Source organism: Gnatocerus cornutus, chromosome 8, assembly GCF_029298725.1.
Source record: "Gnatocerus cornutus isolate USDA-ARS CGAHR chromosome 8, icGnaCorn1.1, whole genome shotgun sequence".
NCBI classification, from domain to species: domain Eukaryota; kingdom Metazoa; phylum Arthropoda; class Insecta; order Coleoptera; family Tenebrionidae; genus Gnatocerus; species Gnatocerus cornutus.
The window spans coordinates 11,574,532-11,718,710 of NC_142240.1; the positions used below are offsets into that span (position 1 = coordinate 11,574,532).

At 36.1% G+C, this 144,179-nt stretch overlaps 7 protein-coding genes, 3 long non-coding RNA genes and 1 pseudogene across 10 annotated transcripts; 5 read left to right on the plus strand and 6 right to left on the minus strand.

The window, feature by feature from the left end:
- Positions 1-40,333: 40,333 nt before the first annotated feature.
- Positions 40,334-41,291, minus strand: LOC148169833 (TLC domain-containing protein 5-like). Its single transcript, XM_088043220.1, has one exon. It carries the CDS (start codon positions 41,172-41,174, stop codon positions 40,404-40,406), a length of 771 nt encoding a protein of 256 aa, XP_087899346.1. The 5' UTR covers positions 41,175-41,291; the 3' UTR covers positions 40,334-40,403.
- A 275-nt stretch (positions 41,292-41,566) lies between these two features.
- On the minus strand, positions 41,567-42,791 carry AlkB (alpha-ketoglutarate-dependent dioxygenase AlkB). The gene is made up of 5 exons (XM_088043219.1): positions 42,635-42,791; positions 42,490-42,586; positions 42,215-42,441; positions 41,978-42,168; positions 41,567-41,909 (listed from the first exon to the last, which is right to left on the minus strand). The coding sequence occupies exons 1-5, from the start codon at positions 42,731-42,733 to the stop codon at positions 41,585-41,587; spliced, it is 939 nt and encodes a 312-aa protein (XP_087899345.1). The 5' UTR covers positions 42,734-42,791; the 3' UTR covers positions 41,567-41,584.
- Positions 42,792-43,019: 228 nt separating this feature from the next.
- Positions 43,020-44,419, plus strand: LOC148169835 (V-type proton ATPase subunit D). Its single transcript, XM_088042848.1, has 5 exons — positions 43,020-43,145; positions 43,257-43,374; positions 43,423-43,570; positions 43,622-43,837; positions 43,885-44,419. Exons 1-5 carry the CDS (start codon positions 43,105-43,107, stop codon positions 44,103-44,105), a joined length of 744 nt encoding a protein of 247 aa, XP_087898974.1. The 5' UTR covers positions 43,020-43,104; the 3' UTR covers positions 44,106-44,419.
- A 647-nt stretch (positions 44,420-45,066) lies between these two features.
- Positions 45,067-47,184, plus strand: LOC148169836 (arylalkylamine N-acetyltransferase 1-like). The gene is made up of 4 exons (XM_088043537.1): positions 45,067-45,148; positions 46,025-46,230; positions 46,366-46,635; positions 46,770-47,184. Exons 2-4 carry the CDS (start codon positions 46,033-46,035, stop codon positions 46,959-46,961), a joined length of 660 nt encoding a protein of 219 aa, XP_087899663.1. The 5' UTR covers positions 45,067-45,148; positions 46,025-46,032; the 3' UTR covers positions 46,962-47,184.
- A 922-nt stretch (positions 47,185-48,106) lies between these two features.
- Positions 48,107-63,121, plus strand: LOC148169837 (uncharacterized). The gene is made up of 7 exons (XM_088042892.1): positions 48,107-49,002; positions 55,639-55,851; positions 55,900-56,139; positions 56,192-56,427; positions 59,262-59,419; positions 62,464-62,657; positions 62,801-63,121. Exons 1-7 carry the CDS (start codon positions 48,297-48,299, stop codon positions 62,932-62,934), a joined length of 1,881 nt encoding a protein of 626 aa, XP_087899018.1. The 5' UTR covers positions 48,107-48,296; the 3' UTR covers positions 62,935-63,121.
- On the plus strand, positions 49,203-52,292 carry LOC148169838 (phosphatidylinositol-binding clathrin assembly protein LAP pseudogene; annotated as a pseudogene).
- Positions 63,122-65,123: 2,002 nt separating the features above from the next.
- On the minus strand, positions 65,124-65,916 carry LOC148169839 (uncharacterized). The gene is made up of 2 exons (XR_015770639.1): positions 65,791-65,916; positions 65,124-65,288 (listed from the first exon to the last, which is right to left on the minus strand). It is a non-coding gene; the product is annotated as an uncharacterized LOC148169839 (long non-coding RNA).
- Positions 65,917-68,395: 2,479 nt separating this feature from the next.
- On the minus strand, positions 68,396-69,014 carry LOC148169840 (uncharacterized). The gene is made up of 3 exons (XM_088044233.1): positions 68,962-69,014; positions 68,688-68,902; positions 68,396-68,634 (listed from the first exon to the last, which is right to left on the minus strand). The coding sequence occupies exons 1-3, from the start codon at positions 69,012-69,014 to the stop codon at positions 68,468-68,470; spliced, it is 435 nt and encodes a 144-aa protein (XP_087900359.1). The 3' UTR covers positions 68,396-68,467.
- LOC148169841 (uncharacterized) lies at positions 69,001-69,408 on the minus strand. Its single transcript, XR_015770592.1, has 2 exons — positions 69,297-69,408; positions 69,001-69,246 (listed from the first exon to the last, which is right to left on the minus strand). It is a non-coding gene; the product is annotated as an uncharacterized LOC148169841 (long non-coding RNA).
- Positions 69,409-69,621: 213 nt separating this feature from the next.
- LOC148169842 (uncharacterized) lies at positions 69,622-69,993 on the plus strand. Its single transcript, XR_015770593.1, has 2 exons — positions 69,622-69,746; positions 69,800-69,993. It is a non-coding gene; the product is annotated as an uncharacterized LOC148169842 (long non-coding RNA).
- Positions 69,994-85,603: 15,610 nt separating this feature from the next.
- Positions 85,604-86,460, minus strand: LOC148169843 (uncharacterized). Its single transcript, XM_088043326.1, has one exon. The coding sequence runs from the start codon at positions 86,458-86,460 to the stop codon at positions 85,762-85,764; it is 699 nt and encodes a 232-aa protein (XP_087899452.1). The 3' UTR covers positions 85,604-85,761.
- Between the last annotated feature and the right edge of the window lie 57,719 nt (positions 86,461-144,179).

A 144,179-nucleotide genomic window follows, 5' to 3' on the forward strand; every position in this document is an offset into this window, starting at 1 on the left:
CACATAATATGGTGCGCACACTCTTCTTATTCTGAAAGATGATAACATCATGTAATTTGTAGAGTAAAAAACAACATAATAGACAGGGGACGAAGTGTTAAAATTGTGGTAAAGTATATTTGCAAGGTTAAATTAGCTAAGTACCACATTTGTCGCTACGAGCCACCAATTAGATAATTTTACATCTGATATTGAATTGGAATGGACACTTCCATTACGAGAGAGGGTTTCACTGTAGGACTTTACACGTTGTTCCACATGAAATATGATAGAACCCATTAGTCTCATATGGGAAAATTAACAATAATCACATTAATCCGTCTGTATTCTGGATTAAACACATGTTGATTAAATAGAGGCCACATTTGAAGGCTCGGTTCACCGAAATTAACCCTCTGTTAACTACTGACACTTGTTCTCTCGTTAAAATTCGAGACAACCAACAAAAAATTCAATTGCGTCCGAAAAATTCCCTCCGTGTGTTTGCACGTTCAGAATTCCAGAACTGACTCATTTACCAAACTTTCTGGACAATTTTCGTTTCTAAAGGCTATCGGTTTAATGAAATCCAATTAAGGAAAGGCCGGACCCGAGTCCATTGTAACTAGTGATATTGATTCGCTTGAGATTCTCGCCGTTCTATAACATATCCCCCATCGTGTATAGGCCCCCCGACAGTCCCTCAGGGTACAGCACGCACGCAGCATCCACAACACTCTGGTTGTCTCCCCCACGTTCTCAGAAAAGTTGGTTGGCATACCAGTTCGCAGGGCTGCGACGTTCCGAGGATGTGATCTCATAAAAGTGTCATCACTAGAGGCGGTTTTTTCCACACTGGATGATTCTTAATGGGACAATGTTAAGTTTTTCGTGGTTTCGTGTGGGGGAGACAGAATTTTCAGTACGAGAATAGTTCATTTTATATTAAAAGTCATAACTCTGGTTAATTTAACGCCGCGGCAATCAGGAGATTCAGGGTCGATAAGAAACTTTTAGGATAAACCAAAAATTAGCAATTTACATCTGTAATTCGGGTAGTTTTAGTGCTGTAACAAAGAAATCTGAGCTAATTACGATTCATATCTTGTTTATGAGCTGTATCAGATTTAAAAATGATAGAACGCAAAATTTTAGAAATTTTGCGTTAGGACAACTCAAAAACTATGAGAACACGAAATTTTAGATCAATAAGTCCTAGAAGAAAGAAGCAAAAGACAAAAAATTGACATGTTTATTCCTTTGAATCAATTCAAAACGCGTCTAATTTTTTTTATGTAATTCGGAAAATCTGTGCCGATTTACAAATTTATTGAATTTATTTAAATTATATTTTATTGAAGGGCAGCTGCCTGTGTTTGACCTGTCTGTTTCAGCATCTCTAATTTCATAGCACCAAAGCAATAAAATGTTATTTAAATACAAACATATATGCAAATTTCATTTGGGCAAAAGCTTTACCTATCCAAAATTCATGTAAATGGGAAGTTATTCCTATTATTTTGAGTAAAATAAATATGCATATCAACAAAATGTTTGCACTATTGAGTACCGTAGGCATATGAAACAGAAATATCTTTCAAAATTAAAAAAAAAACGTTTAACCGTAACACTAATGACATTGTATCCCAATTTAGACATTGTAAACATCATAGGTATCAAACGTGTTATTATGTAATGTATCTATTACACGTACATGTATAATTTCCAATTAATTTGAAATGTGGTTTCTGCTATTTCGCATATAATGTGTCTACCAAGTAATTGCTGTTATTAAAATATTAAAAATGTTTTTGATCGGAGCGCTTTGTTTGGGATTATTTTAATGAAATCGCTATGCAAATGAAATAATTTCGTCTTAACACATACTTCTATTTACGCATTAGTTATATTATCGCCGAATCAACAACCTATAATTTCCAGTTAAATGTAAAAAGCATTAAAATTACGGTTTTCAACCAGTCAGCGTCTAAGCTATTTTATGGTAATTTACTAAGTATACAGACTTAAAAAAATGAACACAGCATTTTTGTATAATGAGCGGCAGCTTGATAATAAAGCCTCGTCTTTTTGTAGTAAAAAGGTTAACTCGAGAAATACCATTCTTCTCCCTTCTGAAAAAACAGTTGGCTTCTATGTCTATAACCCCCCAAATTGTCCTCTGGATATTGCCTATGTGTAGAAACTGTTAATATAACACCAGTTTTATTAATCTTTGTTGGCACCCTTGTCATGTTCATTTATATAAACTTTTCCCCCACAATCTCATCACTTTATTAGCTCTTTCGTTCTCTTTCGCCATTTCCTTCCAAGTTTTTATTGGAATAAGCGAAAAAATTGATAGATGTGTAATGGCCACTTCGGTGCGTATTTATCGAGGACCGTGAAATAATTGCTTTGTTTCGTCCCTTATTAGGAACGATTTGAAGTCAAGACCTCAAGACAATGAGCGACCGAAGATCGGAAGGGATTGATCGAGTGGCATTCATCTCAGGGACGGATCAGCAGGAAAGAAGTGGCGGGTTTGAAGCAATAAACAATGGCCGGAGTTTAATCGACAGACGTCTTCATGGCAATAAATGGAGGCGAATGATACGACTAAAATTAATTGATTCAGGGATGCAAAAAAATGGAAACAAGCGCGAATTTCGAATGCACTACGCAAAATCGGGGGTTGTGCAATGCAGCCAACACTAATTGAATCCAAACACAATTAAATTTTTCGTTGTAATAATTTTTAATCACGTTGACATTAATTAGTCGAGTGCAATAAATAAAGCGGCTGAAACAATTTGCAAATCATTTCCATTCACGTTGCTTTTGTTTTGACAGTGAATTAATTTAAGTCCTGTTCACGGCCATCGTGCTGTAGTTGAAATTCAGCAACGCTTAATTTATTCATTCTCATCTCGAGTATTTGTTTCTCCGGCGTTCATTATTAGAAGATCATAAATTAATTCCGGAGATTAATTTATTAACGGAGTGGGTTTGCGCCTTGAGCGACAGCAACTCATTGTTGTTTCGTTTTCGACCCTTGACCCATGTGTTGGCTCTGCGGTATCCCTATCTGGATGTTGGTTTTAACATGGGCGCTTTTTTATTTATTAGGGATGATGAGAATGTAACACTTCTTCACTTTGCGTGCTTACATTCCTCAACAAGATTTACTCGCTCCTCCACTTAATTAACCCAAACAATCTAATACCAGAATTAAAGAAGATATAAAATAAAAACTTCCTTATTAATACCCTTATCTTGATAAACCTCCACAAATAAGCCATCAAAATTACTGAGGACCACTCATCTACGGTAGCCCCGAATTTTACGATCTCACATTTTTTAAATAGTCTCCAATTAGAGGTTCCCTGTAATTTGTGAATCAAGTTTTACTTATCATGTCCGATATCTGAATTTTATATCTTTAATCTTGAGAAAATGACGGTAATTTTTTAAATTAGAAAATTTCCTCAACGATTTCCGAACTCGTAAAACTTGCATGAAAGCTCACACAGCTTTGCCTCAATTATTGAAACTTTTATCCAATTAGCAATTTCAAAGTTCAGAGATATTTGTTGGAGGCGACGATTAAAGAGTTTTTCTCAAATTAATATAAAACCGTCGGAGCTTTCCGAGAAAAAATAAATAAATCGATGTCCGTGGAGAATGCAATCTCCGAATGACGGATATTCTTTTGAGGAGTAGTTTACAAGGTCCTTTTGCTAAACAGTCGTGCATTCAACACCATAATTTCCCTGGAGAAATCAAAATACAAACGATATTCGCGGTACATTTGCGGAAACATTTAAACAAGCCTTGAATATTAGGTTGCGGCCTTATCCGCGCGACTTTTTTTCTCATAATAACATCAACAATGATTCCCTTCTCATCTGGAACGTCATAAATTCCCCGTCCGAAGAGAGAAAAGGACACGTGAATAATTTATATGAAGAGCGAGTATAATTTCATGGCGCGTGATTTTGATAAACGATTTAGACTAAACTCCGGCATTTTATATCGATCTTTCCCAACATATCAGTTTTACAACGTAATATAAACGTAATATTTGCGATTGCCCTGCATGAAGCTGACGTGCAACAAATATCAGATGTTGCCAATTTGCGTGTGGTACAGCAATTCTTTTTTAAATAATTTGTTGTTTACGGCTTGCTTTTTCTCTGTCGGTCCGATTCATATTAAAATGAGCCAAGAATTATACTCTTAATAGACGAGGACGTCATTTAAATACCAATAAATATCCGCGTTTTATGACCACTTTCTTAATAATTCCCCCGATTTTGTTCTTTTTTAATCGGTCTTCGTCGGGTCGCAATCCCATATCGTCTCATTAACGGATAATTACCAAAGGAACAAGGTTTGACATCGTCCCATTTATCGTTGCGGTTGTTGGTTTGCCTGTAATCAGCATCGCGTGAAAAGAACGAGTATTTTATTAGTTTTATTTTTTATATGAATTTAAACTCGAGTGGGCTGATAAATGCACCGGCGACAAAATTAGGAAGACTCGGCGGACGAAGATTGGGAAAACTGCCGTGGTGATGAAAGGGGCTATACAAAGTGTCTGCTAATTGTCGTAAAACCAAAAATGCGATGGTATCTAGGTACATGTAAAATAATTGGATAATAACGTTCGTGCTGAAAGAAAATAACTTTTCAACAATAAAAAGAAAATAACGATAGTTTTATCGATGTTTACCACTGGTAAGTGAGTAATAAACCTCGTAATGTGGCCGAAAAATTTTGTCTTAATAAATTAATAGATGAGTCTGTTCTGATAACTGCTTGAAAGAGCAAACTAAAAGCTCCATAATCCTGGACTCTTTGTTCCATTCCGATTGCGAATAAAGCAGTTGCGCAATACCAAATGTTTCGCTTCAGTACCCCCATCCCTCCACTTAGCCGTGGTACACAGTTATTATTAATTTGGGAGTTGGGGGTGGCTTTTGAGGTCACCTGATAAAAGCTTTCGACTAACAAACGAACATTCTTTAATAAAGCAAAACGCAAACCCAACCGCCTCACTGGAATAATATAAATTTCATTATAAAAGGAAACCGAGGTAGAAGAACGGATATCAAATGGGAATTCTGGGTGTTTTAATGAATCGGCGTTTTCTCTGCTACTTAGCTAGCTTCTGTTTCCCCGTTGAGAACCTTTCTGTTTTTACTTGCGGCCCTGTAATTTAGCAGATATTGCGCCTAATGCGTTGCCCCATTCCGACCGATGAGTCTGCAAAAAGATCCGCAACCCCCAGAAAAGTGACGACAAATTCGTGCAACAAAAAAATCTTTACAAACGATCGTGGTTTAATTGAATTTTATTAAAACACTGTTGATTTTTAAACGGAATTCCTGACGGCGCCTGAGGTTAATTAATCTGACGATGGCGGTAGGAATATTTGAATATTTTTTACAGTTGATGGTTGCTGAGTTTTATTTAAACAATGATAATTAATTTTTGAGGCGGACAGGGAATTGTGTGAATGTGAAAGCTGCTCGCGGCCAGAGATAAGCTTTTAATTTAGATCCACAGCGTACTAAAATTGTTAAAAATATCCAAATGGTATTGAACGTGTCCCATCCGAAGCTGTTGGTCTTTTATTTGCGTTCCGTGGAGCATTACCGCTCGGTAGTTATTCCAATTAAAAAAATATCACCATTAAAATGATTGGTCCATTAAACGATGCCTTTCCTAATGGTAAAATTGTTTTCGAAAAAGCGTTGTTCTCGGAGGCCGTTCCCGCTTTATCGCGCCGATAAACTCATGTAATGACACGTACGTTTCACACATTATTATAAAAGTCAAGTGAAACACAGTCCAACAAATGTATTCGTTTTGTCTGGTCGTGTACACGCCTAAAATCGCCTCGTTTTATGGCAAAATACGAGACAGAATCCTTTATCTCTCTCCTGATTTGTAAAACACACATATCGAATTACAAATGTAAATTCAAGTTTTATTGGGGAACCCGATACTGTTTCCTATTTAATTGGACTTCGGAGGTGTTAAGTAATAAAATAAGGGGATTTATAGGTCCCAGGGTCGACGATAAATAAGTTCAAGATACGCTAACGGATGTCTTGTTAACTTAATTGGTATAAATTTGGTTAATTTAAATGCTTGTGTCCGAAATAAAGTACTCGACTGATCTGATTACACACGTGAACAATACAGTTGTACACGTTAATTAGCATATCGACACTTCATCCATTTTAATTAAAAGAACAAGACCTTATATTTCCGTTCCCGGAATGTCTTGTCGCGGGAACTGCAACCGATATCCCAAAACACTACCATCCAATATTTATCCATGGTAATGAACTTGCAAAGCAGTCAATCAAACCCATCTAGTTGAATAAACATTGATTTAAAGCTACAAATACAGTTTTGATTAGATATTGATTTGTCGGGGCATCTAGAATCTTGGCGAGGGAACACGAGATTTTTATGCGAGGCGCTGTGATGGTTCTTTTTATCTCCTTTTTGGGCCGGTCGAATTTTGAAGAGGATTGACACAAACTTTTGATGGTATATATATATTCTTTAATTCTACAGACTAACTTCGTGATCGACTAACTACTAACTACTGACTACTGAATATCGAATATGGAATATGGAATGCTGAATACTGAATACTGAATACTGAATACTGAATGATACTGAATACTGAATGATACTGTTGGGGGTACAATTATATAGGTTCTGTTATCACTTAGACCCATGGACCTTCGTCATGCAAAGCATACATAATTAGCCATAATGATCAGTGATGGGTCCATGAATCATCGGTGGGATCATAACACTCCTCCCTCCTAAGTTTTTTGATATATGTGTGAATACAAATATATAAAAAGGTAAAAAAAACAATAAAGATAACATGGAGATATAAAAAGGGGAGAACTACTTAATAAATGCTTCTGAAATTTACATTATGAGTTTCGTTACTAGTTTGTTGAGGTATTTCAATCAAAATTTCACTTTGTGGAACAGTCTGCTGCACAGTTTGGGTATTCTGCAAACTTGACACTTCACTTTTGCGTTTTGAACACTTCGGCACCAATTTGTTTCTGTAGATGAAAGTGATCATGGCACCAAAGATTACGAAAATGAGCGACGAAAATATTATCACGGAGTGGTCGACGTAAGTTCCTAGGATAGGTTTGTTGATTTGGTCCTGTAATACATCTGAGAACATCTGGAGTTGATGTTTGGCATCATGGAGTTGGTCTAAATCGACGGTTCGGAACATCACGGGTTTGGTTTCCATCCTGCTTAACTCCTTGATTTTCCCTGGGTATTTGACATTTCTCGTTATGTCGAAATTAGGGATGTAGTGATGAACGATGACGGTTTGGTTATAACTTGGTTTAAGGGATGAAGACATAGTGCGACCCACACAACCTGTGCTTAATCGAATGATTCCGACGTTTTCTATGGTTTTGTCCGTAGAGTCCTGTTTATCGAATTTGCAATTGATGGTGAGGCTCGTTGGCTTCGAAACAATGTACAACCATTCGTTGGGTCCAATTTTGTGATAAACTTCGAATTGTGCTTTAATTACGTTGAGATGACAATTTGTTGGTACTTCATTCGAATGTTCTACTTTAGGTGTAACTTCACAACTTGGATTTGAGGTGGTGGCGTATGTCATAACATCAGAACATAGTGTTATCCTTTCTTCCAGTGGTTGGCAGTTGGAAAGATCTTTCAATCCAGCGAATTCGTCCTTTTCTATGCTGATAGTCAAGTAAGGATAGGAAGGCGTTATAAAGGAATATATGTTAGAGTTGTAATGTTGAATAGGTAGAGGGATGACTTTAAAAAGATTATAATTTTTATGATCAACTAATGGAATTTTGAGAGAAAAGATTAATAATTCGTTGTTATAAATTGCATTAAGTTTACACAGTGAATATAGTTTGTAGATATCACTATAGTCATTCAAAGTGACTGGAAAAATAAAATCTGTACTAATTTTTATAGTTGAAAGTTCTGACCATAGGTCTTGAGGATTGATTACCTTTGGATATATGATGTTTAGTTTAGCAAACATTATTGACGTTATGAGGGAATCGTACTCATTACTAAGTTCTACTATGATTTCGTTTAAGAGATCGAAATGTTTTGTGATAGAGTCTAGTTGTTCTAACTGAGTAACTCGATCTAAGACATTATTTGAAAATTGTTGAAATTTTCTAAAATTATTATTAATGTTTTCTTCGTTCGCTTTGAGGGTAGTAACTGATTTATTATAATTGTCGATTGTGGAAGACATGATTCGAATTTGTTGTTGCATGAGAATCGCTGTTTGTTTTTCGTTGTTTGCTAGTGACTTTATAGCATTATCATATCTTTGAGCATCCGTTGCATCGGGGGTACCAAAAAGAAATTTTAAAACTGTTGATGCTCCGTTAATTAATCCACGGCGTTGTCTATTAAATTTATTCGTTAGAGTGTGTCCGACTAGATGTCTGATTGTATCTGATTTTTCTAGCAAATGTTTGATTTGATTTTTCATAATTCGAATTGAGTTAACGCAGTAAGCTGAAGGGAATTTGATCGACGTGATTGTTTCGCATAGATTTTGAGAGTTGTTAAAAATTAAATGGATATAAGCGAGTTTGTTAGAGAGAAATGAAATGTTTTTGAAAGTGAGAAGAGTGAAATGGTCGTTGCTTATGCGAATTTGGCCTAAATCTTGATAAAAAAGTCCTGACTTTTGTTCTATCGGCGTTATTTCGAAGTTATTCGTCGGAAGAGACGTTGATGTCTTTGCGAGTGCAAGGAGTAGTATTATTTGGATTCGTATCATCTGAAACAATGGTTGGTTTTAATAAATTTTTGTGGTACGTTTGTTCTTTATTTTTGATTTTTAGGACTACGGTTTCGTTAGCGTTTACTCTGATTATTTTAAATGGTCCTTTATAATGTGGTGAGAGTTTTTGAGAAGTTCCTGGAGTTGTTGATTTGCTTTTTAAGTAAGCATAGTCACCGATTTTGAATTTATAGTCGTTTGTTCTTTTGTCATAACGGATTTTAGATGTTTCTTTAGAGTGATTTGCATTTAATTTAGCGGTCTCGAATGATTTGTTGAGTCTCAGTTGTAATTGTTTATGGTAGTCTTCATATGTGTAACGAAATTCTGGTGTACGGGTGATTGAGTTTGGTAGTAGTGGTTTGTGTCCGAATAACAATTCGTAAGGAGAAAAATGTGTAGTTGAATGAATTTGACAATTGTATGAAAACATAGCTGTTTGTATGAATTGATCCCAGTTATTCTGTTCTTTGTTGACGAAATGTTTGAGGTAGTCTTTAAGAGTAGCGTGTGATCTTTCTAAGGCACCGTTACTTTGAGGATGGTAAGGACTTGTCGTAATATGTTTTATTTTGAAAAGTTTATTGATCTCTTTAATTAAATTTGATGTGAATTCGGTTCCATTGTCGGTTACTATACTCTCGGGTGTTCCAAATATTAGTATAAATTCACAAAATTTATCTGCGATTGTTTTAGATTCATGGTTCGGTAATGGGTATGCATAAGAAAATTTTGTTAAATCATCTTGTAAGGTGAGAATAAATTTATTTCCGTTTTCCGTTATTGGTAAAGGTCCTACTATATCCAAAAATAGCTTTTCGAATGGTCTGGATGAAGTCGTAGTAATTTGCATTGGGGCTTTAGTGGGATGTCTATTAATTTTGTTTATTTGGCAATTTCTGCAATTTTTTATGAATTTTTTGATGTCGTGTTTCATACCGTTCCACTTGTAGTGTTCTTTTATTCGTTTGTAAGTTTTGCTAAACCCGGTATGTCCTGAAATTGAAGTTGAGTGGTTTTCGGTTAAAATTTTGATTTTCTCGTTTTCAGATGTTGGCGTTAGTTTTTCGGATTGAATTATCGTAAGTTTGATTACATCGCTAAAGAGGAACGAAAGCATGCTGTTAAAGTTTGTCATTTTAATTTTTGTATTGTAGTAAGAAGGATCTTTGATGAAGAGTTGCCTTTCCTTTTCTAAAGTAGCTTTATCGCAGAGGTTGATAAGAGAATAGTAAATGTCTTGGTAGGTGGGTTGATCAAAATGATTTAAATGTGTGATTAATATGTAAGTTTTAGAACTGTTGTTTTGTAAAACAATAACATCGTGAAGATTAATATTATCTGCATTCAATACATTTAGATCGTATTTTTCATTTAGAGTTTCGTAATTTTTGTTGTCTGGATGTAGATCTTTGGCTATAAATAAGACATTAGGACTTACGTTAAAGATATTTTCTTTTATTGAGGAAAATTCAATTGTTTTGTCGTTTTTGTAGTGATATTCGAGAAATTTCGAATACTGTCTGTCGTCAGTGGTTATGGGTAAAACTGGATTTCGTGACAGTGCGTCAGCATTTGCGTTTAGACGACCAGGCTTGTACACAATTTCATAATCAAATTCACTGAGTTTTAATTTCCATCTTAAAAGTCTAGATGATTGATCTGAACAATTGAATAACCATTGGAGAGGACGGTGGTCTGTGATTATTCTGAATTTTTGACCATATAAGTACGGACGATATCGCTTGACAGCAAATAAAATAGCGAGAAGTTCTTTTTCAGTTGTTGAATAGTTGATTTCTGATTGATTCAATGTGCGTGAAGCATAAGAGATAGCTAAGTCTTTGCCTATTTCGCCTTGAGATAAAATAGCACCAATTGCAAAATTTGAACTATCGGTTGTTACGATGAAAGTTTTCTCAAAGTCTGGATACTGAAGTATGGGTTCTGTTGTTAGTATTTGTTTCAATTGATCGAATGATTTTTGTTGTTCTTCTTTCCATTCAAATGGATGATTTTTCTTTAAAAGGTTTGTGAGTGGTTTAGCAATTTTTGCGAAATTTTTAATAAATTTCCGATAATAACCTGCTAGGCCCAGAAATTGTTTAACATTTTGAACTTTGGTCGGAATGGGAAATTTAGTAACAGCTTGAATTTTCATAGGGTCAGGTTTCACACCTTCTGCAGATATAACATGTCCTAGATATGTTATTTCTTTTTTCATGAACTCGCATTTGTCGGGTTGAAGCTTTAAATTATTTTCGCGAAGTCTCTTGAATATAGCCTTTAGTTTTTGTTCGTGCTGTTCAATTGATGAAGCATAAATGACAATATCATCAAGGTACACAAAACACTGTGAGCCTTGTAATCCGGTTAAAACTGTATTCATCATTCTTTGGAATGTTGATGGAGCATTTTTCAAACCGAATGGCATACGAGTGAATTGATAATGTCCAGTGTGTGTCGAGAATGCTGTCTTATAAGCATCGTTTTCATCCATTTTGATCTGATGAAACCCATTAGCTAAATCAAGAGTTGAAAAATAACATGAATGACCTAATTGATCCAAAATTTCTTCGATGTTAGGAATTGGAAATGAATCACCGACTGTAACTGAATTTAATTTGCGATAATCCACAACAATGCGCCACTTTGGTTTACCAGAGCTATCTACCTTTTTGGGGACGATCCATAGTGGTGCGTTGAATGGTGAAGTTGAGGGTTCTATAATCTTTTGATCGAGCATTTTATCAATTTGGTTAGATAATTCTACTTGATGTACTTTTGGAAAGCGATAGATTTTTGAACTGATTGGTTCTGAATTTGTTGTAATGATTTTATGACGAATTGCATCTGTGTGCGTTAAATGATCTCCTGGTAGTTGAAAAATATCGTTATAGTTGTGACAGATTTTAATTACAGATTGTTTTTCTTCGTCGTTTAAGTGCTCAAGTCGAAGATTGGCATCAAGAGTTTCCAATCTTGTTTTAATGTATTGTTTTTGATTCGTGATATTTGACTCGGATGTATTAAGAAAAATGTTACTTCGGTCCTCACTGAATTCTTCCAGAAGTAAATTTATATGATTTACTTTTACAAATTTGTCTGTAGTGTTAACTATTGTTGTTAAAGCTTTCTTGTCTTTGTTTACAAATAGGATAGCTTTTGCCAAAAAAACACCATCGTGAACTTTAATTTCCGGTGAGAGTCCAACATTTAAATTTCCTTCGTTAACTATATTGACTTCAATAACAGTTTCAGAACGCGGTTTTAAAATTGTTGGTACGGAAGAGTTGATCGAATAGGAACAATGCGGATACAGTTTTAGTGGGAATGGCAAAGATTTTAATTTTAATTCAGAATTACTCAAATCAATTACTGCTTCTTGTTCGGTTAGGAAGTCGTTACCGATAATACCATCGTAAGGAATAGCGTTATCACCTTGGACAATTTGGAATTTGATCTTTAAATCGTGATTCTCGAAATGAGGTTCTAAGGAAACACTGCCTGCAGTTAAAATTGCATTATTAGAGTCAATACCAGTTATCATGGTGGTATCGTTAGGATTATAATTTAATGATGTTGTCTTCAACTTATCGGTTTTTATCAGAGAGACATTTGCACCAGTGTCAACAAGAAATTTGAAATTGATTATTTGTTTTTGATTGTTGAAATGAGGAAGATTTACAAATGTAAGATTTGACTTGGATAAATCAATATGATAAGAGGATTGTTTATTTAAAAATTCTTTGTCGATATTCTGCATATGAATTTGATTTGATTTTTTGAAATTATGATTTCTTGAATGCGTATCGCTTTTTAGTAATGTGGGATGTCCAACAACGCGACACTGATTGCGGACATTTTGGCGTTTAAATTTACCGAATTTGATGAGGATGATGTGGAAGGTAAATTGTGTGAACTTGATTGATTTTTGTTATTATTATATTGTCGTTTTCGACATTCTGAAATCATATGTCCTTTATGTTTGCAATAGTTGCAGAATTTTGAGTTTTGATTTGTATTTTGATTTTGGCGATTAGAGTTAGTCGTACTATGAGAATTAGAGTTAGAATTAGAGTTAGTTTGTCTTTGTGAGTTTGAATAATGGAACTTAGATTGATCACGAGAAGGGTTTCGACATTCTTGAGTTTTATGACCTTTTTTCTTACAGTAGGAACAAAATAATGTAGAAGTGTTACCGTTGCAATGTGGATTTCGGGCTAAGAGATATTTTTCTTCTGATAATGCTTCGCGTAACGCATCATTTAGTGTTTGCGGTTTTGATCTACGTAAACAATTCGAAATAGCATCATTTGAATGTAAAATAAATCGTTGAAGTGCAATTTCCATTATCATAGCTGTTCTACCTGGATTTTGGATTGCATCCTGTAAAGCTGATGTGTTTAGGGCGATAGTTTGTAGATTTTCAATACGATTAAAATAATTTTGAACTGACTCATTTTTATTTTGTTTAATTGAATTTAGTTCTTCTAAAATTTGAGATAAATCGCGACGATCACCGAATAATTGAAGTAAATAGAGATTTAATTCTTGCAAGTCTTTGAATCGTCTGTTTCTTGTTTGAGCACGAGCTGAACCTTTTAGTTTCGATTCAATGTAAGGAAGTAGTAATTGCTTCTGTTGATCATTGCATAATGACCATGCTTGTGTACAATCTTGAACAAAATCATAGAGTTTTTCTCGATTTCCATCAAAGTCGTCAGAAATGATTGCTCTTATATCAGATAGATTGAAGGTTTGGACAGAACTTTCATTTTGATTTTGATTTTGATTTTGATTTTGATTTTGGTTTTGATTTTGATTTTGATTTTGGTTTTGGTTTTGATTTTGGTTTTGGTTTTGGTTGGATCGTGTATCGACCATCGTATAGATAAGTTAGAAATTCGTGGTCAAAAGAATAATTCCACTTACCGTGAAGATGACTCGGATCTAGAAGTTTGTTTCTTCCTTTTCTTTTTCGATCAGTAGACTTGAAATCAGGTTGCGGATTTTCAACAAAGTTGACCGTATCTTCCCTTTTTCACAAGTTTTTCTGCTCCCGGTTGGAAATCCTTAACGACTGCGCCAGTTTGTGATGGTTCTTTTTATCTCCTTTTTGGGCCGGTCGAATTTTGAAGAGGATTGACACAAACTTTTGATGGTATATATATATTCTTTAATTCTACAGACTAACTTCGTGATCGACTAACTACTAACTACTGACTACTGAATATCGAATATGGAATATGGAATGCTGAATACTGAATACTGAATACTGAATACTGAATGATACTGAATACTGAATGATACTGTTGGGGGTACAATTATATAGGTTCTGTTATCACTTAGACCCATGGACCTTCGTCATGCAAAGCATACATAATTAGCCATAATGATCAGTGATGGGTCCATGAATCATCGGTGGGATCATAACAGCGCCAATCTCAGCGGAATTCGTTTTGAATAAGAAACGGTAAAAAAAGCCAATGAATTATAACTTCTAATTTTAACAAGAACGAATAAATTTGCTTTTTACCATTCGGTCCTCTGACTGATTACAGTGCTGGGCATGAATGACAATTAAAAATTTTAATCTTGCCGGCTTTGATCATTCGGGGCCATCTCTCAACCAAGACCTTACTTTTTAATTGCGAAATGGATAAATTGCACGAATTAAAACTTTGGAATTGTAAAGTTACGGATTGAATTTACTTTTTACTGAAAAAAAAACGTTTTAAATTTAGGAGCAATCTCCACAAGGAGTTATAAAAAAAAACTTCAATGTTGGGACGGACGAGATTTAAGCTAAACATCCACAAATATTTTCAAATTTTCAGACATTAGAGCTTTTTGCTTCCAATTCAGTTATTTGAGGAAGTACGTTAAAGAGTAACATACAGGGCGTAACAAAATTGAGCACATTAAGTTTAACTAGTGGTAGATCGCGATAACCCAAACAATGTTTGCCTCTTTGGTTTTCCAAAATTCTCAAGTATTTTCAAAAAATTTGTGTCTCTCACGCAACAATATCATAACAACCCTTGCCCGCAAAAACGAGGTGAACAAAAAACTTATCCGTTGAATTCACTTTTCTTTGCGCGTTTAAATTAATTTATTTATTATTATTATTTCGTAAATAATTATGGATAACGACAACTTCTGTCAACGCGATTTTTAGACACGTGCCGCTTTTATGAAAAAATTGTGAACTAATTTAGAACAGGAAATATGTAAAAAAATTAAATTTGAATAAGAAAAACAAAGAATCCTACCTTTTTCGTGCTGATAAAGCTTCACCAGTTCATAAATAAAATTAAAGAAGACGTTTAAAGTAACCACTATTATTTTCACTGTGCACGTCTTAAAAATCTTTCAAAAGCCTTTGAGCCCGAGCAGCATTTTGGACAGCCTCCTCGTAAATTAACACCATGTCAGTTAACTTGACGTTAGAAAAATTAACCATTTTTTTTAGAATTCACTTTCACTTTCCGTAAAACAATCTGTTTCCGAAATCGGCAAAATTATAACAAAATAATTCATGAAATCAAGTGATTAAATCGACAAAAAAGTTATCAGTTTTTTTATGTGGCTGTGGCTTGTCGACTAGCTGGCAATCTTTACTTTGTTTGTGCATCATGAGAATCGTAAAAACTTAACAGTTTTCAAAATTATTAATATCTCGAAACTGAGTTTGAATTTTGGAAAATCCCAAAGGAAAGATTTGTTTGTTTTAACATAATTTACCACCAATTTAATTTATACTCACTGTTACACCCTGTGTGTTCTAGATTCTCCGTGAAATTTTATGTAAAATGGGCACCAATAATTTAAGCTTGCCCCGCAAATAAGTGAGACATCGACCGAAATAAATTATTTTATTTAAAAAAACTTGAATTTTGGGAATATCTAACAACAGACTCTTATCAGAAAAAGCCCGAGAAAAACGATAGAGCAAATTGCATTTTTCTATTAGTTGTAGTTCCGGAGATACTGAACACCAAATATTCTAGAGCTTCAAAATTTTTTCGGCTTCAACCCGAGACTTCAGTCGCTTGTAATTCGGGTAATTTGTCGACGTACGTAAAATTTTTTTAGATTTTTAGATTCTGCCTGAAATTTTGCGTTAAATGAGTACCAATAACTTCACAAACAAACTAAATATTGACCCAAATATGTTTTCAGGAGGTTTTATTGGGGTGAAAAACTTTTTCAAGGTAAAAACATCGTTTAATTTCTTTATGCTCGAATAAGCAGTTCGAGATCTATCAGTTGGCCAAATCTGAAATCCCTTGTTCAAATAGTTTCCAACATACCATCAAAAAACAAAAAAATATTTTTTTTTGTCATCGTTTAGGTCGGAATTTTTGGATATTTGAGAGCAGATTCTAGTTCTTGAACTTTTAAGATATTTAGTCTAGCTCTGAGATCCCATAGAGGCCATATATTTTACAAATTGATAAGCTCCTAGGCTGTTTGCATTCTGAAATTGCTAGATTTTTGCAATGTTGGACCTATTATAAATTATTACAGATTTTCAGAACGTTGAATTTTTTTTTAATAGGTCAAATTCTCAGAATTATTTTAAAATGTCTCCAAATAACAAATGAACACAGCTTTTCTCGTCAGATAAGTCCCTGCATTTCCAAGACTTTCCGACTAGACACTCTTGCGTTAATAAATTGGCGCTTTGTTTTCTTTTGTTGTTTCAGCTTTGTGTTACACATGATTCTTTTTTCCCGCAAGATTTATTGTCGCATCCCAAACACCAAATCGAGCAAGTAATAATTCCGTTTAGTAACAGTTGTCCGCTTTCAATTTACCGTCATAAGAAAGATTACTTTTTGCAACGATGATAGGCATAACATTGTCGCTTCTCATGATAATTCCGTCGTTGTTTATAATTAACATAACGGCGCTTGGAATAAGAAAAAAGTCAATTTTTCATAGCGTTCGGCATCACCTATCAATAACGCAGCTTCCGGTGAGCATTGCCATTTCTAGCCACGTCAGATTTAAATTTGAAATGCAAACAACTTAAAATAAATTAAAGAGGCAATCTCGAGTGTATAATTTAGGGACATCATTTTCATTATCGTGACCACCGGTTAAGTCGTCAACGAAATTCTCTCATCGGCATTCAATTTTTAAGTGTCAGATGTTTGGGAGATGAGTCCGTGATGCAATTAAGCCCCCAAGGCTCAAAGTTCGATATTAAAAACACATAGAATCACACGCGGAATTCATTTAATGGAAGCGAAAAACACAAAACGGCAGTTGTACATGTGCAAGGTATATAATTAATTATTTCATACGGTGATTATGAGCTGGCCTCGAGGAACTGATACACGTAAGACTGGATTCTGTGGTGCATTTGAACTGCTGCTAATCTTGATTTGGGTTCAATAATTAATCGGTGAATTTGTTATTTATGGGGCGTCGGAGGGGGCCCTTGGATTTTTTTCTTGATCAATATTTATGTTTATGTGAGACCGAAAAAAATCGGCAAAAACACATGAGAGGAAACCATCGCTAATAACTCAAGAAAATTCATGTTTACTACACAATTGCATGTAAGTGGGCACTTAGCTTGGATACCTGATAATAAATAGCGCTAGGCCATAGACAGCTCCTCTCTCAACACATACCGGTTGGACCAGAAAAAACCACCATGGACATTTACATAGCTTTAATATTAGATAAAAGTGTAATAAATTCTGATTAAAGGGAGAGCGACATATGCAGAACCAGAATGGCCGAGTGAAATACTTTCGTGGATAACGTATGATATGCTTTTAGCCGCCTGTTGCGACTTTTAACGATTTCGATATTCACTCCGTGGTTAAAAAATAAACTACCGCACGTTATTTTACATGGAATTACAAGAGAGTTGTACAAATCGCCGCATCGAAAAAACCAACCATGATGAATTAATTAATAAAAATGATAATGATTATCCGGGGCCGTCCTGCTTGCATTTTAATCAGTATAGACCAACAACCCGATACATCGAAAATCGAAAAAGCACAGCGGTGACGAATTAATTTATACAAGTAAAAATGATAATGATTATCATCTCCACGAGGATTTTTCTTGGAATTCGCCGGCATTAACAGTTTGTAAAGATTAATCATGCACTGCTCATAACTATATAAATAAAGAGCATGTGTTTTTAATTATAATTTACACATCTTAAACGCTGGAAACAAGCTGAACACAAAAATGAAACCTTAATTGTTGGCTTCGAATCCTCTGATTGATTAATTATACGTGCGCGAGAGACAGCCAAGAAATTCTATTAAACGCATTTTGACTGCATGACCTCCGGTAAAAGACGGGCGTTTGACCGGAACTCCTGCGTTGCCAAAACGACACACAGGACCATTAAATTGGATATAAATGCTCTAATACCCTATCTGGAACAACAAGATTAAGCCTAGCTGCATTCTAGTTAAAGGACTTGTGCAAACGCTTTCTCAAAGAGCATGTATTATAATTTAAGTCCATCCCATGTATCTAATTGGACCACAAAGTCCGAGACTAAATTAGACCGTCGCAACTAATGAAAGGCTCCTCCGGGATTAGGCGACAAAATAATAAAAACATCCGCAAATCTGTACAAACGGGGAGAAACGTAATAAAGTTGAAATGTAACGGCTAAACTAGCTTTTATTTGACGGGTGACGATGCTACCGCACAACTGATTTATAAGACACGTTATCATAGCCTAGGTTCATTTTAGTGGTGAAATTCGCCCGCGCCTCTCCCATACATTTTTCCGCGCAGCGACTTCTTCGAACTAACGTGATTGACATAAAGTCGCTTACTTTTTCGGAACGTCTGCAGCGGAATTCTCCGCTAATGAAAGCACATTGTTTTATTCTTTCTATCCGTCAATTTCACAAACATTTTCGGTACCAAACAATAAAAACTTGTCGCCTCTCCGCGAGTATGTTATGGGCGAAACGCCAAAATATTCGACATGAGAAAAGGGGATTATTTGACGTGTCTGAACGTCTGTCACTTGAGCTAAATAAGTGAAATTTACTCGACACGCGCCCTAATAAATATCTGTCACAAGTGCAAACACGCTGCCAATGTGTTTGCACAAGTTCGACTTGGGAAATTATGTTGATTTATATGAATCGCAGAAGGGATGATTCGATGGTTCGGACTACTGATCTCACCGGTTAATAATAATAGCAGGAACAGCAGTAATATCTATGATTGAAATGGTGGAATCGCGATTAGTTGCACTAATCAAGGGAAAATTGGACTGTGAATCCGGAAATGGGAGTTTTCTGAATTACGAAAGCTTTCAAATTTCGAACGCTTCCATTCTAATTAATCTACTTAATCGAAAATTTTAATCAGACTGGCTCTATTCCAGAGCCAATTTGCAATTTGTGTAAGATGAGAAGAATGTTTATTGTTGCAGATTTGAGGTGCAAATTAATTGAAAAAGTTCAGAAATCTCAACTATTTTAATCTAGAAGAGTCCTTCGAATTCAAGAGAACAGATGAAAACTGTTTAAGGCTCGAAATGCTTGATTATTCATGAGAGCTCGTAATTACAAAATTATTTTCCAATTCAGACAGAAGCTCGTAATTTACACTGTAATGGCGATCAGTAAATAATTAATTAGCATGACCACTCGCAAGCAGCTCCTATCAGGACAGGAACTAGAAAATTGACAAACTACATTTTCGGCTCTTTCGGTTTAATTTAAAATTTTCATCCGGACTAAATATTGAATTAGTGCAAATGGAAACAATGTTAGTAATAATTAAAAATACCACTGTCATTTAATGAATGAAATTAAATGTAACCGCTGAAAACTCATACTGGTCGTAATTGAACATTATTCCCCGACAATATATCCTTCTATAAATAATTGTAACATCCAATGGTTTCATTATACAAAACTCCAACTTTTATTTTCGAGAACGTCACCCATAAATTAGTCCGGATAAAATAAGTACACAGTTCCGTACGTAATTTCTAATTTATAGGTCGTATTCGGTTACTCCTACACAAAGCAAACTAAACATTACAATAAAATTTAACGGCTCCCAATTACCATAGAAATGCTTTTCAAAAACGGTGTATTTTCAAGACCCTCTACAAGGTAGCGCGAAACGCTCTAAAGAACGCCCTTTCACAATTAAAAATTAACACGAACGAGGAGTTTTGCGGTAATAAAAAACGCAGAGACGGTATCAGATGCGTCCTGCTGTGGTAACACACATTCCTGGGACTCTTTATAGGCTGTAAATAATTTTCTCCATGATCCTGAGATGTCTAAAGAATAAGAAGTGTTGCGTTCCCGCTTGTACGTCCACCCAACGCAGGAAATAAATCAGGGCAAATTAATTCAGCAACAGGCATCAATAATAGGACATTTTTGCTGTCAGGTTGGTATCAGTTGGTTTTTCCTGTGCCCGATACAAGGATGTAATTTAAGAGGAATAATAGTGGTTGTCGCGATAAAAGCAAATTTACGGCAGGATCACCGGATTAGTGACGCGAGCAATCCAGGACACGAGCTGATCCCGTAAACTAATTATTTCCTGGACGAGGAATGTCCTTCGATCGGTTGTTGCGAACGAGTACATAACTTCCAGTTTCTTGCCGGTTCTAGGTAGATATATTTATAATTGTAAGCCGCAACTAAGGCAATTTATCCTTCTAGAGCGTAACAGAAATGGTGCGAGCACATGGAGTGCATTAATAAATTTACAGTTATATATTGGACCATAAAGTTGTTGTGATATATTCAGGGTGATGAACGATTTTATGCTCTCTCTAATGAACATAAATTCTAGTAGTTTTCTATAAATAGGGCGGCTTTCAATATACTGCTGAAATAAAAGATATGCTCTTTATACTGCCCATTGACGCCGCAGTTATAATTTTTCACTAATTCGAGGCTTTTACGGTCTTCTTCAGCGCAAATTATAGTTAATTTAGAGCAATGAATGACTTTTATTTCCAACGCAGCCATCAAATTTTACACTCGTTGAACTTGTTATTTTTACAATTCAGTTAATTAATTCTCCGATGAATAAATCCGCTACCAATGGACTGGGAATTCAGTTTGCAATTTTACTTAAAACATTTTGCCCAAATGAAGAGTTTGTAAACACATTATCCCATGGAGATTTCACAGCAAACCGACCGGAATCATTACAGTAATTTTTAAATATTATCTCAGATATTTCATCGCGTATATTAACCCCCCGCCGGTAATAACTCTAATCTCTTGCATTAGATTCAGCATAATCCTCGTGATTTATATTGTGCTAAACCCAGAAGAACATGCAGTGAAATATTTTTATTGTCTGATCTTCCAAGAATTGATGTTATTTCGCCGGTAGATTATTTGAGCTTAGAAAAAAAATCCTTTTTGATTCAAGCTTTGTTTTCTCTATAACAATATCTTTAGAAAAAACAACACAGTCTGCAATATTTCTCCTTCAGCCGCTGCAAACAAAGTTTTTGTCCGTGTGGAATATCCTTTGCACGATACAACTCTGGTCGTAATTCAAGATTTTTCAAGTTATTACAAATTATTATTCTTTCTCCCCACGTACGAAATAGCTTTCTCCCTATATTGATCTCCGAACATTGCCCCTAGCGAGAGAAGTGATTTTATTCTTAATACGAAATACGCCGGAGTTTATTTCGTTCTAAACACAGTATATGATCCTGCACTCATTTTTCTTTGTGGTGTGCTAAGACAAATTGCTGTTTGAAATTGTGCGGTCTTGACAGATGTTGAAATATTTCCTCGGTAAAGGAAACCGTGCCAATAAAGAAAATCTAGTTTCTAATTTCCGAAATAACAAGATTGACCGTTAATAAAATCATTTGTCTCATCCGCATCGCATACCTAATCCATCAAGCTTCGTCTCCAACTTTCCCAAATTAGTGAGATTACAACCAGTTGTGTCCAGGTAGTCAAAATATTCGATACGAATTTAAGCCCAACATTAATAAATTTTAAGATGAGCACACGATAAGGCACAGAATGCGACAGTTACAAGTTCTTACAACGTGGCCACCATATTAAATCAAGATCGAGTCGGCCGTTATTAACGTATGTAATTAACAGAAACTGCTTTTTAAAGACGGAGGTATAAATATGTAAAAGTTTATTTAATTTGAGCGAAATCAGGCTAATCGTTGACGAATTTTTTGCACCGATATTTCGTTTTAATTGGTTTTAAGTATAAACGTCTTCATAAACTTGATAAAGCGTTCCAATTATATTACTGAACGTAATCTGGATCATGGCATTCGAGTAATTCTCTTAAATTTCTGAAGATAAATTGTTTATCTGAAGCCGTCAAAAAGCCCTGCGTCTCGCAATTAATAAAGTAAATAAATGCATTCCTTAATGGTGTTTTTATCAGAAGACTGGGGGCTTCATATTCAATAATGTGGGTCTCCACTTAACATCTGTGTTAGACGATTTAGACTTGCATTTTACCTGCGTTCATTAATCATTTAAAAAATAAAATCGACTTCGGACGTGGATAACTTCAACATTTAATGAATATTGGATGCATTTCACTAAATAACTCAATAATGAGTCGACTCCTGCTCATCAAACTTATGAATTAATAAGCGCCCCACATGCCAACAACATCGTTAATAAATCAAACGACTGAACCATCCCCAGAAATTCTCCCTAATTATAACTACGGATCAATTGCAACCGCCTTTTCGTTATGTGTGCTCCAAACTCCATCAATCAATATTTCACTGATTAAATAACGCGAAAATCGGGCGAATCATTCGTTACTGTCTTTTTCATAATGAACTTTGCGGATGGCAAAGCTCGGCTTTGTGTCGCTGAAATTTAGCGCATTTCATCAACTTGTTGACTATTATAAAGCGACGATGATTGTTGCACTTTTTAAAGCTTTGTTCAAGCACCCTCGTTTCCCAAAAAAATTCCAAATCAAAATTTCTGTCACATATCTTTCCAATGGTTAATTTAATTCCGAGAGCACCGCCACTGTCAATTAATTCTCTGATGAAACAATTAAATTTATCTCTGCAAAGATATGAATTATGGACATGACTTTGGAGACGGAAACTTGACATCTGATATGTCAATTAATATCTGAATTAATATGTGAACGACGGCGACGGAATCCTGCATTATCTCTCAGAGCTAGAAACCACAATGTCAATACTAAATAAATTGCTTTAATTATTCCAGCGGCTTATCGCAAATCAACCTGAAAAAAACTGCGCAGCTTGCTGGGTAAAATTTCAAATTTACACGTTGATCGTTGTAATCATAACATTAAGTTGATTGAAAATATAAAGCCAACGTCCCTGAATTAAAAATTAAAAAGCAATTCCAGAGTCGAATATTTTGCCATGCGTTTTAATGTGTTTTCTGTGGCGGATCAAGTATAAAATTATCGGAAAGCTAAAACTCAATACGGCTTTGTGCTATAAACCGATTGAGGCTCGCAGTTACAGGGGTAACAATGACATCTTTAGGTATCAAAGTGTCAAGTGAGGTTTTGACATAACAACCAGAGCTACCAACGTAAATTACACTTTAAAGAAATTGTGTTTTACGGCCGTCCGCTTGTCTATTTTGCATTGCTAATTGCAATTGTGTGTTTTGAGTCGAGAAATTGGTGATGTTGGTGTTGTCGGAATTTGTCGAGCGACGTCTGTAACTGACACTCACATGTCCATTTCAACCCCAGTGCCATTTGAAATTCCGCATCCGAAAATCATTTACATAAAAAAATATTTCCCGATATCAATGACAGATAAAATATCCATCCCTCTATTCTCGAATGAAAACGTCTGGGATGCATCGTTCCGGATTGTGAGGCGCATACGAATATAATGCGTCAATACAAGGGCTGTAGGATGATGTTTATGTATCCTTTAAATCGAAACACGTGTGAATATAAGAAATCTGAGAGCCGAGCGGCCTCCATCTCCAGAATCAGAGTAAAAAACATAACGAAAGCAAGACGAAAATAATTGAAAATAATGGTATTTTATGGTTACGGCCGGACTTGTTTAGGTCCCACTGGGTTAAAGTAGCCATAAGTTTCTTTATGCGCGTATTCGTGTAATAGAATAGTAGACCACATGTGGCGATATTTGGCATAAAACCTTATGATTCCGTACTAAACAACTCCGGTGGACGTTTTAACGATTATAAAAGAGCATGCTTTACCCTCATTACAATGCGATTTACTTTTGCATTGTATTTTATCAAGAACATTTTGTCATATTCGCAGGGAAAATGATCGGACTATCGCGCTTCTACTAGATAAATCCAAACAATGTTGCATACAATGACCAACAAAGCACGCTTCATTTGCGAAATAGTCTTTCAGGACTTTTTAGAGACGCTGCAAACGGTTATTACACCGTTCACGTTTAATATTAAATCGGCCTGTTTTGTAGCTTAATAATTAATTCGCCTATTAACTTTAATGAAACAGTGGATAACAAAGTTACACAGATAAACTCTTTACAGAAAACTGTTGCTGCTGTTTCTTTAACCAAAGAACGTCATCAGGACAACGCATAAAATGGAAATGGATGATGCAGCCATTTCAGTTTAAGTCGCAACGCTCAAAAATGGTGTAACTCTAAAATGGCTTCATTTCATTGTTACCACAATCTGTGTCTAAGGGAAAATAAAATACAAATAGAAATTTTATTGGAAGTAAAACAAAATGTATTCCATGGTCTTGTTTATTTATTAGCAAACTAATGCAATAATAATGTGAATTTTATTTCATAACGGTCTGATTTAATTCTACAATTTGTAGTCTCTCGTCAATCCAAAGTTGTTAAGCCCCATATCTAGAAATTTAAAGCATTTCGTCTAATTTCTGAAAATCTTAAAACCTGTAAACTTGATGTTTACTCCCGATATTCAGAGTGAATCTAAATAAAGTATAAAGCTTTTAACATTATTATCAGCTAGCCTTGTAGTTTATGATTATAAATTTGCAAAAAAAAAACAAAATTTCATTAGAGCAAAACCTTTTTGGATTCTCTGTTATTGGACGTAAGTACCAACACTGCAAAAACGATTCGAACAAAAACTTCGAATCGTACTTTTTTAACTTGGATTTATTAATGGTTTTAAATAAGGCGCATTTCAAAATTAAGCGTCGCAAACAATATTTTGTTTGAAATCAATGGCTTACAAGGTGGCTAGTATTTGATTGACGATTTCGACTCACTCGTTGGATCAAACTAAAATTTTAATTAAAAAAGGAAAAGTTACCTGAAAGTAAAGAAAATGATCAAAAATTGCCCTCCATTAGACAATGCACAATGTTATTACGTGTAAATTCTATTTCACCCGTAAATGATACTTTTTGTAACTAGATTCATCAATCATCAATTCATCACATTTCACATTTGAAGAAACCAAAGAATAAATTTGCAAAAAAAACCGAAAGATTTTAAGCATTTTTTTTCTCGAAATTATTAGAAAATTTTTAAAGTCGCAAAACTTGATAATTACCTAAAACTTTAAAAATCAAATTTTTAAATAAAATATATACAAAATCATCGCTTCTGAAATTTAAAATCCTGAAAACCGGCAAGAAAATTATCGCGCTTCATTCAAAAAGAAGTGAAATATTCTATAAATCGATTTTCGTGACTATCACTAACCGTTGAGAGCTTAAACAAATCATTGAATCGCATGTCTTCATAACGAATAGAAGCGATATCCTCGGAAGACAAATGCACCACCATTTCATTCCCAGAATGATATTAATAACGCTCCTTAACCGTGCTGTTATTTTCCGTACAATAAATAAATTTTTTTTGTTCTATCAAGCGACCACCTGTTGTGTGATGTTTGAATTCCTAATTAAACCCATCCGAAGTGAACGGGTATTTGACCGAATAAAGCTCACGTGCCCCTCAATAATTAATTTCATTTGCTTCGACGAACAATTAGCTAGAATTCTAGCTAAAAAACTCGCGTTAGTCCTGGCATGAAATTTATTGAAAACGGCAATTAATAAATTTACTCCAGTGGGACGACTGATTTATGTAGTCGTACACATTTAAAGTTACAAGTCTGTTGATTGGTAGTAGGTTTGAACTTATTAACGGCGAGGATATTTTAATTGCATGTTAGGAAGAGAAAAATATTAAATTACAGCTATCTAACGCTGTTCATATGACGATAAATGGGTTCGGATCCTACGTAATTTGCTACGAACATGCGAGTCTGGTAATTCGTTATTCGAATATGCAATTATTATGCATACGATATTTCCCTGTGAAATTTAAGGAACCGCGGCGCATTTTAATGCGTTTATTAATACGCATTAACGAAATTGCTGTACTTTTCTGAAAACGTGTTCTCTACCGAACTATATGAGAAAAACAGAGCACTATTATTTCTACCAAAAGTGTACCGGCTTCATTGGTATGCAGAACAAAATATATATATTTCGGAGTGAAATAATAGCTTTTGTGTAATTTCCAGGCATTCACTAACTGATTTTTTTTGAGAGATAATAGTGACTGACTGGCAATAGAATTACAATTAGAGATAATACGCGTCAGTACACAGAAAGGTCGCAACTGTAAGGGATTTATTTCGAGATACAATCATTAACAGTAAATGTATTAAATCTATTTCAAATTCCATTTATTCGACTAGTATGTAAATGAACAGAACAGATTATACAGGGAAATGCATTATTGTGATTACTGCTACCCAAGTGATTAACTGTAATATAATAATACCTGTAATTATATTTTTATGGCGGTAATAGAGTTTGGAAGTTAAGATTAAAAAAACTCTATTAATTGCGCGTCGGAATTTCAAAATGTTGAAGTAGACGGAATTAAGACAATTTGACATTTTTAAAGATCCAATTTCAAAACTTTTCTCTACAGAAAAAGAATGGCAAGTCCGTACATCAAACTTTATGTTACGTAATTAATAAGGTACAAAATTAAACTATCTAAAACTGATTTTTGCAACAAGATTATAACGTAAACAAATCCGTAAAGGTATGTAAATCTGAAGCGTCGTAAATCTCAAACTACTTTAAAGAAAATCTATCAAAACTTTCGTTAATACACCCAAGCTAGTGTAAATCTATAATAGACTGCTATTAGCAGAATTCCGTAAGCCGTAAATACTCTAAAGTTGTAAGCATTTTAAATGTATTTTGGTACAACGGCTGATTGGGTTATTAAAACTTTGTAGAGGAAAAATTGCAGTGAGCATAATTTATTATCATTTTATATGCTTATTCCACATCATGCTGGTGAACATTAGGACGTAAAATTGGCATACCGTACGGCAGAGATGATATGGTGAATTCGCGGATTAATTGCCGCGCTTTTCGAATATTCCGGTGCCGTCCAATTTCACGGTTTTTAACTTTTTCGTTGATTAAAACAGAGAGATCGAATGTCTGAGATCCCAATGTTTCACGACAACGAGATTTATCGTCGTAATTTTCATCATTAAAAATCTCCGACAAAATTTACGAGCCGTGTTTATATCGGTGGTTATAATTAAGATGACATGGGATGCATTTCGCGAATTATTACACTCTATTACCGGACATTAAGTGCCTCGACACACAAATTGAATTTCGTATTTTATTAGTTCATTCGTTTAAACCCTTCATTTGTTCTTACTAATGGTGAGGCGGAAAGTTAATTAAGGTTTTAATGGAAGCAATTTTGTGTATCACTTTTATATGTAAGAGAAGCATCGACTCGTTTCTAGAAGAAAACGAGCAATTAGCCACATTTTGTGTATTGTCGCGTGCATGCTTCCAACGAGTAAAAAACATTAAATATAGGGTGGCAGCAGCGTTTGAGCTCGTTTAAATAAATACACAACCGGCCCGAGGCGAGTAAATCCTTATTTGTTAGAACGGGATATAAATAATTAAAAGTAAACATACATCGAAGATCGTTAATTGAATCTCGACAACAGAGACGCAAAAAGGATAAACTGCGAGGACGTGTAACTCGTTTAATCGAAAAACGCTTTGAGTGATGGCTGTACTATTAACAGAATGCATACAAAATAAGTGCCTTCAGGTCTGAATATGTTTATGCTGCCGTAAATTATTTATACATAAGAAATACATCATTTACATTGTCTGCAAAAATGTGAGATCATTTCGAGTTTTTATCGTACAAGGATGTATGTTATTGTCGCAAGCGGCGACAACCCAAGGCTCCTTTTATCACACTGGTAATTTTCTCACCACCTCAAAACATGTCATTTGTTCTATTTTCCTGACTACGCGGATTCAGATTGTAGAGTTATTGGAAATTGCTTCTATTCTGATGAATATTCTATAATTGAATTATGCTGTTTGTAATGAAACAATAAATGGAAAAGACATGGGAATTATATTTAACTAGTGACAACAAAACGTAAATTCTGTGTTTTTCTACTGTCAGAACAACAATGAAAATTGATCATAAACTACACCAGAATTAATTGATGGGAAACTGTTTTCAAACTATTTTGAGTTGCTGTTATTCAACAGAAAAATGCTATTAATAATTTTCATATCCTGAGGACCTGAGAATCTCATTTAAGGTTCAGTATTACTGATTTCACATTCCAAAATTTCAATTTTCCAGGCTTTTGGATTATTATGAATTTTAGATATAAGAGCTCTGTAAATAAACAAGAACCTAAGGGCCTAATAACGTAAAAATGTGCAAATTTTGGATTCTAAGAATTTTCTTCTTCTTTGTTTTGTGTTCTTCTTTGCCTCAAGTTATCACCAACCTGTAGACGACCATCTGGTGATTTATCTGTTGCGATCTTTCCCCGGTCTTTTTGTGTTCATTTCAGTGAGGTCGATAACTTACAAAGCAGATAAAACAAAATATGGAAAAACTGACGAAAAAATTACGAAAGAAAAAGTAGAATTGAGAACTAGAAACACTCTGGTTATTTTAGAACCTTATTCAAATCCAAAATTTTGCGACTGAGGAACGTTGTCATTCAAATATCCACAGAAAATCTCAAATCCGCAAGATTTAATAGCCTTATTTGAAAAATCTCAGCTTAATTTCTTGAAATTAAATTCCCAGTGTAATCAACGAGGCTATTTACCATACCTATTTACGCTCATCAAAGCAGAAAATAGATTCAGAGAACAAAAATACTTTGACTCAATTCACATAAAATCTAAGTATTAGTCTTATCAATAATTCCATTATTGGAATTGATCATATTTCTGTTATCGTTCGTTAAAATTGGAATGTTAAATCAGTAACGCCATGCCTAATACCGATTTCTCAAACGGGTTTATAAAAATGTAAATATTTTTTATATGATGCTGCATCCTTCTAATTCACCGTGACAGTGCAAGTTGAAAAATAAACATCGACAAAGGTGCTGATTAAGAATAATATTCCTCGTCAGGTGCAGCCACTTTTTTGCATAGTTTGATTGTTAATTTTCATGATACTTGAACTGACATGAATAAACAGAATTTCTTTTTGATGCATACTTCTGGTTGCTTTGTGAAACGGTCAGGGAATTTTTACATCTCAAAGATTTCATTAAAGCAAAATTTGCATAAGGGAAAATGGATGGAAGTTAAGAGGGCAAGTATCTAAGGGTACTAAATTAAAGTAAAATACAGAGCAACCCAACCACATAAAACACGGTTAGTAGTTACTACCTTTTATACCATTGGAAAAATATAGGGCTCTTTGCAGGAAGGCCAAAATTTAACGAGCGTGGAGTTAAAGCAGTTTGACACGAGGGAGGTCAACCCGGAGGAAATAAAAATAAGAAAAATTAACCTCACGTTTCCTTAAAGTTCTGTTGAATGTTACCATAATATTTTATTTTATGATTACTGTTATTGCATGGAACGTCAAAATCAAGAACAAAGTTTAAAGGAAGTGTTTTTATTTTGCGGCTAAAGGAAGACGGGCGTCTAATTTAAAATTTTTCCATAAAAATTCAATGCAATGCAAAAACCAATCTTCAATAAAACTTATAATCTCCGGAGAATTTGCGAATACAATTCCGGGATCATGTTTATGCTGCCAATTTTCGTTGTCACGCTTTGTTACCAGCTTTACGCCTATGAGCTTTGAACAAAACTTGAATCTCTAGAGGATAACATTTTCCTCAAAGTAACGATATCTGTCGGGACACCGTTCTTTATGGAAAATATGCAAAAAACTGTTCTAAATTTTAAACTTGCCCTCGATTTCAGTCGACAGACTCACTCAAGTGTGTTATTGATTCGCGTTTATAAAACGCCTGACACATATTGGGCCGTATTTTTATTTTAAGCAGGTGTAGACCGCCGTCAAGGCGATTTTGATAGGCTCCACTCTTGGACTCGACAGATCGGTTTCGTTGGCGGTGCACACATTTTTTCACCCTAAATCAGAGACGATATATTTTTCGTTCGACGTCGTTGCTATTCTTCAAACGAAACGTTGACTTTGTTGTTCGGTGCCCAATAATTCCTCACCTATACGATCAATCTTCGGGAAAACAAACACCAATAAGCAAGACCGTTTTTTACTTTCTCTTTCATTAACTTCCGATCGTTTTTCACGCGGTTACAAGCCTCACATGACAGTTGGAAACTTGTCGCAAACGGGAAAACACACGTGTAATTTTCCACCGATTTGACTTCAAGAGACTAGTCTTCGAATAGCGCGTGTAATTAAACTTTCCAGGCAACGTTTGTTTATTTTCTCTTCCATTATCGAAGAAAGCGCTACAACAATTTTCATTTTTCAATGATACAATTTGAAAGCCAACAGCCCAAACACAAGAAAACTCTCCTAACGAATGCGAGAAGCAAAAAGCCCGACGCCAACAAAAGAATCTCGCTGCAAATTACGTGAGCACAGATTTGAAAAACACTTTTCCAAAATATAACAAAGCAAATTACTCTCTTCACGACTCACATAATGACAACATCGAACGGAACGAATTTCTCCTCTCGACGTCCCAAGGATGAGACCGTCGCACTATCAAGCTTGCCTAATTAAATCGGCCTCAACGTCAAATATTTTAGGGAGTAAATGAAAGAAAACAATTTGGGGTAAGCGCGAAATGTGGTCGAACTTTTCCCATAAAAGACATCGGCACGTGCCTATCGCCGATAGGGTGTTGTGGGAAACGAAAATTAATTTTGTATGGTGGCAGCCTCACGTCACTACCAATTCAGGGATTAACACCACATATATCACACCTCGCATTCCCAAGTCTCGGCGCAATTTAGATTAATAAATAATTCACTGGATGCGACGTTATTAATTTTCCTCGTTCTAGACGAAAAGCACTTACCACTTGCAGCTTCTTGTAACACACGATAAAATTCATGAGGAAACTTGGAAGTTCCGAGCCGGAGAAGTTCGGATATGTACTTATGTGGTTATTGAAAAAATCCAATTACTCTGAGTGATTTGCAAAACAACGAAATCGCGACAAACTGTGGATGGATATTTTAGTTTATTATTCGAAGCGGTTGCCAACAATGGGAGTTTACTTCCTTGCAAGGAAACTCTTCATTTGTACGTTCCCGACTGCTTTCATTAAATGGCTTCTCTTTATTAATACTTGATAAATGAGGGTATTACTGCACTGCTGCGACTGTGTTTGCAGTTTCCACTTTGCTGGGAAAGCTGTTGGTGGCAATTTTAACTAAATACACCAATTTCTAAGCGCTTCTAGTTTATGCAACTTGTCGAATTTATTGTCGTTTTCTAAATGTTCTGTAATCTTGAGTACCTCGTTCCATTGTTCTGAAGGTTATTGCAGTCTTTAATTTCACGAGTATCAAAAACCAATGATCATTATCAGTCTAATTATTTTTTCCCCAGGTATACCCGTTGGGAACTTTGTACCGTACTAAAATTAGAAAAAAACGAAAAGTCGTAAAATTTTCATTATTAGCACTAAAATGATTTATAGTTTTCGAAGAAAAAGAGATCTAACTGTTTTGAATACATACTTTAAATACTTGTATTTAGCCGTTATTTTCGAAAGGTCTCCACCGAGCTATAAACGCGATGATTACAGTAATAACGAAATTTTACGGCGTCTCATTATTTCAACGTTACAATGTTACTTTTTCCATTTTTCGAGAAAGTGATATCTCGTCGAGTTAATCATTCGAAGAGACTGAAATTTTCATAAAGCGTATAATTTTCATCATCCACATCGCGCATTTATACGATATTTATGATTTGCAAATAGGCCGCTCTAGTCGAAATCACCATTACAGATGAGGACCATAAATTCTCCAACAGACATTGGCTAATATTTATTCACACAAAGCTGTAATTTTCAGAGGGCGATCCTCGCTGCAATGATAAACGCGCTTGATTAATTATTACAAATAATAATTTATAGCCGTTCCGCTTCGCAAACGGACTTTTTCGAACTTTGTTGACAAAAGTCGACGCCTAAGAAGCTTATACCTGAACCGTTTCATTATTTATAAATTGCGCAAACATCGCGATAACGGCGAGGAATTAGCAACCTCCCGGAATTTAATTTGCGGAAAGTTTCAGTGGTATCAACATCGGATCCGGGTGAATTATTCTTTCGACGCAGTCCGACTGCACGTGTGTGAAGTTAGCAGTTTCCTTCCGCAGATATCACGTACTCGACGGTGTTTTAGAAGTTTTGAAACTTCGTTTTATCCGGGCCGTTTCTAGAGGTTGCGAGATGTTACTTTTTCCACAGATAAATTGGAATTTAGTTTTCTCCCTAGCACGTATCGGTAAACTACAGTTTCACCATTTTTGCCGAAGATTTGCATCGTGGTTTTGCTATTTCTTGTTAATCCTAATGAAACTTTAGTAAAAGCTGTACAGCGGTGCAAAGGGCGTGCAGATTATCGCACCCTCGGACTCCGCTTTGAAAGCAAAAAATGCAAAGCCGTTTGTTACTTGGACGAAATAAGGGTGTTTTCTAAAGCTGTCAGATTATCAGACTTGAATAACAACAACGCACCGCGCTTTTGTCCTCCAACAGCAAATTCCGTGCAATTTGTTCTGATTTGTGCTCGATTTCTTTTTGTTAATTTTATCAGTGGCTTGCCGACGGAGGGATCTCCTAAATATTATTCTTAACGGCATATAAATGGACCAGACACAGACATTGAAGAAAACAATTTAGAAGTCCGCTCATAATTTCGGAGAAAATTACCTAGAATTATCTTCAACTTCGCTGTTTATTACCCCCAATTTCGAGGGAATTTTGCACTGTCACATTAATTTGTTTAAGATACCTTTCGCGTTTTTATTTTTTCTATCCGCGATTTGCGGCCCTGAAAGAGCGGAAATTTAGGGTGGAAATAATTGTAAAATCTAGCTTATCTTCAGAATTTCAAAAGTCACTTCTCTGCCAATTTATGGCAATCATAAAAAGTCTAAAGAAAATATGAATAAAAATGCATATAACCTTTTTTGTAATTTCGGGGACAATTATTTTAATTAAATACTGTGATTTTGCATATTCACATTTGTGCTTAAGTATTTTTTTAATTTAACTTCATTTCCTGCAATCAACTTCATATTAAAATAATTTAAAGATAAGATCAAGAGATTTCGAGAAACCAAATTCAAAAAATCAAAAATTCCGCTTAAAGACGCAGGTGGAGAATCTGAGAGCTTTATAAAAATTAAAAAATGTGAGATAAGTAAAACACAAAAAGTTTCAAGCATCTGTAGAAGAATTTTTAGAATTTATAGGTTCTAGAAAATAAAGAAAAAGTTTCTCTGGCATATTTTTGTAGGTGTAGCAGCCTATTTTCCGCTCCTCAGCAATAATAATTGTTTCGTTCCATCGTGACGCAGTCAATTTGCACAAAGTTTAATTAACGTGGAAATAAGACCGATTTATTTCAAGTCACCTCCCTGAAATGTCGGTATCAAAATACTCGAGCGACAATCGTAATAGACTTGATTTGCATAATATAATAGCTTTTGTTGTAGTTTCAGTTTGATAATATGGTAGGCAACATTTAGATGACACGATATTTGTTTTCAGCAATGATGAAACCAGTACTTGCTAATTATGCTAATTGTACACCACCACCTCTAATTAGAAGTGATGGGAATGAAAATAACACGCCACTACTAGCATGCTCGAGGGAATTTCTGCAGTTCATCTTTCCGTATCGTCCAAAAAAATGTATTTTTCTGATACCACTGGTTCATTACCTCCATACAGTGCATTGACACTTTTTACTGCATTCGACGATGATGGATTTGTTTTAAAGGTAATAAAACGTAAATCTAGAACCGTGCAAGAACCGAACACTCTCTCGCATAAAACCAATGATGCACAAAATTACAACGTCACAATAATAGAATCCACTAAACCGGGATGAAGTAATGCAGTGTAATTTTATGTAATTGCCCATTTGTTTTGTAATGCTAGAGGGGCTTTATTACACGTATTTAATTGTTATGGTGCAATCTGATCAGACGAAATTACAAGCCATCGATCTGATGTTCATTTTTGGGGACACAATTTCCATCTTTTCGCAATCGATAAGCAATTTTATTGAGGGATCAAGTGACAGTTTCCTTTATTCCTCATTATCACTGATTGAAGGGGGCGCCAGGAGATCATTACCGGAGAATGTGGTGATTTTGGGGTGTAATAACTTTTATCATCCTGAAATCAATAGGAGCTCGGGGCGCTATAAAATTCCTATTTTTATTATTATTAATATTCACCCGATCTCTCTCTATTACGTTACAGAAAGACAGTTTGGCGCCACAATTTAAATTAAATCAGTGTTTAGGGTTTTTATTTCGCGCATATCTCCATTTTCTTTATGCCGTTTTTATGTTTCAGTTCAGTCGCTTGCAAGATGAGTAAGAATTTCTATCGGTGAGTCGAAATACATTCCTTTTCGTTTTATTACATTCATTTTTAGGAAGGAGTCACCTTATCCCGTCGAAACCCGTAAACCAAAGAGGGATCCTGCTACTTGGAAGCCGTACCACCCAAGGTCGTCGAGAGAATCTTTTGGGTGGAACCCGGATTGGGAATTGCCTTCAAGTTCTAATAAGTCTTTAAACACTAATGTTTCGGTGAGGCCTTCAGACCAACGCGCTTGTAGGCAAGTGGCAGAAAAGAATGATTACTTTGACGTTTTGAATTCCGCGTTGAAATGTGTTCAGGAAACACTGGAGGAATTAGAGGATATTACTGGTGATATTAATAAATTATGTAATAAGTATGTGTGAAAAATCCAAGTTTTAATTATGTTGTTTTACCAATTTTTTATACATTTTGATGAATTAATAAAATTTTGATCATTTTCTAGTTTCCTATAAATGTGTCCAAATTTAAATTTAAATAACTGATTTCTCTCTAGGTTGGACTTGAGCATAATTTAATTAATATCCACACTGCCGATTCCGTGTGTTTGAGCTACTCGGAGTAAACAGCCCGCAGCTGAGCAATAAGAAAAATAATAAATAATTCCAAAGTCTTCTATCCCCAAACATATTCATAGTCCACGAGCCTACAGGGTATTTTATATCCAACGTAAATTGACCACATAAATAAACAACGAGGGGAGGTACCGTCCAAACAAAAGTGCAATGGTGCGTTTGAGAATTGCGAAATGAACGCCCCCTTGTTGTAATTTACCGAAAACAGACGCTCAGACCACCATGTAAAACGAGGGCGTCACGCCAAATTAGTGGAAGCAAACTTGCCTCCAGTATATGTCTGTTACATTTGGGCCAATTTGCTTGTTTATTAAGGTAAGTGCTGAACGGGGAATTTGAATTTAATTATGGTTCGAGCGCATCACAGTGTTAAGAACCGTCATCGTCTTGTAGGGTACAATGTGTTCTCCCGAAGGGTCAACAGGACTTCTTTTCTGCACTATTCAAGCCATTGCGATTACATCTTCGTCTGTTGAAACTAACACAGATAGATAGAAAGCCTCCAGGGAGAAGCCGCCGAAAGTGGCTTATCAGTTACAGTGGCTACGGTTTAATTAAGAACGGCACCCCCTTTCTTGTAAATGATAACGGAGGAATAACATTTTCCGAGCGGTACACGGGGGGATAAAACAATGTTGGAGTAGGATTAAAAAATTCGAAACCAGCAAGTTTTAAAAGGTTTTTTGTCGAGACACATGAATAAGAGGTAGCATTCCCGGAGAGGTGTTGTGGAGGCCGTTAGGTATGTTAGGTACGCGTACACAAAGCGACTTAGCTTCTAAATTATGTATAGGTTATGTTTAAAATGTTCTGCGTGTCGCGACTATAAAGTGTACACTTTTATATTGCCTGATTTGGCATGGAGAAGCAGACAAAGTTGTTGGTTAATGATTGTATATAGCCTTAGGAGTTGATTTAAACTGACTGTTCGTATACGAGGTACCTATAACGACTCTTATTTAAATTCTCGTTCATCTAATTACTTTGTCAACTTGGCAAAATGGTGAATCGAAGGACACATTTGAATGCAAAATTCCAACTTGAAACTCGTTAAATTACAAAGTTCATAGAAAATGACATCAGAACTCTTTGTAAATCAGTGTTCGAGGATTTTATTATTCAACTCTGGAAGTTGAAGATCAATACGAGCTGACCTTATTTTAATGAATTATACCTAACGTTTTGCCCCGAGACATGATAAGAAACTTAAAAGAACTTATTTGTCAAACTAAGATCCATATCCCTTAGACATCGGACTTGAAATCGCAATGGAATATCAAAGAGATAAGACAACTTTGTAATTCAGCACAACCTAGAGCCCGACTACTAAAACACAAAGCTCGATATTATTTCGCAATAATTTCCTCGGAATTAAAGGGAAACTCAAAGGAAACTCTTTCATCCTTAATCCCCGGAAATAAAACGAAATCGCTGCATAAAACCCCATTTGATTATTGAACTTCACCCGAAGAAATCAGCAATGGAAATTCTTTTTACTTGTTTTCCAACATCGACACGTAGGTCGTAACTCACGCCGTCATCAATGCTGAATCAAGAAGTCAGAACTTTGCGGTTTTTTAACGCATTTATCTTAATCTCGACTTTCCTACTGTGCTGAAACTTCGCCCTGGAAAAACTGCGGGACCCTCCACTTCCTATTCCACGTTTTATTTATTTCGAACATCTTTAGACGCCCAAAAATGCATTAAATCTCGAAAAGTCGGCTCTTTCATTTGCAAACGGCGATACTTTTAAGCGCTCGCTCTCGACTATTCTTAAGTCTCAACGATCTGAAAACTACACGGATCGAACGCTGCAGTTATTAAAAATGTGTCACGGAAGCTGAAACTGCTTCGCGAAAATTCTGTTTTTCGAGGGGATTTCCTATAAGCACACATTACACTGTGAAAAATGGTGGATGCGCCACTACTTAAAGCTAGGATCCTCATTTTCACGAAAACGGGTTGCGCTCTTGTTGATTTTATCAGGAATTTTCTAAATAGTCGGTTCAGTTCCTGAGACATCAGACGCCCGGAAATGGCTGAAAACATTAGTTTGGCCGCTCCGAAGCAAAACACCTTCCTGAAATTTCAGGCGATGGAGCTTGAACCACATTTCCAACATTCAATTGTGCAATTAGTCGTTCCACACATTTTCTGTTGCCAGTTGCAAATAAACCAGATAATAATTTAGTAAAGCTTCGAACTTTGTCCCAGATTTGCGCTGATTTTAAAGTTTTTATTTTTTCAAGTTGTTTACTCGTTCAAGCGTTGAGTTTATTTAGCTTTAAAGACGCTTTAAAGTTTTCAGGAGGTTACAATTATTAGTTTACCAGCTCCTCCGATCTGATTTTCAAACGATATTTTTAATTTAAAAAATCTGGAAATCTTGTCGAGCAAACAGAGCCATAATACCATTTGATGCAGCCTCATCATTGCCGCAAGATGGCTCAATAAATAAAACTTCGCCCTAATTAATTTCCGAGCCCCGTCAAGTCCCGTCAGCACTTTTATTATTAAAGCAGTAAGAATCTTTTCATTTTGATTCGGACAGTTGTCGGTGACGTTTGCGATTTCATGGTACGTCATTCGCACATGACCAATTTTATCCGGTTTGAAACATAATTAACTAAATGTGCCGTTTTCTCAACTGTCCGTGGCCAATTATAAGGAGAAATTGCAATCAAATCCTATGCTGATGAGTCATGAGGAAAAAAGCTCGTTTTTCGGCTGATTTACCAACGAAAATTTCGTATTTCATGGAGATTTCGCACGAATTATAGCAGATTCATGTGCAATTTTCGGTTGAGGTCGCACTGTTTAAAAATCTCACATTCGGAGAGGCTGATAAAACGGGAACTGCAAATGAGAATTTTAAATACAGATTTTACATTCGTATGAAATGAATATTCATTGGAAAGGGCTCTTATCAAGGATCGTCACGGCTTTTCCAGAAATTCAAATTTGCACTGACAAACGTGCGGAACGATTAGATAAATGGGTGACTTCTCGGATGATTTATCAAGCCTGCTGTAGAAAAACCAGATACTGAATAAGTTTCAGAGCAAAACAGAGCTTCTCTTGAGGAAGTTAACACGCGCTTTTAAAATCTGTCTCTTCAGCTCCCTACAAATGTATGGAGTCAGGAAGGGATTTTTACAAGTTAAAATAGAAGGAAATGGAACGGTTATTAAATAAGTAAACTTTTGATACCCACCGCCTCTCTTCTTTACCACGAACACGAAGAGGGCGGACAACCCTTTAATGAATGGATTCGGAGACACCTTTTTTAATTAAATTCGATATTTCTAATATTGGATGTAAAAGCCCGTGAATGTTTCCCTTGTAAAATGAGAAACCGAGGTCTTGTATCTCATGAAGTGTATCTATGCAAATCTGCCCTGGGACGATCGGTTTGCATAATACGACCGGGCCTCGGTCGGTTCTTAGCTACTTGAACAACTTTGATCTCGCAGCTTGCAACAGCTAAAATCACACCTCGCTCCCTCTTTGATTAATTTAGCTCGAAACTTTTAACTTTGTGACATTTCCTCGGAAAAAACCAAACTAATGTAAATTTTAATTACACCCGAATGCACGTAGAGAGCTCCCAAATAGATTTAGTTTTGCATTTGATTAATTACACGGGTTTGTGATTAACAATTTTAATTTTCCGTTTGATGAAAATCCAATTGAGTGTCAGTGACAGAAGGAAATAATTGTGTTTGGCGTTGACAATAATGATTGGATACAAAACGAAAACGAAAAATTTGCTTTTTAATTAGACTCGTGAACACTCCCACTGGCGTCTTATCGCGCTGCATCTGATGCGAGATAATGCAATACCTGCTCGTGCTAATCTAATTTTCGAAGAAACTCGCACAATACATCCCACAAATTAAATGATTTTTCTACTGTACCGAGCTGGATCGTTAAGTTCTTCCTCTGTTCATGCCTACTGGAACACCCACTTTTTCGAACAAACCTGGTAGTGATGCTTAATCCAGTGAATTCAGTGTTGTGTTGGATTCACTGTACATGCACTCCGACTTAATGAAGCACATCGACTTCTGTTTTGGACAAGGGTCAACATTTTCTCACAGGTGGGAACGATGAACAAAGAACACGAGAATTTCACTCCAGATAACACATAAAATGTAATTAGCGAGTTCTAATTACACCAACGCCAGTTGTAATGAAATTCTGCGCGTGTAAGGAAGTCTTTCAATACTTAAAAATTTTGAAAAGGTTCTGGCTCTATACACTTCGTGTCAGGTCGTGTGCTGCATCTGAGGCTTGCAACTTTTCGCCAGATATAGGTCACCTTGCGTAATAACAGGATAAAATATTAAAGATCGAAGTGTCGAATAGGAATTGGCACAGTATAGTTTCAAAACACTAAAAACTAAATTGGGCACATTTTACCAAACCACAAGTCCGAAGAAAAAAACAAATTAATTTTTTATTTTAGGTTCACATTGGATGTGATCCGACCTTTATTACCTCATAAAAATGCGTCTTATTAAAAAAGTATTAATTTACCAAAAAAAAACTTGTTAAATAACCGCTTAAAAAAATCGTTTGCATTGAATAAACGTCGCTGATAAATATTTTAGTGTGTTTAGTAGATAGTGAACAATACGTCTATAGAAATTGAATTGTTTTATTCGCACTACATTCATAAAAGGGTGAGTCACGAGCCAGTTTCCTTCTCCATCATTTATTATTCAAAGAATGACGAAGAAGTGCAAACTGCTCTCTCTGTATTTATATTCTGAATTTATTATGAAGTAAGAGATTAATTAATCCAATATAGCGTCACCTCTAACGATTCCGCAATTATTTGTGTCATTTAAATTGCAAATAGTCTGAGTTATCCTGGAAATAAAGACGTTACTTTTTAAATCAACTCCTTAATGCACTTGTCACGAATTGAATTACATCTGATCGTACGCATATTAATATCTTTCATTAATCTAAACTGCGTTATTATTCTCCCGCATGGAATTTAATTTTTAAGAGGGAATTACAGACATCAATTTCCGAGATTGCATTTGGGAAGATTTTAAATAAAAACTGCGTGCTTCAGAACGTTTATTCAAGCTTCTTTCAAACAAGTACCTCTTCGTATTAAATCGTACTTGGTCAACAAATACTTTGCTATGTTCACTGTGAATATCCACGATATGACGTAAATACTTAGAGCCATTAGTTTAAAGTCCCAGTCATTTTTTGGTTGGAATATAATCACAAAAAGAAAGTAACTTCCCAGAACAATCCGCACCAAAAGAAAGACGATCATGAATGTGACTTCCGCTCCTGTGTACAACACGGATGGATAAAAACCCTCGCTTCTGAGGAACCATCGAATTTGCAGCAAAGGGTTTGAAATCTCCATGCTACCCAAAGAACAAGTTGCTTGAGCTCCGGATCTGTCTTTGAATAGCATTTTATATAAAGCAAAAACACTATAAATGTGATGAAAAAGCATCACTTTTGAACTCCTGTCGTATAGAAGAAGCCATACAAGGTCGTGAATAAAATACCCAATGCTGCACACCATAAGAAATTTTTGACTGGTCGTCGTTCGCCATTCTGGGTGCTCAAATGGGTTATCAATTAAAAAACATTGATTGATCCCGATGAATGCTGTGATGAGCCCATGGGAGAAACTCACTATCCGGCAACGATACTCCCGACTTTTACCAGGTAGTGTGTAGTTTAAAAACTGGTAAAAGAGCCCCCACAGCAACGAAGTTAGGGAAATTGCAAACCAGGAATTATACTGCAGTTGAGTAAGTTCAGTAGCTTGTTTAGAGTATCCTGTCGATACTTCAATATCTTTAACTGTAAATTCATCGGGTAACATATTGGGAAAAACACGGGAATTTTACTTTATATTACATGACAAGTGACTTTTTACTTACTGTCAAAAGTTTATCATGTCCTTATCTAAGATCCCTGAAAAAAATAAAAAACGAGACACTTTTTACACAAAATTCGATGCAACAGACACTGTACTAGATGAAGATATTTTCGCAGATTTATCGAGGAATTTACAAAGATATGACTTGAACAAAACCCGCGGCAGAAAGAACAAAGTGTTTGCCAAGCTGTACAGCATCTCTGTGAATTTTTGGGACATCCTGGGGCTGCTGGACATTTTTCCGTGCGGTACCATCCATTCTATCAAACCTTATATTAGTTACAATTAAATTTTACATGAACAGACAAATCCTCAATAAATAAAAACAGTAAAAATAGTTTTCTTTATCACAATCAGTGCAGTCTTTTTTGGCCTCTTTTTAATACTTGTCTTACGTTAACATTAATCCTTGAAATTTCCAGGAAGTTTGAAAAAGGCTTCCAGAGGGCTTCTTCTCTACAAATATTGACAACTTCATTAAGGTTTTTATTTATTAAATTATTTTCTTTGAAACAGTTCCATGGTGTGGAGTCTGCTTGAAGGATTTTAGGGACTCCATGATAACACAAGCGCGATTCTTTGCTCATCACTACAACATCGCCACTTTTTAGAAACAGGGCGATGGGGCTTTCTTCTTTCGTTTTGCCCCCCAAAAGGAAAATTGCGGTTTGTCCAAAACTACAAAAAAAAATCCAATTTTGCTTGCGTCCATTTCGTCAAACTGAGACCTAAATAATTCAATTCACCTAAAAGACAACAAAGGAGCTTCAAGATTTTGCTCTGAGTGGTCTGTATGTCCTGATAGCGTCGAATCCATATAATAAAAATTAAGAATAGCTGCCTCAGCGCTAAAAGAGAATCCCAATGCTAAAGACACATGTCTGCTCAACTCTGCCAAGTCCTTAGGAAACTCCCCTTTACTTTCTTCACTGTAAACCTAAAAAAACATTTAAATTTGATTATCACGTACTGGTTAGTGTTACTTTTGTGTCCCAGTCATGGTGATAACCCAAAGTTACCCATCTTAGTTTTTTCATTAAAGATTTATCACTATTGTTATGGCAAATGTTCCACCATTCTTTCCCTTCTGGTATTAATTTAAAAGAATCCAAGTTCGTCCTATTTGGCCTTTTCGTGTAGTCCTGAAGAGAACGAACCGTCCAATACCGGTGTCCTATGCTGGTAAACGGGTTTTTAATAAAAATTAGTCCTGCAAAATGTGAGGTTAGGAATTAATCAAAATTGATTAAATAATCACCGGGTTTCTCAGTAAGTTCGTACACTTCCCACGTTTTAGAGGCTTTCAATCCGTAATTCTCCAATGCCGGAGTATCTTTCAGTTCGATTTTCTTGACCTGGGAGTAAATTTGAGAATAAAATCTCGAATTTCCAAAGTGACTTACTTTCGATGAGATGCGCTCTACGTCGTCAAAATTCAAAACATTGTCAAGTTCTGGGGGTGGATTTCGTGATTTGTAGTATTTAAAGACTTCCCTGAACATTTTATAGCCATAAAAGTATACATTTGTAGACTCTGGAAGTTAGGTTAAACGCAGTTCAACTTTTCCTGTTATCTACATTACCGACCTGACATGTACAAATTTCTACATTATCGATAAAAATATTATTATTTTTTCCTATTAAATCAAGTTAAACTTAAACTGTTAAATAAATAATGTTTTTGTTTAAGAGTTTTTTTCTGATGTGGCAAAATGTTTTGACAATTTATCAATAAAAAAACTGCATTATTAAAGAAATCTGTAAAATTAATTGCTAGAGGGCGTTAGTCTCGGATTATGACACTGACAATTGTCATATGTCAAGCAGGTCAGCTGACTGATCTCGTGAGGGTGCACGAAAATAGTGTAAAAAAATGTCAGGGAAAGAAAAACTTGCAATTTTCCCTTCCAGAGGGTACGTATTAAACAAAACAAACATCATTCTAATTCTCCCACCCACTGAAACTAAAATCTCCTTAAAATTCTCTACTTTGTGATATGGGAGTGACCAAATGCTTCTTTCCAGGGCCCAAATGTTAATGAAAGCCAGACTAAAGGGGGCCCAGAAGGGGCACAGTCTGTTGAAGAAGAAGGCTGATGCTTTACAGATGCGATTCCGCATGATTCTCAGCAAGATTATTGAGGTTTATTCACAAGTAATTAAGGCGTAATTACATTTTTTTATATTGTAGACAAAAACCCTCATGGGTGAAGTAATGAAAGAGGCCGCGTTTTCGTTAGCTGAAGCGAAATTTGCAACTGGGGATATTAATCAGGTGGTCTTACAAAACGTCACAAAAGCACAGATTAAAATTAGAACTAAAAAAGACAATGTTGCTGGTAAGTATTCAGAAGTCTGATCTGTAAATCTTAACTTGCGGATGTTCTCAGGTGTAACTCTACCCGTGTTTGAGTACTATCAAGACGGTTCTGATACATATGAACTTGCTGGGTTAGCCCGTGGTGGTCAGCAGCTTGCCAAACTGAAGAAAAACTACCAGAGCGCGGTAAAGCTTCTCGTGGAGTTGGCTTCACTACAGACTTCTTTCGTCACTTTAGATGAAGTTATCAAAATCACAAACAGAAGAGTCAACGCTATTGAACACGGTAACTTGATAAATTCCGATTAATGAGACTCTAACTTTGTATTTCAGTTATCATTCCTAGAATTGAGCGCACGTTGGCCTACATCATTTCTGAACTGGACGAACTAGAACGTGAAGAGTTTTACCGTTTGAAGAAGATTCAAGATAAGAAGAAAGTCGCCAAGGCAAGAGTTGAAGCTCTAAGAGCAGCTTACAAAGAAAGCGAAATGCGCAGAGAGGAGGCCGCTAGCAATCTTCTGGAAGAAGGAGATGAGGACTTGCTTTTCTAAACCATCTTCATGTACTTTTTTATGTAAAATCATTAAATTTTCTGTATAGATTTATCTTAGCTGTAATCTATATTTTTATTTACAGTATTTGCGTGAAACACATGTAGTTTTTGCTTATTGTTGTTATGTAAGATCAGATGTAAAAAGTTGTGTGCACTGTTAGCGTAGGGGTTTTATGGTATGAAATTTAGAACAATAAGTGAAAATTCCATTATTTTAGTCGTAAGAGTAACGTTTTGTTGATTTTAAAAATCAGTTGTGCTTTTGAAATGTCTATAATAAGAAGTTATAAATAAAGACCTAGTTAACAGAAAGTTGAAGTCAAAATTTTGTTGATAAAATGTGCTTTTTTCAGTAAATCATAATGATTGAACCCTCACGAGTCGATTGGTTTGTGGCGCAAAGTTGTGTCGACGCAGCTGTTAAATTCCATCATTTAGATTAGTGTTGATATGACGCTACTTTAATTGAATTCAGTTCTGGTAAAACGAAGCTAATAGACTTAATTTACAACGATATATAATAAAACTTAAACAGATGCATCAGATTAATTTATCATCTAAAAATAACTTTAAAAGTGAACCCCAAAAGTTAACTTATTAATTTCTGTTCAGGTGAACCCAATTTTTTAACGTCTCTTTTTGTCGTACTTCCAATTAGTGTCTCCATAATAACAAGAAAAATTGCCCGACAAGGACAAGAGATGTTTATTAATATTTCAATTAGAGAAACACCACCGCCCGTACTATTTCTATTTGTAATTATTAGTGAAGCCGCCCCACACATTTTGCTACAATTCCATTTTAAAGTAAGTCCTGAAATATTCCTAATTGGACAAAATAAGATTGTGTAAAGCCAGTTGGAAATGTTTATTCGTTTCTTTGCACACACAAAATCCAATTAGGATTAATCCGGGCCTGGAAACCAATTCCCGGGCGTTGCTAGAAGCAACAGGATCCAAGAGAGAACAGAAAATCACGTTTAGTGAATTTAGTGCCACACGAAAGCTCGTTCAAAGTACATGTGAAGCTCCTTCATCAAAGGTTAGTAAAGTTTGTTAAACTTTTATCTAATGCAATACCTCAGTTTTATAGGTTTAAACTTCGGATTTTAGAATTTCATTACCAAATTAATTTAAGATTTCATTTTTCTGTAGTTCGGAACGTTTTAAATGAGATTGGACTTTTAAAACTTCATGGGATATTTTACTTGACTCTGGAAAAGAATTAACGTTGCAAATTACAAGGATCGCCGCATTTTTATTTTCTATAAAACCGTTGCTTTAGTATGATGTTTCATTTAATTTTATTGTTATCCAAATAATAAAAGATCCAGTTCTTCAGCACAATTAATTTTTAAATTGCTGAGAAGTTTAGTGTCGGCGGTTAAGTAACTACAATCATCACTTGTCAAGGAAAATTTATTGTTTAATTAACACGGTTTTTGGAAGACACGTTTACGTAAAGACCGAAAAAATTGAAAGTTTTTAGTCCGGTCATCAAAAGAATACAAAATTAGCTCATTACGAAAAAATGTGGTAATTGATTTCACGTGTTGCGATTTTACACATTAGACTCAATAACAGTTGGGACAGAACAAACAATAAAGTTGTGCACATTACGAAATTATTTCGTACTTGATCACACGTCGTGACTTTAAATTATTGTTTGTTAGAATTTTAGCATCTTGGAAAAGTTCATGGCAACACAGCAAGCATTTAAGAAGTCGTTCACATTCACTGTTTTGGCATTTTTTGTCATTCTTTTTTTGATTAGAAATTCTCGCCTTTTCTGTCGCTCGAACGGGCTGCGGATAATGATGTGTAACTTCTTGAATACAATTCTTTATGAATTTTAACGATCCCACATTGAGAAGCGCATTATGAAAGCGACATCCTCAAGCGTTTTATGTATTTTCAGACTTAAAAATGGAGTACGTCTCAATCCCCAGCTCAAAATTCGAAGACGTCATTCACCACCTTCGCTACAATTTTCCCGATGAGCCTTTGAACGCTTCCGTGGGTCTTTGCGTACATGGAAAACCGTGCGAGCTTCTGGAACATCACGATTTATTAACCATGCAAGATGGGCTTTCAGTAATGGCCATAGACAAAGCGACTGGTGAAGTGCGTAAAATAATTTTCTCATCACAACAAAGCGTTTTATTGAAATTCGTATAGAAGTAGATGGGAAGCAATAAAACGCGTTGTGTAGCTCGGAAGCGGAATTCGACTAACTTCCACTTTAATGACATTTTTCAGATAGCTGGGGTTGCTTTGAACGGAATCGCGCGAAGAGGAGACGTGGAAAAAGCTCTTGAAGAGATGAAGACCATTGATAATATTAAATACCAACGAATTTTCGGCCTATTAAATAACGTTAATAAGACTGCAAACTTGTTTGATAAGTACAACGTGGATAAAATCTTCGAGCTGAGAATATTGTCGGTGGATTCGAGATTCAGGGGCAAAGGGATTGCTAAAGAACTGTTCCGACAGAGCGAGGTGGTGGCCAGGGACAACGGATTTAAGGTAGTGTTTCTGATTTATAGTATTGATCGCAGAGCAAATTAACGGAAGGATAAACAGTTTAAAAATAAATTTGATTAGACTCCCACGGCCGAGGAAAACTTTAATAGCTAATTTTGGACTGTTCTTGTTTTCAGTTAATAAAAACTGACGCCACCAGCCTCTTCACCCAACGTGTCGCAGAATGCATAGGCTGCACCGTCGAAAAATGCGTCAAATATGGTGACTACAAAGACGAGAACGGTCAGAAGATCTACGACACCAAGTCTCCTCACGACTATTACAAAGTGATGATTAAGTTGATCTCTGACAAGACGAGCGACGGTTGAAAGACCAACATCCAAAGCTTTCCGTTATCGTTTTTTGATTTTTCCATTTTTGGGAAATGTTAATGCTGCCACTGCCATGCAGAATTAAACATTTTGTTTCAGGTAGTGCTGGTCGCTACGTGTTCATGTACGAATAGCTTAATGTACAGAGGCAATCATTGTCAATAAGGGCTATTTTTTAACCATAATCCATGACTGGAGACTAATAAAACTGAGACAATAAGTTCAGATTTTTTTTTACCAGACCTCCGCCTCTAAAGTGGTGAGAAATAGGTCGTAGATCATCGAGTACCATACGGCGTTACCTTGGTTACGGTCAAGAATCTAATAAGCTCTTCAATTTTTCACGTGAGGTCTCATTATCAAAATCATCTCTCAAAAACTTCTTAATTGGTATTACCGAAATTCAATAATAATTAGATCAGGTGGTATGAATATTTTATTGTCGTTTCATCAACCGCATTGCGTGAATTCCTACAGAATATGGAATGTGGGCTGATTCATAATGCCTGTTATTGATTAATCATTAATGAGAAAATATAAAAATGAAGCGTCAACCGGAGGCTTAATGAAAAGTCTTGAGAACTTGCCTAACGAACGAAAACTTATTAAAGCGCTTTTTAAACTTCTTATTAACGGGGCTGGTGGTGACTGCAGAGTTAATGAAGAAAGGGTAATTAAGGCACGCCGGAAAGGGTGAAAAAAGAATAGTTCTAATTATCAAACGTGAGCAGCTTTAAATTACAAAACGTTAACAAAATAAGGCCAAGAGTTTTTATTTTTTATCAAAAAATACTTTTGTAATTAAAATAAAACAATTAGCACATTGTAGACTGATATTGTGATATTATATGTACTTGTTGATGCTCTACTATTTCAATAAATTAGAAGTGTAATAGAAAAATACGTACCAAAAAAAGTTAGTGAATCGTTGTAAAAAAAATTTGAAGGTAGGCAATTAACAATACATTGTCACGCAAAGAAAAAAATCGAGATAAATATTTAATTTTGATCAGTTCATGTAACAAGCAGTGCCCAATCACATTTAATGTCGTTAATCAATAAAATAATCGCTTGTTTACGTAATATTTTATCGCGATTATGTAAGTTTTCCGAAATTTGGTTTATTCCGCCTCTGTGTTTACAAACAATGGACGACCTTGAGAAAACAGCTGATCGATTCGAGCTGTCAAAAAAGTTTGTTTTCTGCAGCAATGGTGGTTTTAACCACAAAGTAAAATCTAATTTTAAACGAAGTTTTTTAATAATTCTATCACCAGTGTGTAAAATCTGCGTGTAATGTGAATTTTTAACTTGTCGCTATCAATTCTCGCAATGTTCCTGACTTCCTTAATATCATTGGTGGTGCTCCTGAAGACCACAGGGGCTGATTTCGCATTTGGAACTGATTTACCAGAATGGAAAGATGGGGTTAATTCGACACCTAATGCTCAACCAGTCTGTCCTTCTTTTGGAGGAATTGAGAATGCTGAGATTAGAATAATCCAAGATGCAGAACGTCAAGTTGCTATTGTGAAATGTAATGAAGATTATGATCTTGATGGGGCCCCAAATGTGTATTGTATTGACGGGAATTGGGAACACCTCCCACGTCCTGAGTGTAGCAAGCGATGTTATCCGCCCCCTTATGTCAAAAATGGGTCTTTGGAAGTTGATGGAGAGAAAGATGAGAAGGGGCTGTTTCACAAGGGTACTTTAGCCACGTATTCGTGTGGGGAAGGCTTTGAATTAGTACCTAAAGAGAGCAAATACAGGGTGTGTGAAAAAGGCATCTGGACTGGAGCTTATGCTATTTGTCAGCCTGTGCAGAGGATCACAAACTGCCCAGCGCCCAAGGAGATTTTCAATGGATATTTCGTACATGAAAATTCCGGAGATTTTGAGGGGTACAGTATCGGGTTGCGGCTGCATTACAGTTGCAAACCTGGCTATATGCTAGTTGGGACACCTGTCCAGCAGTGCTTGGAGGATGGGAGTTGGTCACCAAAGATTCCTCCAGTGTGCTCCTTGCAAATTGGAGGTAGGTCCTTCATTAGTTTCAATTTAATTTATTGAATTTTAAATGAAAAAAATATTTTTTTATCAAGATTTCAGTTCCCTACCGGACTAAAATGTGAGGTTTTCTCACTAGATGTCCGATCCATTTTTCAAATTAAATTGCGCTTTTTGCGTTTGTTTACGCTTACATGAAAATCTGAGACGCAATTTTATGTCTTTACAGTTATTTTTGTACCGAAATTACGCAGTTTCCCGGTGAAAAAGCTCTAGAAATCGTGTGGTTAAGATGTCGTCGTTCGTTCACTTCGTTCACGTGGAGTCCGCGAGGTGTCGGCCCACCATTTTGTGTCTACAGTTCTGCTCATTTTATTGATTTGCCGGTGCGATTTTGACGATCGACCCGTCCTTTTCTGTTGAACCACTAAGCGAGTTTGAGTTAAAAATTAGGTGAAGATCTGTAAAATTAGTGTGTGCAAGTGCCAGTGCAAATAATGGCGGGTCAAACAATAAACGATCGTTTGCTAGCAGCGAAACACAGTCTAGCAGGTCAGGGTTTAGCCAAATCGGTATGTAAAGCCACAACTGAGGAACTCTTAGGCCCTAAGAAAAAACATTTAGATTATTTAGTTCACTGCACAAATGAGCCTAACGTGTCGATACCACAAATGGCCAATTTGCTCATCGAAAGGTCACAGAATACCAGTTGGGTGGTAGTTTATAAAGCGTTGATCACAACCCACCACCTGATGTGTTACGGAAACGAGAGGTACACCCAATATCTGGCTTCGAGCAATGTGTCTTTTCAGTTATCGAATTTTGTTGATAAGACAGGCGTACAGAGTGCAGTGGGGGCGAGGACTGGTTACGACATGTCGCCTTTTATTCGGCGATATGCCAGATATTTAAATGAAAAAGCCTTGTCGTACCGAGCTGTGGCTTTCGATTTCTGCAAAGTCAAACGAGGCAAAGAAGAAGGCACTTTGCGCACCATGAACTCAGAGAATCTCCTCAAAACCTTGCCAATCCTTCAGAATCAACTAGATGCTCTCTTAGAATTCGATTGCACCGCAAACGATCTCACCAATGGAGTCATAAACATGTGTTTCATGCTTTTATTTCGTGATCTCATCAGATTATTCGCTTGCTATAATGATGGTATTATTAATTTATTAGAGAAATACTTCGAAATGAACAAAAAACAATGTCGGGAGGCTTTAGACTTATACAAGAAGTTCCTCATTCGAATGGATCGCGTGGGGGAGTTCCTCAAAGTCGCTGAGAACATCGGTATCGATAAAGGCGACATTCCTGATCTCACTAGGGCACCAAATAGTCTTTTAGATGCTCTGGAACAGCACCTAGCTTCCTTAGAAGGCAACACACCAACAGCCGCAAGCAACCAAAAGAATCTCAAGTCTGGAGTCTCCGTGCTCTCTAATACTAGCAACGCGTTCGGATCAGCAGTTGATGACACTTTCCAACAAGCCGCAGTGGCAGAAGAAGAAGCTGCTTTCAACCAGTACAGAGCTAACGTGGGCTCACCAACAGCAGCCAGCACCAACCCATTTTTAAGCGAAGAACCTACGATCAAAACGGAACCAATACTGGACTTATTCGGTTCCGAGACTGTTTCGGCAGCCCCGGCTCCAACACAGCCAACAAACGCACTCGATGATTTATTATCGTTAGGTAATCCATTTGCTGAGTTTTCAGCTCCGCCAGCAACATCTGCAGCGCCTGTTAATAATGGAAATTTATTCGGAGCCCCAACATCAACGGCTCCTCCAGTATCGACTGCACCAAACATGTGGGCTAATGGTTTTCCATCCAACGCCCAATTTCAGCCTCCCCCAACTCAGACTACTTTCGCTGCGAACAATCTCAGTGGTTTGTTTAATACTAACGAACCGTCTGTTTTTGATCCGATCACAGGCACAGATGTCCCTAAACAACCCCAAGTGGTGGCTCAACCGGCCGTGCCACCACAAAGACCGGCTGCTCCTTCGAAAATACTGACAGGTGATCTCGAATCAAGTCTTACTTCACTAGTCGAGAATCTAACAATGGATTCTGGAAGTCGCTCGAATCAATGGAATTCTCCAAAGAACCAACCAAAGGCCGCAGGGGGGTGGCAGCCGCAACCGATGGGAGCTACAACGGCTGCATCTTATCGACCAATGGCGCAACCTATGATGGGAGGACAACCGATGATGATGATGGGACAACCGATGCAATATCCTATGGGAGGGGTGCAGGCTCCCGTGCAAGGTAGTCCGAAAATGGTAAATTCTCAACCGCAGCCACCGCAACCTGCCAAACAAGAAGTCAGCTTTGATCCTTTTGGAGACCTGTAGTGATCTTTAAGGCTTTAGCGAATTTTTAATATTTATTTTGTATATAACATAGATTTCACAGTGTTATTTATTGGGTTTTTAATGTTTTTTAATCTTTGCTTACGTTTTCAACTGGTTACTTTTTGGAAATGTGGGTACTCTTTGTATATATGAAGATATTTATTGTTCTGTTAAGAAATTGTCTTTTTATGTGCTAGAACAAATATAGCGAACTTAAAGTGCAATGTCATAGTACTCAAAACTTAATTTTAAGTAAATAAATTTACTCAAAAATGCATATTGTAAAATAACGATATTAAGAAATGATCTAGAAAGGCACTTGATTTTTAAATTATGTGTTTGCTGTTTTTGGTTGGCTTTAATTTTGTTACTAAACTTGTACATTCCCCAGATGAGATCTGTAATATTCATTATAAGTTTGTAATATAATGAACATAAATATTATTTTTCTACTTATTAGAGCTAGTCCATTGTCTGTGCATATATTTTTAATTTCAAAGTGATATGTCGAATTGTTCCTGGTTTAATTTATTAATTTGTCTTAAGTTTATGTACATAATGTTAAAATGGCTCTACTATACAGTTACATTATGTTACTTGTATAAGTGTTATTGTTAATGCAAAAGACTTATCGTATTTAGGTTGCATTATGATGAATAATTAGTGAGATTCTTCCAGAATGGCGAAAAATTGTACTTTTGTTCTCTCATGTACTGATTACAACACACTAGAACATAAGAAGCATTTAATGTCGATTTTGCACGGCAGTGAGTCGTGTCTGATAACTGATTTTTACCCAATGCAAGGTATCAAATACCAAATATCAGTAGCCATCGTTTAGGTTTAGATGTTTAGTTTTATTTATACATTAGCAACATCTGTATTATTATTGTAATCAATTGTGACAATATAAAACAAGACAAAAGCTGTTGGATTGAATAAATTATGCTTATGTGTTTGTCGTCTATTTTTTAAGAACCGTCTTGAAGCGCTTGCTGTTTTTACTCATCATTGTGCGAATACTTCCTACATTTTAATTATTTTTTTACGACTTGATTCCGACAATGAAATTGGATTAATTCCTTATCACCTACTTGTTCATTTATCAATGCAACAAAGCGTGAGAGTGTGGGGTTTTTTACGCAGCATTATAACTGCTATTTCTAGAGTTCCAATGATTGTTTCTATGACGTGCGCTATTTATGAGTAATAATTCCGAACAGAGTTGTGTGTTTAGTTTCAAGAAAACTTCAGGATTTTTTGAAAAATGAATTTGGACAAAGATACAAAGAATATTAAGATTAAGGAGTAAATCCTAAAATTCAACTGAAAATTTTCATCGAATCTTGAGAAACCCTGTCACATCCTGGAGAACTCTAGAAAATGTGGAAGATTTCTAAAATCTTAAAGAACGGTATTCTAGAGAATACCGTCACATACCAGGAAATAATGGAGGATCTTGAATTCTGAATTCTGAAATCTTTGACTCGCAACAAAGGTTCTAAATTTTTGAATTATCCTGGGAAATGAGCAATCTAAGGAATCTCTAAATAATTCACGACGATTCAGTATGTTTTAGATAATTGTAGAATTCGTAAAAACCTTAAAGAATCAGAAGATCCGAAAGGAATTCTAAAAAAACATATCTAATAGAGAATCCTTGGGATAATTCTGGGCAGTAAACAATCCCAGACAATTTTAGGGATCCGGCAAACCACATCTTGGAAAATTCAGTATCAATTCGAAAAATTCAAGGAATTTTAAAATGATTTCTACAAATTCTACAAAGTCTATTGAAACCCAAAGAATTTAAGATAGTAGAAAATCCTAGAGGACTTTGGCATTCTGGCGGAATCTGGAAAACCACAAATTTTCACTCAAACATTCTGAGCAAACTCATGTCCAGGAAATTTCCAAAAAGATAAAGTTTTGCTAAGATTATGTGACCTCATTTCGGCAGTTTCGTATCAACAATGGCAAAGTACTTGTACTTTTGGCTCGTTATTTATGTTATAATTTTGATTTTGGCAGCCTTTATGTGGTCTTTTCTTTGTTTGCAGTTATTTTTATCGATTATTACTATGACCGGCCAGTGTCCAAAACACGAACAATAGCGTACTGATTGCATTTACTTCGAGACTCCTAAACGTTGACTTGATTGTATTATACAGAGCGTTTCGTTATTCGTTGACATGTTTGGCCTAATGAGTGGTAATTACGTAGTGTCTAACTTAATTAAGGCTTGCGTCTCTATAACATATTGATGATCATCGGATAGTAACATACGTGGGAGTTTGGCGATGGAACTTTTCACTCTTCATGGGATCGAGTTAATTACCATTATGTTCCAGTAGAAGGAATCGTCCAACGATGAAGTAATGGCTTTTCTTTTGAAGTTGAGTATTTAATAGATGACATACAAGTTACATTGTCTAATTATGTTTCCCACTGTAGATAGCCATCGAGATGAGGACAAAAACTTTTAGCGCGCGACTTGATGATGACCTTACATAATCAATTCATTGTGTAAAAGAATGGTGATTATCTTGCACCTTTTGTATTACTGGCTATTGAGCCGAACAAGCGATACTATATAATTCTTTGTAAAGAATGACATCAATGGAAGACACCAATTTTTTGATACGAATTGAAATCACTTCATGTGCGCATTCACTTTTATTACAAAACGTGTCGTACTGATTAAGATCGAAAATTAAAGCCTTTCATCCAAAGAGTCAACTTCAAAATCAATTAAAAGTGACTTCGGTGAACCGTATGACCCATAATTAACCAACGCGCAATAAATCATTAGCATATAATGGTAAAACTGTTAACAAGGAATAATTTACAACATTGTATGGAATGCGTATTACCACGAGGGACATTTCGCGTACGGTAATAAACCCCGACATTTTTTCTAATAACAACGTACGCCCAGTTCGGCGATAAAAAATTAATTAAACGAGTCGCTTTGTTTCTGACTTGGAAATTATTTACTCAAAAAACAGGTTCATCTCGGTGACCCTTCAATACCTGTCGCTAAATGTATGATTTTCACTTTTCGAGCACGTCTTCGGCGACGAAAAAACTCGATGGTACCAATTAACATCAGGTTAATTGACATCTTGAATGGCACTTCTAATTACGATTTGCATAACTGATAAGTGTTTCCTCGACAAACACACTCCAGTTTGTTCTCTTGACACTTTTTTTTTCAGTAGTCTTACGAGGGATGTTTAAACCTATTTGTTTATGTATAAAGCTGTAATTACATCGTACATGAAGTTAATGCCTTTTCTGAGCAACTGACGATGCTAATAGAGGTTTTGAGCGGATATCGCAATTTGCAAGTACAAAATTTGCTATAAATTTTCATTATGTTGTGGCGCGAAATTGATGTTCCATGGCACTTTAACTGCCGTGTTTTATACCTGGTACTGTCATAGCAAAACGCTAACGAGGGCGGAATACCTGCCTCCACAGAGCGCCAGTTTATTTCTGATGTTCAAGACGCCTCGGTGTAGTTAATAACTAATTTGCTTTTTTTGAATTCCTCTCCGGAAGAAAGCGCGAACTAATTGAAACAATGCGTTCGTTTACTCGGTTTTAATTTAAGATCTTGTGAATGTTTAACACGGCTCCAGAGGGAAATTAAATTTTACAAAGGAATTAGAAAACACAATATGTCACTAATAGCATTGTCTTTTGCAGTGGGCATTGTTCTTCCGCCTACGCACTGCAAAATATTCTGTGTTTCTAAGAACAATATATTCCTCAAGAAGTGTAACTAATTCTTTTTTGTGCGCGTTTTGGGCCGGAACGAGAGACATTAAATAAAAGTATAAGTGATTTTTCGCACCTCTTTAATCTCGATTTGCCTTGTAGAAACAGTCGGTTCTTAAATAAGGAACATGTCCGCCCCCGCTGTTGTAGTCTCTAACTTTGCTTGAGTTTGCTTTATAAGCGCCGCCTCGTCTTTGATACCGCCGCTTACGATACATTTTCAACGTGGGAGGGCCCCAAATATTCATTATTAATATTCCAGTACTGGAAGTGTTCCTGTTTCGTACATGTATTTATTGAATTATATCCAGACACTTCCATAAATTCCGGGTTGTGATGGCGGCGAGCAACAGACAGCTTTTGGCAATTTTTTTTCCTGTGCACATGTGACTAATTATCGCCGCATTTTTTATGAATTTAACGAGACAAGTTTAATCGATTCGCTTAATGAGATTATAATGAAACTCATCAAATTCCCAAGTGTTTACGCCTGATTAAGTCCGTTTTTCTTTTTATTTCAGATGATCCGTCTGGTCCGCCATGCCCGGCGTCGCCTACGGTTCCTCATAGTTACACAACCCTTGTCCAAGGATATCAGTCTGAATATCTAGCGATATCTGGAACCGTGGTCCAAATCCACTGTTTTAGTAAATATAGAAACATAAAAACTCCCTGTCAACCCGGAAAGTTACGATGCATTGGAGGGAGATGGGTAGGAAGCACTCCAATTTGCGGTAAATTCCCCAAAGAGCCTTTCAAAAAAATTAATATTTCTCTTTCAGTTCTCGCGCACGAGTGTGACCCACCTCCAGCTGTCTCTTTCGCTGTCATCTACAACTTGAATCCGGAGTTCCATGATGTCTCTTTCACCAACAAGTACCCGATAAAATCACAGATCTCTTATCAATGTTTGCCCGGATACACTCTTCAAGGAAACGAGATTTTAGCGTGTTCCCCCGGGGGTTGCTGGCTTCCAACGGAACCACCCACGTGCTACCACTCCCCCAGTAATAACTATTTTCGTAAGAGTACGCTTTTACGATGATTTGGATGAGCTAACTTTTCTTGTTGCAGTGGAAGTTAATAGTATTAATGCTGTTTTGATATCTGGAGCCACTGGAGCGGGAGTTTTGGGATTGTTGCTTGTGATCTGTTTAATCACGATTTGTCGACGACGAAAACCTTTAACTAGAGCTGTTTCAATTGCACCACCTGTTCAGAGGTCGGATTTGAGCGATCATGCTTCTCTTCTTCACCATCCGGACAGGCTGGCTTTGATTGCGTTTGCTGATGGGATGCAGAGTGAACAGGTACGTGCAGTTTTCAGGAGAAAACAACGAGGTTTCGGTTTTTTTTAACTAGGCAAGTTGATGTATGGAATTTTGAAGCACTTTTTAAGTTTTGAAAGTTTTTGATGGCGTAGAGAGATTGTTGGAAAATCTCAAATTTGAGGATTTGGTGGCGCTATATTGTCTTGAGTTCTTAGTTTTTCAGGTGCTAGGATTCAAAAGTCTTCAGTGGATAAGTATGGCATGTAATTTGTCCGAGTTATCTGAATATTTGAGAATTTTTTTTTTAAACTAGAAAAACTTAAGAGAATAGAAACCTTAAAATAGCAAAATTAGATGTTTTTATCTCGATCTGTAACTTATATTTTTGTATTGTTATAAAAAGGTGAAAAACCGTTTGAGACGGAGCTTTTTGTCCTACTCTCAATTCTCCCAACAAACATTCGAAAGCAACACGTTTTAGAGACAATAAATTTTTATAATTACGTTGTTGCTTTCCGCAATCTGTACAAACATTACTCAAAGCTTTTTATCATTACTGCAGATACCAAAAATATATAAATTTTATAGGTACATATCGTTGTGTTATTTGCCAGTCGCGACTTTATCATTCCTCATAAACTCCAAAGTACAGTGCTGGATGCTTTATCTTAAAATAATGGTTTAGTGCCTGTAGCTTATTTATTAAACAGTTTCAGATTTCTTGTGGTTTGTAATTTAAAAGGATAATGTGCAATTCTAACGGAATCGCAGAAGAAAGTTTGGTGTCTTGCTGAGACGAAGCAAATGTGGAATCTCCGACTTGAAAATTAATTTGCACTTTCTTTTGCGTGCATGTATGCGATTGTTGATTTTCTAGTATATTTTTGGGAAATGTTTTGCAATATTTTGTTCGGGATTAGATATCACGTTAGTTATTTCTTGAATTGGGTCAGGGCTCGCCGTATTTTCTATGAACGTGTTATTAATGGGATTAATACATCTTGTGTCGTATAATGTTGTGACGTAATTGTTTAATCACCTTTAAATAATGTAAATCTAAACACCACACGACAGCTTTCTTATTTCACGTTGTGTAAGATTTATTATTGAATTACAATTAGCAAGTGAATTCGTCCGAGGAGAGAGGGGTGTTGTATTTTTTCTCAAGACTTACCTTGCCGAACTGGCCAGGATCAGCTGATAATTACGACGGAATTTGCCCTAAATTGTCTGAGTTAACTACTGGTTTCACCTGTCGCTCTATGGCTGTTATGAAAGTTGACGATAACAATTCAATATATATAATATAATATCTGATTAGAATTGTGTGGCCGTGGTACAGAAAACTATCGCCTTATAGGGAAGACGTTTGCCTAGTTTGCGGCGCGGTAATTATTATTGATAGTCACTAATATGAGTTAAGAGCGGGAATTATCTTCGTTGCGTGCAGCTACTTTCCATCATTTCACTGGAGAATGTTTATTAATTTCAAACCGAGTTGACGTCTTGATTTCTATTATTATTCCTGAGCGACAAGTCCAAAATCTGTCCGGCGCCAATCCTCTTCTTGAATTTCCGTTTCAATTGCTCACGACTCGTAATTACAGAGCATTGTTTTAGGGCCACACAGGGATGGCACGATACCGCGAACTTAATCTCGTCATTCCGGAACCAAAAATCACTTTTCGGACAGATTGATGTCAGTACGAAACGAATAACAGTAAAATCAGCCGTTTTACTTATTTATTAACTGGGAACAGCATTTGCCGTTGGTTTCGAGCAAGCCCATTGTTTCACTGCCGAAAAGGTAGCTTACATTATTTAATTTCTGAATCAATCACTCAATATCCAGTTTCTTTTTTCGATTAATTTATTATTTGGGTACTTTGACCGGGGGGAGTGCCAGTGATTTACGAAAGTGTTGGTTTTGTTCATTTTTGCGTTATCGATTGATCGAGAGGGAGATCTTTTTGGGAGCTCTCCCGGATTGTTAACTCGTTGGTTTCGATCTTCGGCTTCGATTGGTCACGCTTCTGACTTACGTAATCGAAAACGAGTCGAATGTCGTTACGTTCGATTGAACTAATTGCGATTTATTGTTTGGAGGATTTATTTTAATTGAATTTTGCTCATTTGCTGTTATACTACGTTTAATTACCTAATTATCATTCATTACGTCCAACATTCAGATTTATAACTGATCTGCGATTTGCCTTGATCTGATTTTTACTCGATTTTTACAACGAGGAATATGTTTATGGATTTGAAGAGGCTTTGGGAGAGATCCTGTTAAAAATTTATTAATTACTGTAATTTGTATAACCTCTATAATTTGACTTTAAATACATACTTACAAGAGTTTAACGTGAACATTAAGCTTGACAAATTCATCCGTTCTGAAAAACACGAATCGCTTCAGGTCCTCTTAATATCACAAAAGTGTTTTCAGGATTTAAACACTGATATTATCTAATAGCAGCTCTTAAAATCTTGAATTACGAGTATTAGTGATCACAGTTTGTTAAAGATTGTGGGTATTACTTTATTAAATGCCTCATGCAATGGAGAGGTCTTCCTGTTGACAGAATTGAGAAAGAAGCTTACTTTATTTGAACTTGTAATCAAGCGAGTGTGGTTTGCAGAATTCGAAGTTTCATTCATTGAGTTTCGTTTTCTAATTTTTTATTACCTATCAGAGAAATTTTCTTCAAAAATGGAATTGCGATTTCCTCACAGCTATAATGAACTGGGATTACAAGCCGTAATGAACTACTATCATTTCATAGTAATCTGTAATTGCACCGTTTCTAATTCTTCTTAGCTAACTAAAATTTTATAGTTCCTATGCGTTGAAAGATTGTTTTTGTTTTCAGGCGTCGTTGCCATCGTACGACGAGGCGACGCGGGACAGGGCGCCGAACTTGACGTCCAACAGGTTGCACCGCCCCCATTGGCCGAATTTGGGCGGCCGTAGGTCCCGTAATACTGCGAATCCTGCAGACATGGTGCATGCGACTCGTCACGGTTCTTTGTGAGTCCTTTGAGAAATTCCACGTTCTACTTGAATATTAACTAAACAAGTCGCTAAACGAGCCATTACTAGGATCTATCGTCCGAGTTCGGCGTATCAACATATCCATGGGGATATTTTATGAATCGGACTTATGAAAATTATGATATTGTGAATTAGCACGCAGGCCGTGTTTAGCGTTAATTAATACGGCAATTACGTTGAGCTGTGCCGTAAAGAGAACCCCGCTGTACGCTGTCTCGAATATTGATTCCGCCCTATCGACGTAAATTTCCATCGGACGTTGACGATTTCGTTTTGCCGGCAAAACACATTAATATCGATATAATTGCTAAGATTTCGTTTAATATCCCGATTTATCACCGGGTGGGTTTTTAATGTTGTTTTAATTTACGACAAACATTACATTACGAGTCGGCTACTGAATGTGCATTTTCTCTGCGCTGGACTTTCAGAACTAATTGGTTTTAATATTTAAACATTCGCGTTATTTATGCGGTTGCAAGAAAGCAACCAGCGGATTCGATTAAGTTATTTGCTTTAATGATCCGAATCATTATTATTTTTATTCAGGTACAGCACGGAGAGTATTGAGTTTTGTACGGTGAAATTAATGGGTACCATTGAATACGATGTCGTTATTAATTTTGCATTTCTGCACATACAATCCATTGTCCTCGGGCGAACGGAGCGAATTTATTGTAATGGTGGCACAACAATGGCTATCATATGGGATGTGGACTCGATAATCACTCGCACAAAATGAAATTCAATAAATATCGCAACCGACGAAAAAATCTTAACAATGTAGAAAGCTGAGAGAGCTACCAGATTACTTAAATTTTTGATTACTCGAAAAAATGTTGTTTACGTCTCGTGTCTGATGTAAAACACATTTGTTTACCGAATAATTATTTGCTCGGGAATCTCTAAAGTTATTGTCTCGAGCTCGTGTAAAAATAAATTTATTCTTAATTTCTCTTAACGGTGAACCAAGAATTTACATCAAAGCCACCGCGGGAATCTGAAAGTCATGTTAGATGCTGAAATTTCTGTGGCTTTGATTCGTCGATCAAGTTATCTTATCTAGCTCGAAAATTGTTTTTGTTTGTGAGCTGTTTATTACATAAAAATCCGCGATGGTTTCTGGTTTTAAAACGTTGCAAAAGGCTATCAGAGGTAACGGTGGACCTCGGACGACTTATCAAGTTTATAATACAGTTTGAAGTGAGCCGATTAAGCGTATGTTTATTACCACATTTTAAATTTCATAAAACGCAAGCACTCGGAGAAATTATTGCCGATGGTATAATTTGATTCGTGGGATAATGAAAGCGGTATTTAGTAAGTGGTCGTTGACAAAATCATAATTTTATTAAAATTCGGAATCGATAGCGTCGATTAAACTAATGATGAAAAATGCATTTATGTCGTTGGCCTCGTTCGGCGTGCCAAATTGCGTGCAACAATAATTTGGCTCACACAATTACTCGCCGGTTGCGATTTAATTTTTTTGTTTTATTTAACTACTAATGTGGCCCCTTGAGAACACAGCTACTTTTTAAGGAAAACACCCCGATTTTCAAGGGTTAACCGAAAAGCAGAAAAATCGTGAAAAGACTCCCGTTTTTAAGGTATATTTTAAAATTAACATTTTTTAAAGAATTTGACCGGTTTTTCCAAACGTACGATTCAATAGGACAAATTCGGTCTTCGGCCCTCATGAGTGGACTATGTCCACAAATCTTTTCATCATCAAATACATTTTGTAATAATTAATAATAAGGTTCTTCTAAATCTTATGCATACAAATAAAAAGTATCAAAAAATAAGTATTTTACAAGATTGACAACAGTATTTGTTTTACCAGAACCACTTCGTCCTATAATTATTAATATAAAAGGCCATTTTGGCGCTAATTCATTAATGTTATAATATTCTTTTTCATCTGCTTTAATAATATGAATAGGTAAAGAACCAAACGAATTCCTTTCAGTCATGAGCGCTTCCCGTAGCACTCTGAACATGTGCACACGCTTTCGCAACGTGTTCGAATCCTAATTAAATAAGACACCGGTGCGAAATATTTTCTAAAATAAAAATTTCTAGTTGTAAAATAAAATTTCAAAACGAATTAATAAATTCAAAACGTATCCAAAAATTCAAAAAAAATTTGAAGTGCCTTATGATTAGTAGCAGACAGGTTTCTATAAATAATTGATGCAAATGATTAGTAGCAGGTAGTTATTTAGTTTCGTATAGTTTTATTTTGTCGAATATTTTTGCACCAAGAAAGCCAAGAATTTTAACAAGACCGATACCCCGCGGCACCGCGATATTGACAGGCCATACACCGTAGACCGTTTAACGACCATTAGTCATTTTACCCATATAATCATTGCCACGTATTCCAGGCGAAACGATCTCTCAATTATTGTAAATGATACGGCTGTTTGAGCCCGAGTAAATCGCTCATGATGAGCGTGTGAAAACTGTAACGAAAAGCACCCACAATCTAAAGACCACCGTCTATTCATTTTCCTCACATTTGCCAAGTTTCCACCGAGTGATCGTAAATAACCACGGTGCGTTTGGCGGATTTCTCAATAATAGCAATCGATTTACATATTGAGTGTGAGAAACTTGCCCATTTATCTCGAATGAGATCTGCGATGAGATACGCGTCTAATGGAAGCCGAACGAATTACAGACATCCACCAAAACGTCAACAAATGACGCCGCTTTTGGATTTCCCTCCGGGAAAAATGATGTGCAGATTTTCGCAACCGCTTTCGGTCGCATTTAATTAATCGTAGGCTGCGAACATGACAACATGATAATTTCCGTGTTTGTGTTTACGGTTTCGCAATAAAAAAATTATGCCTACAAGAGCAATTGACTTCCATTACTGTGTCACACTTCATAAGTCGCCGCTTACGATCATGATAATTAATGGAGGAAGTCCATGTAGGGCGCGCGCCGTATCATAAAACGTCACTACGCTCTCTGCGAAAGCTTGGTGTTTGGAGTTTTTCTTATTTCAGCGCTTCTCACACGCCGAGTACCAGATCTGCAGGTGATTCGATGGGATCGACGGATACTGTCGCGGTATCTGAAGGCTCGACCAACATAACTTTGGACACGGCATCTTCGTACAGTGGCTCTCAGCCGGCTTCTTGCAGAGTGCACTGCGGGAGTTTGGCTTCATTTGACACCAGTTCAGTTGTCAATACCGAAGGTAGGCTGCGCTTCGCATGACTTATTGTACCACTTGTCATTTTATTTTGGGAATGTTGAACTCTGATCTGTTTGATTTGACTTTTCTGCAGAGCGCTTGTTTGCCTTTTGAGAGGAATTCTTGGTAAAGCTTATTTATTCCAGGTGTTCCGTTACTCGAAGAAAACGAACTGGAAGAAACTCAAGGGGGAGATAATCTATCTTTAGTCGTGGACAATCCCTCAATTTCCGACAACGCATCGTTCAAACTATCCACTCACTCAGCAGATTTGTCTTAATTTAATGGGAGCTTTAAACGTGACCTTAAACTGTTCATATTTTAGTCGTAGACGCTCTCTTGAGCCCAAAAATGATATTTTGGAAGTATTTCGAGAGGCCAGTTCATATCGGCAGATATTTTAGTTCAATCGAATATATTTAAGTACCTGTATTATTAACTGTATTATATTCCATGTTCTTTGCTTATTTCAAGAATCGAATGTTATTTTCATACAAATGTATATAAAGAGAGACCAAAGTTTAAATGTAGCTCTAGTGTTTTGCTTCTTTCATTTGCAAGATGTCGATATTTTTGTATTAACTGGAAATTTTTTAGTCATTTTTTGTGATACTTACGCTGCAAAATTTGGGTTTTTTTCAGAGACCGCCCATTTCAGTCAAGTTGAGAGTGTAAGTGTTGTGATATTATTTTAGTTTTGTTAAATGTAGGTACAAATAAACTGATTCTAGTTCGAAAAGACGTTTCAATTGAACGGTAATTAAGAATTCGTTATGAAATCAATCACGGGGGTGACGGGTATTCATCAGAAAAGTAATTAATGTATAATACCTACAAATATTTGTAAACTAATGAATTTAATTAGTACCTTCAAACCACACATTAGCGAGCTGACCTTGACTCCTTAGGAGTTAGCGGTGTATTTAATTTAAAATAATTACAGATTGCAAGCAAGCAATATTGGCTCAATAATTATTATTAAAGTAATCATTTATCTTGCAGTGCAGATGCTTTGTGGTGTTGTGCGTTGAATATTTGGCGGTGTGCTCATTACGAATTCGAAGAAGACTAGAAGTGCTGTCGCGAATTCGAGGCTCATTGATATTAAGTGTGATTATCCCCATCGCTTTTGATACTTTATAATAAAAGTCGAAGGTATAATTACATGGACTGAGCGTGAAGAGAACACGCATTAGTCAATCCCGAAAATTGACGGTAAGAAATCGGCTTCCGTGGACAGGCGGTCACATTAATCATGGTGAAATTAAGGAGAAGAAGCGGGGTGGAAACATTCCTCAGTTTGTGCGAGAAAGTCTTTCTAATGTAAAAATCCAGAGAAATATTGCGACAGGATGAAATAATTTAACTAAACCTTACATAATGCGTAAAAATCATTAATTATCTCTGCAAACATGAAATAGATTACTACTGGAATTATTCAACAAATACGGCACATTTATAGGACGCCATTCCGCAGCAACTAATTAGTACCAATATGACATGCAATAATCTTGTCCTACGGTTACCAGAGCGCTGACTTTAATTGAATTATGGCAACATCCAACAGCCCATCACGTAAAATCGTTAAAATTTAACTGGTGCAGTATAAAAAATGCCTTTCTCTTAAAGTAAATTTATTTAAATTTGTGGATGCCATAATTATTTCTTGATCAGAATCTATCCTGTTTGATTGACGTTGATCGGTCGATAAATTCTTGGATAAGGCTACTATCGATATGCATGGAGATAAAAATCTAAGCGTTGTGACATACGATAAGTCAAGCGAGTGTTTTGTATTATTAATTACAGTTAAGAGGGTCTAATGCATCATTAGTTTTTCAAAACACACTTTTACACGGCGGACGCCACCGAAGAGTATAATTTTCTTAAGACAGCTAATAAAAATGTATAACACATTAAAGGAGTTGGAACGGAATATAAAGCAGCTTGGTTTTGGATAAATAAAAGTCCTTTTTAAACAAGTTGTTGGGAAAGTGCCAGGGACAACACTAAAAATAGTTGTGAACTGCGTTATGAAAATACGACATGCTAATTTTCATACAGAAGTGGACTCACTCACTGTTTTCTGATCAGAATGCAGGTACAAACCACCCAAATAAATAACATCTACAAATTATTAATAAAAACACCTGATTTTACAAGCGTAGGTATGTTGTTTTCATGTTCCATAAAAAACTGGACATGGTATAAATTAGATTAAAAACATGTTGTTTGTCTGTGCAAAGCTGTCCTGTGTCACTTTTAAAAATAATTATACCTCATAAATAAAACATGGTCCATTGTATTCTACTCTGATTATAATTTCTGCATGAATACCGTAAAAATGGAAAAGGTATAAATCCATTTCTCGCGGAATATTAGGAATTTTTAGTTGGTTTCTATCGCGAAGTTTCATTGTTAAATAAATATTTTTCTAATTTATTTATTTATTATAATAGTAATATAAAAGTAATCGAGACTTTATTTAAGTATCTAACAAATTCGGGACACTGTTGAAAAATTCTTTTTCTCATTTCCCTTGTCTGGATGAGTAGTAGGCGTTATTATTCGGATTGAGTTGTCTCGAGCGATTGTCGGAATCAGTTTTGGAATAAGAAGTGGATTTGGATGAACCTGAAACAACTGCTATTAGCATAGGGTTAAAGTAGCTGGATTAGCTGATTTTTCAATTAGTACTAAATTTTATTGGGGTAAAATGACTTTGCGCGTTTATTATCCAAGAGTTTATAACCTTTCAGCCATCATATTCTATTATTTACATTTCACTATCCAATCAAAGCACGGATGATAAAGACAGCAACATATTTACGTAAAGAATGTAAACGCCTAATGCCTTAAATCAATAATTTCTATCTCTGCATACGTAGCGACATTTTTACACTCTTATCAAAGTGTAAGATGGAAATACAATATAAATAAAATAAAACATTTAACAGGTATAAATGATCCACCTAATTGGGCAGTCCCAATTTTTAAATTCAACCATTTCGAAAAAATGAGATGTATTTTCTCAAAACCTCGTACGCAATTTACTGAAAGTTTAGAACTGCAAACAATTGCGAACAAAAAACAAAAATAGTTAATTTCGCGTAGTTGAGCTTAGTTTTTTACTTACTTGAGGAGTTTGATGATCCTCTGCTTCCATAATAAGCGGAATTATTGGGGTTCATCTGGTTTGCACGATTATCTTTTGCACTTTTATCCATTTTGGTGATATTACAATGTTGAAGTACACAGTACTGACTTCTTACGCCGGCTTGAACTCGTGCTTTATATAGAGAACATGAAGTTCCTTTCCGTAAAAAGGGGATTCACTTGGGCTTTTATTAGAAATTTCCTGGAATAATTTTCCAGGTTCAAAGAGGACACTGGTGTGATGTATGTTGTGAAGACGCAATCTTATCACATAAACTAAATGGGTAAATTATAGGTTGCATTATCTGTTTGTTTAGATAGGAGAATGGTGAAAATTAGGTGGTGTACATGGGGTGTTTGGGTTTTTAATGTTTTTAGGTTTCACTGATATGTGTGCAAAAAGTTTTGTAGGTATGTATTTGATTCCCTTATCCGAGTTTTCCGTCGGAAGAAAATACTAGGAAACGACAAATTATGTTATCTTTTGTTAAGATGAAGACTCGAACAATTAAGTAATTTGTTGAAGCACTATTTTTCATTTTAACGACATCATTTTTGGTGTAGTGAAGAAAAAAGTTTTAAATTGTATTGTATAAATATTTCAAATCCTCATTTTCATCAGCCCAGTCAATAGAGACAGTGAAATCAACATGATTCTAAAAATTTAAATTTTTTTATCAATTGTACATCAAATAAACACATCAATAAATCCCAATTTGCAACTCTTTTTTATATTCGGAGCATCATGAATTAGTAACATGTAAACATGCAATGTTTGTTTATCCATATGCACTAATAAAGTACTATTTTTCTTCTAAACACTTTTAAGGAAAATTATGCCACATTTTTATAACAACTATACAAGCATCGCTCTAAACGCTAAAAATTTGTTACTTACTTACTTCTGTCAATTCTTTTAATGCCATAGTTGCAGCCAACAGAGGCTTTGCATAAAATTTAGTATTATATTCGAGTGTTAGGACAAATTATTCAGTCCACAAATCTTATCTTCTCGAGAGAAAAAAGGCTTATGGAGGCAACAATTCTGAACCACAATTTTGAAACAAATTTTTTTTAGCCAATCCCGAAGCAGAACAGAATTTGAAATTCGGTAACTATGGACAGAAACTATCATTCATTGGTCAGATGAACATTAACTTTCGTTGCCTAGGAAATCGGGATGGCGTTTTACTCTATCTCTATAATAAGCTTCCGGGATCGGTTGGTAATTTTTTAGCCTTTTTCGAATACTATTAAAATTAATCAATTTTTGTTTTGAAATTTACCATCTGTATTGCTGTCGACACCTTCCCTTGCTCTATGGGTCATGAGTTCTGGGACACCTGTATAATAAATATCTATTATGTATTCATAGGACAAAATAGTCAAGTCATAATGTTTGGAATGACAGAAAAAAATTAAAATTTAACACTACATAAAAAACTACTGTTTTTACAAATGTGCATTTTTTGCAAGTTTGTTCACATAGTAAAGAAAAAATCCGGTTTAATTTTTTTAAGTAACTTCCGGACTTGCTTCGATGCTGCAAATTGGCATTTATTATTCTTTTTATGAAAATTTTAAAACTTTTTGGAATTTTGTTTATTTTTCACTTATGTCTGAGCTAACAATAAAAGTTAACATAGATCTCAGTTAAAAAAATGCATGAAATATTTTGTCTAATTTAATAAATAATCATTTCTTTTGATCCGAAACAGTAAAAAATTGAATCGATTTCTTAATCGAGAGATTAGCATGAAATCTATTCCCATAATTTTTTACCTAGTTTCTGACATTGTATAATTCAGGGGAATTACCGACTTACCTGGGGCTTCTTCGCTTTGTTTACATTGCGTGAATTGTTACGACTATTTAAATATGATAACGTTTTTGTTGAGAAAAAAATGAATCACATTGCACGGTGTTATCTATTTTATTGTGCTGGATCTTTTCAAAATTTTGCCAATGGCTATTGTAGTGTTTGGGCTATTTATTGTATCAAAATGAGCTTTGTTCAAAATTTTTGCGGAGTAATTAAAACACTAGTTTAACAATATGCTTTATTAAAAAAAAGAGATTTTTGAGTAAAAACTCCTGCTACATGATGGAGCAAGAAGAGCCCGCATCGGGTTCTGGACTTCCAGTAAGCAGAATTGTTGGGATTCAGCTGGTTTGAACGATTGTCAAGGTAAGCTTTCAAAGGAGTAAATCCACGTGTAGCCCCTAAAACTGATCATTTAATTTACTGCAACGGAAAGTTTTGTTCTTACCTTTATACGCAGGATTATTTGGATTCATTTGATTAGATCTGTTGTTCCAACCTGCTTTATCCATGTCGAAAATTCTTCTGATACTGTTTACCTATGCTGTTTACTTTCACCGGTAGCGGTCGATTTTATAAGCGATGGGAATAGAGGAATTTGGGGACTTCACCGGTGCGGCGAAAATAACAAGGCCACCAATTTTTTTGTTATCAGTTCCTTTGGGGAATCTCCATGTTACTTAAAGCGAAATTAGAACGCAATGTATTTATATTTGGAAGAGGTTATTGAACTTCAAAAACCAAAGTATATAAATAAAAATGCTTCTCAACATGAATTTTATATTAAAAAAGAGATTCGCTCTAATAAAATTAACGGTATAAATTAAATCAGTGCTCAAAATGAGTTTGAGCCGCCTCCAATTTCACTCTCCATTATTCCATCATCATCACTGCTTGGGGGCGATATTCCTCTGGATTTCCAATAAGTAAAATGATTAGGATTTAGCTGATTTGCTCGATTATCAAGATAAGCTTTCTGAGTAGTATATCCATTTGTAACCGCTGAAACAGAAATTTTATAAAAATTATACATTATTGACACTTTGTAAAGTTACTTCCACCGTGATACGAATGATGATTAGGATTCATTTGATTGGATCTATTGTCCAATGCTGCTTTGTCCATATCGATGCTACTCTTCTGATTGCGAAAAAAACTGACTAGTTTTATTGGCAGCGAATGGATTTTATAAGTGACGGGAGCCCAGGTAATCAGGGACTTTACCGGTGCGACGAAAATAACAAGGTCGTGAATACTAATGTCATTGTCACTAATATTAAAATAAAATGCACTGCTGCCGTGTTTTGTCAGTTTTTATAGATCACTGACCTACAAAAGCCATTCAAATGTAGGTAAATAAAACCATCGTTCTTGTTTAACATTTATTTTGTTTAAAAAAAGAGATTCACAGTAAAATATTCCACGGCATGAATTAAATTAACGTACACGAAGAGTTTGAACCGACACTAACTTCAGTATCCATTTCATTTTCAACGACATCCTTACTTGGTTGCGATTCACCCCTTGACTTCCAATAAGCAGAATTGTTTGGATTCAGTTGATTTGCGCGATTATCAAGGTAAGCTTTATCAGTGGTATATCCTGGCGTAACCGCTGAAACAGACAATTTAGAAATTGATTTTAGATACACTCTGTATACTTACTTCCACCTTTGTAGGAAGCATTATTCGGATTCATTTGATTGGCTTTGTTGTCCAACGCTGCTTTATCCATATCGACACTAACTCTTGTGAAGATAAACTGTTGACTTTCACTCGTGCCAAAGAGATTTTATACGTGGCGAAAGAACCGGAAGTCAGGGACTTCCCCGGTGTGACTAGAATTTATTTAAATCCACGACCTGTTGCGACATCTGTTGAGAAACATACAAACCAGCATAGGTGATAATTTTATCGTTGATATTATTGTTTTTTTAGTGCGGGTAAAATCCCGATTTTCCTAACAGATCAATCGTCTATAAAATCGTCGGTTAACGACACGTACCAGTAGTTAGCAGTTACGATTGTTACAGCAAACAAGCATCATGGATAAAGACGGAGTTGATAATAGATCCAACCAGATGAATCCAAATCATCCATCCTACCATGCTGGGAGTGAGTATTTTTGTAGTTTGTGCACCTTAAACTGTACTATATTAAATTTTTAGCGGTTACCCATGGGTACAACTCTGAACAGCATTATCAGGATAACAGGGCCAACCAACTCAACCCCAATAACCAGGAATATCACAGTTCCAGAGGCGATTCTCAAAACAGTGGGAATAAGAAGTAAACATCGGCATGAAATATTTCATTGCGTTGTAGAAGAAAAATGTGAAAATTATTAAAAATTATCACGAAACTTTGTCTTTGATAAGAGTTCTGCAGAGGTAAAGAAGAAATCTGTGTCTAGTGTGATTCTGAGATGCTTACTCACAAAATGCCACTACCTTTCCCGTCTAAATCATCGCAATTTGATCGAAAGTCGCATTCCCTTTGAAAATTAGCGCAAATTGTCCGCCACCATATGAAGAACCTGACTGATGGCAGTTGTGTAGCAATCATCATGTCGATGTCGAATCGCTTAGGGATCAGGAAGGCGACCAGGCCCTCCCGTGGCGTGACGATGGTCTCACGGTTTGTCAGCGTAGTTGTGCGCGGAACTGGTACTATGAACCAGAAGGCCCATATGCGGCAACAGGTACCTGTTCAGGTGCGATCTGTCCGGTACGAGATGTTCCGCGTATATGTCGCATACCGCAACTCTTCATTTTACAGCAACGTTCCCAATCGAGGGAAAACTTCATTCCGATCTAAAAACGACTTGTTTGCTCTTCGCAGAAACTTGCATTCGCACCATTTTACAGCGTTTTGGGGTCGCCTCGGGGTTTATACGGTTTAACCGCGATTTATTAAACCAGATTTCTGATTCGCGCAAGCTCTGACTTATGCACGGTGCTGGATTTATTAGCTTGTACTACTCGTATTTCAGTTCTAGTGTCGACAAGTAATTACAGCGACTATTATCAACGAAAATAATTTAATGGACTTAATGAATTTAAATTGACGCGAGGAAAATTAGAAATTGCGGTAGAAGACATCGCGCCAAGAACTAATGACATTATTTACTATTTTAAATAGAACTTGTGCCGCGTTATTTATCGTCGCGGTAAAAAGTATGTAGGCTTTTCTAAGAAGTTCTATTAAAATTTTTACTGAAAAAAAAGTCTTTCAGGTCTTATCATAATTGATCAGCGGATGAAAACAAGTTCTTTATTAATTGGAATAATGAGCATTTAAAAAGAAACTCGTCAGCACTGTCTTTAAATCTTTGTATCAATAAATCAATCATTTATGTAATGTAGTCAAAATTGTGACAGAATTGATTGACAGTCAAATAGGAAAAAAAGCTGCATAATCGAGATTCATCAAAATTCTCGAGGTGGTAAGACAGATGTGCGTAAGAACCACAATAAAACATAAAAGAGTCGATTAACTGTGTCTCAGAAGAGCAAATTAAGGCTTTCAATATTACCTCGACAATTTTCCGAGGAGTGTTTGTGTTTTCTCCCAACTTTCTAGTGTGAAAAGCAATTGCAATAATTTCGAGGCATTTTTCACATATCTAATAGGCAGTTTCTTTATGCTTGCTTATGCAAATTAGTAATGAGGCAGTTTTTCCCATTGAAAACCGACTAATTGGCGGCTCCTGCAGATGAAAATTATAACTTTGTCATAATGTATGAATGATGTTGTGGTAACAAGCTTGGAGCAGCAAATCCTACTTCACTAGGGATATTGACTGTTTAATGTTTCTGTAACGGTCTGGAATGCACATTTGACGACGTGCGCTAGTTCTTATTCCATGGTAAAAGTCATGAATGCTCAAAGTCTTGATGAAGTAAATTCAATTATCCGAGATAATTGTCCCCTGTGGCGGCGCCTGCATGCGGCCTTGTGTACCAGTCGCATAACACGAGACGACCTAATCCGCCCCTGATTCTTCTTAATAGCGTCCAGTTGTGTCAAGTGTAAAAAAATCAAAACAATAACCAAGCAAGCTGACATAAATTTTGATATATTGGGACGTTCATAAAAATGGCATTTCAATTTTAATTCGCATTACACACATACGTAGATAAATATCGTTCCGCAAGGCATTTCGACTAAAAGCAATTAAGTCGAAATTCGTTCGACCTACACCATCAGCGATAAAGTAAAAGGTGCAAAAATTGAAAACGGTCGTAAACGTCGGTGGTTTTAGATTTGATAATGAGATTCAGTTGCAGGATTTTTTTCGTCACCGACCAGCTCGCTCGTATTTTATTAAATGCATCAACGCTGAGCGACTCGTAAAACATAACAAGCTAAAAATTCGAGGCACACTCTAGAATAATAAAAGATAAAAGTTGATAGCCGGTCATAATTTCACCCAATTACAGGATATTCTGAACTTATCATCCACCATCTTTACGAGCCGCGTGCTAAGTACTCCGAGTACTTAATCCGACTTTTTCGGATTTCACTCCGTGATGCAATCACAAAAAAACACCAAAATATTCATGTCACCACTTAAAATTTTATTAAAATCGAAATTGCTTCCTGTGCCGGCAGATCGAAACAAATTGATTTAATTAAAGAATATGCTCGGCGCGACCGCGACTTTATAGTCAATTAAATGATTTCAAATTAATTATTGAATTTTATAATGCTTGAAAAGCAACGTTTTAATTAATTTTTTATCTCGCCGTGAACTGTCAATTTGTTTGGTGCAACTTCAGTCGTGATCACCGATCGTTCTGATTCGATTCGGTATTAGAATTTAAAAGTGTCCGAGTTTATGATGAATCGTCGATTAAAATTTTACGATTGAGTCGCATCATGTCAAAACTGACGATTTAATTTAAAATATCACAAATATATCGCTGCTCAAATCTAAATGGCCCATTTGTCGCGGATGTTTTGACGTTCAAAAATAATGATTAAGCTGAGACGCCCATAAATCATTTTGTACTAACACGACCTTTTTGTCTATTAGGAGAGATTTTATCTAGAGTAATTCGATGGGTGGACTCCTCCCCACCAGGTGGGGCAACTTTTCATTCATGGGTCTAAGCGGAAAAAAAATGTACAATTCAAGACACGTCGACAATTCTGTACGAAGCAGCCGAGGTATTTTGAAAAATGTTTGAGAATTAATTCCATAAAGTCCGGTAATGATTTTTAAATTTGCGTTCCTAGAAAAATTGATTCCGTGGTCTGGTGGAATGATGCGATATTATCGTTCGGTTGGCGAGGAGGAATTACGTTTGATGGCCAGTATATATAGCTCTTCCAATTAATGGTTTTCCCGTGTGGCATTGTTTGCTTTTTTTGAAAGTAGCCGCAGTCCGCCCCTGGTCTTAATGTATGTGTGAGCCTGCAAGAAGTCTACAAGACTGCCGGTCTTGTCTTGGACAGTGACCGCTGTCTTTAGGACGCCGTCCACGTACTGGAAGGTCGGTTGGACAATTCCTTAACGTTTTGTCTTCTTATTTTAGACCAATATCGAAGTCCAGTAGCCGAACATCACGATCGACTGCATTTCTTTGAAAACAATCCCAAACGCTTCGGTCACTCCTTGCTTAATTACATCATTATTATGCAATTAAACGCTTATTGTGCTTTATGAAGGTAATGAAAAGTAAGCAATTATCATCGATTTGTTGAACCACAACGGTAATCAATCGTGTTGCGATTTCCGGTTCTCAGGATTAAAATTCAAAAACCAAGCGGCTATACTCAGCAATTAGTACATTGGTCTTTGCTTTTATAGCTCTTCATTCTCAGGCTCACATTCCATTATTTCCGAGTCCTGAATAGTAATGAAGATAGACTATCAGATAACAGTCTCGGGGCTCCTTTTTCGGGGGTACTTAGCACGTGTCTGCGTCGAAATCCGACCCTGCCGTTGCTGGGTCTTTATTTCATGTAAATGTTTGCATTTTCTCACGGAGTGTCCGTCAAAAAAGAGATTCGGAGCGTGTGTTTTCGGAGGCCGATCACGAACATGGAGAATGCAGCCGCCGAGCAACACTACCGAACTAGTACCAGACTGATTTATCGTATTGCATTTTTAATTTAAATCGAAATTTGCTGCGCTGACCGCGATGCCTAATGTACCGTAAAAATGCACGATAAAATGAGGCTGGAATCTCTCCCCGATGAAAGGGGGAGTCGAAAATTCGCGATAAAGATGTAAAGTGTCGCGGTTTTTGGAACGGGTTATTATACGAGTTGTAGATAAGGCGTTTTCTTTATTAGTTATTGCGTTTATTATTGCTTTAATGACTATTGTCGCGACAAGCTGTAAAATATCTTCAATTTTATCAAGATTTATGGCGGAATTGATGGTGATAATTTGTAAAAACAACAGTTGGGATTGCCGATTTCTCGCGCTGGTAATTCGGCATTTTCTGTAGCCTCCCAAGTGGAACTAAAGCAATCATTATTCAGATCATCGTTTCCGTTGCTCCAACCTAATAAAACGAATAATGGGAATTAACCGAATCGATTACCATTAACCGCAAATACCGGCAAAAACAATGGTAAGAACGCTATCGGCGGAATGTCTGTAAGTGCATTATAGTACCGATGATATTAGCGACTTGACCACACACCGATTGTCAATCATAGCATTCCTGCGAATCGTCCAGGATGCAGGTCGAGGCCTGAATTGCCGAGAATGCGTCTCTGGAGTGCCGAGCGAAACACGTTTTGGAATCGATTCCAACAAAAGTAAACCGTTTAATCGTTGCCGATCTAAATTAAAAAAGTTTGTTACAGTTTCAGCGTACAGCGAGTACAAAAACAAACAAATTTTTATTTATTTAGTCGCAATTGTGCGTCCGAAAGCTCGACGTAAAAACCTGATAGAAAAGTGTGTTGTTTAAGGGTACATTGTATGCAAATAGAACAACATTCTTGCTACCAATACGCAGTCTCAAAGTCGCACGATTTAAAAATAACCGGAATTACTCACATTAGCTTGTGAAGATGATGAGAAGGGTAATTAGAAATACAAATATTGCGTGCTTGAGGGAGATTCATCTTGATTCATTAAGTTGTATTTGGGAACGATGGCGCGTTTTAAATTATCTCATTCTTAAATAAAACGATAAGATATCGTTAAAGTGGTCGTCATCCGGAGTGAACCTGTCGAAGTGAACGTTTCGACCCGTTGAAGATTGAACATTTTTAGATAAAATTTAATTATATCGATAAGAAGGCGATTTGAAATTGCACTCAAACAACTCCTGCGAGCTCTTTCTTAATCAAAGAGCGTTTAAGTTATTTAGGTTTTTTCGTCGTGTCTTGCGTGAAGACCCATAGCCATTAACTGCAATTTAAATTCTCACAAAGAAACTGAGCCGCGTTCGGTTTTAACGCTCCAGATTGATACATCTTTAAGCGCAATTAATAACGTTCGAAATGTCAAATGCGTGTTACCGCCCCGACAATTTAACTATTATAGGGTGATAATGAGAAAGCGCGATAACACGACGATAAACGAATTGAGATGTCGAGATTCGAAGACGATAATAAAATCAACGACTAATTAAAAGTCCCCACCATTTATCTAGATGTGCGGAAACTGTGCATGCACGTTCACTTTATTTATTGGCGAAAATCGAATAGACGTTGTTAGATTAATGTGGAGATTACGAACGGGCGCAAAAGCGCACTTAAAGACCCCGTTTCTGTTATAAGTACAAGACGGCGCATTACAACAAGGGAAAAAATTGCTATCCTACCACATTCTTTTACACTTGCGCGCTTAGTATGTGCGACAAATTGCGCGATATCGTGTGAAATTTTCCTCAGATTATATCTCTCTTCCGATTGAGGTGTTCTCTAAACCGATAAGGACAGAGGCGGACTTTGTAGATAACACCGCAACCCGTTATACCTTTCTATCTACAGTTTTTTCAATTGATCACAGGTCTAGGCGCCGACTTTCTAAATCAGCGCCACTAGCATTAAAGTCTATTGTTTTACGCATTGTTAGATGAGAAAATTGAGGCAATGCGACTTTGTGGCGTTTAATTAAAGAACATTCATTGCTAATTTTATTTATGCACGTGCAGCTATTAGAAAATTTCGAAATCGTTAATTTTTTTTTTTTAATCATTTTCAGATACAATTCTGCATTTACAGCATGAAATATCTTAAATTTCTCTTTCAGGCTTCAAATTCTAAGTTGATGAACTGAGAACTAGAGAATTCTAATCTTAAACATCTGAAAATTAAATGCTTTAAAAGTTTAAGATTTTTAGAATATTTTCTCCGGATCTTCCTTATGTTGTAGATTTCATAAAATCCGTTCATTTTTACCCGGCGGCCTGTTCACACAAGAATAAGAAGGTTCTCTTCGCGATTTGGGCCAGCCTTTCTCGTTTCGAGTACGATTTTAAAAATGAGCGAAAACGGAAGACACTTTTTTGTAAATATATGATAGGCATTCGGGCCACGCTAATGACATTAATGACCGGTTTCATTAACCAACTGAAATCCATATTTGTCTGCCACATTTTGCGTAATTTTTTGTGGCAGAATTCCGCTCCTTTTTTTGATTAATTAAAATGATTTGATACTTTTAAATAAATATTACGTTGATAAAAGTGCAGCACAATTAATCGCTGCATGGCGTTTCCCCGGAAAAGTAGGTTGTCCTGACAAATCGCCACGCTTTCAGCAAAATTAGCTGAAACCCGCAAATTTGGCCCGGTTCCATACATGGTCACCAGGTGTCATGTTGACAATCGTCTCGACATATTTCTCTGATTAAGTGTGCATTGTTAATTTAGGATTTCTGGTACCATTAATTCACTTTCCAGTCTGGAGTATCCGATGGGTATATATTTTATTCAAGTGACAAGCACAAAAAGACATTCACTGACTGAAATACCCGGAATGCCAACTCGTGAACAGATTCTGAAAATTTCAATTAGTCGGATTACATAATTACACTGAAATTCCGGGGTTGTCGCTAGATTATTAATATCCACGCATGTCGAGGAAAATATTCGTTGAAAGCTCGCCTTAGCGGAAGAGTCGTCAAAGCTTTCCGCTTCGAGATGTCCTGCTGTGAGCGGCTTCTCAGTCTCCCAAAGACGTACAGCTACCTCAACTACTACCATAAATACACACTTGTCACCTTCGCACAAGCTTAGACGGGGTCACAGGTGCTAATAGGTTACGCCTGTAACTAATGACAGGTGTCGCCACTTGCAAAACCTCCTAAATCACTGCTTGCAGTCGCTTCGAGGAGGGAAAAATTTGCGTTGCGTGTGTTTGGCATAGATTTGGAGAGAAACTGACATAGATTTTGCAACTTTGGTAAGGCCTTAGATAAAAATCTAAGCGGACTAATTTTCAAAATGAAGGATTTGATTAATGGATGGAAGCCCCTAAAAGGCGGCACTAATGGCGATAAGGGTTTGGAGTCCGGTCTCTCGTACATCACAAAAGCAGCAGGATTATCAGAATCTAATAATTCTTCGCCAACAAGATACCTCCACTGCAGTTGTCCAAATAAGTGAAATCTTGTCGTCGGTGGTTTCTAATATGGACAATACAGTCGGTCAACCGGTCCGCATAAAGGATTTCTTTCGTCGGCGTAATATTGTGACAGGATAGGTGATAAAGCATAATCAAGTAGCAGCTTACAAAAAGAGTTTTAATGTATTTTTCCGAGACACATAAATTTCGATAAAAAGGTGACTGTGTATAATTTTATGAAATGTAGCCACGACTGCGGGAATTATTTAAACCCGTGACACTCGCCTCTATCGATTTTGATTAATTGATAATTTTTTCCAATGTTGGATTATGCAACATCGGGATTTTTATCTTGGAATTTCGAATGTCCGTACGTGCTCAGATAAGGTTATCTGTGATATTTCATTCCCAATCGGGTCCACGTTGATTATTTATCTCGTGAAGGCACGTGTTGAAATATATTATAAGTTTGTATTTTTTATTGCTCTTATTTAATTATAGAACTGTGGAGACTTCAATAGTAGCACAGGAAGGAGACAACGTTGAAACTCGCAAGCATTCAAAGACTTCAATGATAAGAAAGAACGACGATGTCCTGGAGTGACATTTGAAATTATGACAGTCGTTTTCTTCGGTGCCCCTAGTTCAAGAAATACGTCTGCCAATTAATAATAAATTGTTTTAAATACTTTCCGTTATGGTAATTTTGCCGAGACAAAGTGAGTTATTAACACTCTTGCCACTACAAAGCGGCAATTACATTTTTTTCTTCATTCTTTTAATTAGCAGAAGGCAGAAGTGTAATTTACGTCTTCTAGATAGAGACTTGTTGTGTTTATTGGGCTGTAATTCTCGGTGTTAATATCCTTCAGTTGAGGCTTCCGCGTGCATCTCAAGCTTAATATTGATGATTAGTAGCGGATATTTCCATTATTTAAAAAGGCTGACCGTCAATCGAGATCCATTATGCCCGATACATATCAATTCACTCAATGGCGTCTTATTGAAACGGCCGCCTAGATGATTTCAGTGGAATATCTGATTGTTCGTTCTAGCCCACTTTGATTTCCTATGACAGCTCTGATTACGCGCACAGAAGAGATTGTTTCTTGATTGCTACCGAGGAATGTGTCTAGTATAATGGAGGAGAAAAAACTTCAAACGGTAGCTTAAAAAAATAATCAACGGCTCGAAAACTCGGAATGCAAAAATTGGACAATTTGTTGGCTTATAATGAGCGTAATTCAAGCAGCAGTTAAGCCTTATTATTATTATACTTGTCGTAAAGCTACATCAAAAATCCAGTTAGTTTTTATAGTAATAATTAGGGCGATGTAATGTCGTTTTACCATTTCCGGACTCGACTAAATACTGAGATTTTTACATACAAGACGTTTCTGTTTTCTTATTAGGCTATTTGTGCTGAAATTGCTGTACGATCACAAATTCTGAATTAGATGAATGCAATGAAATTGTTTGAAATCTTTGAAATTTTTCCGACCTTCTGGTTTTTAGACTAGTCCAATAAAGAAAGAATTTCAAATGATTCTAAAGAGTCCAAAAGAATCATGAACTAAAAATTCTAGAGAATCGTAGACTTAAGGTATAAAGCTTTCTGCTACAAAAGCGGTTTGAACCGTTTTTTTCCATTGAAACCACTTTGATTGCCTGAAAGTCAGTTTTCATTCCAGAGTCAGGTTCTCCGATTTTTCCCCGCGAGCCTTTCTCAATTAAAAACTGAAATTTTTTACTAGAAAGCGCGTGGTAGGGACCTGATTATTCATTTCAGGCGTCCTCAATATATTATTCCTTTCGCATTTGTACGCTAAGGGTACGATTATCATAATTGCATAATGAACTCAAGATTAAAGTCAATAATTAATATCTTGACATCAACGCTGCTCTCACATTCTTTGGAGTACATTATAAAATTGTACCGTTTCACAATAAAATCTTGCTCACATATTTCATTTTCTAATATGATTTCAAGTTATTTGTTGTGTCTATATGATGAAGGGATCAGTAATTAACGACAATGTCTGGGTGCAGCAAGTGTAAATCATCATAAAGTGATGGATTAATTGGTTGCGAAGGTGTATGCATTACGTGGTTTTATTATCCATGCATTAATATTAGCGTGCATTTTAAGAAAAAGCAAAGACCTACTTTAAATGGTATGTTCAACTGGATTCCCATAACTTTCGAGATTGTGAATCATAGGATTTCATTTCTGATGTGTAGTGAACCGGTGGGTGCAAACTTCGGTTCCTTTTGTTTGAAACGGCTTTTATTATTACACTCACACACTCGGGTGGAAACAAACTGTGAATATCGTATTACATGTCTAGAATCATTTTTGCCTTTGTCGGCAACGAGCTGTCCTCAATTTACTACACGCTTATTTTTATAATTCAGTCCATCAAAGCAAGGATAATTTTCCATCAAATACATAAAAATCGTGCTAAAAATATCCTCTTGCATAACATTACGACATTTCAGAATAACCTGACCTGCAAAATATTTTTCGAAAACTTGTCCCCGTGCTACTCCAAACGCAATAAAAATTCTGTAACACTGAAAGCGTGGGTGACTCATATGTTTGTACAATCAGTGGCCTTTCAACATAAATACAAATCAAGGGAAAGTCGTGCGTGTAATACGGTGAAATATTACTAAAATATATCAATCAATTGTCCGAGTTTCGCGGGTTTTTCGGCGACTAGAAAAAGACTTGAGGTCCATAAACATGGTTGCGGAGGTCTAATTGACTCATTACTATGGTTAGCCTTACAAGGAGCGGAGCGCTAGTTAAACTGCACGTATAATTGCAATTTATGCAAATTGTTTACTTGCGACTTTTATTAATAAGCTCCACACTCTATGTTTACTTATTAGCAGACTACACAAATTGTTTCTGATTGTAGCGAGAACAATTCATGTCATTATCCATTATTAATAAAGCTGCCTCTTGAAATTGATTCCTGCACTCCATTTCCTATGGGACCTGATACGAATCTTAAGATCCTGCTCCCAGCAGTGTCTTCACTATCAATCAAAACTTCATTAACTTCCAAGATGGTTTAATAATTTTTTAAAAATTGCCTCGGACAGGTGCGTCTTTAAACTTGGAGCTTTCAACACCTTTAATGGTCGCAGGATCTTTTCCGTTAAAAATGCGCGTCATTCCTGCCACAAAATTACCAAGAAATTTCTTTAATTTGTAGGTGGTGCCTGATCGTAAACTTGCATTTAGTTAATTGAGTCCTCAATTTGCGGCTAAAATATCATTTGGAAAGGGGGCGGCAACTTTCAAAATTATTACAACTAACAAATTACCGGTTACAGTAATGCGTTTTTAATGAGTTCAACTATGCATTACTTCTGGTTACCTCCTACGGTTGTTCAGGAATGGATAGAAACCCATCAAAATTGGGAAGTTTCGCGATAAGAAGGTGATCACTAAAACAAGGCATAAGTGTCAATGATAAGCCACGTGTTTAATTGTGGACAGGTAGCAGTCTAGATAAATCCGAAGACACTAATACTCTGCCGGCGCCTCATCCGGGATAAGCAACATTAATAAAACTCTCGGGATCTGTAATTAATTGAAGATATATTATTATTAAAAGCATTTTTATCGGGTGGCTTGAATACACTTAAGACGCGTCGCCCCTTTTTCATTTATTTATTTCTCCTCACAATGACAGCGGGAAATATCGAGCATAGGAATTCCTTAATTAGTTTACAGGTGTTTAAAATACTTCTGACATAAATTTTTAAGCTAATATCATTAAACTCGAACGGAAAAAGTTCATATCTTGATTTCACCGAGTTTTAAATTTAACGAGGGTATTTATTATGGGCATTATCTCCATTCAGAAAAATGCCTCACTCTGAAAAATAGCCGTTTGGTTTCGCTCGATTTTCAGAGTGTGAGTAATTAAGAGTTAGTTTAGTTAATCCACGTCGTTTCGTTAGTGTCTTAATTGAATTAAAAAAAACTGACGCTTTCAACCCGACAGAACTAGAGGTAATCTAATCCAAGGAAAGGAGTTTTGATGCATTCATCGTCAAATTGACGGTTTAATTGTGCCCTCGCCTCGGTACCAGAAGTGATTTCCGCCATTTCACTGATGGCACTTTTGACCAGACCCCACAACAAGACCACCTACACAACGTGAACGGAACATTATGGTAATGTTGATTGAGAGTCTGGACGCGTGCGAGTAAAGAAAACCGCATTATAGAGGAGCACATCCATCATTCTCTTTTAACCGGGAGGAGATTTTCGGTTAAAAAATTCGCGTGCACTTAGAAAGTGGAGGAGCGAATAATACAGACGTGACACATCTCACGGTGCAATTTGTTGCCGCAGCAGAAATGGAAGGACTTAGTAACGACTTAAATTGGATTTAAGTCGGTACTAGCTGTAATATATCGGTTTTGGACAAAACAAGAGTAATGGCGTGTTAAAAGTCGTTATTTCTTGCCGTGAAGTTGAATAATTGACAATTTACACGAGAATTTTTCGACTGTACGAAATTGGAGGAGTCTCATGGGCGGAACTCTGATGCACGAAACGATAAGGAGTTTTATTATCATTGTTATTATTGTTATTGTTGGCTGCTTCTGCATTGTCGAGACTCGACAATAAAATAGTCTGTCTATTGTTGAATCTGTCACTTGGGGACCTCCACGGGGACTCCTACGCCCAAATTATACAAATATTAAACTGTGGTACCCTCGATCTTCACTGTTATTTCATTATTTTTTTTTTTGTTTTCAACCAAGTGTGGGACTGCTTGCCAGGATCACCTAAAAACAATCAGGATCAATAACACGAGAACACCCCCGCTCAATAAAACTCGAAATTTATTGTAGGTGTCTCATCATGTTTATGGAGATCATTATTCGCTAATAACGACCACTCACTGTATAAGGAACTAAGGTTCTCACGGATTTTTTAAAAGTGGGAAACGTTTAATGGTAGAAAGTTCATAAAGTTGACATAAAAGCGAGAGAAAGAAACTACATTTATCAAACGTGGATGCAAATAAAATTGTCTGCAGTCGTCTTTAGGAAAATATTCGATTCGGAATTTTTACTCAGTTTCCTGGAGAAAGTCTCGGCCAAACGTCTTGCTTGTCTGTGATTTTTGGGATACACTGCAGATATATTTATAATGGGCGGTATAATTTAAATATTTTCGAATTCGTTTTTCTTCATTACATTTGGTTTGATAATTTTTTCGCTCCCCAAGCATGCTTCAAGCGTTATAAAAATTGAAATATTTTATTTGCAACCTGCGTATACCTTCTGTATAATAAATAAATAAATTTACAATTTTTATCTTTTTTGACACTTGTGTGTAAACAACATCTGATCAAAAACATTTTGGTGTCGTACGGATTTGGAGTTTAAAAATCGAAATTTTGAACAATTTTCCTGCCCGTAGCTTTTAATTTTTTAATTAATTTAAACTTAAGTTTGATAAAGAACAAGATTCTCTATTTTAATCATGAGGTTTGGTGTCCCTGAACTCGCGCCCCAGAAAGAAAAAGGGCGTATGGAGGCAACAATTCTGAACAAAAATTTTGAAACTATAATTTTTTGACTCAAAAAATAACCGAGGTAAGACAAAAAAACTGTAGCCAATCCCGAAGCTGACCAGAATTTGAAAATTGGTATCTATGGACACATACTATCATCCATTGGTCAGTTAAACAGTTAAACAAGTTCGTTGCCTAGGAAATTGGGATGGCCATTTACTCCACTTCTCGAATAAGCTTTCGGGATTGGTTGTTAACTTTTTATCAGTTCTCGAATACTATTAAACTTAGTCAATTTTTGTTTTGAAATTTACCGTCTGTATTGCTGTCGGCACATACATATTATAAAATTAATATTTATAAAATTTGCTGATTTTCCACGTCGAATCTCTGTCTCAAGCTTTTGGTTCTCACGCGGAATTGAGCACACAATCTCTGTTTTTCTCCGGGAAATCGACGGCAGATGCATTTATCTGCCTCCGAACAATAAAAACTCCTTGCAACACGTTAGTTATGTCTACAATCCGCACAAGACAAGAAATAAATAAGTTTTAGTCGTAGATTACTTTAAAGTTTGCCAAGTTGTTTGAGAATGTAACGGAAGACGTAGTCCAGAACATAATGTATGTAATCTACAGGTCCGGATTTATTACGTTGCCGTAACGTAAGTGATGTAACGTGGTAAAAAGATCTTTTGTGTTTATTTTGTGATGACCATTTCCGCAAGTCGAAGTGTAGGAAGCATTTAATTATCATCTTTTTGTGAAAACCTCGGTGCATTGAATCGGCAAACAAGAAGATTGAGTTGTAAACAAACCAAAGTTTCGAAAGTAAAATTCTGTAATTAACCGGGTTGTGTTAAAATTCGTAATAAGTTGGCAATAAAAGAACGCCCAATATGATATTTGCGAGATGAATTGTTGTTTTATGTAGTGGGAGTAGGAGAAGGAGTGTGTGGGCTTCGACGTCTTGAATGCATTAGTTTGCATCCAGCGAAACAAAATTTCCCAATAAAATTATATTTCCAGAAACTGGTTGTATGTTAACAACATTGTCTTCGAATGAGATTAGGACACAATTGAGATATCCGAACTTATAGACTCATCATTCAGAATAATTTCGAAATATGATATCTCGTTTTATTGGGAAAAGGCCGTTTGTAATCGAACGTTCGAATCTAATACTAAATCTAACGGCCGTAAATAATGATTAGTATTGACGGGACAGCGCCATAAAATGTGTTACAAACTAAATATTTGTTGACTGGAACGTCCCTATTGTTTAACAAACATCTCAACGAATCGAAGATGAATTCAGACTCCCCAAGTTGTCACAGTGTTTGTTGTCATAAACCACGTGGGTGAGTTTTTATTAATCCGAATAAATTTCATTTTGTCATTTAGCCGATGGTTTATGATCGTGAAAAATTTCTGAAAGTCGTGAGGCTGTAAATTGCCAGGACTCATGTTCAACACTTAATTTAGATAAGAGGGAGCCATTAAAAATCGCCCATTATCAGAGACGTTTCTCGTTTGACGACATAATCACACCATGATAAATCCGAGAGTTAGGTGAAATTGCCAACACTTATTGCAGCGACTTATAAACAAGATACTACGATAAGGCGCTTGTAATAACATTATTTTTGCATTATACAGGGTGGCGCGCGCAACACGTTGACATTTCGGTGAAAGCTGCGATAAATCCGAATAAGGTGCCATAATTATTTTTTATTACGAAACCGTGAACCCTGAAAATCGGCGCTGTTATCAACGTTTCGCAAAAAACGCATTATTTATGACAATAATTATTATGAAAGTGAAACTTGCTCAACTATAAATTGTCCGGTATTTTTATAAAAGAGCAAACGCATGAACATACGTCGATAAATAAAGCTGTATTATACGACTGAAAATAAATCGCGAGTCGTAATGATTGGAAATATTGTATGGCATTTTAGCGCTAATAATGAGAAAATAAATTTCCATCGAGTTATTGCCGCTGCCGCCACTATTTGTCATTTCGGTTATTTATCTGTAGCAGGAACCGGGAATTTTCGCGACAACTCTATTAAAGCAGTAAATTAAAAAAATATCAACAATCAACGCGACTAAAATGGTGTCGTTCGTAGGTGGTCGACAAATTCCCGTTGATAAAAACCGTGGAATATATTCATGTTGTTACGTGCACTCAGTGGAATTTTCATCGTCCCTCTAGGGCGAACTTTGCAATAATCGCTAATAATTTAATAACATGTTTTCATTTCTCGTAAACGTTAGAAATGTTTTTTAAGAATGAAATAATTAGCACATGTTTACGAACAGCTCGGTAATTATTGAACACCGGCGCAGTTGCCTTTTTCGAGGACAGGTGTCGCTGCCAGTATTTTACCGGCTAAATTTCACCGACACACTTAAATTAATACCAATAATTTATTGTTATTAATATCGTATTCTAAACACGTAATTGATAAATGTCCGTTTCTCCTGCTTTGAATTTTCAACAAAAGTTGGCTGGAAACTGGATCGGGCAATTTTTTCAGTAATGAGAAGAAAATCTCGAAATTTTACTTACCTCGAGGATACACATGTTTCACTTCTGTAATTAAGATCGGTACAAGATTATCGCAAGAACACGGCTACTTTAGCCATTAATACTTGACACATTTTTAGGGGCAATTAATTCAATAATTCCAGGTCCTGTTTGGGCCAGTTCCAATGAACCCGCTGTGGTTCCACACGGCCTATCTGGTACCATCTCTCTCTGCAAGTCTTCTTTTTTCCAGTCGCACTTTAAAGATCACGTATTGAATTTCTGGTTTTCTTTTAAACGACTTGTCACATAATCTTAAGCAAGCAGTTTATTTCAACGTATTTATTATTTTATATAATATGAAAAAAAAAACATCGAAACATGGCATACAAATAATAAATCATAAAATAATCTCTATAGGTAACAATAATACAGAATAATATACACAGGACTTACGTACTATGAGGCAAGACGTTTCAGTTCGTTTTTTATTTACAAAAATACTTAGCTTATGCTTCGTGCTTGATCGCTACGTCGGCGAAAAAGAACTCGTTGAAGTCTTCCGGTTCCAGCGTGTGCTCGGTGAAATCTGTATGCAACAGCGCCGGAAGGCAGGGATCGCTGAAATCCACCGGACTTAGTGACGGCTCCGGGAAATCCGGGGATGCTAGTAGCGAGTGATCCGAGAGCTGCAGCGATTCACCGTCAGATTCCAACAAGAAACAGTCCAAATCACTGTAATCCGACGAAGTTTCCGTACTTAGAGACGTACTCGGTTCCGGATTGTTCAAAGCTGCACTTAACGCCGAGATATATTTCATTGCGAGTCGCAACGTCGTAATTTTAGTCAATTTTTCATTGGTACCCGGCACTTGTGGTGTTTGCATGTGAGGAATTACTCGGCGTAAAGTCTCGAAAGCTTGATTTATCTCCCTCATGCGATTTCTTTCCCTTGCATTTGCCGTCTTGCGCCGATACTTGCTCAAAGGTGCAGGTTTTTGTTTTTGCTTGTGGGGTTTGTTTTGCTTGCTTGTTTCGGTTTTGGGGTCGTCAGAAACGGATTCCGTGGCCCTCCTTAACGATCGAGGCCTCAACGAGTATTTATCCTTGATGGGTACTGTCGCGCTGTACTCCTCATTGTTGTTGTTGTTGTTGGGGTCCGTGTACGACACCTCCGTCAACCGATTGAACTGTAAAAGCGAATCCATCTTGAGGCACTTCACTCACTAACCAAATTGGAGTTTGATTCTATTTTTGGGTGCTTTTATTATTCGATGGAACATTTCGGCCGTTGAAGTCTCTGGGTTCGTCGTCTATGCGCTCGTTGTAGTCTCGTGTCAAACAGCGCGATAGTGCGTGGGACGACTCTATGATGTAGACTGTTGGACTTCGACTTGGTCACTGGTTCTTGTCGGAGTCTGTGGTCCCAAGTACTCGCGGCTTCCCCACCTGAACACGCGAGATCGCCCGCATTACAATGCATGCGTCAGGCGCAGAGAAATGATGAATTGGAAGATCATTGTGAAGGAGGAATAAATGATGATAAAGATCTTAGCGTAAATGATTAAGAGCTTGGATTATTGTGAAATGCTTTAGACGTATCATTAGCACTTTAGCGACGCAGGAATTCCACGAAGAGCTCAATAGCCCGATTTGTATCGTTTAATTTTGGTGACGAGGCGCTTTCGAGAAAGCGTGCCAAAATACGCAAAAAGCTGCACAAAATTTCGGTTGTGGCCATGAGGTGTCCATTTTTTACCACCAAATTTTTAAGGTAAGTGAGAAAATTGGTTGTGGGCATAAACGTCTGTCAACAATGTTATGATGCATTGTTCAATTATTATTACTTTTAGCCAACTTTATTTTGTTGAAGATAATTAGAGATTAACAATTTCATTAAAAAAGCTGTTGAAACTTTTAATTGTTTGTTGTAATAATCTGAAGAAAATATTTGCGAATGACTGTCGGAATCTTTACACTGATTTCGATCAGTAGCCCACATCATCGGAGCAATGATTAGCATAATTTAAATGAAATGAATAAATTGTAACCGAAAAAATAAAATACTAAAGACCCAATTGAAAGTGCACTAAATTTTAATGAGTCGATGATGAACTGGGCCAAAACTTAGTGCCTTGGTAAATTAAAAATTAAGACAAGTGTTTCGTTTTAAAAGTGAAATTCAAAGAGCAAGTTATCAGAAAAAATACTGCAACTCACTCTGCATTTTCTCCATAATAAGAACAGGTCATCTAAAATTACCTCGCATTTTTGCTGCATTTTACGAGCATGTTAGTCGAGAAGACACGGACGTTAGGGGTTGACATCCTAAAGTGATTTAATAGCACTTCATCACGAGCTTCTGACAAGCGTTGTGCCGCGATTTGCTCAACCTCAAGTTCCTATACCTAACTTGTAAATTTAGAGGTCTTAAACGTCAACTTTGAGTAGAAAACGCTTAGAAGTTATCACTGGAAATCCTTCTTTAGCCAAACAATTTGAATGACATTATTGTGGCGCATGGTTTTGTGGCAATAATTTTCAGCTTTCTTCAATAACTCACGTAACTTTTGATCTTATCTGAATTTTAATTTCAGAGCTGTAATTAATTACAGGGACGCATGCGCTTTACTCATCCTTTTGTGTTGTGATTTTCGCAAAGTGTGTGGGCGCCACGTAACTGTGATATATGAACACTTAATTTACGAATGGGGTTATTTATGAGGAAATTCAATTCCGAATCGAAGGTAAATAGGAAGTGTCGATGATTGATGAGACGTGGGAGTCTGTGTGTCAACTCGAATTACTAATAATTGCCTGTGTGGGCGAGGAAGATCTCCTGCAGCACGTGACGTTCTTGTCAGAGATATTGTCCTGCTGTCAACGTTGTGAATACGCTCCCCGTCAAAACTAAAGACTTCTAGTCTTCTGGCCGAGATTTTGCCGCGCAGTGTAGCTGGGACAAATCGTCCGAGGTGTTTGTCAAAGCGCAATTTACATACGGGCATTTTTCATGGCGGGATATATCTGGAATCGGCGTGGTCGCGGAATTAAAACGATAAATTTTCCGAGATGCAAATTATTTATCGCGGTGATAAGTTCAGGGGTCAGGTGTGTTCGAAAATTAAATTGCGAAGCCGCGGCCAAAATAAATAATAAACGCATCATCTCTTGTACACGTGAAATTTTGCCGGCGCGATAATAATTTTTTAATGTGCACCGTAATGAAAATAAATGACGGGTTGTCAAAGAGCATCATCTTCCCGTGGAAATTTGCCTTTTTTTCCCCGGTTTTATTTTATTTTAATTACAGGCTTCGCTCGTGCGTTGGGTGGAGATAACCCATATAGCCGCAAGCCGACAATCACAGCCTGATTATATATTCAGATATCGAGATAAAAAAATATCTTCTTTATTGTTCTTTGGGTGTTTCATGCTCCGTAATTGAAGGAAAAAGTGAACTTATGTACCACACAATGGCATACCAAAGACACCGTACTAATCGGCACTGGCATCCCCTAGCCCCGACAATTTGTCCCACGAGCTCCAAATTCTTTCTCCGAGTAGACATTAACTTAAATGTCAAAAACTGCTGGACTAATTTTCAATTTAGCCGGATTAAATTCTTCCAAACGTATATTTAAATTGTTCGGAACGGTATAATTATAAAATTACAAGAATTAATATGATGAATGGGACCACCTGGATGCTTTAATAGAATTTCAAAAATCACGTCGGATGTGACACATTAATATTACTGGAGCGTAATTAAATGCTAATCGGGCCCCTCACGTGAAGACGGATGATGGACTGTCAAATTATCCTGCGATTTCCATCGATTAAATACCAAAAAATGAATAGCTCAAGAAGTCGAGGGGATAATAGACGAAGATGTACTGAGGCAAATTGAGATGACAATTCAATTATCTTTTGTTGGAGGTCAACACCCACGTTCACCGCAGAGCCGTACCGGGACGAATATTCTACATAATACAACATTTTTGGTTCGTTATCCTGTGAGGATCAATCATTTAATAATTTCGTTTGGTTCAAAACAAATAATAATTGCACAATTTCTATAAGTAAAAGCAATAGTGAACGGTGGTAATTTAAACAGCTTGTGAGTGGTTAAAAATCAAAAAGAACCAATCATAAACATTTATGTAATGTGCATGACGTGGGGATTAAGTTTCAGGGCGAATAAATTTATTCCATTTCTACTGAGTTTGAAAACTATCTCGCAAATTTAGTTTTATTTACAAGTTGCGAATCCCTGAGAATTCCAGAGGATGGAAGTTCCGGAGAGTACAACAGAATCCTAATAAATCCCAGGAGATTTTAAAAAGCTTTATAAAATCTTAAGAAAAAGCTGATGAGGATCCTAAAGAATTTAGGAAAAATAGCAAAAAATATAAAATCCGAAAGCTTCAGAGGATCTTACAGGGAAAATCGTAAATAAGTTCAAAGTTCGACTGAAATCTCTTCAATTGAAAACCAGGCTTGCTCTAAACCGGCAGTTTCCCCTTTTTCGTTTTTTCATGACACTGCGGGGCCATTTTGGTGCTTTAATAACACGTTGGTATAAAATCTGTAAACTTGCACTTTATAGCCTCAGCCCTGCGAAATTATGCACGTTAGAGCAAACGTGAACAAAAAGAGTATCGAGGCCACCCTGTAGGCCAATTAGACGAAATCGCCCAATAATTATCAATTAAGGGAAATAAAACAAGCGCCGACACTGCACGGCCGTAGGCAATTATGCCGATGTTAATTGAATCGTACACCGGGGGCAAAAATGCAACCAAGATAACGTCGGCCATAATTAATTATTCGACTCAGAATTGCTGATTGCTCAATTACCATTGCGAATTAGATCCTACCGCGATGTCCTAATTATGACATGGACAACACTTGGCTGCATTTTTCCGCCTAGGTGGGCCGGCCCAAAGGTTTCGTGGTTATTGTCACTTGGTGTAATCAAGCAAAAACCGGAGTCATTTCAAGAATATAAATATGATGTATAGCGTTCGCGAACCATTTAGTGCTAATGCGAGAATAATTACAGGTATTAAGACATTGATTGCGTAGTAGGTATACCGCACCACACGTTTCTGTTTTGCCTTAGTAATTATTACTTTAAATTGTTTTATAAAAGATTGATTACGTTAATAGTAATCAGGTCTTGGGCGGAGCTCCTCAAGCTGACAATTTACGTCTTTCTTTTTTTTAAACGGTCGTAACAATCCTGAAATTGCAGCTTCTTGTGTTGATTCTGGGGAAAAATTGTCCGTCAGCTTAAATAATTGGCAGCAACACGGCCCGCTGCTCGCTGACTTTATGAATTATTCTTTTTCCAATACTTAAATGACAGTTCAATAACTTTTGATTTGATTATGAGAGAGATAAGTCCCCATCACTAAAACGATGTTGAAAGATTTATTGTTTTTTGTTGTTCTCAGCAGGAATATGTCGATGTGTGGCTGCGAAACTGCCAAATACTGGTAGGTCCATTTATAAACCGCATTTCTCACAAACGCCTTTTATTAAAAAAAGAGGGTGCCTTATTCCAATATGGCGCGGTGATAGTGCGAAATTAGTCCCACCAAGAAATTCGTGTAAGTAGGTCCTCCAATGGAGGCCTTCAACACCGTCACAACCAATGCGTACAGAGCTGGGGAAAGTGTCTAAGTTCCACTGGAGGGGTTCTTGCAAGTAGTGAGAAAACAGATAACCATAATCAATTTTAGTTATGCTAATTTGATGAATTATGAAAATGATAGTTCTGACGGTAATTAATCATAATTACTTCAATCGTTGTTCGTCAACACTGTTTACATTCCTAGTTTGTAATAATTACAATGACGAGCTTTTTTCTACAGCTGCATTATTAATCTCCTGCCAGGCATCTGTCTATCGGCGATTTTCCTGGCCTTGAATTAATTCTAATTGGTTTAATTAAATTAATAAATTCTTGAAACTGAATTGTGGCAATCGTTTTCCACATGTTTGGATGGTGAATTTCTGGAAAAACGCCCGCAGGAACGCAAAACAAAGTCCTGTTTGTTCGCCAAGGATTGTGGTTAGCGTCGAAAATTTTTGCCGGTTCTTTCCCATGCCAAAATTGTTTGTGCTCGCTTTTTACCGTACAGCTAATTAAAGATGCACACCTCGTTCTCGTATGAGTTTTGAGAAGTTGCCTCGCTTTGTTCTTTTTGTCGGTGTCAAAACTCTCGCCAGTTAATCGCGTTGTCAGTTGCGATCCAAATGCGTGCGGTAATCGGGAGAGTGACAGAAACAGGATGCAAACGGGGCTCTTATGTTCATAAGAATAACTAAGTAGACTCTACAGAGCAGCAAGACCGACAAGACCACCTTTGCAGCTACCAAACCCGGTTACCCCTTGGAAGTGACTTTCGTCGTGTTTCTTGGAAAATTCAAACAACGATATTGTTGCGTTCCCAGGAAGAGAGCCACATTATTGCGAAATCGTTTTCATCAGCAGGTGCCTCGTATGGGGTGGTATTATGTGAAATACAAGCTGCGTTAATTGAATTTATATTATGGGCGGTTGCCGCTTACCGACATACATGAACTCAGACTCGATCTTTACTTGTAAGATACGTGATGCAATGTCAGTGTGCATCGTCTACCACCAGTTTGCTTGACAACATGCCAATTGCAATAAACACTGAGCGATACAGAAAATTTACAAATACCGGGAAATTTACGAGCAAAGTATTCATTTCGGTTTTATTAAAATATCAAGTAACTCGCTGGGTATGTAACTGTATGATCTGGTGCTTCTTTTACTTTTTTCGATGGGATAAGATTCATCTGACGCCGAGTCGCAAAGAATATTTACTATAAATTTTAGGTGGTTATGGCTTGCAGTCTCTTCCATGTTTATAGACGATCTGATTAACGATGTGTCCGACGTTTTCATGCAATGAATTATTGCTCATAAGGGCTATATAATGTTTGATTTGAGTCTATATCTTTGGTGTCGTAGCGATTGGTTATTTTAAGTACCGAGACACCGCTGTAGGTACACTTTGAAAAAATCACTACTCTAAGATAAAACAAACATAACCCAGTCGCTTCAGTAATGATTTAAATTGCACGTTGGAATGTAATCGTACACCTCCAATCACCTAATTTTTTCTCAAAAAATTTGCCACAAAGCCGGTTTGGATGTCTTCATTTAAAAACACCAAATTAAGCTGAAATTTTGCGCATATCTCACACAACAGGAATGCTTCCCACAATAAAAATATAGTTGGAATCTTAGCCCATCCAGTAATTGCGTTATTTTCCTGACAACCCGTTGACGAAGGTGGATCTCTGCAAATTGCACCTGGACAGGAGGCTCCCCGCTTCAAATCTGAAATTGCAACCCAATAATTATCCCCAAGCATTTTGTATAAAGTAATTGAATCATTTCGCCGTCCCTCGGAGAAAATAATTTGTAAAAACTTGGCGGATGTCAGCGGGCTGCGGGATAATTAGGGCTTCATTATAGGCTAAGAATTGGAATTTTCATGCCTAGACACCCTCCAAATTAATTTAGTCTGGCGAGTTGACTGTAAATAACGACTTTTAATAACAAAGGGCCCGCCCAACTCTCTCCAAACATTGTCCGCGGCTATTAACCTGCATGGATATGAATAAAAATCCCCATTTGGCTGTATTAATTAAAATTTTGCATAAGAGCCCAGCTTTTCCAGGTCATACTTTTGTGTCTGGATAATATTTCAATTAATAACACGTAAGTGATTTTATTCTTTGTATGGATTTAACGGACCGTGATATATCTTCTTTTTTTTAGCAGAGATAAAAGAGAGCGTGAAAACCCGCTGCGTTTTCGACGTTTCAAAGGTCGAAAAACATGAACGCGACACTCATGACGATTTGTTTGAATTTACAATTTAATTATTTTTTTGATGTCGGATATTAGTCAGAACAAGCTCGCGCATAATTCAGTGATTTATCAGTAGTCCTAGAGCGGAAAAGATTTTCTGTGTGAAACCCGTTCTCAGGATCACGACAAATATAGAAATTGATTAAGAAATATAAATAATACATGGAAAGGCCTCACGCATTGCGGACGACGTTGGTGAGGGTTTAAAAAATTGATATGTGACATTATTTGTACTGCAACAATGCCGTCATTATACATGCACACGCCAAATGTATGCCGCTCACGTTCCCTAGTTAGCTGCACATCCTTATGAATACTGCCGATGTTGATGTTAACAATAGCCTAGTCAGCTTAAAAGCGCCAGTTATCATGTGCCTACTTTTTGCCGGTTTTTATCCCGGAGCCAGCGACTCTCAAAATGTTCATATTCATCTTGCTCGCTGAAGGACGAAGAGAGTTTGGTCTTTTGGAAATGTTTCTTAGAATTTGAACACAAAATCTCAAGAATATATGATAAGAATTCCCGCTAACTGTTCCACCATAGCGCTATAAATCAAGATTCTAAGTACGCCGCGAAATATGTCCGTCTCCTATCATTATCATCTATCATTTGAAATTTTTCTTAATTGTGACATCGCAGCCAATTTTCACACATAACGTTATACTCAACACGTCAGAACGCATGCAGTAATATCACTCACGTTTATGTTATAAAACCTTTGTGGCTTAGAGCGAGATTTTACCGTTTGAATGTTTAGCGCTTTTGTTTTAGAAATAATCTTTTTAGTGGTCACAGTTTTGTTATCTTGCTTCGAATCCGCGCGTCTTCCATTCCTTTTGAATAACGGATCTACAATCTAGATTTCGTAGTAAATTCAAATGTCATAAATTTATAAAAATTCTACTGACTTGTATTACATTAGCATAATTTAATGTTAAACGGAAAATTATATCTGTGCTTGGAATACAAATAATTACGTTCCTTCTAATTTATCTAAATTACAGTATCTCGGTGTTATCACATTTCTCATATTACACAAGGAATTCTTCTTGGTGCTTCATTCTGTGTGTAATTATCTTATAACATGGCTGTTGAGCAGGAGGTGAAAAGGTGAAGTTTTGGTGTTGGGAGAAAATTTTCAGTACTTCTGGTGTTCTAATGGAACAAAGCGGCCGTAAAATGAAAATTTTATGCTGGCAGGGGAGTCAAGTCAAAAACAGTATGCAGGTGAGTAACGATTCTCCCACTAATGAACATGTCAATGTATTTTATACCCATTGCGTTGAAAAGCGTGGTGAATCAAGCAAACGACCAAAGGATCGTTTTTATTGTCACACTCGATTTCGTTCACTTGTATTATATCCACGATCGTTATTTCAGACCCCTTTGCCACTACCGCTGAAATTACAACATTATTACGTGATAAATTTCAGATTATTACTTAAGTATTTTAACGGATTAGCGGTTTGTAATGGCTTCTGAGGACCTCGTTGCCATTGTATCACGAAACTTTATAGTTTCATTATTTTGAGATTCCATTATCGCTTCTTTTGTTGGACGAGCGGATGAACTATGGTGGTGTTTCTCTTGACGAAAGTGGATGGTATGCAGATTTGTCTCTTTGTGGCCTACACCGTCTGTCAAAGGTCACTTGGGCGCGACACGCACACATCTCTACGTGACGCTTTGATGATGCCGAGGGCAGTCGATGACGAGACCCCGCAATTTTTAAATTTCTCGACTAGAACGTGCTTAAAAAAGACACTAAGCCGCCACTGGTATTTGTAATGGCACTGCCACTTACAGCCAATTTAAATAACAGAAGTGATTTTAATTCCGGAGATTTATAGGTGAGACTGAACCACTCCCTGCACAGGGCCGGACTGGCTTACATAGCTCCAGGTTGCAGCTCCACAAGCAAATAAATAACTCTCAAAACATCTCGAAAAATGTTTGTTTTGAGTTTATAAATTTAGGTACATTAAAATTTGAATAGATCCAGCTTTTGTATTCGAAATATGTAGGCAAGAAAAACGATTGCGCAAACTGCATTTTTCTATTTGTTAGTTTCCGGAGGTATCGAACAGACAAATCAAAACTTTAAACTCTTATAACTCAGTTATTTGTTGAGGTACATTAAAAATTCGCCCAGTTTGGATTCTATCTGAAATTCTGCGTTAAATGAGCACCAATAACTTTAGTTTGCTTCACAAATAAATCAGATATTGACCGAATTAAGTTTTCAGAGGGGGTTTTTAAGGTCATTTTTAACGATCAATCGAAAGAGCACCTTGAGAGCTGCCAACTTGCCAAATCTCAGATCTATAGGTCGAATAATTTACGAGTTGCTGTAAAAAAACAAGAATAATTCAATTTTTTTCCTCAAAAAATTGGTTATCATATCACATTTGAATGCTTGAGAGCGGATTCTAAGCAAAAAAGCACGATGGGCAAGACTGCATCTTTCCGTCTGCCTTAGTTTCGGAGATTTCGGAGCGTTTTAAATATTTAGGTACTCAAAATTTACTATCCAAACTTTAATGACCTTTAATTCACAGATTTGTAAAGAAAAGCATATGTTTTGGATTCTGTGTGAAATTCAGCGTAAAATGAGCAGCAATATTTTAAGTTTGCTTTGCAAATAAGCGAAATATTGAGCGAATTAAAATTAGGTACATAATTTTTCTGGAAGATTTGAAATTTTGTATCCGGGAAATGCAACACTGCATGAATCAAATTTTCCAATATTTTGTCACATATTTTGAAACAAACTTTACGAGACTTTCCTAGAATGTCTCCTAAGGTTAAAGAATCCGGGGATGTCGTCCTGCACTCAGCGCTGCCATGGCGCAACTCAAGATTTATCGGTTATGAGATTTGAAGCCCGAAAATTGATTCTAATTGTGTTCGATTAAATATAATGAGCTGCCTTATATTTCACGTGTTGCAGTAGAGATAAGGAAAATTTAATTTCCAGTCAAGCCATTACGTCTAATTTATAGCCTGATTAAAATGCAAAGAAAAGTCCTTGTTACAAAAGAAAATATAATTTTATCTCTTAATGTGACACCAAATTTACCAATTATTTTGATGTGAAAATTTTCTCACACCTCAATGGTGAGATCAATAATGTGCGCGTAGAAACGTTGAGCTTTCACAGAAAATGATTTATTGACAATTTCGCGATCGAGTTAGTCTAAAAATGGCACCGAGATTTATTTCTGAAATCTAATTTAATCGGTCGCCTAATTTGGAAGTATAATAAGGTTTGTGTCGAATATGGTCCCTTTAAATTTTGTAACAAGTTCTCGGTAATTAGGAAATATTAGTAGAAAGCCGTTTGTCAATGAGACAATAATAAGAATCAATTATTAACCAAGAGTCGGTTTCCTGGCCTAAAAGCCCCGATAAATCATAGCGAACGGGTTCAGGAAAAAAAATGACAATGTGTCGCCAGCGTTTCTGTATAAAATATCGCTCTAATTAGTATTTAGAAAGCGCCATTAAGACCGTAAAAACGCATATATCAATTTTAACAATCAAATTAGTCGCGTACATTTAAAATTTAAATACGACGATAAAATCCAGAAGCGTGACTGTCGCTTATAAATCGGCCTTGAAGGGAGGCTGATAACTTATAGGGTTGCTCCAGATCGAGTGGGATATTTGATTGTTTTATTAACCCGTTTTTTGCCGGACATGTCTTACAATGTCTTGATTGGCCTAAGATCGTGTTAATTGATAAAAACTCATTACTTATCGTTAATTAATTGAATATATTCAAATATCTTCTCGATCAAACACGAAATACGGCTTTCGCCCCAAAAGTCAACGTCCAGAGAGATTAGATAGCAACTTAATTTAGACCTATAATTGTGCGTCTTTAATTGCTTTCGATATCTTTCTTGTGATTAACTAGTCCACACGTTATCGATCTAAATGACTCGTATCAATCTGACACTAATTTCGATCTAATCGAGCTACTATTATAATTGTAATGATCTGCGTAAATAAATGCTTAGAACGGAAATTGATAACGTGATAAGATGCACGAAAGCGAAGATTAATAGTGATTTTATATGAGGTGGGTGTGTCTAATTATCACGAAATGATATTTCAAATAAAATTCGAAGATAAATTGTCTTTTCAGTTCGTATTGTCAGGTTAAGCAACTCTTCAAATTACGCTTATATGCCAAGATAATTTTTCAAGATAAAGTTGTTATCACTCGTATAAGTGCTTTTGCGTAACGTTTTCAGTTTTTTCAGACAGATATCGTATCACAGTAATTAACGATGGCCCCACAAAAGTTATGCTGATTGCTTCCCGTTGCTCCGATCCAAGCAAGCAAGCAGCAATATCGTATATCTCCGATATGGATAGATCAGGTTTTGGACGGTCTGTTTTTCGTAAATTTTATGGGAATCTTTACGCTTATTAGTGTTAAAATTGCGGCCTGATTTAAATAAGGTGTTTAATGGGCGTTATTTGCTCGTGGCGCTTATAACGATGGACCGTACTCAGGACGTACGGTACTACCTAGTCATAATTCAAGCAATAATTGAAAAGCCTAATGTGAGAATTGTAACGATCGCCTCATATATCACATCAGTTAGATTATGGCCGACTCTAATGACTAGTCCTGATCGATGGATGGCTTAACGCACTTCACACACCAAGCCGTAATTGTGTCTTTAATCATGCCGGATCACCTTCGGGCTTTACGTTGCTCTGTACTTTTACCATAACATAAATCGCCGTAAATACGGTATTCGAACATGTCATAAATTTTGATGGCTTATGAGAGATTTTTTGAGCTTGATTGGAGATTGAAAGACGCTAATATCAAGATTTGGCGATAATTTATTCATAGTGTAACTGTTTTACGCGGCTGCCGTCTCGACACTTCCCAGAAATTAGGCTACCTTCAATTACAATAAAAAATGGAAGATTTATGCAGCAGCTTCGATTAAAATGCTCACTGAAACCAATTCATATTTCATGCTTTCTATAAATATTTTGAGGTTTATTTCCAAGAAAAATGGTAATTTTGCCTTAGATCATTTATAAAAAAAATTAAGTTAGTTTGTCGGTTTCGCAATGTAAAATGTAAAATTCAATCGTAATATTTTCAGGGTTTTATTTCTTCGAGATTTTCAGCTATAATAATAATCGATAAACTAGCTGCGAGGAGATTAGCGCAACTGACAAATGATCCACACGCGCAGTGAAAGTTCCAATTACTTACTGAATTGCCCGTTGATTGATGATACTATTTGTATAAATCCTGATTTCGGGTGTATTTTCTTCGCGTTAAAAAGCTCTTTTAATCAAGACTTAACGCACCAGAAAACGCAACACTATCAGATTGTGACGTCAGCCATTTACCAATCACGGGAGCTTCCCCTGTCGGATTTTATCAGAATTCAAGCTGAGCTTTCCACTATTTTGCGTGGCACCTTTCACTGGTGATGTACAACATGGATACGTGAACATGGAAGTCGTGATTCTATTCGAACTTCCCCCTATCGTTGTTTATTTTTTCAAATAATGTATTCATTTGAAATGATTTTTGCAGACCACATGTGGCCTCAAATATTCCAAAGAGTTAATGGAAAAAACACCTGCTGTTTAACTCTTATGACTACTGTAATCCAATTTAAAGCTCTGAGTTTTTGCGAAAGCTCCCCGTAAATTTATCGGTTATTTACATAATGGTTACTTCAATAATAATGAAATAGGTTAAATTACGACAGTGCTCATATCCTAGCTCGTAACATAACGAAATTATTAAAATAAAACTGTGGTTGGTTGATGTCGTAAGTCTGATGGTAGCGAACGGAAGTTAGTGACTGTAATCTATTTTATTTACTTGAACAATTTCGCTTCACTTAATCTAAACATGCTACTTTGTTAGAATCTATATGCAAAATATGCAAATCTGGCGTTGTAATTTATGACTGTGTTAGAAACTCAGGAAAAAGTGTTGGCCACAGAATGTTCAATTCTTGGACAAACGAAAATAATTTAAGAAAATGGGTGATAAATCATTCAGACAAAGGGCAAGCGTAATTTACATCGTAAAGTACAACATGCAAACTTGACGAAGATTAAAAACGTGCACATTGTATACTCTACTCTCATTAAAAGAGTATGTAAAGGCCCACTCACCATTGAACATTTCTCGGTACTATAAAATATTGTCCACTCGACTTTATAGTTTGGATAATTTATCTAAACACGACCTTAGCCTGTTAATTGTTAATAACCAGCGACTATTTACGCTGTAATTATTTCGAAATAACCATTGTTGTGGTAGCAACACCGCTTCACTGTCAATAAATTTCATTTAAGGCTCATTAAAAGTGTATTGTGCATAATGGAATGCACTTTTCGTAAAAGTTTACATAGCGACGATCTGTGTTTCGAAACAAATATCTAAATAAATTCCGGCCGGTGCTACTAGATATCAAACTGACACGAGCCGTTCTTTCGATGGAGTTATTTATTCACGCTCCATTCTAATGCCTCATATTATAAATATAGTTAACACTCATTCAATTTTTCATTTGATTACGTATCTAGTCCACGTCTCTTCATTTTTTGTCGCGTCAGGACGACAGGTCCGGTTTTGTGTTCCTGCTCGCTCAAGTTATACCTCAAAATTGTTTATCTAACGCTCAAAATTTTCTTTTAAAACACTTGTGCTGTTACTGTTTTAAGTCGAAGTTTCAAGTAAACACGCCATGGGCACAAAATTTGATAGCAAATTTCTCAGATTTTTAAATTAATTTTTTTAAATCTGCCTCACAACTTATAACATAATCCTGTTGTTTACTCTTATTAACAGAAAAATATGGTGAAGCTAAACAGCTAAAGATACCATCAGAAGTGGTTATTTCTGACAGCAGATCTTTCTAAATTAAAATCTTAAGTATCTCCGATTCAGTAATATGCATCTTGACATGTCGAAATCATCTTTCCGTACCCAATTGCAGCGTGTTTATCTGATAAATCTCCAACATAATGATGATGTTTTATTTGTGAGTGTTGCTGGTACGCATAGCGGCGTTTTTTGTTAATTGTGACTCATCTGACCTATGAACCTGTGAAGTTGCGGCGCCAACTCTACAGACCACTTCAGATAACCGTAAATAGTCTCAGTCTTTTCAAATCGAATCAAACGGCAATTGTGACGGGAGATTTGAACGAGCGATGCAACGAGTAACCCGAGACATTTTTATTGTAATTTATCATCGAAATCTGGGAGATTCTTTTAAAAATTACTGTTTATCTGTTAATTATTCAATTACGGAATTTAGCATAAATTTAACGTTTTCTTTGTGCATATTAATTTCTTCACGCTGTTAATATAAAATATAGCAACATTAAAATTTAAGGAATGGTATCTTTTGTTAATTTAGTTGTTGGTGTGGGTTATATCAATAGTTTAGAGTTTTTATTGGAGCTTTCGAAATTTGAGGCTATAAGCAGCTTGGTGAAACCATTAGTAAAACCTTCGACGTAAACAAATTAGTGTGAAAAAACAATGCACTTCAAGCGGACCATTAAATTTCAGTATCTCTTCAATCTTATCGTAACAAGTCCATTAAGATAGCGTAGCAAATCTCGGTTCAATCACGAGATAAAACCCGTGTTCACACTCTTGTCAAGATAAGTCCGGTTCCATTTAACATTTTGGAGCAAGCAAACTCCAAGAAAAACAATTATTGTGACTGGTTGATAAGGATCACCGTTCGAAAATTCACTCGGGTCAAAAGCGATACACGACTGTAAATCAAAAGTAAAATGTCAAATGAAATGCCACAAAGATGTTGTTTGCTATGATTCATGGCTTGAAGAAGAAGATATCAAAATGATGATTGACGGGTGAATGTTGCAATCTCGATCTTGATGAAAGAATTCATACTGAAAATTGATCTTAATTTTAATTACGTAGAATCCGGAAAAACCGCCGGTAATTATCGACATTCCTGTACTAGATGGAAGTATTATCGCATGGATGTAACAAGACAAGCGGTCATCACCGTCATAAACTGATGCTTTATAATTACAATAAATATGAATGGAAAGTGCAATTACTTTAAATGTCCGTATTAAATCATCGGCATTGTAAAGCGATAGCAGTAGTGATGATCTTCGCTTACCGATGCGCTTCTTCTCGTCGAAGCCTCTCTCTTTATAGACACGCCATGTAAATCAAATCAGTATCAGATATTAATAAATCCAATAGTAACGGCCCAACAGACGGCGGTTTCAGCGTTAACAACATGCCGATCTTTGAGACGGACGTTCCGAACAACCACTTTTATTGAAATTATTAAATTATCTAAAATCGAACAGAGAGCCCACCATCGAACTCATAAAAATTTAAATATGTATATAACGCACTACTTGACTAATTGAAAGATATATGGCTCTAATAAAGAAGGAAGAATATTTCCTGCCTGTGTTGGGCGGGTACCGGTACTTTATATGACGAATAAAAATTCCTGAGGACAAGTTTCAATTTGAAGAATGCTATTCATAATTTAATCGCTTTAATCAAAGAGGTTTTACCGATTTTTGACTCAAAATTCATGTTGTTTGTTTAGCAAAGCCCACAGAGAACCTCCTTTTGTCCACGGCTACACCTACAATGCAGACCCGAATTTGAGAGCTATTATTAAACCCCGTCTGAAAAGAAAGGAAATAATTAATGGCCACCTTCTCGTGTTTTGTCTTGCAATTGTCCTAAGCCACCACAAGCAGCTTACTTTGAATTGTTTTAGACAGCCAAATCTAACACCCACAATTGTATGTTAATTTCAGATAATCTATTTTTATCCAGATTATCGTAGTGGCTGCCCGCAGTTTCTCAATATTTGACTGAGCGCTTACCATTAAACTGTTAAATATGAATAATTATCTTCGTTGAAAAAAAGAGATGAGTTCACATTCACAATATCTCATCGATTTTATAAATCGCTTCAGTTAGCAACCTACCGATTAAAAATAAATCATCATCAACCAGTGCTAATAAATCATGTCCCCGAAATAAGTCCACTTTTCCGGGAAACCCACCTCGCCTCCATCAATCACACAATTCCGGAGTGTTTCGAAGTCCTGTCGCGAAATGAGAAATAGTTAAAGCTTTAGGATATGCGTCCTCCGGAGCGGCTCCGGGCCCCTGCGGGGCACCAACACGGAACACGAGTCTGACATACGATCGCATCACGGCGCACTCCGCACCACTCTTTAACGATTATTGCTGCGGTGCAGCAACACACCGGCTTTGTTTAGTGCGCCACAAGTCGCCGTCGGAATTTTTATTACCCTTTTATTTCGATTTTACCTCTATATTGTTTTGTACTGGAAAAGAGTCTGATGCCTTTACGGTCCTAATGTTTATTGGTTTCAACTTTATTTTGAATACGTCTTTATTTATTGCCGCTTGTATAACATGACTTTGAACAAAATAAAAACAACCTTTCGCCTATGCACAAGAACAATGCGACTCCTCATAAATACCTAATAATGACGTTAACGGCTTTACGATTTCAACAAGTAGGGGACAAGCGCGCAGCTTCCACCACGAGATTTTTTACACAAAACTACCAAAATCATAAAGCGATTAGACGGCAATAAACTTGTTCTTACGCCAACGAATGATTTATGAAATCAGAAAAATCTCGACGTTTTATTACCACACGGTGTTATTGAAGAAGAGTTTTCCATGGTCGACGACCGTCCAGGTGATTAAATTTAAAATTAATATCCCTCAATATTTCAACGTGTAAATACACGTTGCGCTTTTTTCAAAAAGAAAGTAAGATTAATGGCAAAAATGTAATGATAAGATAATGGCGGGTAACAACACCTTGTTACTCGCAAAATAATTGGTTCACGCACTTCAGCCTAATAAAACCGACGCATCGCTTAATACGGGGGACGAAGGGAGCCGAAAAAACTCGCTAATTGTAGACCACTTAACCAGCTACTGCTTCAAAATGATGTCGTTAATCGTACCGCCATCATATGAGAGCCTCCGGTCGTTATTTATATGATATGGCTAACCCAAATTATGGATAATAGAGAGTAATAGATTCGTTATTAATTGAAATTATATGGTTAACGTAGCTGAACGGAAAAAAACTGTTTCTAATAATTATAAGATTTATTAGGTTTAATTACGATCGCGAAAATGGTGATTGAGATTAAATTAGATTGTTGGCATTTTTGAGATTCTTCCATGGGAACTTTCTACGTGAAAAATGTGCTAGAGAGGAGCAAACAAGGGCTGGTATTACCACTACTGCTTTCAAATCGTTCAGAGTGTTGTCATAGGATAATTTCTTCGTGAGAGAAAAACACTCCACAAACTTTTAGGACTCTGCAAGACGAGATAAGTGTGGCTCACGATGTTTATTGTGTTGAAGAGCACGGAAGGAAGAACTAGAGAAGGACTAAAGAGTTTATTTTATAAAGGAATGTACATGTTTTTTGCGGCAATCAAATGCAGCGTTTATTTGTTTTACGCTGCTAGAAAAATATTTTTTAAAAACATCATTTAAGGCTTGAGGTCGAATTCCTTTCTAATTACGGTGGCAGATCAGTCGCGTTGGCAGTGTTGAAAGTTTTTAAGAAAATATCGAGCGATCATATAAAAACTTATTCTCAGTTACCCTTGAAATTACACAGCGTGTTCTTAATTGCCTCTTTGACAGCTGCCACTTTTGATGTTAATATGTAGATGCAAACTGTCTTGAAATAAAAAAAAGGAAAGTGTTCATAAGAAAACTTTTCGCCATACGATTCAAAAATGACAGCGTTTTGAAGATCATTTATTAAAAATTTTACAAAATTTTCAGTTTGACAACGCTAAATTACTTTTTAATCAAAGACATGATTTAAAATTTCATAGCGAACGGAAGAGTTTTTTTTATCGCACGAAATGTACCTATGTGGAGAATTTAGAAAATTATTTAGATATTTAAATTCTGCTTATTTGGATTCCACAGATTTTGTCTTTTGTCCTTAATTTTGTAAGGAGAAATACCCACATGTATTCTAAATTCTTGAAAATTGATGGATCAGAGTGTGCAAAGTATAAAAAAATTTAATCTATCTTAGTGAAAATAAAAATTCAGTTCACGACCCCATTAGGTAATCGCTGAAATGGTGGTCCGAAAGAAATCTAATTGAATGAATATGTTTGGCCCATTTAGAAAATGGATATAAAGAGAAATCTCTCTCAGCAGATCGAATGCCAGATAGGGTAGGTTAAAGAGAGGATTAAGTGTGGATTGTACAACAGGCAATCAATGTTTACAACGTGAATCATCTAATAATCAAATCATAGTCTGAGCGCTATTAGAATTACAATAAAATTTTGTCCATAATTTATAACCACACGGTGATTGATCTGCAGCATAAAGCACAAGATGTAGTGATACGGGTTTGATTACAATCGATTTCTATGGTTGATATGTGATTGATTTTTAAATCTGGACTGGTATGAGTAATTTCTTTCGCAGCGTGAGTACCTAGCCGTAATCTCCTGGTCGAAGTTGAAACTCATTCTAGTAATGAATTTGTTATATTACATTATACATGAACGAAATGTGAAGGAGAGATCGCAACAACGTCCAGAGATTTAATTTTAAAATTAATAAAGTTTTAGATAACACGGACACGAGGTCATAGGTCGTTCTGGCCGGAGGCTGTTCATGGACCGGTATCGTTCTAGGAAATCTCACTAGGGTTATGTCGTTCCGGCTATCCTTTGTATATCTAGCTTCATCCCGGAGGCGGAGGCAATTTTTTTTAATAATATCTTTTTGTAAATATTACCCCGCGGTACCCATTTCCCAGCTATCAAATAATAGGTTTTGTTTGTGTATATTATTTCTTAATAATAGACAGTCACCCATAATTATCCGATATTCTATTGATTTATCGCGATTGGGGACAAAACTACGTACTACTTGGAGTACCTTCGAATCTTATCAGGACCGGGATCACGACGATTTTCTTCGAGATTTATGACAAAGTAAGTGGTTTCGAGTTACATATTATTAGGCCCATCCTTCACTATTTGTTTAGGAATAAATTTAAATACTTTAAAGGCACATTCTTTATTTATACGCGCTTCTCCAATACGCTTTATTGTTGAATAAATCTAGTCAATGACATAACACCATAATTTATCGACGACTAACAACACTAAATCGTTTTTATTATGCATGCATATGAACTTACTCGGCGTGTCGCGTGTCAAAACTTTCAATATTTTAACTCGGCTAAATTTTATTTTAATGTAATTAAGTATTAGACGTGAAGTACAAATTGATGGTGACTTTATACTCAAGACATCGCGCACAAAGTTTTTTCTCCGCTTCCAGTGCAGCCATCAACCATTTTATTTCCAACACGTTATCATGTTCCTGTAAACGATTACCATAACAATTAAAGGGCAAGCTTGGTCGTTCTAGCAAGTTGCACACACGCATATCACCATGTTACAGACACATTAGTGTACTCGTACATACTTGCAGATTTCTCCTGTCTGCAACACGCGTGTACTTAAAATAATATTTATTAGGTAACATTACATGGAGCGTTTGATTTATCATTATGACGCTCCAGAGCGATTTTGTAAATTCGCCGAAAGGCGGTATTTGCATTTTTTATCCGTTCGGCTCTTTGTTTAATAAAAATTTTAGGCAAAGAAAAAAAGTACACACCAGCCGCTTTGGCAGTGACTAATCGTTGGCGATCGAGAACACTGTTTGCTGCTTGTTGATTTTATTTCGTAACAAGTACAACACTTCGGTGGTTTATGAATTTAGATGATGAATTGAGTACGAATGGAAAAAAGAAGTGGCAAGTACAAACACGGGTGGAACAGCGATCGGACGCATTGTAAATTATGTTCTCGAACTTCGGAGCGGTATAAACAATATTATACACTCCGGTGATGTCTCCGGAAATTCTTTTGGTCCCCGGAGAAATTTAATCCACTCAAAGAAAAAGTTACCATTTAAAGAAAGCTAAACCAGATCACTCCAACTTTAAATGTCAGATATTATACACTTCCGTTTACAAAGCCCAATTAGTTTTCGCAATTTCCTACATCCATTAGATTCTAATTATTAATTTTATCTTCGCGAACTATGTATTAACATACTTTCATTATAAATGAGGAATATAATTCGTAGTAGCAAATTATGTGTTACTGACTTGAGAAAAAACAGAAAACCTATACTTAGTTTGAATAATGACAGTAATATACCATGAGAACTGCTCTGTAAGAAATCTATTAGAGCACTTTTCCCGGGCAAGACATTATCTTTTTAGTGCTATTTGGAAGGTGTTAACAACGCTATATTATCGTCAGATAAACGATAATATTTCATGAAAATAAAAATAACAGTGTTGAGTAATTTCAACGGAACACATCGTGCTGTGATGGGATCTGACATTATGTGGTGGCTGCAAGCTCTGCCTCACATCAGATAATTTTTTATTTAACCACAAATTAAATAGATATGAATGCTGGAGCCGAGGGCGAATCGCAAATAATTTTTTACAAGAGATCGGGTTTGATTACGATTTTAGAGGTCATAAAGCGAAGAAGCTCGATAAGGAATTCTTTAGATTTTTCAAATTGTTTTATCTGTTGCGATAATTTGACCATTTTTAATGCTAATTCTCCTAGATTTTTTAATTATTTGGCATTTTCTATTTGTTCTTTAGATTTTCTGTAATTCTTAAAAATTAAAGCAGAATTTTTCATAATTTTTCGATGCTCTCTTTCTGACCTTAATACGAATTGCTACAATTATGTAATTCATATATTCCGCTCATATTTGCATCAAGAACTTGTTGTCAGAATGAGCACATAAGATTACAAACTGGTTTTCGTTCCTCTATGCATTTAAATTTTGAAGAGGGTTGCAAAGTATTACTCATCACATGTTACTTAAAAAGTAAACCATGTAACATGATTCTGAAAATGCCAGTTACATTGTTATGTGATGCTATTACTTTCACATTTTTATTCGGAGAATTTATTGAACATTCACACTTTAAAAGCAAGATTTCATTGTGATGTAAGAAACTTCAAAGTTCAATCTTTTTAACTTAAAATGGAAATACAGAAGCATAAATTCCAGCATTCGACATGACCAAATTTCGCAGGTATTTGTTATGTTAATAGAATTTTTACAAAGGTTTCAATTTCTGTTTTTTAATGTAAAGTTAAGCAAGTTTTTTGTTAGATTTTCATGTAAATACGCGGCGTATCCTGTATACCTACTCATAAATTCTTATCCCACAATAATGACTTATTTTTGCTGCAGATCATTAATTTATGTGACCTGTAGGTGTTTGCCTAGTATGTGGTTCAATGTTAACAATTCAAGCGAGTAATCTTCAAACATGATGTAGGCCATTAATTTCACACGTCATTAATGTAATTACTTTCGCTCTCGTTATTACATAAATAAATTTAGGTTAATAAAACCATTTTGTTATTTTCTCATCGACGAAATTCTACGAGACGAAAATGGCAACACTTGAGGCGCAAATCCTGAAAAGTGAGTGTCTGATTAATTGAGAGAATCGCAGGAGAAGATTTGAAAATCCATCAATTACGCGTCCGATAATTTGTAATCAGATAAAAAAGAAATTCGTACTGGGCGCATTAAGGTTTAATTAGGAATCTCATTAAGGTGCGCGAATGTCTAGTTCGTGGTCCTCGAAGCCGTGGTCTTCGATTTTTACAAATTAGCGCGTGTATTTTTAATTGGACTCGGTATTCGCAATTAAGCCGATGGAATCTTCCAGTCCCAACTGTATTATTTAAATAAATCGTCACTGCCAATCTTTTATGAATCGGTGCGAAAAATTATTCGCATTCTTTACCGCGAACCGGGCCAAAAATTCGATTAAGGATAAGTGTAGAGAGAGGAAATAAAAATTACAGTCGGGTCAGCACCTGCCATTAGAAATAGTGAGTGATGGGAGAAGGTGCAGTGTCGGAACCTTTGCTGCTCTGAAAATTCCAGATTTTGTCACTTTGGTGGATTCCACTGGTGAAAAATCGTCACGATTTTTACATCGATTGATGATTCGGTTCACACGCCCGGGTCACAATTTACATCCGTCACGAACGTATTTGCGTGTAAATTTCATATAAATCGAGACAATTTAATTATGAAAATTACTTTGTTTGGGTTTTTTTATTTATCGCTTCTCATTTGACTGAGCCGACCGCTTGAGCGCGCCTTTCCAAATTTAATTAAGTCCAAGCCAGTTAAAGTCGCCGTAAATTCCCAAAACGTAACACAAGCTTTTGTTTTTTAATAAGATAAGACATGAAATTATAATAACACTTCCTATATCAATGATTTTTAATTGAGTGCGACGCCGATTGGGGTGTAAAATCGTCAAAATATGCATTGATTTCGGGTAACCGGACGCGTAAATTGACTTTATTTGGTTTTTATAACTTGGAATTAAGATTTTGTCGGGGCGCAATAACCGTGGATGTTACGGCGATCATAAATCTGGAAGGTAGAACGGTCTGTTTGCTATTAAAGAAAAGATCTAAGCGATATATTGAATGTTTCCAATTAGGGATTGAAAATATTGTTCTCACGGCACGGCAAAGTCGGTTGACTTCAATTTCTCTAGCCGTCTCCTCTAAGCGCTTCTATATTTTGCCGACAGCAAAAATGATAGTGCCACGATGAGCAATGATTGATTGATTCTTAAAACCGCGTTTCGTGAATGATCATTTCTTTGAGATAAAGACAAACAGAAGTTACTGAACTTGGTTCGCCATAAACATGCGACGACGAGACGTGAGAGCCCGGAGTTTACCCGGAAACCGCAATTTATTACGCGGTCATTACTTGCGTTTTTAACAACTTAAAACTAAGTCATGGCATGCGGAATTTAACTTTACTCGAAAATAAACTTCAATTTTGGAATTTAAATACAGCTTTAGTATTCACAAATTAGGTATTAGTTAACAAGGTACTTACTTAGCCTTTTTGCAATTTAATGTCGTATTAGCATTGCAAATTTTTCTGCAATCATAACTGATGTCGGTTATGCTCTACGTGGGTAGCCTCTTTAAACAAAGTTAAAATCTTATATATGACGACTACGAGTGGTAATTACATTACCAGCGACTTCATCCATCTATAAAAGTGTTTCACAATCTTAATTGCTACGATATTTAAAAAGTAAATCATTGGGAATTATTAAAGTAACAAGCTAATTACAAGAAGTGTTTTGCAAACAATTATAAGAAATGTTGTGACTCACAAAAAGTGCGAGCCAAAAATGGGAACTTGAATGTCTTCAAAGAAACTGAAAGTCGTTATTTATAGGTTTTGTTAGAGAATAATCCTACGATTATTGTAATCGCAGAATTTATAATAATAATTGGTAATTTTTTTCGTTTATTACATTTTGGTAGAATTTTAGCCTATTTTGTACTTTGGCTTTGGCTTGAACACAATTCTACATTTATTGCAAATGATTACACTTTACATTTGCATAGTTAATATTCTGATCGTAAAACGGCCCAGGAGGTTTCAGCATTGAAAAACGTTTTCCAAGCTTTTTAGAATCAATTTAAACTTTGTGATTGACAGTTTGAGGTTAAAGATTGATTGATTTATGTTCCTCGTAACAGTTTTAACCTGGCAGGCGTAACAAAATAATAAATGACAAAGTCAGCAACCTGTCCATAAATTGCAAAGACTCCGAACCAAGTTTACAAGAAGAAATTTTGAATTTTGAACTTCCGCTTACAAAGTTCGACTGTAACATAGGCCGTGGGTGTTCAGAATTGAAATCCTGCTCAATGAAGAAATAAATTCTCTCAGTTACAATAAACCCACAAAAATGTGGGTTTAAACAATAAGAATGAGATACGACTGTTTGTTTTAGCTCGTAACAGTGTTAAATAATTCTTTTTTGACTATTATTTCCAGTGCGAGTTAACTCAATCATGTGTATTTCCAACTAGTCATGTATCGGATTTATGGTTGTCTTGTGCCGAAATGCTACACAAAGAATAATTAATAACTTTTGTGGAGGCAAGTGCGCCAGTTGGCAGCTATCAGTCGCATCCTGCTGATAAGTATCGGTAACAGATTATCGGCAGCTCGCAGTTGGTGCCGCGCGCTTTACCGTAATGGTCCTGGTGAGCAGGTCAAGGTGGTGATTCCGAATCTTCAATCATCGTTTAGAAACTTCTCAATAACGTTTAAATATTTTTGTATTATAAAATGGATTTCCATATGAGGTCGATTATTATCAAATCGTGATGAAAGTGTTAAGTTGTACACAACAACATAAAAAATATAACTAGCGCTTTCTATTTCATAAATAATTAAATTTGCACCTCCGAAAGCGGTCTAAATTGACCGAACCGTCGAAAAAAGGAAGCGCTGAAGGCGCTGGACACTAGTAGGTAAACTTCTTACCCTATAAGGACATCCCTGCTGCGTAACACGCCGTTACCGATAGCGACGGCACAACGAGGACCTCAGGCGGTATTTCCTCATAACCTTGCCAAACCGCTCGATTGACCAACATGCCAAAATTCGGACACAATGTATTCACCGGATTTGCTCTTTCTTCCAGAGATTTTAAAAAAGCGCGTAAGGAATGGGACCAAGCGCGGAACATCGTGGGAATGCAAGAGCATCCCGGGCTGCTCTTGAATTATGGATGGTGTTTTGATAAAGCTGGCAATGTGGAACGTTCTATTATGTCAGTGTGATCTGTGCACGCCGTGATCGATGAACGTCGTCGTCGCAATCCTCCTTGTGGAAATGCTTGAGTTATGTGCGACGATTATTGAACACTTGATCTACGGCCGTAGTAAACAATATCGCGTGCTATCCTGGAGCGCATCACCGAAAATTTACCTAAATCACAGAGATTCACAGCTTGAGAGGCAGTCTATAGAAGAATAATGGTGGCTGTACACATGACAAGGTGTGGTCTTTGGACAGAGAGGGCGCCGCAGTCAAATCAAGCCGACTGATAGATAATAAAGCTTCGAGATTTAATGATCGCTGAAAAAAAATGTTTATTTTCGTGCCATTTTTTATCGTGTGAACCAACTCTCCATTTAGTTAAATTGTCTCTTTTGCTCTTAATAGAATCATAAAGTGACCACTAAGAGTCTAACTTTATGAAGTTGGTAATTGAACTTGTTCCGCTTGCTATTAGAAAATTATTATTCCGTTCCGCCTTTATGTTGCTCAAACCGTATTTTACAGTCATTCTTCATGAGAACAAAGAATACCGCCTCGTCAATTACCAGCTTACGAAGCCTTAAATGTCCATTGTTTAAATATTAAATACAAATTAATTATCACCGTACAATGGTCATTTTCATGCTCCACTAATGCATTTATTGGAACTACGATTGGTCTCAGTTGTTTAGATCCAATCATAATAATAATAATAGTTAATTTTTACGGCTTAACTTGGAGCTCGTAGTTTTAAGTAGCTACGGTAGCAATTTATTTTAATGACGAAGAAAAACGATACGTTTAAAATTTCCGTTTTAAATAAAGATATTAACGCAGGAGAGTATTTATTTAATTCCTGTAAGAAGTGAGCTTTTACGCTGTGGATAATTTACGTAGAAGCTTGGAAAGATGCCGTAACTATTCGCATCTAAATTATAAATTAACTGAAATAAAAGAGTCGCTAGGAAAACGAGCTTGAAAAATTTTAATTCGTGCCGATTACCAATTGACTGCAAGTCAAAGTTTGAGCGTGAGAGAACGGATTAATTGTCTTTGTAGGGAGGCGAGTTGGCGCTTTCGTAATAACGACATAAAATTTGTAAAATTACTCAAAGTTATGATTAAGCGCGTTTTTATTGCCGCAATAAAATTAAATTAAATATTTCATTCACATTTATTCGTCTTTATGTAAATGCAATGCATTTTTTCATGAGGTCCTTACTTCTCTTATTACAAAACAAGACAAACACGGTGAATGTATAATCTTTCGTACCATTTAATGCACGTTTTTATGATCATTGCATAAATAAATCTATATTTGGCTGCATGACCGAAATGAAACGTATTAATATCAGGTCAAAAGTCACGAAATCACTGTAATTCATTTCAAAGTTGAACAAAATAGTCTGCATATACGCTCACTTTATTCAAATTAAATGCAAATCACGATAATGCGATGACTCATCCTAATTTAGCTTGATGTTGGAGAAAATGACAATAAATCGAAGACGACAACATCGCCCAGTATACTAATAAAATACATGACGATTTATAAAGGTGGGCTTCCTCTGCGGGGGAGCACCTCACAAACTTTTACGATAGCCACACGCCAAACGTGAAACCGCATGAATTATAAGGACAATAAAATGGATATTATGCGGTTTGGTTCACGGAATGTTGCGTTCAAATTTTATGTGGTTATAGAGGGAGTTTAATTGATGTAACCACCACGAAATCCAAGCAGGTTGTCCTTACATGGGAGGGCTAGTGTAATTGGTGCACGAGTTGACCTTTGACAGTGACCGCTACAGTGATGGTGTTTTCACCACTAGAAATAGAATCTGTTCACTTTAATTAAATTTCAGAACTTCTTTGTAGAAGGAAAAATTGCTGAAAGGACGACAAGCGTATCAACTCGCTTCCAAAATGATCATTATCAAAATCCAAAATAAAATGCTTGCATCTGCAATTTTTTTTGCAAAATCGACAAAAACTATCGATTACGTTCCAAGATGTCTAGTTCCTTGCTAGTGTAAAGTGACTTCGTAGACTTCTTCTCTTTTCATTCTAGGCATCTCCAATTCGGTTTCTGACTACATTCTGGTCATTCCAATTTCTGAACTAATACGATCTGATGCCTACATACGCAATACTTCTGTAATGCAAGAACCTGCATTAAAAAAGACATTTTCAAGAATAAATGGATGAAATAGTACCACCAAAGGCTCCAAAATGTTTAGAATGTAAAAGAATCCACACTTATTCTCCCATTTAGTACAAAGAAATGTAACGTTAAGAAAGATATCGTTTTCTAGAACGTCTTGACATCTTAGATCTCTTCTACGACCAAAATTTTGTCTCGCCAGAAATCAGTACGAGCCCCCAGTCGTTGACAAATGCAAATTTTGTTGTGCTAATGTTGGTTTTGCTCTTCACTGGGTTAGGCTTTAAAAAGGATTTCTAGCTGGAGTTGTCAGCTTTTGTTCTGCTTGCATTTTTCACCCTCTTTTCACCTCTTTTTTCACACCTCAAAAATCGGTCTTTTTGATCGGTTGATGAGGGTTCCCAATCATGTTTTCTAGTCTTTACTTTCAAGAAATCTCTGAATTATTGTTTAAGCCAGAGTCGATCTGCGAGATTTTGCTGGGAAAACCCTTTTTCAACAAAAGCAACAATTGCACAGGAAACTGAAGCTCAGTGTTGTTATAAATATCCATTGCATTCAATTTAACTTATTTTTTTTACTTCAACAATATAATTAACTAGCACATGAATTGAAATCAACCCCAACACTAAATCAGAAAAAATACCAGAACAATTTCTTTCCATGTCAAAAACAAACAGAAATAAGTCGCTTTTTTAAATTGCTATTTAATTATAATGGACACCAAATTCTGGAGGCAAATGTAATTTTGTGCTTCTGATTTCTCAGTTTTTCATATTTTTCAGAGGCTTCAGAGTTGCAGGTTTTAGGTTCTGAGATTTTTTGGTTATGACATTCTTTTATGTTCTTTGGTTTTCAAATTTCGAGACTTTCAAACTTGCGGTTTTCTAAAGACCGATCTTGATATTCCAGTTATCCAGATCTTTAAGTTTCAGATCTTCAAAAAAATCCAATGAATTCAAATAAAACAAAAAATCTGAAGGGCTGAAAACTCGATAGAATACTGAAAACGTAATGATCTGGCTCTTGACGGTTCAGGAACCTCTCAAGCTCAGTTTACAGAAAAATTAATACTTAATTAAGTTTAAACAATATAAAAGCCGCTTTTATCTGCTTTAATTCCAAGTACCTACTACGTATAGAGACCATCTACGACTGCTGATAGCCCATTGTGAAGGCAATAGGTGCTATAGCCTATATCACCTAGCTCCTTTTTAATGTCAAAAGTGTGGGAACACTATTTTGTTATGTTTTGTTTTTTGCATTTACAGAATACCTATTTAGCTTTTTATGTTGATGTAAAATTTTATTGTGATACTACACAACCATAAAATAAAGTCGTGAAAACAACATTGTCTTACTTTACGTTGTAAAAAATGACATTTATAAACACTATGACTTCATAATGATCTATTTTAGGAGTAAATTCTCGGGAAAGTTATGAATCACGGAGATTTACGAGAAAATTCATTTGGTAATTTTTAGAAAGTGAAAACTTTCATGTACTTTTTTTTAGAGTGGAAATGAGAGTGTGAAAGACGAGATGCGTTCGCAATAACATTCTCACTCCTATATTTGCTAAAATCGTGTAAGTAATGTGCATCTTGGAGAGTCCGTCTCTGCATGAGGTATGTCGTATTCGAAAGTCAAACACGAATAAACGTTGATATTATGTAAATATCCAGTGTCTCTATCAATTGAACTTTATTGTAAAGTAGCAGGAATTTATGTGAATATAGCGTATCCTCGTACCGATTTAAATTCTCATAAATTTTCCACTTGCACATTCACCTTGTCACAATTACTGATGTCTTTGTTTCATTCATTATCACGAAAGATAATGTGACCAGAAAAACTTCTTCGTTGTGAAAACAAGAGGCAATTAAACTCGTTTACTTATTCAGCTCGTTTCAAAATGTTATTCAAATGAGGCCGATTTTCAACAGCAAATCAATCTAAATTATCCTAATTGAAGCTCATACCTGAGTGAAACTGTTTTGGCGGTAAGTGATCCATTAGTATGCGACTCTTCGGAGTTAGTTACCACTAACAACGCGTCGGACAAGCACAGTAGTCGCAATTAAGCACCTCTGTACAAGGATGGGAGCATCCACTGGACCTCACACAAAGGGCTTTCCGGAAAAAAAATTCTGTGTGTGCTGTTTCCAGTTTCATTGGGGTGTTGTAATGTCATCTTTTATCGAAGGAATAAATTTTCAGTCATTCAGACTTGCTAATGTCGAGCCTTTGATCCTGTACCCATTATTACCGCCGATTTATGAATATTTATAATCCTCTAGGGGAGGTCCGCTTAAGATGAAGCTTTTTGTTGCTTCACCGTGACCTTCATGCTCGAAACGCGACCTCTGACTTATATTTAATTACCACCTTAATGACTCAATCATGCTTCAAGACGATCCAATCAATCTTGCAATTGTGATTTGCATAAATCGATTAATAATGTATTCAAAAAAAGTTGAATTTTTCACGAAAATTGTACAGGTAAGCGACCCAATTAAAAGATCTCTCGATTATTATCTTCTCGTATACTAGTGATTATGTAAATCAGATTGACGGTTAACTAAGAATCGATTGTGGCGATAACAAAACAAACCAATATTTTATGAAGAGTTGTTAATTGACACGTGCACCTTAAAATAATCGTTAAGATCAAAGATCACAGACAGATATCATTAACTTTCGATGCTTGCTCCTTACAGTTTCATTAGCGTACGAATAAATTAATTTACATATTATGTTTATAATATTGAAAATCTCGCTCCAAGTCGTGACGAAATCGGAAGAGAGACACTAAAACAAATATCGATGGGTAACCTGCTGGGCTAACTGGCGCCAAGGAAAACTATTCAACATTATCAAAGCTAAAGTTTTGCAACAAGTGTAGGTGATCAAGAAAAAAATAGCAGCCAGTCCGCCCACTCGGCTTGTAATTCTAGTCATAATTTTCCACTTTTCTGTGCTGGCTTTAACCTTCTCTTATTCGGTTCAGAGCTCTCATTAAAAATCTAACCAGAGATGTTCTTTGTCTAATTTTTTTTATCGATCTTATTGTTTGAAAATTGTACCGTGGGACTATTACCTCTAGTATTTATAATAATTGTTATGAGGCAAAAATAATCAGAATCTCGGTAGGTGTTCAATAAAACTAATCACACGCAATTAAAACTCTAACAAAGGCTATTATAATGTGTGTTTTTAATTTGGTGCACCTATTAAAATAACGCCATGTGCAATAAAACTGGTGCAGGAGTGTTGTTGAATGCTGCTCTACTGTTGATTTATAGATATCTCTTTAATGTTGTGGTTATTAAATAACTAGCTATAACTAACGGCTATAGTTTTGTTTTTTCGACAACATCTAATCAAGGTTTAGCGAGAACGCCTATGAGCGGGTTTTTAGTCGAGACGGTAATCTACATTTATTTTAAGAAGATTTATTGGGATTATCGAAAGAAAATTAGACTCAAGTTGTGAATTATTTTTTTTAGACTTTGGTTAATTTTATTTCAGATTCAAACTCTTTTACAGCTCTATTCAAACTAGAAAAAAAAAATCTGAAAACTCTAAAACTCAGGAGTCTCGGATAATTCAAGGAATTTCGGATTTTAGATTAGAAAGATTTATCTAAAAAGTCTTTAGAAATCAATGAAAGCAGAATAGCGTATAATCTTAGATTCTTTTTAAAGGCTAATAGTAAAATTCCACTGTTTAATGAAAGCCCAACCAGGCAGCCACACCAAAAAATTAAACGACGAAAGTAAAATTTCCAATTTATTTTTTTGCTCAGTACTTAATGATACCTGTTTTCCATTCGGTTAATTATCGCCATATAATTATCTAATCTCTCTAGTTACATTCCGAAGAAAATTTACCACTAACATGCTAATATCTTCTGCTGTATAGATAATATGTTATAGTCGATTACGTACTTATAGCTGTTGAATTTTGAATAACCAGAAGCATAAAAATGTTGGTTGCTGGCCAGCTGTTGCTCACTTCTAACTCGATAAAATTTTCTGGTTGTTAAATCTACATCGTAATGTTAGCTTACTTGTTATCGTGATTAACTATAAAATAAATTAGTACCATGTAACAGCCCACATTTCCTTCAAAAATAATGCATTGATAAATTCCAGATCATCAAGTTTTGACAATAATCGCCTGCGTCTCTAATTTAAATTCTTAGTAAAATGTTAGATTATACCGGAGCTAATCCGCTAAATCCTCTCAGTGTCTTAATTACAACATGTTCTGACATACATATCGTGGAGATAATTTTGACATTCCAGAGCACTTGTTTACTTTAGATCACGACGAAATTAATTATTGGCGTCCTTTCATTAGATATAAAATTTCATGTGCTATTCAATTGCGATTTATTCAAATTGAAACATCCAAAAGCCTCGTTAAATTGAATTGAATCGGAGAATTATAGTAAAATACGAGCGTATTAACCTGTTTCGAAATAATTGTAACTTTTAGCGAAGTTGCGCAAGTCGTGGACTTTTCGTAAAATAGCTGTACAAAAATTGCCACTTGTAGTGTCTTGAATAAGAAAATTTACGGCGCTATTACCTTCTTAATGCAACTTTCTGGTTGAATAACGCCGGTTTATTTTAATGTCAATATGATATGTTTAAAAAGGGACATAACAGCTTAACCCGCATTCAAAGTGATTCTCTTTGAAAGTGAACGTGAAAATCGTAAATTATTGCAACTATAAAAGATCCTTGGCAAATCAACGGAGTTTTCGAAGCGACTGAACCAACCACAGGACGATAGTTTTCCCAAGCTATAATTTCTCTCCAATAATTTTGTCCCGAGGCACCTTCCTGCATTGTTAACGCTGCGTCGTTACTGCCCATTTCATAAATATCTTAACTATTTCAGATATCGAAATGAATGATCTGACATTATCATGACAAACATACAGTCGGCACTGGTTAACAAAAGAAGAGAATGAAGTAGACTCAAGCTTCGACTACCTTAATGCTATTACGTTCATCTTATAAGGTATAAATGTTCCATTAGATTTCTACCAATGTAATTTTATTTAAAGTGGCCAGAAACATATACGCGGAGCTATTCAGCCGATCTTTCGCACGGTTAATTTAAGGTTTGAACCAACAGCCCGCACAAAAAGACTTCTATGAGCTTGTCAAGGGAATTAATTGTATTTTAAATATAGCTACTTAGCATGCTACCTCTGTTCCGATCATCGATAAATATTTTTGCGAGAGTTGTTGCTGCATGCAATACCTATCAGGTTACTCGGTATTAAGCCTTAACTTGATGGCCATTATAATAAACACTTGGAAAAAAAATCAGAATGAAGAAATAAACAGCGTGACTGCTACGGGGGTTGTCGTTGAACTCAAAACTGTCCTTAGGCTATGGCCCATAAAACGTGCGTTTAGTTGGCAGAATTGTCTAAACGCCACATTCAGATTATTTAAATTAAAGTAGCATAAAAGTAGCATTGTTTTGTCTCATAAATCAGTTTTCTTTTAACATTATGCAATACTTTATCTGGTTTATAAGACAGTTAATGCATTCTGTGGCATGATAGCAACCGTAAATGGTGTACTTTCCTAGAGAACTTCCAGTTGGAGACCACAAAAATCCACCGGGAAGACTAATAAAACCCAATCAAAAGTTAATGGTCTCTCGTCCAATTACAGAATTTCTCCATTTTTCTTGTAGCAGAAGTTATAATTAAAATCCTGCTACTGTTAAATTTCGATTATCTAAATCTAGATCTAAAGTCATCTTAAACAGATACAGTATTATTTTGCAAATCTCCATAAACTGAGTGTGTTTGCTCCAAAAATAAACTGCAGCTCGACGTCTATAAACTGACTTAATCATAATTAATAAAACTTAATCAAAAGCTAATGGTTTCTCGTCTAATTGCATAAGATTTAATTTCTCCATTTTTTTCGTGGATCAGAAGTTATAATTAAAATCCCGCTACTGTTAAATTTCGATTATCAGATTTCGAAAATCTAAAGCGACCTTAAGCGGATAAATTAATTATTATAAGCAATAAATTAGTGTAGTAGCGTGATTAAAATAATATAAAAAGATATTAATCTGACATTATTACTGACCGATTAACCGATTTTCTTATTATCTCCTGCGGAATAGACGAAATTTATTATCACTAGTTCTCCTAATCAGCCGTTGACAAATGATCCAAACTTCGTTAAAAGGTCAACTTCTGACAGTGCATTAGCAATAAATTTCGAAGACAGGTTTGCAGCACTAACACACTATCCCTAAATTTCACACTGGCTTAATAATTTCCGGGCTGCTATAATTAAATGTCTTTTGGTCCTGACATACGTTCGAGCCCTGTGAAACTCGTTTTGAGTAACGTGTTTCTCTCGCAATAAAATTCAGCATGCAGCTGAAACTGAAATTTCCATAAACATTTCAAAATATTGCGAGACGTTTATGAAGTTACAACCCGAAGGAAAATTCGGGTTGTAACCTTACCCATGTTCGATAATTCCCGGTCCGCCCATTTTGGATACCGTTTGTTTAAACATTCAAACGATTTGATTCATTCCAGCCATTAGATCCAAGATTTATCGTGTAAGAATGAAAAAATGGTCTCGAAGTAAGTTTTGGGCGACGAAATAGATGGGCAGTGCCAGACAACTATCGATAATGAATGAACTTTTTGGGCGGTTTCTTTGAAAGTTGCGCTACTGTTCATATCTAGACATGATTTAGTTCTAATTATATTCAAAGCTCTTGTAAAGTTAATTTGAATGGAATTTTAGAAACTAAATTTATGGGAACGCCCTCGGGCTCGCAATTTTATAGGAAAAATTTTCAGAGGTAATTTTTGTTTTTCACAACCGAACTTGTAGGGTCATCTCATAGATCTCTCCTCCACGTGCAGACTGGTAAAGTAGTCGTTTTGCAATTGGACTGGTGCCGCCTATCAGATATTTCGCCTCCAAATTGCTCCCGATTTCCGTGAGCAATCACCATAATAACACAGATATGTGCGTATCATAAGCCCCCTGACCCTTGAGGTGTTAATATAATTACATCTGGACGTGATTTATTTTGATCCGATCTCCTTAACGTCGAAATTGAAGCGTGCTGGAACATTATAACGAGAAAAAATTGTGGTTTGTGGTTTCATCGTCCGCTCGCTTCGGTCTTTTTTCACAAACCCACGGCTATTAAGTATTAATCTTGTCCCATTACCAATGAACTTCTTCCAATAAAAAAATCATTAATTTTTATCACGATGGCAAAACAAGGAAATTATCGATGTTGTAATTATTATGTAGTATTGTATTTTTAAAAAGGAGGGTAATAAATGCATAAAATCATCATTAATTACGATTGATATTAAAGTAGAAATGTCACTGTTAAAATTAATGGGTTCATAAATTATCCAGCGTCTAATTAGAGTTAATGACGTTTCAATCAGTACCTTCCCAGTGCCGTCGTATTTTTAGTTTAATTGCGCGAACGCAATGTTTTCTTCAGAGATGAAATTAATTTTGATCGACGACGGGGCAATTATAACACCCCAATTAAGGCGAATATGGAAATATCCACCAAGAATCGTCTATTTTACACTCTCGCCATGAAACTATGATAATGACAAGAAAATTGGTGCTCGAATTCCTGAATTTTTGAAATGGTTTTTAAACACAACCACGATAAATTTTCAGAGATGCATCCTTGGAATGTTAAGAATGATATATTCTAGTCAGAGCAATTAATTCCCGGTCAAATAAAATAAACGGGAATAACTCACGTATAGATATAGATAAAGCTGAAAAGCAGTGTTATAAAATTAAAATTTCAATAGGCCACTTCAGAGTGAAATATTGTATAGAAATTACGGAGGAGAGAAGATAATACAAAATTCTCGGTATGAAATATTGTCATTGTTACTATTGTAGTTTTAGACCTGTAACTGAAGGTAATAAAAGGAGAATGACGAGTTTTTGATTTAGTTAACTAGAATTTGAATAATGACTTTAATTGGAATAGTTTTATTCGTCTCGAAGCTGCTGTTAAAATACTAGTTGAATTGAATTTATCGCGTAATAATTTTAAATTGATTTGTTAAGTGTTCGAATAATTTAATAGCATCTGCGAGATACCTGGGTGGAACACCTATAAAACTGTTCTGAATTCAACTATGAATTTAATGAGTCGCTCCAGAAATAATTGCTAATTAACAAACCAAACCATTTAATTCCAGGGATATAGAGACATAATTCAACAACACGACGTCACATTCGAAACAAGTCTCGAGGAAATTTATGAATCCCGTTGGAAATTTATTTAAAACCACCCAATTTATAATGTGTACGTAATAAAAACGAAATATTAAAATTTATGATGAATGCCGTGTCGTGGATGTTTATATTTTTAATTTACGTTTAATTCCTCAGTGAAATTACAGCTTGTTGAAATGATTTACGGATATGGAAACAACTTACCCAGACCGAATATTATCGTATCTAGATGGTTTTTTTAGGTACCAGTCCCGGGACGGATGACCATTTTCCCCTCACTTTACGACGGCGAGTTTTTCTTTCTTCTGATCAACGATTATTCTGCTAACGTAGCTATTGAACATTACTGGACTCGGACTACTTGATGAATCGACCACAATTTTGTTCTTTTACGGAAATCGTTTCCCGATGGACGTGCACAGAGGATGTGACGTCGATTATAGGCATCGTTAAAACAGTAAACTTGATGCTTACTTATTTTGTCTTACATCATGTTTCGCATAATAATCAAATTTCTTCCGAAAGACACGAAAAAAGGATTTGCTATGGGAATGTAGAACGACGTTTTTCACTTTCTGGAGACACACCGGCGGAAATCGTACCGCTTTATACCGGGAAATTGCGGGTGAAATCTCAATTATACCACTGAAGAAGCGTTCTTACGTCTGGGACTAAATAAACCCAAATAATCCAAGAAATTGGAATATAATAATTTAAAAAATGGAAACATTCAGAGCATTACAATGAAATCTAAAGAACTATAAGTATTCTGAGGAAATATTTAATAAAAATCAAAATTCGACAAAATCGCCGCAGAAAACAATTACTCCGGCATTCGATATTGCAGTTTTTGCAGCTGAGGCATTTTGGCTTGAGAAAATGACGATGGCCTCACACGAGGGATGCAATTACCAATTCGAAGTGGTAATTGCACAGTCATGAATATTTGACCCCTCAAGAAATAAGTGAAGGGCTGAAGTGAAGATAATTTTAAGTAAATTACCAAAATCGTCGTAGCAAATCCACAAGATTTTACGACTGAACGAAGTATCTAATAACAACATTTTGTTTTATGGCTTCAATAAATAAAAACCAACAAACTTAATTAAACTTCTATGTTTTTCATCGTAACGTAAAACCGTTTAATTGACGGTACTGCCAGACAAAGAAGTGATTCCCCACTTAATAACGAAAAACAATAACGTTTCTTGTCTAGTCCTTTAATTGCTGGTTATAAATCTCTTAAATAATAAAACTTTTAAATTACTCTGTGACTAATAAATTAAAACACCGACACTCTCCACACCAAAGTCCAAAGGTTTTTGCTGTGGATGCAATTGATTTTTGTGTTCAAGTGCCGTCATAACGTAGCAGGCAATTTGAAGAGATCGTGGTCCATATTTCATCCATGAAGTCGAGGGCACGCCATAATCACGCGTATTGTTTGACGGTAAAGAACAAAGGTGAGATCGCAACACGTACAAATTTTTTTCTAACTCCTTCAGGTAAGTGGTTTACCGTGTTCCACGGTTGCATCGAAAGATACGCCGTATTTGTTGTTGGTACGTGTTATCTTCCTTCATTACTATGCGTGTTAAATGTTTGTTTTCACCAATGGAAAAATGCAATAATAATCGATGGAAAGTGAGTCGTTTCCAACGACGTGGGCGTGCCACACAAAACCTCGAAAGAAAAAAATCATCCGTGTTCGGTATACCAACGATAGGACGACATGATTCGACCATTTAAACGACTATAAATTCCATGGTTTAAGATCCACGATGACTTTATTACACCACTGGGCGATTGTTATTTCAAAGGATTCTTTTACAACTCTATTTCCTAATACTTGGGAAATGTGGTGTGGGTGTGGATGTTTTGACAACGCGCATACTAATCCTGACTTTCTTCTGAAATTCGATAATTTGGTGGAAGCTCTGGAAGGTGCTGCCGTTACGGCTGAAGCGCGAACCTTCACTCTCGTACCACGAGCTCCAAGAGCATCAGTGGCAGTACCAAACGCGTGCCGAAGCAGTTCAGACTAGTACCGAAGAAGCCAAGATAACACGTTCACTATTAAGTCAGATTTAATAAAAAATTCCGGTACAACTCCACGTCTCACTTTCTGAACTGCCAATTAACATTAAAATAAATTTTGAAAGCGGCGGTATAACACAAGACTCGCTCTCGTTTGTGACGTAATTGGCACCACTGGTGAAATATAACGAGCCTAATAGAAGATGATTGATTTACTAACTGTATTCCATATAACTCATTCGCGGTGTAATTTTTATTCTATTTTGTAATTAGGCAGGTTCCATATTTGGCTCCTAGTTTTACTAATAGAAATGAAAATCCCCTATTATTAACCCAAATTTGAACCGCCTTTCTAAAAGAATAATCAGATTCATTAACATGCTCCGTGCGATCTTCTTTCCTGCGATACGAGAGAAAATTGGAACTTTCATCGTTTTTAATTATAACTAAAAGTGAATGGAAAACGTGTTACTGTAACGATACAGAAAAATCTTAATTAATTTTTATTATTGCCACTTCAAGAATTGTGCAAATGCATTTGTCTTGGCGCCAATCTCTTACACCTTGTTGACTTTGTATATACACAAGTCCATCTTACTTACTACAAGAGCTATTCGAAAAATTTGAAATCCCCAGCCTCATTGTGGTAACCCGCAAATTTATACGATAATTTCATGGCGGTCAAAGAACGTGGACGGACTTTCCTACGAAATCGCCACAAAAACGACCCGAGATTAATAAACTTGATTAAATAATAAAATCAAGTTCAATTATGTCATAAGGAGAATGCTGTAATTTATGAAATGAAGCTCCATTTTTCAAAATGCATGTAATTACTTGGAAGAATTTAACTTTAATTAGAATCGCAAAAAAATGAGTCTGCTTTTACAACTGAACTACGGTTACCACATCATTAAGAAATATTAAAAATTGACCATTAATTGTATTAATTCGAGACGTGATTTTATAGCGATCATCGATCAAGGAATTTTGCCAATTGAAATACGTCAAGTACCAGAGGGAGCAACAAAGCTTTAATGAATTCGGGGAAATTTCTTTTGCAGATTTAAAACGAGGGCAGCACAAATTTTTCCGTTGACAAGTTGTGAATTATTTATTAATTCAAAAAAGTCGTTTTTGAGAAAAATTTAAAGTATGAGCCGACTTATTTTCAATTTATGGGCCAATTACTTTAATTGGTAACGTTTAATTTTTACTTTTAAAATAATGAGTGATTATTAGAAATATCGAAAACTGCAATCCCTATAGAATTTCAAAATTCTTCTGTCCATTTTGCAATTTCTTTATTTCTAAGATATTATCTTAAGTTATTTATTCTTGAAGGGATTGTTTCATTATAATATTTATGCCTATCATCTTGTAACTTGTGTATTTTTATAAAAATAATTATGCACGGTCGTAAAGGCGTGGAATAATAATGCGATGATTTGCAATTAGAGGTGGCTATGGGTATGAATATCTGGGTTTGAAGAATTTTATCCTCAACTTTAGCTAACAATTTTGTTAATACCTCGAAAGTTCCGTTTGAAGAACAATGATGTAAGTGCGCTTCTGCGAGGCTCTAAGTAAATATTTGCAAGGATATCCATATAAAATGTGAGAAATTTGATCTTATCCCACTGATGGTAGTCGCGCCAGGTCAGGCCTAAGGGTTGTTTGCCGAAACATTTCTCATTCATTAATATTTTAACGGCTTGTATAGACGGCGTGCCTTTTTGAAAATAATGAATTCGTTTCGGGCGTCAAAATATGCATGAAAAAATTTGCATTTGGTAAAAAGACAATGAATTACTTCACACTTGAATAAATCATCCTCTTGTACGCTTTCCAAGTTCGTCAAAGTCGAGTGTAAATTAAAAAGGCGATAGTGTAAATGCAAGTTAAACAATTGGAATGGTCCGCTGATAGTACAAGTGAAGGTCTTATTTATGGTCGAGATGCTGTAACGTTTCTCGAGAGGCGATCCAGATAGTAAAGGATTGATAAATTAAACGTTGCTATAACACAAATTTAATGGAGGTGAGTGGGTGACACTCTCGGTCTCGGTCTCTCTATATCAATGATATCAACGAAAGAACTTTGCTTTCCTGGCACTAAAACATGATTACACATCAGTTAGGTTAGACACACCTGCAACAATGTGTCTGGGACACAAGTCGCTGATAACCGAAAGGATAAGACGACCTCTCCTGATTTTTCAGGAATTTTTAGTGTGAATAATTAATTGTGTGTTTTGTCTTTGTAAACGGCTCACGACATAATTATTTCACGTGATAAATGTGATTCGAGTTGACAGCATTAACAGCGGCATTTATAATATCATCATCAACAAGCAGATAATATCAATATGATGTAAAATGATCCCGAAGAATTTAAATATCTAATACTTTATGCATTATTTACACTATCGGGAGAAAATCAGAATTTTGTTTATGGCATCGTAAACATTTTCTCCGTTCGCTAAGATAAAATCCAAATGACTTACGCAGCCTCATCATAAAATATCGCCCAAAAAAAGTCCCAACTCTGAAAATTTTCAACTGATTTGCATACGACATATTCTTCTCGCGCTGTTGGGAGAATTTTATTTTGACATTGTTGACTTTTAATAGGCGAGTCCTGGAGCGTTATCATAGCCTAAACGCTGAAGCACTTCTAAATTTTTAACTTTATGACCGGCTACCGGAAGATCCTCAACAACCACGCCTCTTTAGACCCCAAATTCTGAAGACCACGTAGCGCGTCCACGCTAATTTGTTCTATTTGTGTTTCAAATTACATCGGTGCTTCATTATTTCAAATAATATGTATGCAAATGCGGCTTTTGTTGGGGTCGGACTAAACGGCCATCAATCATCAACTAAAAAGACACAGACTTTTCGAACAAAAGATTTGTAATTAAAATGTACTCCGAATTTGATTGTCTGAAGAGAGAAACAGTTATGAATCGTCGGGTTTTCGGTATTTTGGCGGCCACCCGAGGAGAGTTCAATTAAAAGTATTTAACAAGTTTTATGACTCTAAAGACCTCAGTTTAAAACTTAATTAAGAAACCACACAACTGGACCTGAAAATATTTTCGAATACATTAAAAATATTGTGGTAATAATTCGATGATATCTCACATTTCTGCGCTACTTCAAAGAGACCAGAGTACCCCAAATAAGAAAAGAAATTTTAGTACACTGGTTACGACATGTAAAAATTTTTCGGATCTCTTAATGGTGTCTTAATTAACGTTCAGAAATGCAGTTTAATTCTAGATTCTCGTAATACAAATTGTCCACATATAAATCACTGTTAAGTGGTTTAATTAATAGTAAAATTCGCCTAGAGAACAAAACCTGGAGCTCGTTTAAAAATGAAATATGATAACAGCAGGTGTTTCCTCTCTCACGATTCCGATCTTCGACTTCGATCGTCTCAAGTGTTCAATACGCGAATAAATTACTGATTTAATTACAAAATAATTGTATAATGTGCATCGCCGCTGACTAATTGTTATCGCTGCGCTTTTTACATCGTAATAAATTACATAATAATTGCGTTTGACTTCACTGTAATATGATGAATTGTGCATAATTGCAATCAAACTTGATTGTTGCCACCGTACTCAATTAAAGCTCGATCAGTTTAAAGAAATCGTGAAATGACGCGACTTTTTTTCTTATAAATAAGCACCCACCAGCTAACATCCAATAAATCAATCCCAACATTATGCACGTACTTTTCTCCGTAATTTATGCCCAACACGTCCTCAATTCAATTTTCTTCTATTTTAATTAACCGAAAATGTGTCCCGAAGGGTTCCTCTATTGAGTTATGGACGTTATTGTTTTTAATAAGGAACGCAATTTGTGGTGCGGGCGATAATGATTTTTGGGTTTTTGGTGTGTCGGAGAGCTAAATCAAGAGAGGACCACGGCTTTCAAGTAAAACAATTATAAATTTTAAATTCGTTGACAGGATGACTGCGTGGACCGGGTCGGGTTATTTATTACGATCGGTTTGCTGAAATGCTTTCAGCGGACAAGTATGATCAAATAAATCTGAAGAGTCAACAGTAAATCTGTAATTTTATAGAAATAAAATGATGCTTTACAAAAAACACGCAGACAAAATTTCTCTCTCGCAATGCGGCAGCACTTTAGAATGAAGAAATTAAATAAATCTATTGGATAGCACGCCGGTTAATCAACTTCAAAGAAATCAATATCACTGTCGTTATCGACATGTACGCAATTCCAATACAGTTTTAGATTCCCTTAAGAATAATTGCGACTAATTTATCAAATATGGTAAATGTAAAGTAGCATCGACGTGTTCACACGGCAATTATAAGAACTCACGGATGATAAACAACCTCTGCAGCAGTTGACAGTTCATAATATCGCTACCACGAGTCGTTTATATAAACTATCGCCGTATAATCACCGGGGGTTCCCCTATAAAACATTATTAGTTTCACGTGAAGCTCCCGGTGTTGCTTCCGCACCCGCAAATCTCAAAATTACATGGCACAACTTTTTGAATCGAACAATGGACTCATATCCTCGAGGGCGCGGCGATTATATCTCTGTGAAGTAATGAGGGTGGTTGGACCGCCCCCACGACTGCAAATCTCCTTAGTTTGTAAACTACCGGTCAGTAGTCAACACGTTGGCAAATGTTTATTGAAAGTGGTGCCCACTGTTCTAAGCACCTACGCGCATAAAATGTAAGATTAATAGGGAAACTGAACAATGCACTGTCGTTACACTAAAATGCATAAATTCACACTTGTTGAAAAATTGCATCTCTATTTACAGCCGAGTTGATTTTTTCATTTTGTTTTGTACAATGTAAACAAAATTGTTAGTTTGTTGAGACTCAAACGTCGAATCAATCATTAGGCTTATAAATGGCAAGCACGTCAATCAAATATCGACACGTCGGATGAAAAACGCTGGAGAAAAAAGGAAGGTAATGAGGTGGCTAATCAACTGTTTCCTAGGATTGCTACATTGATCATTATTGCTTCGGTAAATTATGGATATTTTTGATTGGATAAAAAACACATACAAAGTTGCAGATACATGTGGGAAAATTATTTTTCTTAAAGAGCAGCACTTTTTCTTAGAAAGACGTCCTCTGGGAAATGTACAGGTTCAGGAACCTCTTTTCCTGCTGTAATATTCAATTGCAATTACCTATACAGTAAAATAGCAATTTATTAAGAAGACTACATTTTTTATCTGTTTCAGTTTCTTTCAAAGAAATCGAATATTTCGGTGCTACAAAATGTTAGTCTGCTGACGACAGCCCAAAATTTTAAACGCTTCTAATTTTCGTACTTGTTGACGTACGCACGGTTTTGGATTCTGTGTGAAGTTTTGCGTTAAATGAACATCATTAACTTCAGTTTGTTTAAAAAATACACGAGATATTTACCGAATTAGGTTTTTAGAGGGTTTCCTTGGGGTAATTTTTAACGAGCAATTAAAAGAGCAACTCGAGATGTATTAAGTAACTAAATCTTTGTTGGTCAAATGGTCCACGAAGGACGGTAAAAAAATAACAAAAATTCAAATTTTTTCAAAGTTTAATGAGATTTCTTTCCAAAAAAAAAAACAATTATAGAATTTTGTAATTCTGAGTGCAGATTCTAAGGAAAAAAGCGCGAGAAAAATGATGAAGTTTCGAAGATATGCAGCTTTAAATATTTCGCAACTAAAAATTACTACTCGAAACTTTATTCCCTTTTAATTGGTACTTGTAGAAGTACATTAAAAATTTGCACACTTTTGGATTTTGCCTAAAATCTTGCGTGAAATGAGCAGCTATAATTTACGTTTGCTTCGCAAATAAGCGTAGGTACATAATTTAAACAAAAAAAATCCTATCAGCTTAAAACCGAAAAACATCTTTCTACCTGTCGTACTGAAGGAAATATGAAACTCAAAATAAAAAAAAAATGTTTTACCGTAGACTACCTATGTTCTACATTGAAAAAAAAAATTACTATCTCGAAAACCGTATCTTTCTGTAGTAATTTCGTAGATATGGGGAACCGAAAAAATCAAATCAAATTTTCTTTTGGATCCTTACAATTAAATAAAATTTTTGAACTCGATTAACTATTATTTTCTCTTTTTGTTAGACGTAATCCGGAAAATGCACAGTTTTAGATACCGTTTTTGCAAGTGATCATAACATCCAAATGCAATTAGTGCACTCGGTAACTGAAATAAGCCCATTCATTTTAATGTTAATATCAGAGGCTCTTATCCATACATTTTTGTTGCTTTGACATGACTATTTTGCGTAAAAATCTCCTGGACGACTCAATATCTTTTATTGTTTGTTGCCCGCGCGCCGTAATTTTTCGCCAGTAAAGAATGTCAACTTTTGATTATTCCAAGATAATCTAGGAATTTTAAACAGCTATCACTGCGGCCATAACCGCATTAAAGATCTATAAAATACATCTGATCATCTAAACGGTTATAAAATCACAAAAAGAAGATAAGAAATGGGAGCCGTAAAATTTCTCCCGTTTCTAGAGGTGTGCCATCATCAGTTTTAACGATCTTTATTTTTATTATTTCTCGGTAATCCGTAACAACGCTTTCCAAAAAACTCTGTTATTAGCCATCGAAAAATTTCAATTCTTCCAAAAACAGAGCGTGGCGAAGAACGAAATGAAGCTATGATTTATTGCCATCATCTCGCAACAATGTGACTAATAAGCTTAAGTATCATTTAATTATTGACTAGGAGCGACAGAGCAGTTATCGCATTCCTGATTGGTTTCGTAGATCCAAGAAAAAATTAAATGAAAAAGCTAAATTCCTAATTTGAATAGCGCCTACTACATCCGGTGGTATGACTCCGAGCAAGTTTTTTTCTGGATTTTTTGAGAGAAGATAGAAAATTGCAGTCGTGGGATTGTGTTTCCTTTGTCACCTGCAAAATGCACTCTGACCTCGTCGTCTTCAATTTGTTTAATTTCAATAGAAACCGCCTGTCACGTCGGTGACGTGTCGTGTTTAGAGTAAGATGTTTGAAAGAATGATTGGTGATGGAATTATTTCGTTATTACGCACGATCCAACAAAACTCGAAGAGGTTATAAAAACGAGCGACTTTTCAATAATTGATCGGAGATCTTTATGACCGTTATTGATGATGTAGATTTTACACCAAATGAGTTATAAAAGCTGAAAATGATTATAGAAACTGATAAGCAATTATCAAAGCGTAAACACGTGCCCGGTGGACTTAATTGTACCAATTAAACAGAGCTTTAAAGCTCGGACCGTAAAATAACTCCTCTAGTCTGGAGATGATATCTAACATCTTAACACACTATTTGATGGTTAAAAATCTCTTCAGTTTCGTTCATTTCTGCTCATAATGCCCACAACTTATTAGTGTTTATCAAACGCAAGCACACGCATCGATTTTTATTATTTATCTGGAACGAACAGGTGAGAGAAATGTAGTTGCCTTGAGAAGGCCATATATCGGCGGACCCATGACATCAACCCAATAGATCGCCATTCACGATTCCAAATCTCGATTTATCCAATCTTGGGCATGCCGAAGATCTTCACAAAGACTAGAAAATTCGTCGGGTATTTTCACACAGAGATAAAAATAGATCTGCGAAGGTTGGAAGTAGGAGTCCGTCTCGCTGTTAATCTATCGATTTGAGTTCTGTAGTCGTATGAGTGTTGGGTCGGTACGACTTATATGGAAACTGGGCCATCTATGTTATTATCCACTCTCTGGCGCGCTGCAAAAAGAATACGTGGAATACTAATACTTTTACTAGTCAAATAAATTCATTAGATTACGAAATCTTCGAGTGGTTTCTCGAAGATTCGCTTTAAATCGTGAAGACCGCATTGTTTTGGGGCTTGGCGTGTTAATAAGTGCGTGCAATTTAGGCATTAGGTCGCACGCGAAAGGCAGTTTGCTGTTAATTTTAAGTTACTGCACACATTAATTCAGAGTTTTTCTCGCTGCTGATTAAGAGACAACTCGATTTATGGGTGGTGTTATATTTGTCCTCTTAACACATAATATCGGAATGTTTATTTTATCTTTTACAAAGCTAAGAACTGCCAAAAATTACAATTATTTTTAGTTGCTCTTTAGGCTTCATAGGACCTCTCTAAATGAAAATATTAAATAATAAAAACACCAAATTCTGAAAATTGGGTCTCTAAAAATAACACCTATTAGTGGTTTCAATGTGATCATAATTTCGCTTAATAAAATTAGAGCGGTTGTGTAATTTATGGCTAGAAAACTGTCTTTGATGACCTATAACATAAATCGAAGCAAGAATAAGTACCTAATATAAATGCGTAAAATTTGAGTTACTTCACATTACCTAGTCTGTGAACATTGAAAATCAGGTTACATATCACGTTTAACGGTAAGTAAGTGTCAAGACTAGGTACCCAGTCAGTAGCCGTTAAAATAGTAAATGTGTTTTACAAATTACGACTGTTGAAAATTAAAGACTTGTTAATATTTCTCCGTTGAAACAGTATACTTTAGTTTAACATATCTTGCTTGAAGGAACTGCGGACAAATCAGACAGCAAACGTGTCTACCGTGACTAAAGTCAATAAAGAATACAAATTCATGTTTTTACTGATTAATTAGAAATTTCACACATAAAATACTACGTCGTAGGACGAACCAGTAATAATGGCTCACAGTCAACATAACTAGTCATCTTCTCTGAATTTCTTGAGGCAGCGCATTTCACCTTAAGTTGTTAAAATATTTAGTGTTGGTCATAATTTATTTGTTGAGTAATTTAACTCCCACATAATACGTGTAATAACAAACAAATTAACTTTAAGGTGATCTGAACGCACATTCTGACGCCCAAAGTCCTGAAGCCCACACGAGAAATAATTCACCCTAGTTCGTTACGATTCTAGTATCCTTGGTGATGTCACGATGTCAATGCGCAAGTGCAGTGGACTAAATAAGGCGCTAAGGTTAAGGATAACAACGTGGCGTAGGTAAACGAAATTGTTTACAGGCGAAAGTCAACGTGTGGGATGATTATCGCTTAGATATAACTTACTACGTCAAATTTCCACTTCCTACACTACTTGCGAAATATCCTATCACAGTTATTATATCTGATTTTTATTCCATGTTGATATTTTTTTATACCATTTTCGAAATGGTTGTGGGTTTTAAGTGCACCAGTTATTCTGACCTTTTTCACTTAATTCAGACAATTTCGTTTGCTTATGGTTATGACTCGAATTAGAGCAGTTTTTTACTCGATTTACTTGATGTGGGCTTTTATGGCTACGCCCAATTTTGTACAAAATAATCGTTTTGTCGCTTGACGCACCATTAAAGGCTCTAGGATTTGACGCAATTGCTTACAACAACGAAGAGTGGGCCGGGTTTAATTATTTTTTTATTGTAAAATCCAACTCTACCGATTAGATAAATCAACACTTTGAGATCAAGATCGCGGCATTATGCACAGGCATAATAAATAAGGAAGTTGGGTTCCCCGCTTGATGTAGCATCGAGATCTCCGGCAATTTCTCACAGAAAATAGAATCGCGACCGTCGCATCGATTTTCCGCTTAATGTAGCAATTCCGCCGGTTATAAATCGTCAAGTGCGTGTAAACCAAACCACCTACGCACACACAACCTTGCAAAGTTGTAAGTTACTATCGCGAGCTACCTGTCTCTTGCCTGGCGTCTACTTCTGACGGCCGCCTTATTTGGAGATTTATCTATGATACCAGTCATGAAAGAGTAATAAGTCATCTTCGTATTGTCGGAATCGATGACTAAAAAAGGCGATTATCGCAGTTTAATTAGTTTGTTTAGAAAATTTTTAAGCGGTGACGTAAGTTTAGTATCGGCGCGCCGGGATTTATTGAGGGTATTATTGTGGTAATGCGCTTAGATTGATCAATACGAATGTCCGGCTTATAGTGCAGACTCGTTTTATAATGAAGATACCGAGAGATTTTTCTGGAAATGATGCGAAACTATTAAACCCCTATAAATAATACATGAGGGCATTAACTTAAACGAAGTCCTTATAAAGAAAACACCCATAATTGGAATAATAAATATGAAAATTAAAATAATTTAAATTTATTGACCGGTATTTCAGTGCAGTAGCGACGTACGACATTCGTACCAGAAATTTACTGCAATACAAATTAAATACTTGACAGTACCTAATGGTAAATACGCCTAGATTGGGTGAATTTGCGGCACAAATAATTCACAATTAGTCAAGAAAAATTGCGGTATCGCCATCCAATTAACGCAAAATACAACAAATCGCCACCAAAAGCCATTAAAGAAAAATATGAGCGAAATCACTTAGTCTTGATTCTTATTTACAAGCGGCAGATTGGATTGAGGGCTGTAAAACATAATTAGCGCAACCGTCCGTGAATTAGTGTGCTTTGCCCAATACCAGAAGAACGTGAATGGAAAGGAGATTATGAAACATGACGCCGTCCTACGTACGTTTTTCATTCATTCATGAAATTATTCTAATTTGAAGGAACGCGATAGGCGGAGGCACGCGATCGATCCTCATCAATGAGTTTCGTAATCCTTATTGCCATGCTTTGACATTTCATTATTAACAGTGACGTAATGGTAACTGTTGAATGCAACTACCCACGCAAAACTAGTGTGCAGCTTCGCTTAAACTAGAAAGGCTCGGCCTTAACCAACAAATACAAGGAAAAAATCTTTAACCGAAATTGATTCATAAAACTATTCAATCCTACGACGAAACGAATCATTCAAGGCGATGCCGGCGCTTTCTAATTTATTACATTCGTAGCGTCTTCGCGTCGCCATGGCAAAAATTCTTCAAACTCGACGATTTTTCGAGCGTTGAGTTCGTCTACGTGCAGCTTTCGAAAGGCCGTTGGTGGCAGAATAGTGGGCAGCGTCATTGGCACGGGCCGCTCCTCAACGTGTAGGTCGGCACTTCCTGTGCCCGTGTCATGACGTCACCACCTGTGCCACTGCCTCGACAACACGATTGCAGAACATCAAGTTAATCTTTAATGTGGGCACAAAAAGTAGACCTTTGGAGGAACCCACGCCCACTTAAGGTCACCGAGATTTCCTAGTCCTAGTACGTGGCAAACATTTTAATTTCATAAAGGTGGGTACTATTTCAAGGTGGTGGAAGAATGGAAAAGTTCACCACTTTTTATTTGCAAATTTGCATAAATTTCCAATCGGCGTAAACTACAAAACTTAACCTTAGAGTTGTGCAGTTATTAAAGATATGGGACAAGAATAAATTGACATAAACTAAACATTTATAGGCGAGTCAATTGCAGTTCAAACGCACGAAACCTCTGATGAGGAGTTTACAGAATTGAAAAGCTCTCTGAAGACGAAAGTGCATCTTGGTACTTTATTTATCAATGGCAGTTTTATCGTCGACTCTGTTTGTTTAATATTTCAATATTTGTTAGATCACCGATCGTTAAGGAGGTTTTAGACGTGTGTGGGCGTCCGTTTGCGTTGGTGTTTGCGGTCGTCTGTGGCGCACGCGCGCCTCGACAACACAATGCCATTCACAATTAGCTTTACAACCTGCCGTCCACTTGTCACATATGTCATTATTTTTTCTTCCAAGTTTATGTTCTTTAAACTAGGTGCAGTTTATAACCCAGATCTCGCTTCATTACGTCCTTTTATCGTCCACAAACCGTTGTGGAGTTATCCTGAATGTAACCTTAATGATTTCCGAAAGCTCCTCACCACCATCAGAGGTGACAACAGAAAAGCAAAGCTAAGAATGATTTATATCGCGGCAGCAGAAACTAAAAGAACTCAAACCGCGGCGACACCAGGGGAAATTTTATTTATGAGTGTCAGGCATTTTTTTCTTCAAAAGTGCAAATATTTAATTAGCTTGTCGCAGACGAATTTCGCGGTAATCTGTAATGAGAAAAAATATGCTAAAATAACGCTGGAGGCGGTTGTAGGCGCCATCAATGTCTTGCGGAATCAGTTGGATAGCGCAACACTAACAGCTCATAGACTCATCAAAATGAGCCCACGCAAAACGCTTTCACAATCACTTGAATAGGAAAACAACTTCTGAACTGTGATTTCCTATTTTATAGCCGCTCAGTTTCATTCATGGTGCCACGACCATTGCGAAACACTCATTTGAAGACAGGTTCATACCGAATTATCTGATGTGTTCATGGTAGAATCGCTTCATAAGAAGGAACTACTCGTTTTAATTAACGGCGAGGATCAGGTTTCGATTTTACATTTTATACAACAATTGGTTGTGTCTTCATTCTTTTAAAGTTACACGGATGACTGATGTGATGATATTCGCGTATTTATTTTTTGTGCACTTTCCGTTGGCATTTAACAGTGAGTAGGTGGCAATGTTAAGCCGCTGGAAAGCATTTTCAAAATTTTCCACTTCGAATCTATTTATTATCTTAAATGTACAAGTAGGAAGTTAAAGATGAAGGTCTCGAAATTTTTATCAATGAATTTTGAATCATTACTACTTTCGGCGCGCTTCTTAATACATATTAATTTTAATAAGAAAGAGAAATTTTATGAACTTTCATTTTTAATACAAATAGAAGAAATTTCAGGCTTGAAAATTTTGAATCTTAAGTAAGGCAATGACATCCCGAGCTTAACCAGCAGGAAAAGACAAAACCAAAGAAAAAAAAAGTGTTGTCGAAACTTGTTAAGATAATATTTGGAACTCACCAAGAGAATAAGAGAGAACTGAAAGCGCCCTTTATATTTCATTTTTGTCTTTTAATTGTTGTGGAACAACCAGTTCCAAGAGAGATTGATTAACATAAATAACTCACAAGTAATTAAATGTATATTTACAGCTCTAATGAATGAATGCTTACAGAAGCTTGTTTTATTTTGATTTTTTCATTATTATTTAACAATCATTTAATTCAGAATAAAATTATTTTTCCAGTTTTTAAACACAAGTAGTCCACTTAGTAAATGAAAACAACATTAGAATAAATAACACTTGTTTCAAAGACGTTCTGAATAGACGTGGGTTTACAGATTGTAACGCACTAATTGTGTCATGTTTGTGAGGTAAAAATAAAATTAATTAACCGATTAATTAACAAACAAACTGATAAAAACTGGCCCCCATTTGCATCTGAAATGAAGTGGTCAAAAAACTGAAATTTCGTGGAAAAGTGGGATTAAACTCTGAGGCTCCAGAAAGAAAGGCGCAAGTTATGACACTAATCAAGAAATAAGTGGAAAGTAGAAATGCCACTTGTCAATATGACTCTCCGATGCAAATTGATTTGCCATACCATACCGAGCAAGTTCTGTTCCCCATCATGATTTTTTCACAATTCCTGTTTTTCCATTGTGTACCATTTTATCTCTACCTGGAATTACCATCTACACCACGAATTTCTTATTTCTCCCGATCCAATCGACATATATGTGTATTTATTATTTTTATGGCTACATCGATGGGTGTAGGTGTGATCCAAGATGACCCTCGCCTATAAATAGCAACATTAAGACATAAAAACAATTCTTTGAACACGATAAAGGGTGTGATTCATATATAATTTATTACCGTAGCAGGTGAACTTGTGTCCTGGTGGTCCCATACGTTACACCATCCGGTGACTTTTATTTTACACGCGCGCTTCACTTTCTTGTCAGACACACCTAGCTATTGTACTTTTAATACTTCATTTTGTTGCATTTTATTTTATTCAAACATGAGTGTATTCATCCCTTGAAATCCGGGACGAGCGAGTTGAAAAAATCCGGCAACCCAACATACATCTCTACATACGGTAGCCGGAAAAACGCGAATCTTCGCGTGAGTGGGCGTGCAGACTATTTTCTATAAAATGATTTCTGTTTTTATATAAGATAATTTCTAGAGAAATGACCTTGTGCGCCCACACTTTTACCTACATAAGTATGCCTAAAACTGAAAGTCATTGGTTGCGTAATTATAAGTGAGATGTATAATATTAAAATTAATATATTTTGCAGCGTGACTATAATAAATAAAAAACCAAATGTAATTTTAGTGCGGTGGAGTCTCCCATGAAAATGAAAATTCTTCTTTCTAAATCTAGAAAAAATCCAATTACTGTACTACCGCTTCCTTATTGCCACAGTTCGATTCCATAACCATCCTTATCTGATATATATTCTAATAAGGAAATTTTCAAACACGTGTGGGCATAAAAAACTTTGTGGATAAAAAGAATAATGAGTCAAAGAACAACAAACTGCAAAACGAACAATGTGTCGGCATCTTGAGATCAATTAGCCAACATCAATCACTAAAGTCTGAAGTCTGATCTAATCTATATTAAAATCAGAAGCCCTGAAAACTAACACTAACGACATACAAACAAAAGAGATGGCAACATTTCGTGGAATTTCACCATCGTATGAAAACACCCCTGAAATAACTTTTGCTTGTTCTGGACTTGAAAAAAATGTCTTTAATTTGCCTTCAAGTCTCTCAAAAAGAGAATGAGACAAAGTAAACGGTTTACAGCCATCTCAAGGTTGTAAAGTCGATGCTTCTCACTTTGTGTGCTAAAGTCGCCTCCGTTCGTGACCAATTATTAATACAGTATCGCCATGATCCAGATATGTGACGTCATAACGAAAGCAATTAATGCCTCGAACAATGTCCGCTTATCCCTAAAGGCATCGCGTTGAATAAACAAACACTGCATAATGTAGAAGTACATACAATACTTCTATACTGATTAGGATTTATACCGTCATAATTTCTAATGTGGTGCTAGTCCATCGACGGACTTGTTTACTTCTTATTTATCGCACTCTCTTTACCGAATTATGGGACACACTCGACACATAACGGCCCCTATGCGATCAAAGATAGAAGATATAGACGTTAACTCTTTGATTTTCCGCAGCTTACGACCGTGCTATTAATTGGAACAACGTGGGATAAGGATTTAAACCTTTAAAAGATCGATTCAATGATTCATTCCAATTTTAGAATTGTGCACTTTTTATCGAACTATCAGATTCAAATGACATAAATTGTGGAGTTACAATCGCGAAAATTATCTTTGCTGGAAATTTCAAGGCTGATGGACAATGCTAATACCGATAAAATCAGATGATATAATAGTTATTAGTACGTATTAGCATTCGCAATTGCATCACGAGCTGTCTTCAAGCTGGGTCTTTCAAAGACATTTAAAGTTGATGAGGAAAAGTACTTTACCGTTTGACAGCAAATTTCTAAAGTTTGTTTCTCCTTTTTCCGATTAACATCCAAGTCAGAAAACTCCTTAAATTGCATTGCCCCCAGCTATAGGAGCAATAATTTTTCGGTTCAAAAATCGCAGTCCTGAATTTCCACACTTTCACTGAGACAATCAAAAAAATATTTACCAAAAATTCATTAAACTGTTTTTACTCTCAAAAATAGGGCCATATGAAATATTACATTTGTCAGCCTGACAGCAAGAGTAGGAAACAAGTTCATCACTTGAAGAATTTAAAATAATTTATTTATTTCTCAACAGTCATCACATCATCATCATGTCATCAAGAAAAATCATTACGAGTATTTCTAATTACTTTATAATTAGTCTTATAGAAACCGTAATGAAGAAGTGATAAGTATTTACAAGTGTTGTACAGCAACGTGTGATGTTTTGTAATAAAATTTCACTCCATATATGAGTATCGCGGCTTCACCGAAATACATGCTTAATTTATTAAATACAGCGTGTCAAGGACTCGCAAAGAATTACATATTAATAATATTAAATTTAACGCAACCGCACTAGAAAGTTTTCTTAAAAAGTCTGCAAAAAATCGAAAACCAGCTAGTTAACAGCCGACGGCTCACTGCTCAATAACTCATGAAAAACAAACAGGGGCGACATTAAAACTATCTACATAACTCTGCAGGTCGTTAACTAGAACATCGGCTCAATTTATTTAAATAATACTTTTCCATGGGAAGGTACTTAGCAAGGTACTCCTGACAAGACTTATTAAATGTTGCTGTAATTTTAATACGCACGGAGTCAACTTACGGGCTAATTTCATCATAATAAGGAGAATTAATCGTCTGCCAATTAAATGAGTTTTCAGCGAAATGGCGCTTAGTGTTTCAACTCCCAGTCGCGGTTTATTTATAGCATCCTGAACATCTCTGTTATTAAACAGAAATTGTCTATTATCGAACATAATCTTATTATGAGAGTCTAGTAAAAGAATATATTTTAGCCGAGATCCACCTAGAATCAAACAAAAATTAAATTACCACAAAAGCCGGAAGGTGAATTCCATCCGTCGGCTGGGATTTGATGGATTTTTTTTCGAAAGCAATCAATAAAATTATTAGTTTAATCGGCACCTCCAGCGGTACATATGTGCAGACACCTAGAAAAGCTCTATTACGATTAGATAAGAATACGTTAGAGCAGATTTATTGGGAAGCGTGAAATTATCGCCCCATCGCGAAATTGTTATGACACTTGAGCAATAAGAAGCGGCACTTATCGCCCATCCAGATCTAGGTTAATTTCTTGAGATATTCAGCAGCCTCGATCAGCATAAGAACGTGAGTTATCGCAATGCAAAAAGATGATTCGGCGTGTAAACAACCAGTCGACGTTTTGTTACAGATAGTTAGCTAGGAAGTCACGCGTGACGTCGTCTGCCTGCTGCGGCTGAAATTATTTAAGTAGCCACTCTCAAATCAGTTTCGAAGAATACCGACAAAAAAGCCATGACCGAAAGCTCATCTATGCCGATTCGAAATTGAATTAAATGCGATTTTCGAGGGCGTTTTTTAGATCGCCGCTGATTGTGTTCGGATAATTGGATTCTAAGCTAGTAGCAGAGTTGAGATTCTTTCGGCCGTGATTTATCCGGGAACGTCGTCAATGCGTCCCGCTGGCAGCCCCATGTCAAAGGTTAGAGTGACAATAGCTCGACGTCCCACTGTACGTCATATTTATCCCGCCATGATTATTATATGAAATTTGCATGCCACTCGACCTTTTCTATAGAATTTACAACGCAAAGAGAAGGTACAAACTGACATAAATAAATAGGATAGACAAACTCGGTGAGTTATCGAACGCCTATCGGCCAGATCGAGGACTTTGATGGTGTTGTTTTTTTACCAAGATTCGTGTACTTACGCAATAAAACGCACCGGCGCCACGATAGAAAGCGATGAAATGATGTTTTATAAGCACTAAAACGGTAAGTTGCTTCATGATATCGGAGCCAGATTTGCATTGTCCGGAGTGATTGATTGAAAACTCTCGAGATGGCGCAACGCGGGATGCCCCAAATACGTCACGGAGGTCAGGAACACACCCACATTTAACCGAGGTGGTACCAAACCATATATTACACAAATCATTCAAAAGACAGAATGAAAAGTTTTCGAAGAAAAAACTTGCACGGAATACGTGTGAAGAAAACGTTGTTTCTGCTTGTCTTTCACATTAACTTTTCACACTTGTATCGTAAACAGCCATTTGAATTCTTGTTCCGTTGAGGTGGTGCCAATTCGATTATCATTATCTTTATTATTTAACTATCTACTTTTCACATTTTTTTGGAATGCTTCCTTAATTGCAATTATCCGATATAGGATAATAACCCGCAAGTTATGGTCAGTTCAAGGTACCTCGTTGCCTTGAGCAAGGAAATCATATGTTCATTGCTTATAGAAACTGATTGATTAAAGATACATGTGTTTAAAAAAATTAATATAAGGATAGATTGATTTTTTGCAGCGTTTGAACTATTCAATCTCACAAGTTTTAACTAGACTAGACGAAATAATACTGTTATTTATTTATTTAGTTATTAATAATCATTTATTGAGTACAGGTCCTGCGGCGATTTTTGCATAGGCGCCCAAATTTCACAAAATAGATTTCAAGCATTGAAGACAAAAATAAAAAAAGACTACTAAAAAAATCTAAAAATAATATGGAAGAAGTTCAAATTTTTAACTGGATACATAAAAGACATTACTGGTACCAACATTACAAGTATAAATTACCATGTCCCTTGTATATAATTGGTGTTATTGCCTGAAGTAACACTGCTCTTTCCAATTTACTCGCCTAAGATAGATTTTATTAAAATTATCCTTTTTGTACCTCCAGTTTAGTTATAAACTTGAGAGCCATTTAAAATCGTAAAAAAATTCAATTTGCTTTGAAGACTAAACAGTCCGATGTTTACATTTCTCATATTGTCGTCGAAAGCTGTTTCAGTGTGGACGAAACGCTACTAATTGTGGGGTCAAATGTCGACACTTTACCCAAACTTATTGCTACTCAATTTGGTGCATGACTCACTCCCATCTTACAAAAGAAAGTTTCATTTAAGTTTATTGAATGTCTTTATAAGGATAATACTTATTTATTATGAATCCCATTGTGAATATGTATGAAAAATAAATCCCAGATTTGACCTAATTTTTTCCCAACCTGGCAGTATTAGATAAGTCAAGGACTTGGTTGTACAATTACAATGTGCATTATGTTGATAATTAATTTAAGCAAGATTCCGCCCATTTTGTGTCTCTAATGCTATTGTTACAGCCTACTCGAGGAATGTAACTGCCACTTCATTATCGCACTCTTGGATTGTTTCAGAGATTTTTACATTCTTGGAGATGTTGCACAAACTTTCTGATATATGCTTGAGACAACCTACCAAATTTACAACAATGTTAATATTGTCACGAGAAGAACAAGGAAGTCATAAAATGTTAAAGTTTGACCGCCCTATGTGCAAATTTGTCAAACGAAAAATTCACATTCTTTTAACATTTGTGAAAGGTTGGCAAGGTAATAGTGAAAATATTTAGAACATGAACATAAAATGCAAAATTTTACGTGTTTACAGTCGCTATAAATTGACAACAATTTATGCAAATACATGAAAAAACTACAAAGCAAAATTATGTGCAAAGAATTTTTGTGTTTTACGACATGTTCGTAATGTATTTACTAGCTTACGCGTGGCTTAGCACTTATTTATCTGCCATTTCCATGTACAATTATGTTGGTTATTAGTGTTAGGAAGTGTTTATTACTTTACATTAACCACGCTTTTACTTAATGGGGAAAATCTTTGAATCTCTTGAAGCTTTGAATATATCAAAAGTCGATAAACTCTGCTCAGTATTGTGGTACAATTTTTCCGTCTCAAATACAATAGACAGTAAGTTAGTTTCGATAGACATCCACGACAAAAATTTCCGATAGAACAAACATTGACTTATGAAGTTACAACATATTGTTGTCTGGATGTAACAAGGAACTATCACCATGTGAGGGCTCCTTTTCCTGACAGCTTAAATTTACAAAATAGCCACATTGTTAAGCCTGATAGCATCAGTAGAAAAGGCAAAAAAGTACTTGAATAATTTTATTCTAATGATATTGTCGGAGTAAAGTTACCAACATGAATATCAACTAGTTCTTGAATTACTGACTAGTCATGCAGTCTTGAGAAGTTCTTTATTATGTGATGTAATAAAGGTGTCTTCCCTATTAAATTGATTATTTGATTTAAACCATCTAACAGATTCCTGCTACTCTTATGCGCTGTTAGAACACCGCCGCCGGTCACCTTGAAGCCATGTCTGTCACATTTCTGTATATTTTATTGCAATGTGGATAGTTTTATCGTAGAGTTAAGTAATAAAATCTTGCTTCACAGTTGAGGCAGCGCGACAAAATTAAATTTTCTGTTTTATTTTCCTGCTTCTCGAAAAATCGCCTTTCTGAATATGACAGCCGCCTGCAGGAAAACACATATATTCCTGTCAAAGCTTGTATCATTTATACGTGTATGTGTAGTCCACCTTACAAGAAACTTAATTGTGTACGTGTTAGTATTTTATCAATTCAAAATTTATTGTTGTGTACAATTAAGTTGAGACTTGACGAGTGGGCAGTAAGGTCGTCGCGAATTAACTATTAAACGTTCTACCCACAGCATTCTCTTGATTTTCGTCCCCAGAAAGTGAAACTGAAGAGGTACCATCTCATTGCTTTCCGGCAAAGACGGCCCTGCCCTCTCTATTAATTAGAAATAAATTACAAATTTAATGCTCGCCGCGCGGTAGCGATCCCATAATAACTAATTAAAATATCTAGCATTATCATCGACAAAATAAACAGCAGACAAAAAAATGCAGGGGCACTTCTGATCGATTTTCTCTCGACCAATACAGCAATTAACGAGTTAATATGCTGGATGCCCCACACTCTTTTAACAAAATATTTCTGATCAAAAATCTTTCTAAATTACCTGCTGATGGGGGAGCGGAATAAGTTACACGTAAACGTGGCTCTAGTTTTCTTAATTATTATGATTAAAGTAGAATCTGCATGCCGAGCGTAAATGTAGTTTCCTGGGTATTTTATTATGGATTTTATTTATGCATTTAATATTCATACAGAACATAAAAGTGTTGAAAAATCGAACCAGAACTCCCCGGTTAATGAAGAAGCTCTCGACCTGCAGAACCCGATAATTTTAACATAAATAAAAATCGAAACTGGGCACTTTATGGATAAGATGTAACCAACTAACGTCAAGAAACTACCGTTTGCGCACTCACAAAAAAAGGAATAATAGAAAAAGCA

Bases quoted from the DNA above. Each gene is read 5' to 3' on its own strand.
- LOC148169833 (XM_088043220.1), bottom strand. From the start codon at position 41,174: ATGTTACCCGATGAATTTACAGTTAAAGATATTGAAGTATCGACAGGA.
- LOC148169843 (XM_088043326.1), bottom strand. From the start codon at position 86,460: ATGGATTCGCTTTTACAGTTCAATCGGTTGACGGAGGTGTCGTACACG.
- LOC148169835 (XM_088042848.1), top strand. From the start codon at position 43,105: ATGTCAGGGAAAGAAAAACTTGCAATTTTCCCTTCCAGAGG. The intron at 43,375-43,422 runs GTTTATTCACAA...TTTATATTGTAG, and splicing joins TTCTCAGCAAGATTATTGAG to ACAAAAACCCTCATGGGTGA. The intron at 43,838-43,884 runs GTAACTTGATAA...TTTGTATTTCAG, and splicing joins AGTCAACGCTATTGAACACG to TTATCATTCCTAGAATTGAG.
- AlkB (XM_088043219.1), bottom strand. From the start codon at position 42,733: ATGTTCAGGGAAGTCTTTAAATACTACAAATCACGAAATCCACCCCCA. The intron at 42,169-42,214 runs GTAACACTAACC...ATGTTTTTTTAG, and splicing joins ACCATGACTGGGACACAAAA to GTTTACAGTGAAGAAAGTAA. The intron at 41,910-41,977 runs GTGAATTGAATT...TTTTTTTTGTAG, and splicing joins GCTCCTTTGTTGTCTTTTAG to TTTTGGACAAACCGCAATTT.
- LOC148169840 (XM_088044233.1), bottom strand. From the start codon at position 69,014: ATGTTAAACAAGAACGATGGTTTTATTTACCTACATTTGAATGGCTTT. The intron at 68,903-68,961 runs GTCAGTGATCTA...TTTTAATATTAG, and splicing joins CATTTGAATGGCTTTTGTAG to TGACAATGACATTAGTATTC. The intron at 68,635-68,687 runs GTAACTTTACAA...TTTCTGTTTCAG, and splicing joins TCATTCGTATCACGGTGGAA to CGGTTACAAATGGATATACT.
- LOC148169837 (XM_088042892.1), top strand. From the start codon at position 48,297: ATGTTCCTGACTTCCTTAATATCATTGGTGGTGCTCCTGAAGACCACA. The intron at 59,420-62,463 runs GTGAGTCCTTTG...TTCTTATTTCAG, and splicing joins GCGACTCGTCACGGTTCTTT to CGCTTCTCACACGCCGAGTA. The intron at 62,658-62,800 runs GTAGGCTGCGCT...TATTTATTCCAG, and splicing joins TTCAGTTGTCAATACCGAAG to GTGTTCCGTTACTCGAAGAA.
- LOC148169836 (XM_088043537.1), top strand. From the start codon at position 46,033: ATGGAGTACGTCTCAATCCCCAGCTCAAAATTCGAAGACGTCATTCAC. The intron at 46,231-46,365 runs GTGCGTAAAATA...GACATTTTTCAG, and splicing joins TAGACAAAGCGACTGGTGAA to ATAGCTGGGGTTGCTTTGAA. The intron at 46,636-46,769 runs GTAGTGTTTCTG...TCTTGTTTTCAG, and splicing joins CCAGGGACAACGGATTTAAG to TTAATAAAAACTGACGCCAC.